Source organism: Salmo salar, chromosome 14 (genome assembly GCF_965601325.2).
Source record: "Salmo salar chromosome 14, fSalSal1, whole genome shotgun sequence".
Lineage (NCBI taxonomy): Eukaryota > Metazoa > Chordata > Actinopteri > Salmoniformes > Salmonidae > Salmo > Salmo salar.
The window spans coordinates 53,855,656-53,999,834 of NC_138304.1; the positions used below are offsets into that span (position 1 = coordinate 53,855,656).

The following is a 144,179-nucleotide window of genomic DNA, read 5'->3' on the forward strand; positions in this document are numbered from 1 at the left end:
ACCCAATCGAACATCTCTGGAGAGACCTGAAAATAGCTGTACAGCGACGCTCCCCAGCCAACCTGACAGAGCTTGAGCGGATCTGCACAGAAGAATGGGAGAAACTCCCCAAATACAGGTGTGCCAAGCTTGTAACGTCATACCCAAGAAGACTAGAGGCTGTAATCACTGCCAAAGGTGTTTCAACAAGGTACTGAGTAAACGGTCTGAATATTTATGAAAATGTGATATTTCACAGGGGTTTTTTTTCTATACATTTGCAAAAATGTCTAAAAACCTGTCATTATGGAGTATTGTGATGTCATTATGGGGTATTGTGACGTCATCATGGGGTATTGTGACGTCATCATGGGGTATTGTGACGTCATTATGGGGTATTGAATCAGTTTTAGAATAAGGCTGTAATGTAACAAAATGTGGAAAAAGTCAAAAAGGGTCTGAATACTTTCCGAAGGCGCTGTAAGCAATGTCCTCACGCTCCACGGCAGCTTTCATAGCCGAGAGACATTTTTCCCTCCTCTGGCGCATAGCTTCAGAGAAGTCCTCATTGAGGAAGATGTTGGTTCCTCTCAAGTTCTTGGCTCTCTCCAGAACAGTCATCTCTGGTCCTTGAACCTTCCGAACTTTACTACTACCTGTCTGTCACCTGAGCTGTTTACAGGTTCTCTACCTCAATCTTCCTTTGATCAAAAATGCAGCTTTTCTATGATAATTATTCTCACTTTCTTCCTCAGACACCATCCAGGTCTCAATGTGGAGACTCTGGTATGCCATCCACAACAATGTTATTAACTCCTGGATTGTCCCTGGAGACAATCTATAACCATTTGTAATAATGATTCAGAGACAGTGATGATGTCATCACACGTGGACTTACAGTTTGTAGTCATCTTGCTGCAAGGCTCTTTCGGGACATCCACCTCTCCCAGGTGTCTACGCCGATGGCCCTGCTGTGGCAATCTGCACCGTCAGAGCAGATAGACAGCTACAGACAGACAGACATGGTCACTGATGGGAAGGACGGACGGACGGACGGACGGACGGACGGACGGACGGACGGACGGACGGACAGACAGACAGACAGACAGACAGGACAGACAGACAGACAGACAGACAGACAGACAGACAGACAGACAGACAGACAGAGAGAGACATGGTCACTGATGGGAAGGACAGAGACGGACGGACGGACGGACGGACGGACGGACGGACGGACGGACGGACGGACGGACGGACAGACAGACAGACAGACAGACAGACAGACAGACAGACAGACAGACAGACAGACAGACAGAGACATGGTCACTGATGGGACGGACAGACAGACAGACAGACAGACAGACAGACAGACAGACAGACAGACAGACAGACAGACAGACAGACAGACAGACAGACAGACAGACAGACAGACAGACAGACAGACAGACAGACAGACAGACAGACAGACAGACAGACAGACAGACAGACAGACAGACAGAGACATGGTCACTGATGGGAAGGACAGACAAATTATACAAGCAAAGAGTAAGAGCAATTAAGACATGAATAAATGTGTTTGCCACCTTGTATTTTACCTGTGCCGTTCATGACTGTAGTGTACACTAAAGCAGGTCATGTTTGTTTTGGACTAGCTGGACAACAGGTGAGCTGGACAGAACTTCAGTACACCATCATTATCGTTCTCATGAATGTGCCTCTGGTCAGAGATCCTACAGAGATAGAAGGTAAGGAGAGGTAAGAGACAGTAGAAAGTGTATCGTCTTGCATTCTGTCTTTACAACACAACTGTAAGAGGGATTGGATTGTCCGCTGACTTAATGATCTGTCCCACCCACGAAGAACGATAAGCAGTACCTAAATGGAACCAAGGCTAATACGGTCAGCCTACAAGAATAAAGGCTGCTATTGGATAATTAGTCAGTAGTCAAGCAATTAGGCTAATCAAGCATCATGGTAATTGAGTCAACTTAGACTATATCAGGTATGGGAGGCTATATCATGGACTGATTTTAATTCATAAACAAATACATTGGTAGCTATGGCTAGACGTGTTTATACCGAGATATATACAAGTTTGTCCCCTGGATATCAAAGCAAACGATAGCTACAGTAGGTATCTTCTACACCTGTACGTACGTATAGCTTTCCACTACAGTTTTAGCTGGCTTGATCTTTAACTTGTCATGTCAAAATGAATGCAGATTTCGATTACATCTAACAGTGTCACCGAAATACTATTTTTAGCTTCAACTTGTGTCATGACAAATCGACTAGCTAGCTAGCTAACCAGAGTGCTACTGTCTAACTAGCGAACTCTTTAGCTAGATATAGTAACTTGATAGGTGTGAAGAAACTACCTTAGCTAGCTAGCTAACTAGAGTGCTACTGTCTAACTAGCGAACTCATTAGCTAGATATAGTAACTTGATAGGTGTGAAGAAACTACCTTAGCTAGCTGGCTTAATATGTTATCTTGTCATGAAATCGAAATGCAGATGTCAATTGGAATGGTACCTAACATTGGCTAACTAGCTAGCTAGCTACCACCACAACTCCTGGCTATCTATCCATCTTGCTGGTAAATTGTCGATGACAATGGCAATTATTAGCATGCAACAACATAATTCATTACAGGTGTGATTTGATCAGCTATTATTCTCGGATCTTACCTTGTAATTTGAAAAATGAAATTCGCCCCCGACTTTCTTGATCAGGATTGTTGTTGACCAGCTTTCTTTTTTTCTCTTTTCTTTTCACGTCATCCATAATTCAAAGACGGAGGGGTGAAAAGCTATTGTCTGTGTCCTCCTGCCAAAGAACGAAAAGCTATTACATGATTGGCTTATGAAACATGGACAACTGGATGTTGTCATGGACATGTTCCACAGCCTAAGGTGAGTTAAGTGGCACCATGCTTTACCAACTGAGCTACAGAGAAGAGACTCTTCTCTTCAAGTACAAAGTGATAACATGGAGCTGGAATAGAAAACTTCCTGAATGGAAAAACCATTCAAAAGCTGTGATTGTGCTTGGTCATAACATACACTAGGGCTGTTTCCTGTCCTCCAGTACCCCCACCAGCCCAACTCTGGTCCTCCAGTACCCCCACCAGCCCAACTCTGGTCCTCCAGTACCCCCACAAACCCAACTCTGGTCCTCCAGTACCGCCACAAACCCAACACTGGTCCTCCAGTACCGCCACAAACCCAACTCTGGTCCTCCAGTACCCCCACCAGCCCAACGCTGGTCCTCCAGTACCGCCACCAACCCAACTCTGGTCCTCCAGTACCCCCACCAGCCCAACTCCAGTACCCCCACCAGCCCAACTCCGGTCCTCCAGTACCCCCAACAGCATGCAGTGTTGTTGTAGCCCCATACAAAAACTCCTGATTTATCATGTCAAGGACTTGTGTGTGTGTGTGTGTGTGTGTGTGTGTGTGTGTGTGTGTGTGTCAAAATCACATTTTATTCTTCACGTACACAGTTTACAGCAGGTATAAAAGGTGCAGTGACAAAATCAAAAGTCAATCAAAAATAAGGAAGGTAATAAACGATATATGAGGATGACTGTGTAAACAGGTTAACATTCACAAGGCCGCGGGGTCAGAAGGATTACCAGGACGGCAAACTCAGAGCACGCACTGACCAGCTGGCAGGTGTCTCCACTGCCAGCAGGTGTCTCCACTGAGTCTGTAATACCAACATGTTTCAAGCAGACCACCGTAGTCCTGTGCCCAAGAACACGAAAGTAACCTGTCTAAATGACTATCGCCGAGAAGGACTCACATCTGTAGCCATGAAGTGCTTTGACCCACCATAGCTCATCACTAAGCACAGGACCCTGGGGCTGAACACCCGCCTCTGTAACTGGATCCTGGACTTCCTGACGGGCCGCCCCCAGGTGGTGAAGGTAGGCAATAACACATCTGCCACGCTGACCTTCAACACGGGGGCCCCTCAGGGGTGCCTGCTTAGTCCCCTCCTGTACTCCTTCTTCACCCACGACTACATGACCACGCAGAACTCCAACGCCATGGTTAAGTTTGCAGACGACACGACAGCGGTAGGTCTGATCACCGACCGGTTTATCGGTTGACCGATATTGTTGACCGATATTAGCCTTTTACGGATGTATTTGTATCGGCTTTCAGTCCACCGAAAATGACCGATGTAAGTTTTGGAGAAAACGCACCAAAAAAAAGCAGTTCATAAAATTACTTTTTTTTAAATTATTATTATTAGTCCTGAAGAGGGCGATCTTTACATGGCTATAAGCATATCTTGCCTTGGCACGCTACAGCAAGACGGGACACAATCAGCCAACGCAATTACACCAATGGATGCTATGCCCAAATGTAAAACAAGTGTCGCGCTAAGAACCTTCCGCCCTTTAGTGAAGCCGGCGAAATTTGGTGTGTTATATTTGCTTGGGACGTCTCTACGCTAAATCCTAACCTTAGCCCATACCTAGGGCAATTAGCAGTGACCATATTGCCGCCACACCGGCGGTCACGAGTCATGATGGCAGTCAAATTCCATGTGACTGTTTAGTCATGGTAATTAGTCTTCTCCAATCTCTGATGCTGCAGATGGTCATTAGTAGCCTACCAAACTTGCTAACTGTCTGGTACTCAGCACTCTATTGTCCCTCTAATCACTCTGACATCAATACAAATGTAATCGAAAATCTAATCAAACAAACACTTAATGAGAGTTCATGAGCTCACGTTGCACAACATTTCTATAGGCTATGCAATTGTGTGAGAAAACAAGAGTGATGGCCTCTATTAAAAAGAGGAGGATCCCATCAGCTTTCTATAGGCCTACTATATGCATTTCAAAACTTTCCGAATATTAAGCACATTGCTTCTCTTCACAACAGGAGTATAAGCCTACCTGGCTGGCATAAAAATAAACCCACGGGAAAAGTGTCCTCCATTCGCTATTTAAGTGAATATATGACATGTATTTTTTCCCCCTGCCCCTATTCCGACAGGCGCGATAATGGTCCATTCTAAATCAAAACTCATTTCACACATTCAGTACCAGTCACAAGTTTAGACACACCTACTCATTCCAGGGTTTGACTTTATTTTTACTATTTTCTACATTGTAGAATGATAGTGAAGACATCAAAACTATGAATTAACACATATGGAATCATGTAGTAATCCAAAGAATATATTTTAGATTCTTCAAAGTAGCCACCCTTTGCCTTGATGACAGCTTTGCACACACTTGGCATTCTCTCAACCAGTTTCATGAGGTAGTCACCTGGAAAGTTGTTGTGACAAGGTAGGGGTGGTATACAGAAGCTAGCCCTATTTGGTAAAATACCAAGTCCATACTATGGCAAGAACAGCTCAAATAAGCAAAGAGAAATGACAGTTCATCATTACTTTAAGACATGAAGGTCAGTCAACACGGAAAATTTCAAGAACTTTGAACGTTTCTTCAAGTGCAGTCGCAAAAACCATTAAGTGCTATGATGAAACTGGCTCTCACGAGGACCGTCACAGGAAAGGAAGATCCAGAGTTACCTCTGCTGCAGAGGATAAGTTCATTAGAGTTACCAGCCTCAGAAATTGTAGCCCTAATAAATGCTTCACAGAGTTCAAGGAACAGACACATCTCAACATTAGCTGTTCAGAGGAGACTGTGTGAAATCAGGCCTTCATGGTTGAATTGCTGCAAAGAAACCACTACTAAAGGACACCGATAAGAAGAAGAGACATGCTTGGGCCAAGAAACATGAGCAATGGACATTAGACCGGTGGTTCCAACCGCCATGTCTTTGTGAGACGCAGAGTAGGTGAACAGATGATGGGAGGAGGTGTGGGGGTGCTTTGATGGTGACACTGTCAGAGATTTACTTAGAATGCAAGGCTCCCGAGTGGTGCAGTGGTCTAAGACACTGCATCTCAGTGCAAGAGGCGTCACTGCAGTACCTGGTTCGAATCCAGGCTGCATCACATCCGGCTGTGATTGTGAGTCCCATAGGGCGGCGCACAATTGGCCCCAGCGTCGTCCGGGTTTGGCCGGGGAAGGCCGTCATTGTAAATAAGAATTTGTTCTTAACTGACTTGTCTAGTTCAATAAAGGTTAAATAAAAATAACAAATACAAAAATAACCAGCATGGCTACCACAGCATTCTGCAGCGGTACCCCCATCCCATCTGGTTTGGGCTTAGTGGGACTATCATTTGTTTTTCAACAGGACAATGACCCAAAACACACCTCCAGGCTGTGTAAGGGCTATATGACCAAGATGGAGAGTGACGGAGTGCTGCATCAGATGACCTGGCTTCCACAATCATCTGACCTCAACCCAATTGAGATAAATGAAGCACATTAATCCGCTTTACAAGGGATGTAGAGCCTAACTGGCATACATAAGCAATGCGTAAGTTTAAAGTTTTAACATAAATATGCAGCTTTATGATAAAAGCATTACATGCATAATCGCATTTGTTTTAACGCTAATGTCACTTTCGCGCTTATAGCCTACTGCCGTGTGCGCATTTCTGAGCTTATAATCTGAAGAAATAGCCGAATAGTTTATAAACATTTTAAACTCAACCTTCTCATCTGTTGTGTCAGCCTCATTGTGTAAAAAAAGTTTTTTTGATGCTTGTGGTTGTATTAATTAATTAATTAATTAATTTGGGATCTATCGCATCCCACAACTGTTCCAGACTATGTTTGGAATATTTATTTCTCGCACAGAATAGAATAGGTAAACTTTTGTACTATGGGGGATAGTAGATTGACATAGGCTAGTGCTTTTGCTGTTTGTTAGGCCTACTCATCTTGTTGGCTGATGAAAATTTAAATGTGGACAGTTCTTCCAATATCTTCAATATGCAACTGGGAATTGGATAAGTCTCTGATGTGTCTGTCTTCACTTGTAGCCTGTGAGAAAGACCCGATCACGTGACGGAAAGCCATGTGAGTGAGAGGTGCTCAACCACCACTGGCCGCAAAAGGCATAGATTTTTTTGGGGAGCATTACGGCCACACAAAGGGGATGCCGCAGGGAAATTCGAGGCATTATCAAGTGCTTGTCAAATTGTGAATGAGAGACTGATGAATGAGAGACTGATGAAGTGTGTACAGCCAGCGCAAAAAAACAAAGCAGAGCTCATGCCTTTAACGCAACTGTTTTCAAATCATCATTATAGTCTCATCATGCAGCCTTACAATGTATTAAACATCAACACATATAGCCCAACGGCTGTAGAACAACTAAAGTTACATTAATGTTATTTTCCTTTAAATTTAATAAATCAGCTATCCGAGTATCTTTACAAGGCTGTTATAAGCACAATCTATACAGAAAACGTCCAGCTATAATAATACAAATATTGGCAGATATATCGGGTTATCTGAGTATTTCAACAAAAATAGGAATTGTATGGGATCCAACAATCCCGTATCGGTATGGCAACTGCTTGGCATGGCAACTGCTTGGCATCCGACCGCAAGGCGCTACAGAGTGCGTACGGCCCAGTTCATCACCATATACCAATATATAGTGGGTAGTATCACAGTCGTGCAGTATGACTTACTAATATATAGTGGGTAGTGTCACGGTGGTGCAGTATGACTGTTGTAAATACTTCCAACTTCCTTCTGTAGTCCATCATTGTGGTGATATTTAGTCCATACTTGACAGATCTCCACTGAGCACCAGAGAAGTGACTTAGTGAGTCAGAGAGGAAACGAGGTGGAGCAGAGTTAGCAGTGACTCAGCCGGAATACATTTCTTTATAAGCCTCTACAACCCAACCCAGCACAACAGAGTAAACAGTGACTCAGCCTGAAAATGTACTACTAAAATGGCCTGCTTACCTTTAGGCTAGTAACCAGGTCGCTAAAGCTAACCTACAGCCATAGACAGTACAGTACAACTACCACTATACTACAGCCACTGGTCAACATTACAACACAACACAACTACCACTATACTACAGCCACTGGTCAACATTACTACACAACACAACTACCACTATACTACAGCCACTGGTCAACATTACTATACAACACAACTACCACTATACTACAGCCACTGGTCAACATTACAACACAACACAACTACCACTATACTACAGCCACTGGTCAACATTACTATACAACACAACTACCACTATACTACAGCCACTGGTCAACATTACAACACAACTACCACTATACTACAGCCACTGGTAAACATTACTATACAACACAACTACCACTATACTACAGCCACTGGTCAACATTACTGTACAACACAACTACCACTATACTACAGCCACTGATCAACATTACTACACAACACAACTACCAATATACTACAGCCACTGGTCAACATTACTACACAACACAACTACCACTATACTACAGCCACTGGTCAACATTACTACACAACACAACTACCACTATACTACAGCCACTGGTCAACATTACTACACAACTACCACTATACTACAGCCACTGGTCAACATTACTACACAACACAACTACCACTATACTACAGCCACTGGTCAACATTACTACACAACACAACTACCACTATACTACAGCCACTGGTCAACATTACTACACAACACAACTACCACTATACTACAGCCACTGGTCAACATTACAACACAACACAACTACCACTATACTACAGCCACTGGTCAACATTACAACACAACACAACTACCACTATACTACAGCCACTGGTCAACATTACAACACAACTACCACTATACTACAGCCACTGGTCAACATTACAACACAACACAACTACCACTATACTACAGCCACTGGTCAACATTACAACACAACTACCACTATACTACAGCCACTGGTCAACATTACAACACAACTACCACTATACTACAGCCACTGGTCAACATTACAACACAACTACCACTATACTACAGCCACTGGTCAACATTACTACACAACACAACTACCACTATACTACAGCCACTGGTCAACATTACAACACAACTACCACTATACTACAGCCACTGGTCAACATTACAACACAACTACCACTATACTACAGCCACTGGTCAACATTACAACACAACACAACTACCACTATACTACAGCCACTGGTCAACATTACTATACAACACAACTACCACTATACTACAGCCACTGGTCAACATTACTATACAACACAACTACCACTATACTACAGCCACTGGTCAACATTACAACACAACTACCACTATACTACAGCCACTGGTCAACATTACAACACAACACAACTACCACTATACTACAGCCACTGGTCAACATTACTATACAACACAACTACCACTATACTACAGCCACTGGTCAACATTACAACACAACACAACTACCACTATACTACAGCCACTGGTCAACATTACAACACAACACAACTACCACTATACTACAGCCACTGGTCAACATTACTATACAACACAACTACCACTATACTACAGCCACTGGTCAACATTACTATACAACACAACTACCACTATACTACAGCCACTGGTCAACATTACTATACAACACAACTACCACTATACTACAGCCACTGGTCAACATTACTACACAACACAACTACCACTATACTACAGCCACTGGTCAACATTACTACACAACACAACTACCACTATACTACAGCCACTGGTCAACATTACTACACAACTACCACTATACTACAGCCACTGGTCAACATTACTACACAACACAACTACCACTATACTACAGCCACTGGTCAACATTACTACACAACACAACTACCACTATACTACAGCCACTGGTCAACATTACTACACAACACAACTACCACTATACTACAGCCACTGGTCAACATTACTACACAACTACCACTATACTACAGCCACTGGTCAACATTACTACACAACACAACTACCACTATACTACAGCCACTGGTCAACATTACTACACAACACAACTACCACTATACTACAGCCACTGGTCAACATTACAACACAACACAACTACCACTATACTACAGCCACTGGTCAACATTACAACACAACACAACTACCACTATACTACAGCCACTGGTCAACATTACTATACAACACAACTACCACTATACTACAGCCACTGGTCAACATTACAACACAACTACCACTATACTACAGCCACTGGTCAACATTACAACACAACACAACTACCACTATACTACAGCCACTGGTCAACATTACAACACAACTACCACTATACTACAGCCACTGGTCAACATTACAACACAACTACCACTATACTACAGCCACTGGTCAACATTACAACACAACTTCCACTATACTACAGCCACTGGTCAACATTACAACACAACTACCACTATACTACAGCCACTGGTCAACATTACAACACAACTACCACTATACTACAGCCACTGGTCAACATTACTATACAACACAACTACCACTATACTACAGCCACTGGTCAACATTACAACACAACTACCACTATACTACAGCCACTGGTCAACATTACAACACAACTACCACTATACTACAGCCACTGGTCAACATTACAACACAACACAACTACCACTATACTACAGCCACTGGTCAACATTACTATACAACACAACTACCACTATACTACAGCCACTGGTCAACATTACAACACAACTACCACTATACTACAGCCACTGGTCAACATTACAACACAACACAACTACCACTATACTACAGCCACTGGTCAACATTACTATACAACACAACTACCACTATACTACAGCCACTGGTCAACATTACTATACAACACAACTACCACTATACTACAGCCACTGGTCAACATTACTACACAACACAACTACCACTATACTACAGCCACTGGTCAACATTACAACACAACACAACTACCACTATACTACAGCCACTGGTCAACATTACTATACAACACAACTACCACTATACTACAGCCACTGGTCAACATTACAACACAACTACCACTATACTACAGCCACTGGTCAACATTACAACACAACTACCACTATACTACAGCCACTGGTCAACATTACAACACAACTACCACTATACTACAGCCACTGGTCAACATTACAACACAACTACCACTATACTACAGCCACTGGTCAACATTACAACACAACTACCACTATACTACAGCCACTGGTCAACATTACAACACAACACAACTACCACTATACTACAGCCACTGGTCAACATTACTATACAACACAACTACCACTATACTACAGCCACTGGTCAACATTACAACACAACTACCACTATACTACAGCCACTGGTCAACATTACAACACAACTACCACTATACTACAGCCACTGGTCAACATTACAACACAACACAACTACCACTATACTACAGCCACTGGTCAACATTACTATACAACACAACTACCACTATACTACAGCCACTGGTCAACATTACAACACAACACAACTACCACTATACTACAGCCACTGGTCAACATTACAACACAACACAACTACCACTATACTACAGCCACTGGTCAACATTACTATACAACACAACTACCACTATACTACAGCCACTGGTCAACATTACTATACAACACAACTACCACTATACTACAGCCACTGGTCAACATTACAACACAACTACCACTATACTACAGCCACTGGTCAACATTACAACACAACTACCACTATACTACAGCCACTGGTCAACATTACAACACAACACAACTACCACTATACTACAGCCACTGGTCAACATTACTATACAACACAACTACCACTATACTACAGCCACTGGTCAACATTACAACACAACTACCACTATACTACAGCCACTGGTCAACATTACAACAACACAACTACCACTATACTACAGCCACTGGTCAACATTACAACACAACACAACTACCACTATACTACAGCCACTGGTCAACATTACTATACAACACAACTACCACTATACTACAGCCACTGGTCAACATTACAACACAACTACCACTATACTACAGCCACTGGTCAACATTACAACACAACACAACTACCACTATACTACAGCCACTGGTCAACATTACTATACAACACAACTACCACTATACTACAGCCACTGGTCAACATTACAACACAACTACCACTATACTACAGCCACTGGTCAACATTACAACACAACTACCACTATACTACAGCCACTGGTCAACATTACAACACAACACAACTACCACTATACTACAGCCACTGGTCAACATTACTATACAACACAACTACCACTATACTACAGCCACTGGTCAACATTACAACACAACACAACTACCACTATACTACAGCCACTGGTCAACATTACAACACAACACAACTACCACTATACTACAGCCACTGGTCAACATTACTATACAACACAACTACCACTATACTACAGCCACTGGTCAACATTACTATACAACACAACTACCACTATACTACAGCCACTGGTCAACATTACAACACAACTACCACTATACTACAGCCACTGGTCAACATTACAACACAACTACCACTATACTACAGCCACTGGTCAACATTACAACACAACACAACTACCACTATACTACAGCCACTGGTCAACATTACTATACAACACAACTACCACTATACTACAGCCACTGGTCAACATTACAACACAACACAACTACCACTATACTACAGCCACTGGTCAACATTACAACACAACTACCACTATACTACAGCCACTGGTCAACATTACAACACAACACAACTACCACTATACTACAGCCACTGGTCAACATTACAACACAACTACCACTATACTACAGCCACTGGTCAACATTACAACACAACTACCACTATACTACAGCCACTGGTCAACATTACAACACAACACAACTACCACTATACTACAGCCACTGGTCAACATTACTACACAACACAACTACCACTATACTACAGCCACTGGTCAACATTACTACACAACACAACTACCACTATACTACAGCCACTGGTCAACATTACTACACAACACAACTACCACTATACTACAGCCACTGGTCAACATTACTACACAACTACCACTATACTACAGCCACTGGTCAACATTACAACACAACTACCACTATACTACAGCCACTGGTCAACATTACTACACAACACAACTACCACTATACTACAGCCACTGGTCAACATTACTACACAACACAACTACCACTATACTACAGCCACTGGTCAACATTACTACACAACACAACTACCACTATACTACAGCCACTGGTCAACATTACTACACAACACAACTACCACTATACTACAGCCACTGGTCAACATTACTAACAACACAACTACCACTATACTACAGCCACTGGTCAACATTACTACACAACACAACTACCACTATACTACAGCCACTGGTCAACATTACCAACACAACTACCACTATACTACAGCCACTGGTCAACATTACAACACAACTACCACTATACTACAGCCACTGGTCAACATTACAACACAACACAACTACCACTATACTACAGCCACTGGTCAACATTACTATACAACACAACTACCACTATACTACAGCCACTGGTCAACATTACAACACAACACAACTACCACTATACTACAGCCACTGGTCAACATTACAACACAACACAACTACCACTATACTACAGCCACTGGTCAACATTACTATACAACACAACTACCACTATACTACAGCCACTGGTCAACATTACTATACAACACAACTACCACTATACTACAGCCACTGGTCAACATTACAACACAACTACCACTATACTACAGCCACTGGTCAACATTACAACACAACTACCACTATACTACAGCCACTGGTCAACATTACAACACAACACAACTACCACTATACTACAGCCACTGGTCAACATTACTATACAACACAACTACCACTATACTACAGCCACTGGTCAACATTACAACAACACAACTACCACTATACTACAGCCACTGGTCAACATTACAACACAACTACCACTATACTACAGCCACTGGTCAACATTACAACACAACTACCACTATACTACAGCCACTGGTCAACATTACAACACAACTACCACTATACTACAGCCACTGGTCAACATTACAACACAACTACCACTATACTACAGCCACTGGTCAAAATTACAACACAACACAACTACCACTATACTACAGCCACTGGTCAACATTACTATACAACACAACTACCACTATACTACAGCCACTGGTCAACATTACAACACAACTACCACTATACTACAGCCACTGGTCAACATTACAACACAACTACCACTATACTACAGCCACTGGTCAACATTACAACACAACACAACTACCACTATACTACAGCCACTGGTCAACATTACTATACAACACAACTACCACTATACTACAGCCACTGGTCAACATTACAACACAACACAACTACCACTATACTACAGCCACTGGTCAACATTACAACACAACACAACTACCACTATACTACAGCCACTGGTCAACATTACTATACAACACAACTACCACTATACTACAGCCACTGGTCAACATTACTATACAACACAACTACCACTATACTACAGCCACTGGTCAACATTACAACACAACTACCACTATACTACAGCCACTGGTCAACATTACAACACAACTACCACTATACTACAGCCACTGGTCAACATTACAACACAACACAACTACCACTATACTACAGCCACTGGTCAACATTACTATACAACACAACTACCACTATACTACAGCCACTGGTCAACATTACAACACAACACAACTACCACTATACTACAGCCACTGGTCAACATTACAACACAACTACCACTATACTACAGCCACTGGTCAACATTACAACACAACACAACTACCACTATACTACAGCCACTGGTCAACATTACAACACAACTACCACTATACTACAGCCACTGGTCAACATTACAACACAACTACCACTATACTACAGCCACTGGTCAACATTACAACACAACACAACTACCACTATACTACAGCCACTGGTCAACATTACTACACAACACAACTACCACTATACTACAGCCACTGGTCAACATTACTACACAACACAACTACCACTATACTACAGCCACTGGTCAACATTACTACACAACACAACTACCACTATACTACAGCCACTGGTCAACATTACTACACAACTACCACTATACTACAGCCACTGGTCAACATTACAACACAACTACCACTATACTACAGCCACTGGTCAACATTACTACACAACACAACTACCACTATACTACAGCCACTGGTCAACATTACTACACAACACAACTACCACTATACTACAGCCACTGGTCAACATTACAACACAACTACCACTATACTACAGCCACTGGTCAACATTACAACACAACACAACTACCACTATACTACAGCCACTGGTCAACATTACAACACAACTACCACTATACTACAGCCACTGGTCAACATTACAACACAACTACCACTATACTACAGCCACTGGTCAACATTACAACACAACTACCACTATACTACAGCCACTGGTCAACATTACAACACAACTACCACTATACTACAGCCACTGGTCAACATTACAACACAACTACCACTATACTACAGCCACTGGTCAACATTACAACACAACACAACTACCACTATACTACAGCCACTGGTCAACATTACTATACAACACAACTACCACTATACTACAGCCACTGGTCAACATTACAACACAACTACCACTATACTACAGCCACTGGTCAACATTACAACACAACACAACTACCACTATACTACAGCCACTGGTCAACATTACTATACAACACAACTACCACTATACTACAGCCACTGGTCAACATTACTATACAACACAACTACCACTATACTACAGCCACTGGTCAACATTACAACACAACTACCACTATACTACAGCCACTGGTCAACATTACAACACAACACAACTACCACTATACTACAGCCACTGGTCAACATTACTATACAACACAACTACCACTATACTACAGCCACTGGTCAACATTACAACACAACACAACTACCACTATACTACAGCCACTGGTCAACATTACAACACAACACAACTACCACTATACTACAGCCACTGGTCAACATTACTATACAACACAACTACCACTATACTACAGCCACTGGTCAACATTACTATACAACACAACTACCACTATACTACAGCCACTGGTCAACATTACTATACAACACAACTACCACTATACTACAGCCACTGGTCAACATTACTACACAACACAACTACCACTATACTACAGCCACTGGTCAACATTACTACACAACACAACTACCACTATACTACAGCCACTGGTCAACATTACTACACAACTACCACTATACTACAGCCACTGGTCAACATTACTACACAACACAACTACCACTATACTACAGCCACTGGTCAACATTACTACACAACACAACTACCACTATACTACAGCCACTGGTCAACATTACTACACAACACAACTACCACTATACTACAGCCACTGGTCAACATTACTACACAACTACCACTATACTACAGCCACTGGTCAACATTACTACACAACACAACTACCACTATACTACAGCCACTGGTCAACATTACTACACAACACAACTACCACTATACTACAGCCACTGGTCAACATTACAACACAACACAACTACCACTATACTACAGCCACTGGTCAACATTACAACACAACACAACTACCACTATACTACAGCCACTGGTCAACATTACTATACAACACAACTACCACTATACTACAGCCACTGGTCAACATTACAACACAACTACCACTATACTACAGCCACTGGTCAACATTACAACACAACACAACTACCACTATACTACAGCCACTGGTCAACATTACAACACAACTACCACTATACTACAGCCACTGGTCAACATTACAACACAACTACCACTATACTACAGCCACTGGTCAACATTACAACACAACTTCCACTATACTACAGCCACTGGTCAACATTACAACACAACTACCACTATACTACAGCCACTGGTCAACATTACAACACAACTACCACTATACTACAGCCACTGGTCAACATTACAACACAACTACCACTATACTACAGCCACTGGTCAACATTACAACACAACTACCACTATACTACAGCCACTGGTCAACATTACAACACAACTACCACTATACTACAGCCACTGGTCAACATTACAACACAACACAACTACCACTATACTACAGCCACTGGTCAACATTACTATACAACACAACTACCACTATACTACAGCCACTGGTCAACATTACAACACAACTACCACTATACTACAGCCACTGGTCAACATTACAACACAACACAACTACCACTATACTACAGCCACTGGTCAACATTACTATACAACACAACTACCACTATACTACAGCCACTGGTCAACATTACTATACAACACAACTACCACTATACTACAGCCACTGGTCAACATTACAACACAACACAACTACCACTATACTACAGCCACTGGTCAACATTACAACACAACACAACTACCACTATACTACAGCCACTGGTCAACATTACTATACAACACAACTACCACTATACTACAGCCACTGGTCAACATTACAACACAACTACCACTATACTACAGCCACTGGTCAACATTACAACACAACTACCACTATACTACAGCCACTGGTCAACATTACAACACAACTTCCACTATACTACAGCCACTGGTCAACATTACAACACAACTACCACTATACTACAGCCACTGGTCAACATTACAACACAACTACCACTATACTACAGCCACTGGTCAACATTACAACACAACACAACTACCACTATACTACAGCCACTGGTCAACATTACTATACAACACAACTACCACTATACTACAGCCACTGGTCAACATTACAACACAACTACCACTATACTACAGCCACTGGTCAACATTACAACACAACTACCACTATACTACAGCCACTGGTCAACATTACAACACAACACAACTACCACTATACTACAGCCACTGGTCAACATTACTATACAACACAACTACCACTATACTACAGCCACTGGTCAACATTACAACACAACACAACTACCACTATACTACAGCCACTGGTCAACATTACAACACAACACAACTACCACTATACTACAGCCACTGGTCAACATTACTATACAACACAACTACCACTATACTACAGCCACTGGTCAACATTACTATACAACACAACTACCACTATACTACAGCCACTGGTCAACATTACAACACAACTACCACTATACTACAGCCACTGGTCAACATTACAACACAACTACCACTATACTACAGCCACTGGTCAACATTACAACACAACACAACTACCACTATACTACAGCCACTGGTCAACATTACTATACAACACAACTACCACTATACTACAGCCACTGGTCAACATTACAACACAACACAACTACCACTATACTACAGCCACTGGTCAACATTACAACACAACTACCACTATACTACAGCCACTGGTCAACATTACTACACAACACAACTACCACTATACTACAGCCACTGGTCAACATTACAACACAACTACCACTATACTACAGCCACTGGTCAACATTACAACACAACTACCACTATACTACAGCCACTGGTCAACATTACAACACAACACAACTACCACTATACTACAGCCACTGGTCAACATTACTACACAACACAACTACCACTATACTACAGCCACTGGTCAACATTACTACACAACACAACTACCACTATACTACAGCCACTGGTCAACATTACTACACAACACAACTACCACTATACTACAGCCACTGGTCAACATTACAACACAACTACCACTATACTACAGCCACTGGTCAACATTACAACACAACTACCACTATACTACAGCCACTGGTCAACATTACTACACAACACAACTACCACTATACTACAGCCACTGGTCAACATTACTACACAACACAACTACCACTATACTACAGCCACTGGTCAACATTACAACACAACTACCACTATACTACAGCCACTGGTCAACATTACAACACAACACAACTACCACTATACTACAGCCACTGGTCAACATTACAACACAACTACCACTATACTACAGCCACTGGTCAACATTACAACACAACACAACTACCACTATACTACAGCCACTGGTCAACATTACTATACAACACAACTACCACTATACTACAGCCACTGGTCAACATTACAACACAACTACCACTATACTACAGCCACTGGTCAACATTACAACACAACACAACTACCACTATACTACAGCCACTGGTCAACATTACTATACAACACAACTACCACTATACTACAGCCACTGGTCAACATTACAACACAACACAACTACCACTATACTACAGCCACTGGTCAACATTACAACACAACACAACTACCACTATACTACAGCCACTGGTCAACATTACTATACAACACAACTACCACTATACTACAGCCACTGGTCAACATTACTATACAACACAACTACCACTATACTACAGCCACTGGTCAACATTACTATACAACACAACTACCACTATACTACAGCCACTGGTCAACATTACAACACAACACAACTACCACTATACTACAGCCACTGGTCAACATTACAACACAACTACCACTATACTACAGCCACTGGTCAACATTACAACACAACACAACTACCACTATACTACAGCCACTGGTCAACATTACTATACAACACAACTACCACTATACTACAGCCACTGGTCAACATTACTACACAACACAACTACCACTATACTACAGCCACTGGTCAACATTACAACACAACACAACTACCACTATACTACAGCCACTGGTCAACATTACTACACAACACAACTACCACTATACTACAGCCACTGGTCAACATTACTATACAACACAACTACCACTATACTACAGCCACTGGTCAACATTACAACACAACTACCACTATACTACAGCCACTGGTCAACATTACTACACAACACAACTACCACTATACTACAGCCACTGGTCAACATTACTACACAACACAACTACCACTATACTACAGCCACTGGTCAACATTACTACACAACACAACTACCACTATACTACAGCCACTGGTCAACATTACAACACAACACAACTACCACTATACTACAGCCACTGGTCAACATTACTATACAACACAACTACCACTATACTACAGCCACTGGTCAACATTACTGTGGGCTGACAAACATAACATTTTCCTAACGTAGAGGTAGGGCGGCACTGTGGGTTAGCAAGCCCATATCTCCATACCTACAGCTGTGTGTGTGTGTGTGTGTGTGTTGTGTGTGTGTTAGCCATATTGCTACATGATGTTAGTGGAATCAGACTTCCTTAGTCATGTTAAGGGAGTAGTTCGCTTTTTTCTTCTTTTTTTTAAAGAACCAAATCTTTATTTTTGACGTAAAATGCAAGTTCTGGAACAGCTCAAGTACAGAATAAAAAATGTATCAATCGCAGAAGAAGAAAAAGAAGCGTCTGGACCCTTCTATAGCATAACATTTACATAAAAAGTAGAGATTTGGTTGTAAAAAACCTGCATTCTCCTTTAAAGACTTAGCATAGAGACTTCCTTAGTAACGTTTAGGAGTTAGGACTTCCTTAGTAACATTTAGGAGTTAGGACTTCCTTAGTAACGTTTAGGAGTTAGGCCAAGGCCTTCCTTAGTAACATTAAGGACTTTAGTAATGGCCAAGGCCAAGAATTGTCACAAAAAAGCCCTATTTTTACACCTAGGTAGGCATCATTCCAGAGTTTCTTGACTGGCACGGTAACACAGAGACTAATAGGACTGACTGAATAGTCTATGGCTGTGTCTAAAATGGCAACCTATTCCCTATTTAGTGCACTACTTTTGACCATGGCCCATAGGGCCCAGGTAAAAAGAAGAGCACTAAATATGGAATAGGGTTCTATTTGGGACACTAACCTATGTGACTAGCTAAGTACACAGTATCTCTCCACCTAGGCTCTACGCTACCATTGGTTTTACAGGTTACCCTCTCTAGGACACAAACAAACATACACCTGTATCAGATATTCACATCGTGGTTAACATCTGTGAAGCTTTAAATATATTACCCAGAGAGGACACGGACTACAAAAGGCAAAGGTAAAGAAGTGAAAGTAGGCTAACTGTTTTAGCGATATCACTCACTGATTCAACACAAACAATGCAAAGTCAGCAACTCACATCACCAAGCACCACCCTGGTTGAAATGTTCTGACAACCTCAAAACTGCTTCCTTGTGCACCCTGTTAAAGGAAAAGGAGGCCTAAAGCTTCCTGATATAACGTTTCTGCAGACCGTTAACGTTAGGAACAGCTCCCACAACCAGCTGATAGCTAGGCTTAACGTTAGGAACAGCTCCCACAACCAGCTGATAGCTAGGCTTAACGCTAGGAACAGCTCCCACAACCAGCTGATAGCTAGGCTTAACGCTAGGAACAGCTCCCACAACCAGCTGATAGCTAGGCTTAACGTTAGGAACAGCTCCCACAACCAGCTGATAGCTAGGCTTAACGTTAGGAACAGCTCCCACAACCAGCTGATAGCTAGGCTTAACGCTAGGAACAGCTCCCACAACCAGCTGAGAGCTAGGCTTAACGTTAGGAACAGCTCCCACAACCAGCTGAGAGCTAGGCTTAACGCTAGGAACAGCTCCCACAACCAGCTGATAAGCTAGGCTTAACGTTAGGAACAGCTCCCACAACCAGCTGATAAGCTAGGCTTAACGTTAGGAACAGCTCCCACAACCAGCTGATAAGCTAGGCTTAACGTTAGGAACAGCTCCCACAACCAGCTGATAAGCTAGGCTTAACGTTAGGAACAGCTCCCACAACCAGCTGAGAGCTAGGCTTAACGTTAGGAACAGTTCCCACAACCAACAATGCTTTGTGTAGTAGGTAGAGGATGGGAGGTAGACTGCCATGGAGACAGAACTTACTATTGCGCACAGTCGATGAGCTGGTACTCGTTGGACCTTTCGAAGCACGCCTTCACTCCTTCGTCATCCCACAGCTTCTTCGTATGATCAAAAAACTCCTGGACAGAGGGTAGAGAGAGAGAGGACAGAAGGTTAGGAGCAGACCAGAAATCACAATCAAATCGAGAGGAAGTCTCGCGGTTAAGAGTGTTGGGCCAGTAACCGAAAAGGTCGCTGGTTGGAATCCCCAAGCCGTCAATGAATCATAATTTCTCTTATAAGGTCGCTCTGGATAAATTACTAAAATATAAAATCAATCACATTGTATTAATGTAATATACAGGTTGTAGCCTAGTCACTCTCCTAACCCTCAAAAGAAGACCTTTGGAAAGTCAGTCAGTCTCACACAAATACCAGCGGAGGCTCCTCAGAGGAGGAAGGGCAGGACCATCCTCCCCAGTGAATTTCATTAAAATAGAAACATTAAAAATTAAACTCATTTTTAGATAAAACTACACAAAAAATGTTCACGTCACTAAATAACGGATTAACACTGTTTTGCAATGAAGGTCTACAGTAGCCTCAACAGCACTCTGTAGGGTAGCACCATGGTTTAGCTGGAGGACAGCTAGCTTCCATCCTCCTCTGGCTACATTGACTTCAATACAAAACCTAGAAGGTTCATAGTTCTCACACCCTTCCATAAACTTACACAGTAATTATGACAACTTCCGGAGGACATCCTCCAACCTATCAGAGCTCTTGCAGCATGAACTGACATGTTGTCCACCCAATAAAAGGATCAGAGAATGATTATACTACTGAAAACATGAGCAACAGCTAGCTAGCACTGCAGTGCATAAAATGTGGAGAATAGTTGACTCAAAGAGAGAGAAAAAATTGCTGAACCATTTTGAAAAGGCTGGGGCTGGGAGATGGTCTTCCAGGGCGGGGCTGGGAGATGGTCCTCCAGGGCGGGGCTGGGAGATGGTCCTCCAGGGCGGGCCTGTGCATTAGTCCCCAGCCTCTACTACAGTACAGTACCATGCCTCCAACCCCAGCCTCTACTACAGTACCATGTCTCTAACCCCAGCCTCTACTACAGTACAGTACCATGCCTCCAACTCCCAGACTCTACTACAGTACCATGTCTCCAACCCCAGCCTCTACTACAGTACCATGTCTCCAACCCCAGCCTCTTCCACAGTACCATGTCTCCAACCCCAGCCTCTCCTACAGTACCATGTCTCCAACCCCAGCCTCTACTACAGTACCATGTCTCCAACCCCAGCCTCTACTACAGTACCATGTCTCCAACCCCAGCCTCTCCCACAGTACCATGTCTCCAACCCCAGCCTCTCCCACAGTACCATGTCTCCAACCCCAGTCTCTCCTACAGTACCATGTCTCCAACCCCATCCTCTACTACAGTACCATGTCTCCAACCCCAGCCTCTACTACAGTACCATGTCTCCAACCCCAGCCTCTACTACAGTACCATGTCTCCATCCCCAGCCTCTACTACCATACCATGTCTCCAACCCCAGCCTCTACTACCGTACCATGTCTCCAACCCCAGCCTCTACTACCGTACCATGTCTCCAACCCCAGCCTCTACTACAGTACCATGTCTCCAACCCCAGCCTCTCCCACAGTACCATGTCTCCAATCCCAGCCTCTACTACAGTACCATGTCTCCAACCCTAGCCTCTACTACAGTACCATGTCTCCAACCCCAGCCTCTACTACAGTACAGTACCATGTCTCCAACCCCAGCCTCTACTACAGTACCATGTCTCCAACCCCAGCCTCTCCTACAGTACCATGCCTCCAACCCCCAGGCTCTACTACAGTACCATGTCTCCAACCCCAGCCTCTACTACAGTACCATGTCTCCAACCCCAGCCTCTACTACAGTACAGTACCATGTCTCCAACCCCAGCCTCTCCTACAGTACCATGCCTCCAACCCCAGCCTCTACTACAGTACCATGTCTCCAACCCCAGCCTCTACTACAGTACCATGTCTCCAACCCCAGCCTCTACTACAGTACAGTACCATGCCTCCAACCCCAGCCTCTACTACAGTACCATGTCTCCAACCCCAGCCTCTACTACAGTACCATGCCTCCAACTCCAGCCTCTACTACAGTACCATGTCTCCAACCCCAGCCTCTACTACAGTACAGTACCATGCCTCCAACTCCAGTCTCTCCTACAGTACCATGTCTCCAACCCCAGCCTCTACTACAGTACCATGCCTCCAACCCCAGCCTCTACTACAGTATCATGTCTCCAACCCCAGCCTCTACTACAGTACCATGCCTCCAACTCCAGCCTCTACTACAGTACCATGCCTCCAACTCCAGTCTCTACTACAGTACCATGTCTCCAACCCCAGCCTCTACTACAGTACCATGTCTCCAACCCCAGCCTCTACTACAGTACCATGCCTCCAACTCCAGCCTCTACTACAGTACAGTACCATGTCTCCAACCCCAGCCTCTACTACAGTACCATGTCTCCAACCCCAGCCTCTACTACAGTACCACGCCTCCAACACCAGCCTCTACTACGGTACCACGTCTCCAACCCCATCCTCTACTACGGTACCACATCTCCAACCCCAGCCTCTACTACAGTACCATGTCTCCAACCCCAGCCTCTACTACCGTACCATGTCTCCAACCCCAGCCTCTACTACGGTACCCTGTCTCCTACCCTAGCCTCTAATACGGTACTACGTCTCCAAGCCCAGTCTCTACTACAGTACCACGCCTCCAACACCAGCCTCTACTACGGTACCACGACTCCAACCCCATCCTCTACTACGGTACCACGTCTCCAACCCCAGCCTCTACTACAGTACCATGTCTCCAACCCCAGCCTCTACTACCGTACCATGTCTCCAACCCCAGCCTCTACTACGGTACCATGTCTCCAACCCCAGCCTCTACTACGGTACTACGTCTCCAAGCCCAGTCTCTACTACGGTACCACGTCTCCATCCCCAGCCTCTACTACGGTACCACGTCTCCATTCCCAGCCTCTACTACGGTACCACGTCTCCAACCCCAGCCTCTACTACAGTACCATGTCTCCATCCCCAGCCTCTCCTACGGTACCATGTCTCCAACCCCAGCCTCTACTACGGTACCATGTCTCCAACCCCAACCTCTACTACGGTACCATGTCTCCATCCCCAGCCTCTACTACCGTACCATGTCTCCAACCCCAGCCTCTACTACAGTACCATGTCTAACCCCAGCCTCTACTACAGTACCATGTCTCCATCCCCAGCCTCTCCTACGGTACCATGTCTCCAACCCCAGCCTCTACTACGGTACCATGTCTTCAACCCCAGCCTCTACTACAGTACCATGTCTCCAACCCCAGCCTCACAATAAATCCATGTAATATAGTCTGTCTACACCATCACAATAAATCCATGTAATATAGTCTGTATACACCATCACAATAAATCCATGTAATATAGTCTACCTACACCATCACAATAAATCCATGTAATATAGTCTACCTACACCATCACAATAAATCCATTATTTATTTTAGACTGGTCTAAGGAAACATGATATGAAGACAATGTAGTCTATTTCAGAAGAACAGAATAGCATCGTCTGAGTCAGTCCGTATGTTAGGTCCTGATGTGGCTGTGCCATATGGCTGTGGGGCTACCCTAGTTCATTAAGCAGACAAGATTTACTTATAATTCCTGTGCCATTATATTTTATTTTTTACTAAAGAACAATACAATTGAACATAGCTGAATAAAAATGAAAGGATATTTTTCCACAAACGTTTTCCAAGGGAGTACGGAAATGCGGCTTTTCTGCGTTGAGCGGTAAAACAAAGAAAACAGGTGGCTCCAACATGTTTATTCAACTGTGATTCAAACATTAGAATGTATTAGAAATCAAAACATACAGCCTGATTGGCCACCAGACAGCCTGGGTGAATGATGACACTGATTATGATGATTTGAAAAAAAAAAAGAAAGTTGAATTCAAAATTTTTTTTTTAAAATGCATGAGCTTCTCTACAAATCACAATTTGACAAGCACTTGATAATATTCCCACCCATCAGACTATTCTCAATTTGATCTGGTCTTTACACACAGACTACTAATATATGTGTGGAATTATTTTTTATTTTTTTAATGTGTGTATATATATATACAGTGCCTTGCGAAAGTATTCGGCCCACTTGAACTTTTCGACCTTTTGCCACATTTCAGGCTTCAAACATAAAGATATAAAACTGTAATTTTTTGTGAAGAATCAACAACAAGTGGGACACAATTATGAAGTGGAACGAAATTTATTGGATATTTCAAACTTTTTTAACAAATAAAAAACTGAAAAATTGGCCGTGCAAAATTATTCAGCCCCTTTACTTTCAGTGCAGCAAACTCTCTCCAGAAGTTCAGTGAGGATCTCTGAATGATCCAATGTTGACCTAAATGACTAATGATGATAAATAGAATCCACCCGTGTGTAATCAAGTCTCTGTATAAATGCACCTGCTCTGTGATAGTCTCAGAGGTCCGTTTAAAGCGCAGAGAGCATCATGAAGAACAAGGAACACACCAGGCAGGTCCGAGATACTGTTGTGGAGAAGTTTAAAGCCGGATTTGGATACAAAAAGATTTCCCAAGCTTTAAACATCCCAAGGAACACTCTGCAAGCGATAATATTGAAATGGAAGGAGTATCAGACCACTGCAAATCTACGAAGACCCGGCCGTCCCTCTAAACTTTCAGCTCATACAAGGAGAAGACTGATCAGAGATGCAGCCAAGAGGCCCATGATCACTCTGGATGAACTGCAGCGATCTACAGCTGAGGTGGGAGACTCTGTCCATAGGACAACAATCAGTCGTATACTGCACAAATCTGGCCTTTATGGAAGAGTGGCAAGAAGAAAGCCATTTCTTAAAGATATCCATAAAAAGTGTCGTTTAAAGTTTGCCACTAGCCACCTGGGAGACACACCAAACATGTGGAAGAAGGTGCTCTGGTCAGATGAAACCAAAATCGAACTTTTTGGCAACAATGCAAAACGTTATGTTTGGCGTAAAAGCAACACAGCTCATCACCCTGAACACACCATCCCCACTGTCAAACATGGTGGTGGCAGCATCATGGTTTGGGCCTGCTTTTCTTCAGCAGGGGCAGGGAAGATGGTTAAAATTGATGGGAAGATGGATGGAGCCAAATACAGGACCATTCTGGAAGAAAACCTGATGGAGTCTGCAAAAGACCTGAGACTGGGACGGAGATTTGTCTTCCAACAAGACAATGATCCAAAACATAAAGCAAAATCTACAATGGAATGGTTCACAAATAAACATATCCAGGTGTTAGAATGGCCAAGTCAAAGTCCAGACCTGAATCCAATCGAGAATCTGTGGAAAGAACTGAAAACTGCTGTTCACAAACGCTCTCCATCCAACCTCACTGAGCTCGAGCTGTTTTGCAAGGAGGAAGGGCAAAAATTTCAGTCTCTCGATGTGCAAAACTGATAGAGACATACCCCAAGCGACTTACAGCTGTAATCGCAGCAAAAGGTGGCGCTACAAAGTATTAACTTAAGGGGGCTGAATAATTTTGCACGCCCAATTTTTCAGTTTTATATTTGTTAAAAAAGTTTGAAATATCCAATAAATTTCGTTCCACTTCATGATTGTGTCCCACTTGTTGTTGATTCTTCACAAAAAATTACAGTTTTATATCTTTATGTTTGAAGCCTGAAATGTGGCAAAAGGTCGAAAAGTTCAAGGGGGCCGAATACTTTCGCAAGGCACTGTATATATATCTCAAAAACATAAAGGGAACACTAAAATAACACATCCTAGATCTGAATGAATGAAATACTTTTTTCTTTACATAGTTGAATGTGCTGACAACAAAATCACACAAAAATATTCAATGGAAATCCAATTTATCAACCCATGGAGGTCTGGATTTGGAATCACACTCAAAATTAAAGTGGAAAACCACACTACAGGCTGATCTAACTTTGATGTAATGTCCTTAAAACAAGTCAAAATGAGGCTCAGTAGTGTGTGTGGCCTCCACGTGCCTGTATGACCTCCCTACAACGCCTGGGCATGCTCCTGATGAGGTGGCGGATGGTCTCCTGAGGGATCTCCTCCCAGACCTGGACTAAAGCATCCGCCAACTCCTGGACAGTCTGTGGTCCAACGTGGCGTTGGTGGATGGAGCGAGACATGATGTTCCAGATGTGCTCAATTGGATTCAGGTCTGGGGAACGGGCAGGCCAGTCCATAGCATCAATGCCTTCCTCTTGCAGTAACTGCTGACACACTCCAGCCACATGAGGTCTAGCATTGTCTTGCATTAGGAGGAACCCAGGGCCAACCGCACCAGCATATGGTCTCACAAGGGGTCTGAGGATCTCATCTCGGTACCTAATGGCAGTCAGGCTACCTCTGGCGAGCACATGGAGGGCTGTGCGGCCCCCCAAAGAAATGCCACCCCACACCATGACTGACCCACCGCCAAACCGGTCATGCTGGAGGATGTTGCAGGCAGCAGAACGTTCTCCACGGCGTCTCCAGACTCTGTCACGTCTGTCACATGTGCTCAGTGTGAACCTGCTTTCATCTGTGAAGAGCACAGGGCGCCAGTGGCGAATTTGCCAATCTTGGTGTTCTCTAGCAAATGCCAAACGTCCTGCACGGTGTTGGGCTGTAAGCACAACCCCCACCTGTGGACGTTGGGCCCTCATACCACCCTCATGGAGTCTGTTTCTGACCGTTTGAGCAGACACATGCACATTTGTGGCCTGCTGGAGGTCATTTTGCAGGGCTCTGGCAGTGCTCCTCCTGCTCCTCCTTGCACAAAGGCGGAGGTAGCGGTCCTGCTGCTGGGTTGTTGCCCTCCTACAGCCTCCTCCACGTCTCCTGATGTACTGGCCTGTCTCCTGGTAGCGCCTCCATGCTCTGGGCACTACGCTGACAGACACAGCAAACCTTCTTGCCACAGCTTGCATTGATGTGCCATCCTGGATGTGCCATCCTGAGCCACTTGTGTGGGTTGTAGACTTCGTCTCATGCTACCACTAGAGTGAAAGCACCGCCAGCATTCAAAAGTGACCAAAACATCAGCCAGGAAGCATAAGAACTGAGAAGTGGTCTGTGGTCCCCACCTGCAGAACCACTGCTTTATTGGGGGTGTCTTGCTTATTGCCTATAATTTCCACCTGTTGTCTATTCCATTTGCACAACAGCATGTGAAATGTATTGTCAATCAGTGTTGCTTCCTAAGTGGACAGTTTGATTTCACAGAAGTGTGATTGACTTGGAGTTACATTGTGTTGTTTAAGTGTTCCCTTTATTTTTTTGAGCAGTGTGTATATATATATATATATATATTTAATATATATATTTAATAATATATTAGGAAGTCATCAGTAGCCTGCACTCGAATAGCAAATGGAGATTACATACGATTATGTTTTTAATATTACAGGTACGCTACACCGGTTGTAAAGTGGATTAATGTGCTTCAATGTGGGGCGGCAGCGTAGCCTAGTGGTTAGAGCATTGGGCCAGTAACCGAAAGGTTGCAAGATCGAATCCCCGAGCTGACAAGGTACAAAATCTGGCATTCTACCCCTGAACAAGACTGTTCCTAGGCTGTCATTGAAAATAAGAATTTGTTCTTAACTGACTTGCTTAGTTAAATGAAGGTTAAAAATGTATGAATTGAGTAATAAATATAGCAGCATGAGAAAGCTGAGATCGCTTCTTTTTAAATAGTGTCCAGTCAGAACTCGACCTTTGACACGTGATCGCACAATGACTGGGGTTATAAGGTTCTCTAGGCTCTGTATTCTCGAAGTATCTTCCAGGGGTCCTAGGCCTATAGGCTACATGTTGAGTTATTTGGTCACTTTAGTTGTAATACAAACCTTATCTAAACATATAGGGCTACTAACCTTATTAAAACATATAGGACTATGGGATACTAACCTTATTAAAACATATAGGACTATGGGCTAGGCTACATGAGGTGTGATACTAACCTTATTAAAACATATAGGACTATGGGATACTAACCTTATTAAACATATAGGACTATGGGATACTAACCTTATTAAACATATAGGAGTATGGGCTACTAACCTTATTAAAACATATAGGAGTATGGGCTACTAACCTTATTAAAACATATAGGACTATGGGATACTAACCTTATTAAACATATAGGACTATGGGCTAGGCTACATGAGGTGTGATACTAACCTTATTAAACATATAGGACTATGGGATACTAACCTTATTAAACATATAGGACTATGGGATACTAACCTTATTAAACATATAGGAGTATGGGCTACTAACCTTATTAAAACATATAGGACTATGGGATACTAACCTTATTAAACATATAGGACTATGGGCTAGGCTACATGAGGTGTGATACTAACCTTATTAAACATATAGGATTATGGGCTACTAACCTTATTAAAACATATAGGACTATGGGCTACTAACCTTATTAAAACATATAGGACTATGGGCTACTAACCTTATTAAAACATATAGGACTATGGGCTACTAACCTTATTAAAATATATAGGACTATGGGCTACTAACCTTATTTAAACATATAGGACTATGGGATACTAACCTTATTTAAACATATAGGTTTATGGCTGGGCTACATGATGCTACTATGATTTGAAAAAGCGGCAGAGAAAATAAGGCACGGGATGTTTCTGGACTTAGACTGCACGCGGTGGGCGCCATTCACGCGGTGGGCGCCGTACACGCGGTGGGCGCCGTTCACAAGTGATAATATTGGCACCCATCAGACTATTCTTGATTTAATCTTGTCTTTACATATACAAAATAATATATGTGTGAAATTAGTTTTGATTTACGAAATGGGCCATTTTCATGCTGATGTCAGAACTAAAAAATGCAGGAGGCCTGGTTCTGGGCGTAGGCACAGGATTGACCAGGATGGGGAGACATGCAGGAGGCCTGGTTCTGGGCGCAGGCACAGGATAGACCGGGTCCTGAAGACGCACTGGAGGTCTAGAGTGCACAGCCTGCACAACCCGTCCTGGCTCGATGCCCAATCTCCCCCGGCAGATGTTAGGAGCTGGGATGTAGCGCACCGGGCTCTCCATGCGTACTGGGGACACCGTGCGCTTTAATGCATAACACGGTGCCTGACCAGTACTACGTTGCCTCCTGTAAGCACGGGGAGCTGGCTCAGGTCTCCAACCTGACTCTGCCACACTTCCCGTGTGCCCCCCTCCAAAACAAATGTTGGGGCTGCCTCTCGGGCTTCCTTCCCAGCCGTGTTCCCTCATACCGTTGCCGTTGGTCCTTCTCTCCTGCTGCCTCCACTCTTCTGAGTGCCTCTACCTGTTCCCATGGGAGGCGATCCCTTCCGACCAGGATCTCTTCCCAAGTGTAGGATCCCTTGCCGTCCAGGATGTCCTCCCATGTCCACAAAACAAGAAACTGACAGCCAAACAGTCCTGTCAGGTGAAACACAATGACAGAAACAATTACCCACAAAACCCCAACGGAAAAACATGCACTTGTGTGACTCCCAATCAACCACAACGAACTTCAGCTGTGCCTGATTGGGAGCCACACACGGCCCAAAACAAAGAAATACAAAAACATAGAAAAATAACATAGAACGCCCACCCAATGTAACACCCTGGCCTAACCAAAATAAAGAACAAAAAAAAACCTCTCTATGGCCAGGGCGTTACAGGGGTACACTTTTACCCCCAGTTCATTTTCATGCGAGTTAGGTAGGCTATATTCCTGTTGTGAAGTGAAACAATGTGCTTAATTTTAGGAAAGTCGAAAAAAATAATATAGTAGGCCTAGCCTATAGAAAGCTGACGGGATCTCGTGTGACATTGGGCTGCTGAATAAATGCATTGTTGCTGCTGTGCCCTAAAGAGCTACTGATCACACACACAGAGAGAGAGTTCACTGTTGTTGCTCATCTCCAAAATCATCCTTTTCAATACTAGGACCCAGTTTGGGGTGATCTCCCCTTGGAGAAAGCCATAGGCTACAGCAGGGGTGAGCGACATACGAGCCCATTCAATCCAGCACACAGGAGGTTTGGGTTAAAAAAAATGTATAGTCCGGGTATATGTGGGAACTCCTTCAAGACTGTTGGAAAAGTATTCCACGTGAAGGTGGTTGAGAGAATGCCAAGAGTGTGCAAAGCTGTCATCAAGGCAAAGGGTGGCTACTTTGAAGAACCTCAAATATAAAATATATTTTTATTTAACTATTTTGGTTACTATATGATTCCATATGTGTTATTTCATAGTTTTGATGTCTTCACCATTATTCGACACTATGGAAAATAAAGAAAAACCCTGGAATGAGTAGGTGTGTCCAAACTTTTGACTGGTACTGTAAGTAATCGTATGAATGTTTATTTCCAATTGAAAATGTTTTTTTTCTAGCAGTCGAGCATGTCACAGTCACACAGTAGAGTTCAGAAAATATTCACTACATAAACTAAAGTAAACATTAAAGTAACACAAAATAACAATGAGGCTATATACAGGGGGTACTGAGTCAATGTGCAGGGGTACAGGTTAGTTGAGGTAATTTGTACATGTAGGTAGGGGTAAATGTAAATTGTTCGGGTGGCCATTCAATTAATTGTTCAGCAGTCTTATGGCTTGGGGATAGAAGCTGTTTAGAAGCCTCTTGGACCTTGACTTGGCGCTCCGGTACCGCTTGCCATGCGGTAGCAGAGAGGACAGTCTATGACTTGGGTGACTGGAGTCTGACAATTTTTAGAGCCTTCCTCTGACACCGCCTGGTATAGAGGTCCTGGATGGCAGGCACCTTAGCCCCAGCTGATGTACTGGGCCGTACACACTACCCTCTGTAGCGCCTTACGGTCAGATGCCGAGCAGTTGACATACCAGGCGGTGATGCAAACAGTCAGGATCCTCTCGATGGTGCAGCTGTAGAACTTTTTGAGGATCTGAGGAATTCAAAGCACTTCATTCATCAGAAATGAGCGCTACGGGGCAGTAGTCATTTAGGCAGATACCTTCACTTTATTGGGAACAGCCAGCCGGGTCATTCTCATGAAACGTTTTTATTTATTTTACACATTTTTCTCCCCCATTTCGTGATATCCAAATTGGTAGTTACAGTATGGTCCCATCACTGCAACTCCTGTACGGACTCGGGAGAGGCAAAGGTCAAGAGCCGTGCGTCCTCCGAAACACAACCAACCAAGCCGCACTGCCTCTCGACACACCGCTCGCCCAACCCGGAAGCTAGCCGCACCCATGGGTCGGAGGAAACACCATACACCTGGCAACCGTGTCAGCGTGCATGCGCCACAGGAGTCGCCAGAGTGCGATGGGACAAGGACAACCTGGCCGGCCAAATCCTCCCCCAACCCGGACAACCAAACAATTCTCAAGTGTCATTTTTCATGAAATTTCCTCTTGGATCACTGAGATTTGGATCTTTACTTATATTTTTTGATCAGATAGTATGCATTTTACCACAATTTCCACAAAATTCCCATTACCTCAACAGTCCAAAAAAAGTTATAAACAAATCAATATTTTTTAAAACATTGCTCCCCTAACAAAAATGCCTGAGTTAATCATAACACTGAAAATACAAATATTAAAAATGTAATTATGAAAATGAATAAAAAAAATCTGACTTTATCCCCAATTTGTGCTTTTTAGTCATTTCGGTAATGAGAAGACCAGGTGTGGTAAAGGGGGTGTTGGAGAATAAGAACCTCATTCTGAAGACAACAGAGAATAAACGTTTTCTACTCTAGATGATGCATCATGGGAGAATAAAACTTTTTACAGGAACTAGAAAAAGTGTTTTACGGTAATGAGACACGCCTACAGACCAGTGTTTTGTACGTAATAAATAGTATAATTTAATGTAAACGTCAACTAGTTCCTGTAAAAATACATTTTTATTATTTATGGACAAACTACACCAACAGTGTTTAAAACTGGTTTCATGAAAATCGGTCAGCCCTACAGAAACTCATGATAGCCATGCTCCCTACTTTTATTAGATTGCAAAAAGATCTACATTAGATAACAGTCACACAGAGCACGTGCTTGAGCACACACAGACACGCTCATGTGTTACACCAGTTAAAGAAAACTACAGGGGAGGGAGGGAGGGAGGGGGGCAGGGGGAGAGAGAGGGTGAGAGAGAGGGTGAGAGAAAGAGAGAGAGAGAGAGAGAGGGGGGAGAGAGAGAATCTTTCATAACATCTTCCTTGATCCACCAAACTGCAAAAGTATCAAAGATGAATGGATACACTTTACATTAGTAAACTTTATAAAGGGTTTATAGGTATATTGAATGAACTAAATCATTAAATCACATCTAATTTCATTCATCACATGCTTCACAAACAGGTGTAGACTAATAGTGAAATGCTTACGGGCCCTTCCCAACAATGCAGAGAGAAAAATACATTTTGAAAAATAAAACACACAATAATGAATCCACAGTGAGTAACGATAACTTGGCTACATACAGAGAGAACAGTCTATGTCTCGGGTGGCTGGAGTCTTCCTCTGACACCGCCTGGTATAGAGGACTAGTTTATAGACAGAGAACAGTCTATGGCTTGGGTCTTCCTCGGACACCGCCTGGTATAGAGGACTAGTTTAGTTAGAAGACTGTTAATCATTAATTTATAGATTCTTTATGAATCAGTGTTAAACAGATATAACATACTTCCTTCAAAGTGGAGGGAACCTAGCCTACATACTTCCTTCAAAAGTGGAGGGAACCTAGCCTACATACTTCCTTCAAAGTGGAGGGAACCTAGCCTACATACTTCCTTCAAAGTGGAGGGAACCTAGCCTACATACTTCCTTCAAAGTGGAGGGAACCTAGCCTACATACTTCCTTCAAAAGTGGAGGGAACCTAGCCTACATACTTCCTTCAAAGTGGAGGGAATCTAGCCTACATACTTCCTTCAAAAGTGGAGGGAACCTAGCCTACATACTTCCTTCAAAGTGGAGGGAACCTAGCCTACATACTTCCTTTAAAAGTGGAGGGAACCTAGCCTACATACTTCCTTCAAAAGTGTAGGGAACCTAGCCTACATACTTCCTTCAAAAGTGTAGGGAACCTAGCCTACATACTTCCTTTAAAGTGGAGGGAACCTAGCCTACATTCAATAGTTCCTTAAACGTTTACAACAAATTTTTAAATCCATATTATTCAATTAGTGTACACACACTGCTCATGCGTGTCTGCATTGCCAAGGGCTAAAATAGAAATCAGTTCTATGTGACACAGATCGCGCTGCAAGTCCTGCCTCTCCCATCTCCTCATTGGTTTATAGAAGCAGGTACCCACGTGCCATCTCCTCATTGGTTATACCCACGTGGGTGATTGAAAGACGAACTGTGTTGTCGGTTGTCGTGGTAATACTATGAAAGTTTTGTAGCCAATCACCATATAAGTTCAAAGAAGAAAAAGCCCAGAAGGAGGAGAGATAACTAGAAATCGGTTTCGGTTGACCGTTTTATGCGTGGATTAAGTGTCAGAGTAGAGGACATTGTGCATTTCAGGTAAAATAACAACTCAATGTTTATTACCCAAGACAAATTAGCTAGCAACAGCAAGCTAGCTAGATAAATTGCCATAAATGTTTAATGCTTTTCGACCTGTCCCCAAATTAATGTAATTGGTTCAGAGTTTGTTTTGATATTTTAACCTGCGTGCCGTGATCTCGTTTGGTGTGGGGGACAAAATAAATGTATGCACGATGGCGCACGCGCACAGCCGGTTTGGGTTCCGTGTTAGGACATACTGAAAATTAGCTCCCTGGATGCACTTCCTATGGCTTCCACAGGGTGTCAGTAGTCTATGTTCAAGGTTTCAGGCTTGTAACTTCCAAAACAAATAAGACATATCAGTTTTAATAGAGGGACACAGTCTTGGAAATTCGTGTTTGCGTGCGCCATGAAGACAGAACCCACCTGCTAAAATCGGTTTTCTATTGAACATACTTTTTTCCGTAAGAAATATTACAGTATCTGAGGAGTAAAGAGAAATGTATTTTGATTTGTTGAAACAAAGTTTAGGGGTAGATTTTTGAATTCCTTTCCCTGCATGTTGAACGAGTGGATTACTCAAATCGATGGAACCAACTAAACAGACTTTTTGGGATATAAAGAAGGATTTTATCTAACAAAATTACACTACATGTTATAGCTGGGTGTCACGTCCTGACCAGCAGATGGAGCTGTTGTTGTAGTTTTGGGGTCAGGACGTGGCAGTCTTGTGTTCTGTGTTGGTCTTGTGGCTCCTAATCAGGAACAGCTGGGGATCGTTGTTCCTGATTGGGAGTCATATATGTAGGAGTATGTTTGTCACTTGGGTTTGTGGGTAGTTGTTTTTACACTGCGTGTATAGCCTGTAAAACTGCTACTGTTGTCACCGTCATAGTTTTTTTCAAGTGGATGCTTTACTCTTTTTTTGGTAATAAAATAACCATGAGTATTCACATACCTGCTGCGCCTTGGTCCATTCATGAAGACAACCGTTACAGAACTACCCACCACCAAAGGACCAAGCAGCAGAAGAGGAGGAAGCCACAGGAGAAGGAAATGGAAGAATGGACCTGGCAGGACGAGAGAAAATTCTGGGCGGACAAGTTAAGGGAGCTAAGGGAACCCGAGAGGCAGCCCCAAGATTTTTTTTTGGGGGGGCACACGGGTAGTTTGGCCAGGCCAGGGAAGAGCCGTAAGCCAGCTACCCGTGACTACAGGGAGGTGCGTACGAGGTGGAGGGCGTCATGTTACGCTGAGGTGCGCACCATCTCGCCTATACGGACGCACAGCCCAGTGCGCCCAGTACCAGCGCCCCGCAGGTGCCAGGGCAAGGGGAGCATCGAGCCGGAAGGGGTGATGCCAACCCTGCACTCAAGACCGCCAGTGCGCCCTTTCGGTCCGGTGTTTCCCGCTAGACACACTAGCATGGAGGTGCGTGTCTCCAGGCTGGTACGTCCAATACCTGCCCCACGCATCAGGAGTCAACAGTCGTCAACGGAGCTGCCCGCCAGTCAACAGTCGTCAACGGAGCTGCCCGCCAGTCAACAGTCGTCGGAGCTGCCCGCCAGTCAACAGTCGTCGGAGCTGCCCGCCAGTCAACAGTCGTCGGAGCTGCCCGCCAGGCAACAGTCGTCGGAGCTGCCCGCCAGTCAACAGTCGTCGGAGCTGCCCGCCAGTCAACAGTCGCCGGACTGCGCTGAACTGCCGGAGTGGTCGGACTGCGCTGAACTGCCGGAGTGGTCGGACTGCGCTGAACTGCCGGAGTGGCCGGACTGCGCTGAACTGCCGGAGTGGTCGGACTGCCCTGAACTGCCGGAGTGGCCGGACTGCCCTGTTCTGCCGGAGTGGCCGGACTGCCCTGTTCTGCCGGAGTGGCCGGACTGCCCTGTTCTGCCGGAGTGGCCGGACTGCCCTGTTCTGCCGGAGTGGCCGGACTGCCCTGTTCTGCCGGAGTGGCCGGACTGCCCTGTTCTGCCAGAGTGGCCGGACTGCCCTGTTCTGCCAGAGTGGCCGGACTGCCCTGTTCTGCCAGAGTGGCCGGACTGCCCTGTTCTGCCAGAGTGGCCGGACTGCCCGGTTCTGCCAGAGGTGCCCGCCTGCCCTGATCTGCCAGGGTGCCCGGCCTGTCAGGATCAGCCCGAGGGGTCCTCCTGCCCTTCGGTCCAGCCCGAGTGGTCCTCCTGCCCTCCGGTCCAGCCCGAGTGGCCCGCATGCCTTCCGGCCCAGCCCGAGTGGCCCGCATGCCTTCCGGCCCAGCCCGAGTGGCCCGCATGCCTTCCGGCCCAGCCCGAGTGGCCCGCATGCCTTCCGGCCCAGCCCGAGTGGCCCGCATGCCTTCCGGCCCAGCCCGAGTGGCCCGCATGCCTTCCGGCCCAGCCCGAGTGGCCCGCATGCCTTCCGGCCCAGCCCGAGGGGCCCGCATGCCTTCCGGCCCAGCCCGAGTGGCCCGCATGCCTTCCGGCCCAGCCCGAGTGGCCCGCATGCCTTCCGGCCCAGCCCGAGGGGCCCTCCTGCTCTCCGGCCCAGCCCGAGGGGCCCTCCTGCTCTCCGGCCCAGGCCGAGGGGCCCTCCTGCTCTCCGGCCCAGCCCGAGGGGCCCTCCTGCTCTCCGGCCCAGCCCGAGGGGCCCTCCTGCTCTCCGGCCCAGCCCGAGGGGCCCTCCTGCTCTCCGGCCCAGCCCGAGGGGCCCTCCTGCTCTCCGGCCCAGCCCGAGGGGCCCTCCTGCTCTCCGGCCCAGCCCGAGGGGCCCTCCTGTCCCCCGGCCCAGCCCGAGGGGCCCTCCTGTCCCCCGGCCCAGCCCGAGGGGCCCTCCTGTCCCCCGGCCCAGCCCGAGGGGCCCTCCTGTCCCCCGGCCCAGCCCGAGGGGCCCTCCTGTCCCCCGGCCCAGCCCGAGGGGCCCTCCTGTCCTCCGGCCCGGCTCGAGGGGTCCGTCTGCCTGGCGCAGCTATCGGCTCCACCGAAGTGGGCGACGCCGAGGGTGGAGCAGGGTCCACGTCCTGCACCGGAGCCACCTCCAGGATAGGTGGGTTGGGGAGGGAGGGTGTAGCACAGTGCCGTCGGTGACGGCAGCCACCCTCCCTTCCCTCCCTTATTGTTTAGGGGTTATTGTTTATGGGTTTTGTTGGGGATTTTTGTTTGTTGGTGTTTTTTCATTGTTAGGTGCATTCCGGGGTCTGCACCTTGAGGGGGGGGGGTACTGTCACGTCCTGACCAGCAGATGGAGCTGTTGTTGTAGTTTTGGGGTCAGGACGTGGCAGTCTTGTGTTCTGTGTTGGTCTTGTGGCTCCTAATCAGGAACAGCTGGGGATCGTTGTTCCTGATTGGGAGTCATATATGTAGGAGTATGTTTGTCACTTGGGTTTGTGGGTAGTTGTTTTTACACTGCGTGTATAGCCTGTAAAACTGCTACTGTTGTCACCGTCATTGTTTTTTTCAAGTGGATGCTTTACTCTTTTTTTGGTAATAAAATAACCATGAGTATTCACATACCTGCTGCGCCTTGGTCCATTCATGAAGACAACCGTTACACTGGGACCCTTTGGATGACAAATCAGAGGAAGATTTTTAAAAAGTGAATATTTAATCGCTATTTGTGAATCGCATGGCATGCTTTCGATGTAATGGCTACTGTAAATCAGACAGTGCAGTTAGATTAACAGGAATTTAAGCTTCCAACCAATATAAGACCCTTATATGTACCTAAATGTTTAATATCCATCATTTTTATGATTATGAAGTTGTCCCGCGAGCGGAACACCTAGCCTTCAGAATTAAATCACCAAGTAGCCTAGAGCTGAGGGCAGTACACTGGGAGGAAAACGATTAGGTCAGATTCAAGCACCGTCTGAAAGGAAAAGGATGACCAGCATCATGAGAGAGGCTGAGAAGTATCTCTTTCTGTGGATATGAACCCCAGTGGCATGAGGTGACAATGTAGTGGTGACACCGAGGCCTGAGCTAAGCGATGTGGTGATGAGGATGATGACAAGCCTGGGACACACTAAACACAGAGACATGTTGTTCAGCTAGGTCTGGGAACAGGCCTGTCTCCATCCCCCATGGCAGGGCCACTAGCTCACACACACAGAGAGAGACAGGACCAGTCACACACACACACACGACCAGTCATACACACACACACACACACACACACACACACACACACACACACACAGAGACAGGACCAGTCACACACACACACACAGGACCAGTCACACACACACACACACACAGGACCAGTCACACACACACACACACACAGGACCAGTCACACACACACACACACACACAGGACCAGTCACACACACACACACACACACACACACACACACACACACACACACACACACACACACACACACACACACACACACAGAGACAGGACCAGTCACACACACACACACACAGGAGCAGTCTCACACACACACACACAGAGAGACAGGACCAGTCACACACACAAACACAGACACACACAGAGAGACAGGACCAGTCACACAGAGAGAGAGAGGACCAGTCACACAGAGAGACAGGACCAGTCACACAGAGAGAGAGACAGGACCAGTCACAGAGAGACAGAGAGGACCAGTCACACAGAGAGAGAGAGAGGACCAGTCACACAGAGAGACAGAGAGGACCAGTCACACAGAGAGAGAGAGAGGACCAGTCACACAGAGAGACAGGACCAGTCACACAGAGAGACAGAGAGGACCAGTCACACAGAGAGAGAGAGAGGACCAGTCACACAGAGAGACAGGACCAGTTACACAGAGAGAGAGAGGACCAGTTACACAGAGAGAGAGAGGACCAGTCACACAGAGAGACAGGACCAGTCACACAGAGAGACAGGACCAGTCACAGAGAGACAGAGAGGACCAGTCACACAGAGAGAGAGAGAGGACCAGTCACACAGAGAGACAGAGAGGACCAGTCACACAGAGAGACAGAGAGGACCAGTCACACAGAGAGACAGGACCAGTCACACAGAGAGACAGGACCAGTCACACAGAGAGGAGACAGAGAGAGAGACACACACTGGCCCTCCCATAGCTGACTAAACTTAACCTCGCAGTATACATCTCAATGGAGGTGAGTGTACCTCTGACTACATGGAGTCGGTATCAGCATACCAGTCAGCCATTTGTCCTGTGTAACTGCTTCCTTTTTCTTTAGGTGCTGCAATCCATCGTTTTGGATCCACTTTATTCTATGTGACCTCTGTCAAACTTTCCTAAATATCAATTACTAAATGCTTACTGTGTACCTTATTAAATGCTTACTGTGTACCTTATTAAATGCTTGCTGTGTACCTTATTTAATGCTTACTGTGTACCTTATTAAATGCTTACTGTGTACCTTATTAAATGCTTGCTGTGTACCTTATTTAATGCTTACTGTGTACCTTATTAAATGCTTACTGTGTACCTTATTAAATGCTTACTGTGTACCTTATTTAATGCTTACTGTGTACCTGTGCTTGTCCTGGTTGTTATATAGTTGAATAGACAGTTTCTGCAACAACAACAAAATGCAATCTATGCATCCCCTGTAAACAGAGGGGTCAACGGGGTCGCGTAAAACTATACTTTTTTTATGTATAGATTTTTATTCAAGTTTTACAAAATGGACATCAATGTAAGTACAAAGATTTTACCATATCCCAACCACCCTTCCTCCCTCCACACATCCACCCACCCCCCTAGTCCCTTCCCTACCTCCCTCCACCCTACCTCCCTCCACCCACCCCCCTAGTCCCTTCCCTTCCTCTCCGCCCTACCTCCCTCCACCCACCCCCCTAGTCCCTTCCCTACCTCCCTACCTCCCTCCCTACACCCTACCTCCCTCCACCCACCCCCCTAGTCCCTTCCCTACCTCTCCGCCCTACCTCCCTCCACCCACCCCCCTAGTCCCTTCCCTACCTCCCTCCACCCTACCTCCCTCCACCCACCCCCCTAGTCCCTTCCCTACCTCTCCGCCCCACCTCCCTCCACCCACCCCCCTAGTCCCTTCCCTACCTCCCTCCACCCTACCTCCCTCCACCCACCCCCCTAGTCCCTTCCCTACCTCCCTCCACCCTACCTCCCTCCACCCACCCCCCTAGTCCCTTCCCTACCTCTCCGCCCTACCTCCCTCCACCCAACCCCCTAGTCCCTTCACTACCTCCCTCCACCCAACCCCTAGTCCCTTCACTACCTCTCCGCCCTACCTCCCTCCACCCTACCTCCCTCCACCCACCCCCTAGTCCCTTCACTACCTCCCTCCACCCAACCTGTAGTCCCTTCACTACCTCTCTGCCCTACCTCCCTCCACCCAACCCCCTAGTCCCTTCACTACCTCCCTCCACCCAACCCCTAGTCCCTTCACTACCTCTCCGCTCTACCTCCCTCCACCCACCCCCTAGTCCCTTCCCTACCTCTCTGCCCTACCTCCCTCCACCCACCCCCCTAGTCCCTTCCCTACCTCCACCCAACCCCCTAGTCCCTTCCCTTCCTCTCCGCCCTACCTCCCTCCACCCAACCCCCTAGTCCCTTCCCTACCTCCCTCCCTCCACCCATAAAACTACATTTTTAATCATAAATTAGATTGCAGACCCCAAAGAAAAGAAGAACATAGTAACACAAGACAAACATAGGTACAGGGTAGGCATTAAATAATGAGAATATTTACATGTACCGACTGATACCGACTCAAAGTAGTCGGTGGTACACTCTGCCAAACCAAATCAAATTGTATTTGTCACATGTGCAGAATACAACAGGTGTAAACCTTACAGTGAAATGCTGACTTAAGAGCCCTTAACCAACAATGCAGTTCAAGAAATGGAAGTTAAGAAAATATTCACTAAATATATTAAAGTAAAAAATAATAAGAAGTAACAAGAAAATGACATAATAACGAGGCTATATACAGGGGGTACTGGTACAGAGTCAATGTGGAGGCTATATACAGGGGGTACCGGTACAGAGTCAATGTGGAGGCTATATACAGGGGGTACCGGTACAGAGTCAATGTGGAGGCTATATACAGGGGGTACCGGTACAGAGTCAATGTGGAGGCTATATACAGGGGGTACTGGTACAGAGTCAATGTGGAGGCTATATACAGGGGGTACCGGTACAGAGTCAATGTGGAGGCTATATACAGGGGGTACCGGTACAGAGTCAATGTGGAGGCTATATACAGGGGGTACCGGTACAGAGTCAATGTGGAGGCTATATACAGGGGGTACTGGTACAGAGTCAATGTGGAGGCTATATACAGGGGGTACCGGTACAGAGTCAATGTGGAGGCTATATACAGGGGGTACTGGTACAGAGTCAATGTGGGGGCTATATACAGGGGGTACCGGTACAGAGTCAATGTGGAGGCTCTATACAGGGGGTACCGGTACAGAGTCAATGTGGAGGCTATATACAGGGGGTACCGGTAAAGAGTCAATATGGAGGCTATACACAGGGGGTACTGATACAGAGTCAATGTGGGGGCTATATACAGGGGGTACCGGTACAGAGTCAATGTGGAGGCTCTATACAGGGGGTACCGGTACAGAGTCAATGTGGGGGCTATATACAGGGGGTACCGGTACAGAGTCAATGTGGGGGCTATATACAGGGGGTACCGGTACAGAGTCAATGTGGGGGCTATATACAGGGGGTACCGGTACAGAGTCAATGTGGGGGCTATATACAGGGGGTACCGGTACAGAGTCAATGTGGGGGCTATATACAGGGGGTACCGGTACAGAGTCAATGTGGGGGCTATATACAGGGGGTACCGGTACAGAGTCAATGTGGGGGCTATATACAGGGGGTACCGGTACAGAGTCAATGTGGAGGTTATATACAGGGGGTACCGGTAATGAGTCAATGTGCGGGGGTACCGGTTAGTTGAGGTAACTTCTAAAGTGACTATGCATAGATAATAGAGAGCGAGTAGCAGCAGTGTAAAAGACTTGGCGCTCCGGTACCGCTTGCCGTGCGGTAGCGGTTAAAACAGTCTATGACTTGGGTGTGACTGGAGTCTTTGACCATTTTTTGTGCCGTTCCTCTGACACCGCCTGGTATATAGGATGTCAGGAAGCTCGGCCCCAGTGATGTACTGGGTCGTACGCACTACCCTCTGTACCACCTTACGGTCAGATGCTGAGCAGTTGCCATACCAGGCGGTGATGCAACCGGTCAGGATACTCTCGATGGTGCAGCTGTAGAACATGATATGACAGATGAAATGAACAACTTCATCTTGTAACGTATTACACAAGTTGACTGCAGGTATTCGTGCAGGTATTCGCACATTCTGCTTTTGGCTTTGTCATTGTGGGGTATTGTGATGTCATTGTGGGGTATTGTGATGTCATTGTGGGGTATTGTGATGTCATTGTGGGGTAGTGTGATGTCATTGTGGGGTAGTGTGATGTCATTGTGGGGTATTGTGATGTCATTGTGATGTCATTGTGGGGTATTGTGATGTCATTGTGGGGTAGTGTGAAAAGTCAAGGGGTATGAATACTTTCCGAATGCGCTATAAAAATATTAAAAAATCGCCACAATTACAAAACAAGGTGACCCCTGTAAACCAGATGGAGATGGGTAAATTAGATACGCATTCAGTCTTTATATTACCGTAGCATAGGCTACGCTGCAGCAAATGTAGGTGTACCTGTCACTACAAAACAAGTTACCATGAGGAGATGATTGGTCTGCAGGCATTGTGAAATGAGCTCCACCCTGGGACGGGCAGTCTGTCCCCCCCCCACTTTGGGACGGGCAGTCTGTCCCCCCCACCCTGGGACGGGCAGTCTGTCCCCCCCCACTTTGGGACGGGCAGTCTGTCCCCCCCACCCTGAGACGGGCAGTCTGTCCCCCCGCCCTGAGACGGGCAGTCTGTCCCCCCGCCCTGAGACGGGCAGTCTGTCCCCCCGCCCTGAGACGGGCAGTCTGTCCCCCCGCCCTGAGACGGGCAGTCTGTCCCCCGGCCCTGAGACGGGCAGTCTGTCCCCCGCCCTGAGACGGGCAGTCTGTCCCCCCACCCTGAGACGGGCAGTCTGTCCCCCCCACCCTGGCAGTCTGTCCCCCCGCCCTGAGACCGGCAGTCTGTCCCCCCCACCCTGGGCGTTGATTCAGAGACCGTAGAGAAGACAGATTTAGACATCACATAATTCACCTGTTCCATTTTCAGGCCATACTGTTGATATAAATAAATTAAAATCAGTATCTCGCAGTTATTTATCATGGGAAACGGGAGTGGTTTTTTGGCGGTAAATCCCGTTAAATCTCAGTAACCGGGTTCCCGCCATTCGAACCAGGCCTAACCCCCTGTTCCCCTGACAGGAACCAGGCCTAACCCCCTGTTCCCCTGACAGGAACCAGGCCTAACCCCCTGTTCCCCTGACAGGAACCAGGCCTAACCCCCTGTTCCCCTGACAGGAACGAGGCCTAACCCCCTGTTCCCCTGACAGGAACCAGGCCTAACCCCCTGTTCCCCTGACAGGAACCAGGCCTAACCCCCTGTTCCCCTGACAGGAACCAGGCCTAACCCCCTGTTCCCCTGACAGGAACCAGGCCTAACCCCCTGTTCCCCTGACATGAATCAACTGAGAACCTGTGCAAGTCTTAATACAGTATATCCGTGACCCCAGCTTTAAAAACAGACATCCTCTGCTCTAGTCCTGACACGTCTCAGGTTAGCAACCAGTACAGAAACACCTTGTCCTTCACAACACCTGCAGCGACTGAAAGAGTACATGGAAAAACATGACCTTTAGCCTATTCCATTATGGTCATGTGACAAGAGCCTATCAGAGCCCGGATCAAAACACACAGCAGATGTGTGTCCTAAAGGGTGATCTAATTCCGTATAGAGGGCACTACTTTTGACCTACAGCCCTATTGGCCCAGGTCAAAAGTAGTGCCCTATGTAGGAAATAGGGTCCCTTTAGTACACGGCCATGGGGAACTAAAAAGGAGAGGCAACTCCCATCGATAAACTGACAAAAGTTTCTTTTTTTTTTGTAGCAAAGACTATTTAAAAAAAAAAAATGACTAACAAAATGGCATTGATAATAACTGTATAAAATTCATTATTCTAAGTTACTGTGCATAGTTGACCATCACAACTGTTGACCACAGAGCCTCCCGAGGAAAAACGGGTCAACATATACATTTACATTACATTTTACATTTTAGTCATTTAGCAGACGCCCTTATCCAGAGCGACTTACAGTAGTGAATGCATACATTTCATACATTATTTTTCTGTGCTGGCCCCCCGTGGGAATCGAACCCACAACCCTGGTGTTGCAAACACCATGCTCTACCAACTGAGCTACATGCTCAAAAAAATAAAGGGAACACTGAAATAACACATCCTAGATCTGAATGAATGAAATAATCTTATTCAATACTTTTTTCTTTACATAGTTGAATGTGCTGACAACAAAATCACACAAAAATAATCAATGGAAATCCAATTTATCAACCCATGGAGGTCTGGATTTGGAATCACACTCAAAATTAAAGTGGAAAACCACACTACAGGCTGATCCAACCTTGATGTAATGTCCTTAAAACAAGTCAAAATGAGGCTCAGTAGTGTGTGTGGCCTCCACGTGCCTGTATGACCTGCCTACAACGCCTGGGCATGCTCCTGATGAGGTGGCGGATGGTCTCCTGAGGGATCTCCTCCCAGACCTGGACTAAAGCATCCGCCAACTCCTTGACAGTCTGTGGTGCAACGTGGCGTTGGTGGATGGAGCGAGACATGATGTCCCAGATGTGCTCAATTGGATTCAGGTCTGGGGAACGGGCGGGCCAGTCCATAGCATCAATGCCTTCCTCTTGCAGGAACTGCTGACACACTCCAGCCACATGAGGTCTAGCATTGTCTTGCATTAGGAGGAACCCAGGGCCAACCGCACCAGCATATGGTCTCACAAGGGGTCTGAGGATCTCATCTCGGTACCTAATGGCAGTCAGGCTACCTCTGGCGAGCACATGGAGGGCTGTGCGGCCCCCCAAAGAAATGCCACCCCACACCATGACTGACCCACCGCCAAACCGGTCATGCTGGAGGATGTTGCAGGCAGCAGAACATTCTCCACAGCCTCTCCAGACTCTGGCACGTCTGTCACATGTGCTCAGTGTGAACCTGCTTTCATCTGTGAAGAGCACAGGGCGCCAGTGGCGAAGTTGCCAATCTTGGTGTTCTCTGGCAAATGCCAAACGTCCTGCACGGTGTTGGGCTGTAAGCACAACCCCCACCTGTGGACGTCGGGCCCTCATACCACCCTCATGGAATCTGTTTCTGACCGTTTGAGCAGACACATGCACATTTGTGGCCTGCTGGAGGTCATTTTGCAGGGCTCCCGGCAGTGCTTCTCCTGCTCCTCCCTGCACAAAGGCGGAGGTAGCGGTCCTGCTGCTGGGTTGTTGCCCTCCTACGGCCACCTCCACGTCTCCTGATGTACTGGCCTGTCTCCTGGTAGCGCCTCCATGCTCTGGACACTACGCTGACAGACACAGCAAACCTTCTTGCCACAGCTCGCATTGATGTGCCATCCTGGATGAGCTGCACTACCTGAGCCACTTGTGTGGGTTGTAGACTCCGTCTCATGCTACCACTAGAGTGAAAGCACCGCCAGCATTCAAAAGTGACCAAAACATCAGCCAGGAAGCATAGGAACTGAGAAATGGTCTGTGGTTCCCACCTGCAGAACCACTCCTTTATTGGGGGTGTCTTGCTAATTGCCTATAATTTCCACCTGTTGTCTATTCCATTTGCACAACAGCATGTGAAATGTATTGTCAATCAGTGTTGCTTCCTAAGTGGACAGTTTGATTTCACAGAAGTGTGATTGACTTGGAGTTACATTTGGTTGTTTAAGTGTTCCCTTTATTTTTTTGAGCAGTATATATATATATATATATATATATATATATATATAAAAATAACAACTGTTGACCACACACACACACACACACACACACCTGAATGAAAACCTAAACAGCCATCTTACCTGTGTGTAGTCAAAATCCGAGAGAAGAGCTATGCTTTTGATGTACTCGATTCTGAACTGGTCTTTAGGGTTGGCTAGAGTGACTGGGGGTATCAAGGTGCTCATGGCTGACACTATGGTCTAGAGGAGAGGAGAGGAGAAACACACCGCCGTTAAGATGGAGACATACAGGCTAAATGAGCTCATAAGCCCCATCTATTAAGGGAAATAGGAATGAGGGTGTCCCATCTATTAAGGGAAATAGGATTGGGGGTGTCCCATCTATTAAGGGAAATAGGAATGGGGGTGTCCCATCTATTAAGGGAAATAGGAATGGGGGTGTCCCATCTATTAAGGGAAATAGGAATGGGGGTGTCCCATCTATTAAGGGAAATAGGAATGGGGTGTCCCATCTATTAAGGGAAATAAGAATGGGGGTGTCCCATCTATTAAGGGAAATAAGAATGGGGTGTCCCATCTATTAAGGGAAATAAGAATGGCGGTGTCCCATCTATTAAGGGAAATAGGAATGGGGGTGTCCCATCTATTAAGGGAAATAGGAATGGGGTGTCCCATCTATTAAGGGAAATAAGAATGGGGGTGTCCCATCTATTAAGGGAAATAGGAATGGGGGTGTCCCATCTATTAAGGGAAATAGGAATGGGGTGTCCCATCTATTAAGGGAAATAGGAATGGGGGTGTCCCATCTATTAAGGGAAATAAGAATGGGGTGTCCCATCTATTAAGGGAAATAAGAATGGCGGTGTCCCATCTATTAAGGGAAATAGGAATGGGGGTGTCCCATCTATTAAGGGAAATAAGAATGGGGGTGTCCCATCTATTAAGGGAAATAGGAATGGGGGTGTCCCATCTATTAAACGAAATAAGAATGGGGTGTCCCATCTATTAAGAGAAATAAGAAAGGGGGTGTCCCATCTAACACTGAGGATGCATCCCAAATGGTACCTTATTTCCTAGTGCCCTGGGTTATGGTCAACAGTAATGCACCCTATCTATCTATCTATATCTATATACACATTCACATTATATATATATACACACACACACACACACACACACACACACATATATATACACACACACACACACACACACACACACATACACATATATATATAATATATATATATATACACACACACACATACACACACACATATAGGGAATAGGGTGCTATTTGGGGCACACAGAATAATCTTGTAAACCACTAGTTTACTTAAAACAGGACACAGATTAACGCTAGTCTACTCACCACTATCGCATCCTTCACGTTTTTCTGAATATCTTGTATTTTCTGTTTCTTTTCTCTGGTGAAGCAGGACAGAACACAGGCGTTAGGAGATAATAACCAACAAATAACCAACAAAGATATCATCATCATCATCACAATATTCCTCATCTATGAACCTAAAGATCCCACTATGAATGCTGGGTAGTTCCTCTCCAGTTCTACGCCCTGTGGCTCAGTTGGTAGAGCATGGTGTTTGCAATGCCAGCATGGTGTGTGTGCAACGCCAGGGTTGTGGGTTCGATTCCCACGGGGGGCCAGTACAAAAAACAAACAAGAAAAAAAAATGCATGAAATGAAATGTATGAAATGTATGCATTCACTACTGTAAGTCGCTCTGGATAAGAGCGTCTGCTAAATGACTAAAATGTAACTGTAATGTTAACACACTAGAGTTGGTACGTGTTCAGACAGTAAGATATCTCTACCAGTACAACTGTAGTCCTATGTAACTCAGACAGACAGTAAGATATCTCTACCAGTACAACTGTAGTCCTATGTATCTCAGACAGACAGTAAGATATCTCTACCAGTACAACTGTAGTCCTATGTATCACAGACAGTAAGATATCTCTACCAGTACAACTGTAGTCCTATGTATCTCAGACAGACAGTAAGATATCTCTACCAGTACCACTGTAGGCCTATGTAACTCAGACAGACAGTAAGATATCTCTACCAGTACAACTGTAGTCCTATGTAACTCAGACAGACAGTAAGATATCTCTACCAGTACAACTGTAGTCCTATGTATCTCAGACAGACAGTAAGATATCTCTACCAGTACAACTGTAGGCCTATGTAACTCAGACAGACAGTAAGATATCTCTACCAGTACAACCGTAGGCCTATGTAACTCAGACAGACAGTAAGATATCTCTACCAGTACAACCGTAGGCCTATTAACTCAGACAGACAGTAAGATATCTCTACCAGTACAACTGTTGGGATATGTAACTCAGACAGGCATAGACCTCTATCACAGGCACAGAAGGCCTTGCAGCAAAAAACATTAGCCATAGACCCTAGGCCTATCTCCAATAATAGTCAATATAGCTATGACATACATAAGTACATAACAGTAAACAATGTGACTGCGGTAATAAGTCAGTCGGTCAGGGGAGATGTCATGCCTCACGTACGGAAGCCTATATGTGTCTGCTGTAAGCAGAGAGAGAATTTTAAGATGCTTTATGGGGAACCAGACCACTGGTAGAGCTAGTCGCCTGGCTGTACAGTACACTGTGTGTTGGTCTCTGATAGAGGGGGCCTAGGCTCTGCAGTAGTGCCGGAGGAAAACCTATTCTCGGTAGTGTCACTCACAGGCAGGGAGTCTCTGATGATAACAAAATATGGTTATGAAATAGGTATATATGGGCCTATATGTCAAATGGTGATTCAGTATGGGCTTTCTCATAACAGCCAGAAGAGGACTGGCCACCCCTCATAGCCTGGTTCCTCTCTAGGTATTGGCCTTTCTAGGGGAGTTTTTCCTACCCACCGTGCTTCTACACCTGCATTGCTTGCTGTTTGGGGTTTTAGGCTGGGTTTCTGTACAGCACTTTGAGATATCAGCTGATGTAAGAAGGGCTTTATAAATACATTTGATTTGATTTGATGTGGATGCATGTACTCACTCTGCGTTAAAACCATTGACGTGCAGAATCCTCATCTGCTTCACAATAGTACTTTTCCCGGACTCTCCAGCACCTTCGGGAATGAAGCGAACAGGACTAAATGTTACAATATGTATGCTGATAACTGAACAATTAAAAAAAAAAGTCTGTTCTCCCCCCTACGATTCCTTTATACCCGCAACCAACTGGACCTTCCTTCGGCATCAACACTAATTTTTGATTCAACCCCCCCCCCCCCCCAAAAAAATTTCAAAAAATAAAAACTTGAATCATTGAAATAACAAGAGGATACATACACAAGAGAAGGAAGGTTTTCTGGAAACAGGCGAAGTGTTTCTCTCTCAGTATTTGATCTAAATGTCTATTCGGTCTCTTTAACTCAGCACTGCCTCTTTCTGTTGTACCAGGAAGCAGCCATGAACCGAGCCACAAAAACCTTCCATCGCCACAATGTAACAACGCTGCTGCTCGCTCACACACCGACAATCCGCTTACATATTATTTGATCATTTCTGTGAGAAGGGTAGGGGGGCCATTATAATCACATATAATCACATATAGTCACATTATAATCACACAACCACCAGACCTCCCAGTGGCCAGCTATCAGTCCTGAAAACGACGAGAGGGAAGAGACTATCCGTCTGCACAGGTTGGGTCGTTCTGTCGACCGAGAGAAATGAACGAGAGTTGGCTAGTCCGTTTAATTGACCCTGACCTCGGGTTTAGGTTCTCAATCGTAGCCTACAAAAACTAAAATAATATCCCACTATAAAACAGGTTATCATGTCACCTACACAAAAACAACACAATCTAAAACAACAAAACCTGGGAGCAGCAACGTGATCATTTCTAGCCCTTCACAAAAAAGTTTTGCTACCAACTCATATCACTTCTTCCATTTGATTTTCAGTATAGTCCTGTCATCTGATAAATTATCCACGGGATTATGTTTTCTATCGTGCGCCTGTGCAACAGAGCCCCTCCGATGCCCTCCGCCGATAAACCCCACCGAAGGAGAGAGACCCTCCGCTCCTAAAGAGTTCCCCAGCACCCGTGGGAAAGCGGGTCCCGAGCACCGCGGTTATTCTCCACACTGGTGCGGTTATTCTCCACACTGGTGCGGTTATTCTCCACGCTGGTGCGGTTATTCTCCACACTGGTGCGGTTATTCTCCACGCTGGTGCGGTTATTCTCCACGTTGGTGCGGTTATTCTCCACGCTGGTGCGGTAATTCTCCAAGCTGGCAAGCAACTGACAGTTCACCCCCTATACCGGAGAACGGAGTAGAGCATTGCGCATATTCACAGATGTTTACTGGAAACGGCCGGTTCACATGGTTACTGCATAGCACGGCATGATAGAGTGTGTGTTTGTTTTAGCAGGTTTCTATTTTAATAGATGTTACATTCTATCTCATAATGAAGAATAATTATCATGAGATGTCATTTTAACTGTAGCAATAGAAACGGATAAAATCAAATATCAGACACATGACTGACCGTCACTACATCCTCCTCCACCGTTACTACATCCTCCACCACCGTTACTACATCCTCCACCACCGTCACTACATCCTCCTCCACCGTCACTACATCCTCCTCCACCGTTACTACATCCTCCACCACCGTCACTACATCCTCCTCCACCGTCACTACATCCTCCTCCACCGTTACTACATCCTCCACCACCGTCACTACATCCTCCTCCACCGTCACTACATCCTCCACCGTCACTACATCCTCCTCCACCGTTACTACATCCTCCACCACCGCCACTACATCCACCTCCACCGTCACTACATCCTCCACCGTCACTACATCCTCCTCCAACGTTACTACATACTCCACCGTGACTACATCCTCCTCCACCGTCACTACATCCTCCTCCACCGTCACTACATTCTCCTCCACCGTCACTACATCCTCCACCGTTACTACATTCTCCTCCACCGTCACTACATCCTCCACCGTTACTACATCCTCCACCGTCACTACATCCTCCACCACCGTCACTACATCCTCCTCCACCGTCACTACATCCTCCTCCACCGTCACTACATCCTTCACTACATCCACCGTCACTACATCCTCCACCGTTACTACATCCTCCACCGTCACTACATCCTCCTCCACCGTTACTATATCCTCCACCGTCACTACATCCTCCTCCACCGTTACTATATCCTCCACCGTTACTACATCCTCCACCACCGTCACTGCATCCTCCTCCACCGTCACTACATCCTCCTCCACCGTCACTACATCCACCGTCACTACATCCTCCTCCACCGTTACTACATCCTCAACCGTTACTACATCCTCCCCCACCGTCACTACATCCTCCTCCACCCTCACTACATCCTCCACCGTCACTACATCCTCCACCGTCACGACATCCTCCTCCACCGTCACTACATCCTCCTCCACCGTTACTACATCCTCCACCGTTACTACATCCTCCTCCACCGTCACTACATCCTCCACCGTTACTACATCCTCCACCGTTACTACATCCTCCACCGTCACTACATCCTCCTCCACCGTCACTACATCCTCCACCGTCACTACATCCTCCTCCACCGTTACTATATCCTCCACCGTCACTACATCCTCCAACACCGTCACTGCATCCTCCACCGTCACTACATCCTCCATCGTTACTACATCCTCCTCCACCAGTCACTACATCCTCCACCACCGTCACTGCATCCTCCACCATCACTACATCCTCCACCGTCACGACATCCTCCTCCACCGTCACTACATCCTCCACCATTACCGTCACTACATCCTCCACCGTCACTACATCCTCCACCGTTACTACATCCTCCACCGTCACTACATCCTCCACCGTCACTACATCCTCCACCGTTACTACATCCTCCACCGTCACTACATCCTCCACCGTCACTACATCCTCCACCGTCACTACATCCTCCACCGTCACTACATCCTCCACCATTACCGTCACTACATCCTCCACCGTCACTACATCCTCCACCGTTACTACATCCTCCACTGTCACTACATCCTCCACCGTTACTACATCCTCCACCGTCACTACATCCTCCACCGTCACTACATCCTCCACCGTCACTACATCCTCCACCGTTACCGTCACTACATCCTCCACCGTCACTACATCCTCCACCGTCACTCCATTATTTTGAACATAAATAAGCCGCACATGTCTATAAGCCGCAGGTGCCTACCGGTATATTGAAACAAATTAACTTTACACAGGCTTTAACGAAACACGGCTTGTAACAAAAATAAATAGGCTTTAACGAAACACGGCTTGTAACAAAAATAAATAGGCTTTAACGAAACACGGCTTGTAACAAAAAATTCAAAAAACTCGATTTAATCTAAACAGTAAACAAAAAAGTTGTTTGACCTTAACCCGTTCGGCAATTTCATTGGTCTAATGAAAGCTTCATGCCGCCAAAAAACTGAGCACGTCACAGAATGTGTTTTTTTGGAGAAAAAAAAATTGAAAGCGGGAAAAATCCATATATTAGCCGCGTCATTGTTTAAGCCGCGATGTTCAAAGCGTGGGAAAAAAGTTGCGGCTTATAGTCCGGAATTTACGGTACTCAAATATATTATTAAACTGAAAGTGAGAAACTTTTTGTTCTCTTCTTCTTAATCTGTTAATATCATCACATTTTGTTTAAATAACTATAATAAAGTGGCTAGAACTGATTATAAACATCCTGAACTGAACTCACTGTCCCAAATGGCACCCTATATCCTATATAGTGCACTACCATAGGGCGCTGGTCAAAAGTAGTGCACTATATAGGGGAATAGGGTGCAATTTGGGATGCAGGGCTATCCTTTATACCAGTGGTTCCCAAACTTTTTATAGTCCCGTACCCCTTCAAACATTCAACCTCCAGCTGTAACCCCTCTAGCACCAGGGTCAGCGCACTCTCAAATGTTGTTTTTTTGCCATTATTGTAAGCCTGCCTCACACACACACACACACACACACACACACACACACACACACACACACACACACACACACACACACACACACACACACACCACACACACACACACACACACACACACACACACACTATACGATACATTTATTAAACATAAGAATGAGTGTGAGTTGTCTCAACCCGGCTCGTGGGAAGTGACAAAGAGCTCTTATAGGACCAGGGCACAAATAATAATAATCAATAATTTAGCTCTTTATTTAACCATCTTACATATAAAACCTTATTTGTAAATCGAAAATTGTGAATAACTCACCACAGGTTAATGAGAAGGGTGTGCCTGAAAGGACGCACATAACTCTGCAATGTTGGGTTGTATTGGAGAGAGTCTCAGTCTTAAATCATTTTCCACACAGTCTGTGCCTGTATTTAGTTTTCATGCTAGTGAGGGTCGAGAATCCACTCTCACATAGGTGGAATTCCCGCGAGAGAGTAACGGTTAACGTGATTGGATGTCCATTATTTGACTAGGCTTCCTGTATTTGACATTGTGTTGTTATTTCGCTGAACACTAGATGGTTTAATGTTATTTTTGGCAGTGAAACGAGGCGACTCAGGCGAGAGAAAACAAACCTCACCCAAATGTACAGACCCATTGGACAATATAAACGTGACACATTTTTATTTGCCGTACCCCCGACAGCATTGAATACCTGCTTGATACCAATGGTAGGATCAATAGGGCTATCTCATGAAAGGTGCAAACTGTTAATGCCAGCTTCAATAACTTGATGTTAATTATCATCGGCTACTGTCGCTACCGGCAACATCATCGGCTACTGTCGCTACCGGCAACATCATCGGCTACTGTCGCTACCGGCAACATAACATGCAGCGGTAGCAAAAGGTCAGTGTTGATGGTCAATGATAAAAACCCTCTTAGTGAGAACAAGCAAAGTTCACCTGCTCTTAATTACACAAGTGCCATTCCAGGAGGGTTGAGGAAGGTGTTTTGGTTGGTGGCTGGAGATCGAAGATACCCCTATTCATATGGACCATAGGTATCAAGCACCTTCTAGATCACAATCATAGATGTTATCCAACGAAGACAGCTACTCTTCCTGGGGTCCGACAACATGACGAAAGACAGAAAATACAATTTATATTTATTTAAAAACATTATCGTAGACATTACAGGCATTACTACATAGACTGAGTGTTCAAAACATTAGGAACACCTGCTCTTTCCATGACATAGACTGACCAGGTGAATCCAGGTGAAAGATATGATCCCTTATTGAGGTCACTTGTTAAATCCACTTCAATCAGTGTAGATGAAGGGGAGGAGACGGGTAAACAAAGGATTTTTAAGCCTTGAGACAATTGAGACATGGATTGTGTATGTGTGTCATTCAGAGGGTGAGTGGGCAAGACTAAATATTGAAGTGTATTTGAACGAGGGTATGGTAGTAGGTGCCAGGCGCACCGGTTTGTGTCAAGAACTGCAACGCTGCTGGGTTTTTCACACTCAACAGTTTCCTGTGTGTATCCAGAATGTTCCACCACCCAAAGGACATCCAGCCAACTGGACACAACTGTGGGGAAGCATTGGAGTCAACATGGGCCAGCATCCCTGTGGAACGCTTTCAACACTTTGTAGAGTCCATGTCCTGATGAATGGAGGCTGTTCTGAGAGGGGGGGTGCAACTCAATATTAGGAAGGTGTTCTTAATGTTTTGTCCACTCAGTGTAAACATTATGCCTTAACTAGGACAGACAGAGGAGAGGCGTTGTGAAGTGTTTTATTCGTTTTTTTTAAAAAGCACATTTTTGCGTTTTGTTAGAGTTATTTGAGATGGGAGTTCCATGTGATCGTGGCTCTATATAATACTGTGCCAAGGGCTGGGCTCGGGCTCGGTTTTACGAGAGGCGACAAGGGGGCTTTGGTCCCGGAGTTGAAACTTGTGCCTGCTCAGTTTTAGATTTGTCCCTATATAAAAAAAAAAGTGCAAATAGTTTAAATGAGCAACTGTGTGAATAGGTATGACTCCTAAAAAGTCATAAAAAATGGGAGAAAACGCTGCTCATCTGTGAATAAAATGATACGCCTCCGCCTGAAATATTTGATTTTAATTTAAGGGTCAAGTTTACAGTTGAAGCTGGTTCATTCAACTCTACAGAGTTTAGTTAGCGTCTTAATTAGCTGTAAAAAAAAAAACGTTAGTTTTATTAGCCTCTTTAGCTAGCTCAAACCAGCTAATTTACCACAGCTACCATGGATATCAGAAATTGGCTTCACCAAAGTTCCCAAAACAAAGCTAAAAAGGAGGAGAGCCACCGAGGACCCCGCCAAACTCAGCAGCGAAGACGCCGCCAAACTCCACCCACCTTTGTCTAATAAATTCAAAGATAAAGGGAGCTTTTCCTAGCCACAGTGCTTCTACATCTGCATTGCTTGCTGTTTGGGGTTTTAGGCTGGGTTTCTGTACAGCACTTTGTGACATCGGCTGACTTAAAAAGGGCTTTATAAATACATTTGATTGATTGATAAACATCTCCACAACATGATGCTGTCACCACCATGCTTCACCGTAGGGATGGTGTCAGGTTTCCCCCAGATGTGACGCTTGGCAATTAGGGCAAAGAGTTCAATCTTGGTTTCGTCAGACCAGAGAATCTTTTTTCTCATGATCTGAGAGTATTTAGGTGCCTTTTGGCAAACTCTAAGTGGGCTGTCATGTGCTTTCTATTGAGGAGTGGCTTTTGTCTGGCCACTCTACCATAAAGGCCTGATTTGAGGAGTGCTGCAGAGATGGTTGTCCTTCTGGAAGGTTCTCCCTTCTCCACAGAGGAACTCTAGAGCTTTGTCAGAGTGACCATCGAGTTCAATTCCATGTGGCCTAACATGAACTAACAATGGATTCCCTGCTTCCTTTCCTGGAATCAGTGGTGAGCTTGGCCGGCCACCAAATCAGAACACAGTAGGCCTATCAAAGTATACCAGACAAAGTCAAGCGGTTTGAATGTAAAATGAAGCCAGACTGATAAGCAGGAAACCCTCATCAAGGTGGCGATCATGAACACTGGAATACTAGTCATATTCTAAGAGCTTAGACATTCTAGAATATTAACAGTGATCAATTCTAGATTCCAGTTCCAAAACAGCCCACATCAAAATGACGACTCATGGAATTGTAATATCAACCATTTACTTAAGTACTTCCTTCTGACTGTATTGTTACTCAAGGAAACAGCTGCCGGCCACTACTACAAACAGATAAAGTGACTCAGATTAGCAGGGCCGGCACACCTTGGCCTGGCTGAAATGTAACACAATTTGGAAGGTGTCCACTTTCAGAGAAACAGAGGCAACACACCTCACTATACCATACCTCACCATACCACACCTCACCATATCTCACTATACCACACCTCACCATACCCACACCTCGCCATATCTCACCATACCACACCTCGCCATATCTCACTATACCACACCTCACCATACCCACACCTCACCTCACCATACCACACCTCACTATACCACACCTCACCATACCTCACCTCACCACACAACACCTCACAACACCACCCCTCACCACACCTCACCATACCACACCTCACTATACCACACCTCACTATACCACACCTCACCACACCTCACCTCACCACAAAACACCTCACAACACCAACCCTCACCACACCTCGCCATACCACACCTCACCATACCTCAACATACCACATCTCACCATACCTCACCATACCACACCTCACAACACCTCGCCATACCACACCTCACTATACCACACCTCACCATACCACACCTCACCACACAACACCTCACAACACCACCCCTCACCACACCTCACCATACCACACCTCACAACACCTCGCCATACCACACCTCACCATACCACACCTCACCATACCATACCACACCTCACCACACAACACCTCACAACACCACCCCTCGCCATACCACACCATACCACACCTCACCATACCACACCTCACCATACCACACCTCACCATACCTCAACATACCACACCTCACCATACCACACCTCACCACACCTCACCATACCACACCTCACAACACCTCACCAAACCTCACCCACACCTCCACACCATACCACACCCACACCTCACAACACCTCACCATACCTCACCACACCCCACAACACCTCACCATACCTCACCATACCTCACCTCACCACATCTCACCATACCTCACCTCACCACAACTCACCATATCTCACCTCATCTCACCATACCTCACCACACCTCAACATACCACACCTCACCACACCTCACCATACTTCACCTCACCACACCTCACCATACCACACCACACCTCACCACATCTCACCATACCACACCTCACCTCACCACACCTCACCAAACCCTACCACACCTCACCATACCACACCTCACCATACCACACCTCACCACACCTCACCACACCTCACCATACCACACCTCACCATACCTCACCATACCACACCTCACTATACCATACCACACCATACCTCACCACACCCACACCTCACCATACCACATCTCACTATACCATACCTCACCACAACCTCACCGACCGTCCTCACCCAGCACCAACAAAAGCCCTTACTTTGTATGAACACTTGGGGTGAAATGGTACCCTATTCCCTATGTAGTGCATTACTTTTGACCAGGGCTATGGCTGTCTGTCTGAAATGGTACCCTATTCCCTATGTAGTGATGGACTCTGGTCAAAAGGAGTGAACTCCTTTAGGCCAGGCCTCCATATTGAACTCCTTTTGGCCAGGCCCCCCCATATTGAACTCCTTTTGGCCAGGCCCCCCCATATTGAACTCCTTTTGGCCAGGCCCCCCCATATTGAACTCCTTTTGGCCAGGCCCCCCCATAGTGAACTCCTTTTGGCCCCCCCATATTGAACTCCTTTTGGCCAGGCCCCCCCATAGTGAACTCCTTTTGGCCAGGCCCCCCCATATTGAACTCCTTTTGGCCAGGCTCCCCCATAGTGAACTCCTTTTGGCCAGGCCCCCCATAGTGAACTCCTTTAGGACAGGCCCCCCATAGTGAACTCCGTTTTGGCCAGGCCCCCCCATAGTGAACTCCTTTTGGCCAGGCCCCCCCATAGTGAACTCCTTTTGGCCAGGCCCTCCCATAGTGAACTCCTTTAGGCCAGGCCCCCCCATATTGAACTCCTTTAGGCCAGGCCCCCCCCCATAGTGAACTCCTTTAGGCCAGGCCCCCCCATAGTGAACTCCTTTTGGCCAGGCCCCCCCATAGTGAAGTCCTTTAGGCCAGGCCCCCCCATATTGAACTCCTTTAGGCCAGGCCTCCCATAGTGAACTCCTTTTGGCCAGGCCCCCCCATAGTGAACTCCTTTAGGCCGGCCCCCCCATAGTAAACTCCTTTAGGCCCCCCCCATAGTGAACTCCTTTTGGCCAGGCCCCCCCATAGTGAACTCCTTTAGGCCAGGCCCCCCCATATTGAACTTCTTTTGGCCAGGCCCACCCATATTGAACTCCTTTTGGCCAGGCCCCCCCCATAGTGAACTCCTTTTGGCCAGGCCCCCCCATATTGAACTCCTTTTGGCCAGGCTCCCCCATAGTGAACTCCTTTTGGCCAGGCCCCCCATAGTGAACTCCTTTAGGCCCCCCCATAGTGAACTCCTTTTGGCCAGACCCCCCTATATTGAACTCCTTTTGGCCAGGCCCCCCCCATAGTGAACTCCTTTAGGCCAGGCACCCCCATATTGAACTCCTTTTGGCCAGGCCCCCCCCATAGTGAACTCATTTAGGCCAGGCCCTCCCATAGTAAACTCCTTTAGGCCCCCCCATAGTGAACTCCTTTTGGCCAGGCCCCCCCATATTGAACTTCTTTTGGCCAGGCCCACCCATATTGAACTCCTTTTGGCCAGGCCCCCCCCATAGTGAACTCCTTTAGGCCAGGCCCCCCCATATTGAACTCCTTTAGGCCCCCCCATATTGAACTCCTTTTGGCCAGGCCCCCCATATTAAACTCCTTTTGGCCAGGCCCCCCATAGGGATTAAGGTGCTATTAGGGACTCTGGAGGGGACCAAGGAAGGGGACCAAGGAAGGGGCCTGTAGTTTCTCAAGGAAACCCAACTGGGCCCTCTGTTCGCTGTAGCTCAGGGTCCATATATCAAGCATCTGATTTAGGATCAGTTTTGCCTTTCTATATATATATATAAAATGAATGAAATGACATAGACAGGTAAGGGACCTGATCCTAGATCAGCACTCCTACTCTGCGATGCTTGATACATACGGCTCCATAAGGGGCCCTTGGGCAGACTTGGTCAGACTTGGACAGACTTGGACAGACTAGGAAAGACTTGGTCAGACTTGGACAGACTTGGACAGACTAGGTCAGACTAGGAAAGACTTGGTCAGACTCGGAAAGACTTGGTCAGACTTGGACAGACTAGGTCAGACTTGGACAGACCTGGTCAGACTAGGTCAGACTAGGACAAACTAGGTCAGACTTGGTCAGACTTGGACAGACTAGGTCAGACTTGGACTGACTAGGTCAGACTTGGACAGACTTGGACAGACTAGGACAGACTAGGAAAGACTTGGTCAGACTTGGTCAAACTGGGTCAGACGACAGCAATATAAATATGACCACTGAGGCCATGGACTGAATGACGAGCCTTAGCCCAGACTACTGTAATGGGTGAGATGGCACAATAACCCAGTGACAGGCAGGACAAACCCCTGTCAACTTAGTGTTGAAGTGGTTCTCAACAAACAGATGGGAGTAGAGGACTGTCAGTTAAAAGTTCATAGGTGTTAATGAATGAGTTATACATGATGTATTCACTAGTAATTAACTGGCCACTACTTATAAAATAACTTTAAAAACCCTACTTTAAAAAAGCGTAATGTAAAGTGCTAACCAACTTTTAAAATGCTAAAGTGGATGCGTTCCCTCCTACTATTTGCCACCATAGTTTGGCCCTAGCTGTACTGAAACTAGGCCAAATACTGGTACATATAACTGAATCAACACAGAGACTCCATCTACAGCTTTGAGTCTTGTATTAAACTACTAGGCTACTTTATACTGATTTCTTTGATAAAAGCCACTGGCTTCTCTGAGTGAAACCTTTGGCCCTCTAGGAATGAAAACCACAACCCCCCCCATCTGAACAGTTACAGTCCAACCCCCCCATCTGAACAGTTACAGTCCAACCCCCCCATCTGAATAGTTACAGTCCAACCCCCCCATCTGAACAGTTACAGTCCAACCCCCCCATCTGAACAGTTACAGTCCAACCCCCATCCAACCCCCCCATCTGAACAGTTACAGTCCAACCCCCCCCATCTGAACAGTTACAGTCCAACCCCCCCCATCTGAACAGTTACAGTCCAACCCCCCCCATCTGAACAGTTACAGTCCAACCCCCCCCATCTGAACAGTTACAGTCCAACCCCCCCATCTGAACAGTTACAGTCCAACCCCCCCATCTGAACAGTTACAGTCCAACCCCCCCCCATCTGAACAGTTACAGTCCAACCCCCCCCATCTGAACAGTTACAGTCCAACCCCCCCCCATCTGAACAGTTACAGTCCAACCCCCCCCATCTGAACAGTTACAGTCCAACCCCCCCCCATCTGAACAGTTACAGTCCAACCCCCCCCATCTGAACAGTTACAGTCCAACCCCCCCATCTGAACAGTTACAGTCCAACCCCCCCCCCATCTGAACAGTTACAGTCCAACCCCCCCCCCCCATCTGAACAGTTACAGTCCTACCCCCCCATCTGAACAGTTACAGTCCAACCACCCATCTGAACAGTTACAGTCCAACCCCCCCCCATCTGAACAGTTACAGTCCAACCCCCCCATCTGAACAGTTACAGTCCAACCCCCCCATCTGAACAGTTACAGTCCAACCCCCCCCCATCTGAACAGTTACAGTCCAACCCCCCCCATCTGAACAGTTACAGTCCAACCCCCCCCATCTGAACAGTTACAGTCCAACCCCCCCATCTGAACAGTTACAGTCCAACCCCCCCATCTGAACAGTTACAGTCCAACCCCCCCATCTGAACAGTTACAGTCCAACCCCCCCCCATCTGAACAGTTACAGTCCAACCCCCCCCCCCATCTGAACAGTTACAGTCCAACCCCCCCCCATCTGAACAGTTACAGTCCAACCCCCCCCATCTGAACAGTTACAGTCCAACCCCCCCATCTGAACAGTTACAGTCCAACCCCCCATCTGAACAGTTACAGTCCAACCCCCCCATCTGAACAGTTACAGTCCAACCCCCCCCATCTGAACAGTTACAGTCCAACCCCCCCCCATCTGAACAGTTACAGTCCAACCCCCCCATCTGAACAGTTACAGTCCAACCACCCCCATCTGAACAGTTACAGTCCAACCACCCCCATCTGAACAGTTACAGTCCAACCCCCCCATCTGAACAGTTACAGTCCAACCCCCCCCCCATCTGAACAGTCACAGTCCAACCCCCCCCCCCCCCCCCCCCATCTGAACAGTTACAGTCCAACCACCCATCTGAACAGTTACAGTCCAACCCCCCCCCCCCCCCATCTGAACAGTTACAGTCCAACCCCCCCATCTGAACAGTTACAGTCCAACCCCCCCCCATCTGAACAGTTACAGTCCAACCCCCCCATCTGAACAGTTACAGTCCAACCCCCCCCCATCTGAACAGTTACAGTCCAACCCCCCCCCATCTGAACAGTTACAGTCCAACCCCCCCCATCTGAACAGTTACAGTCCAACCCCCCCCCCATCTGAACAGTTACAGTCCAACCCCCCCCCCCCCATCTGAACAGTTACAGTCCAACCCCCCCCATCTGAACAGTTACAGTCCAACCCCCCCCATCTGAACAGTTACAGTCCAACCCCCCCCCCATCTGAACAGTTACAGTCCAACCCCCCCCCCCATCTGAACAGTTACAGTCCAACCCCCCCCCCCATCTGAACAGTTACAGTCCAACCCCCCCCATCTGAACAGTTACAGTCCAACCACCCATCTGAACAGTTACAGTCCAACCCCCCCATCTGAACAGTTACAGTCCAACCCCCCCCCCCATCTGAACAGTTACAGTCCAACCCCCCCCCCCCCCCCCATCTGAACAGTTACAGTCCAACCCCCCCCATCTGAACAGTTACAGTCCAACCCCCCCCATCTGAACAGTTACAGTCCAACCCCCCCCATCTGAACAGTTACAGTCCAACCCCCCCCATCTGAACAGTTACAGTCCAACCCCCCCCCATCTGAACAGTTACAGTCCAACCCCCCCATCTGAACAGTTACAGTCCAACCCCCCCCATCTGAACAGTTACAGTCCAACCCCCCCCATCTGAACAGTTACAGTCCAACCCCCCCCATCTGAACAGTTACAGTCCAACCCCCCCCATCTGAACAGTTACAGTCCAACCCCCCCATCTGAACAGTTACAGTCCAACCCCCCCCCCCCCATCTGAACAGTTACAGTCCAACCCCCCCCCCCCCCATCTGAACAGTTACAGTCCAACCCCCCCATCTGAACAGTTACAGTCCAACCCCCCCATCTGAACAGTTACAGTCCAACCCCCCCCCCATCTGAACAGTTACAGTCCAACCCCCCCCATCTGAACAGTTACAGTCCAACCCCCCCATCTGAACAGTTACAGTCCAACCCCCCCATCTGAACAGTTCAGCCGTTTCAGAGAGAGAGAAAGAGGAATAAGGTGGACAACCAGTGATTTATAAGGACCTGATGAAGTCATCTTTCCCACATCACTGACACACTGGGTAATATTTAGGTGATGAAGCCATCTTTCCCACATCACTGACACACTGGGTAATATTTAGGTGATGAAACCATCTTTCCCACATCACTGACACACTGGGTAATATTTAGGTGATGAAGCCATCTTTCCCACATCACTGACACACTGGGTAATATTTAGGTGATGAAACCATCTTTCCCACATCACTGACACACTGGGTAATATTTAGGTGATGAAGCCATCTTTCCCACATCACTGACACACTGGGTAATATTTAGGTGATGAAACCATCTTTCCCACATCACTGACACTCTGGGTAATATTTAGGTGATGAAGCCATCTTTCCCACATCACTGACACTCTGGGTAATATTTAGGTGATGAAGCCATCTTTCCCACATCACTGACACACTGGGTAATATTTAAGTGATGAAGCCATCTTTCCCACATCACTGACACACTGGGTAATATTTAGGTGATGAAACCATCTTTCCCACATCACTGACACACTGGGTAATATTTAGGTGATGAAGCCATCTTTCCCACATCACTGACACACTGGGTAATATTTAGGTGATGAAGCCATCTTTCCCACATCACTGACACACTGGGTAATATTTAAGTGATGAAGCCATCTTTCCCACATCACTGACACACTGGGTAATGTTTAGGTGATGAAGCCATCTTTCCCACATCACTGACACTGACTGGGTGATATATATGGACATAGTAACAGGCACTATGTATAAAGGCCAAGGGTGGTGTGGATAGTAGGGAGTAGAGGAATTATTATTATTATTTAACCAGGTAGGCCAGTTGAGAACAAGTCCTTTATTTAACCAGGTAGTCTAGTTGAGAACAAGTTCTCATTTACAACTGCGACCTGGCCAAGATAAAGCAAAGCAGTGAGCAATAGGGTCTTAAGCCACCTGTATATCCTTATATTTTATAATCATTTAACACTTTATATTTGTTAAATGCATCGGTTTAGGTGTGTGTGTGTGTGTGTGTGTGTGTGTGTGTGTGTGTGTGTGTGTGTGTGTGTGTGTGTGTGTGTGTGTGTGTGTGTGTGTGTGTGTGTGTGTGTGGGATACCATTTGACATGGATAATAGCGCGACATAAGCAATAGACAGCACTGGAATAGCCGACATGACCGCTGTGGGCATGTGAAAGGCTGCCGTTCATAACACAAGGGACAGATGGTTAATATAATAATGTTGCCATCCTACCCAGTAATAGCAGCCGATGAGTATGTTTGTATTCCCGTTTGAGCTCCTTTAACGCCCTGTCAATGTTCTTACTGATTTTCTTCGCCTCTCTCTCGGCCTCCTTCTCCTCCACCAGCAGTTTGTCCCAGTTTTTCTGGTTTTCAGTGCTGGTTGTTTTCTGTAGTAACTGTAAGCGTCGACTACGGTCCTTTCCCGTTCCCTTACCTCCTCCTCCTCCTCCTCCTCCCCCGTTCTGTATGAGCACTACATCGGTACCCGTGTTGTCGGTACCGCGGGGCTCCCCGGGTGGAAACTTGACTAGGTCCCCATGGCGTACTTGTCCGCTACCGTCTCGTAGCGACGAGGTCTCGACATATCCACCTGTGTCCTCTTGATGAGATCCCCCGGTTCGGTAAGGTACAGCTGGTTCCGGAGGCTGATCCGAGTCCGAGGTACCGTTCGATATAGACCCGCTCAGGTCCCCGAAGAGCCGGGGACGCAAACTGTAGCACAGCCCCATGTCGATGGTGTAGACAAGATTTTTTTTTTTCCCCTTTTTTTTGTAACTGTGGTATTTCATAAATTAAAATGTTTTAAAAATAAATTAAAGTTACACTGGAGTTCAACTATTGCGATTTGAATTCTAATTTGATCCAAAATCGTGAATGAATTATGCTCCGACATTTGCTATATGTCATTTAGTATTTTTTTTCACGTCAGCCTGCGCTCCGTACTTAGCGGATCACCTGATCCTTACCGGACACTGCGGGTCCACCTTACCGTAAGTAAACCAAAAGCAAATCCACGGAGAAAAATCATGCCATCCGTTGTGCAATTGCACAAAATCTTCAAGCCCCCTTTTTTAGAGGAAAGACACACTACGTCATATTTAGGCTAGGCCATTTCGAGAGTGCTGGACATTGATTTCTAATTCACACAAGAAGACAACACCAGTGTCTGTGATTGCCCGTAGTAGTCTTTTTTTGATCATGATTACGGCTAATCCTGAATGAATCGTGAATAATTATGATTGAGAAAGTTAGAGGGTCAAAGATCATATCCCCAAGACATGCCAACGTCTCACCATTACCATATAACGGGAGGTTATCATGTCTTGGGGGATATGATCTTTGACCCTCTTAACTTTTACACATCATTATTCACGATTCATTCATGATTATCCATAGTCATGGTAACATCCACATGAACGGAGAATATTTTATTCGTATTTACAATAGGCAGAACGTACCGCAGACTCAGCTGATTTGTGAAGTTGCTGAAGGCAAAACTGAAAATAGTCTCTGCACATTTCTTTAATTGTGGCTCAGCTTTCAGTCAGTCGACCTTAATCAGAGCCTACCGGTATAAAGTCACATTTTTTACATTTTAGTCATTTAACAGACACTCTTATCCAGAGCGACTTACAGTAGTGAATGCATATATTTCATTTCATTTTCTTCGTACTGGTCCCCGGTGGGAATCGAACCCACAACCCTGGTGTTGCAAACACCATGCTTTACCAACTGAGCCACACGCAATCAGGGGTAATGGCAGACACCCGTGATAATCTAAAGTTCCCACAAAGGGCCACTAGATTTCACATCATATAGAAATACCAATGCTAGATAGAACAGGACATATTATAGCTGCATTTCTACTAGAACAAAACGCGTGCACATAAAGAATGAAGTGTTAGTACGAAGGACCCATACTCTCTGAGAGGTGTTAGTACGAGCGACCCATACTCTCTGAGAGGTGTTAGTACGAAGGACCCATACTCTCAAAGAGGTGTTAGTACGAAGGACCCATACCCTCAGAGAAGTGTTAGTGCGAAGGACCCATACTCTCAGAGAGGTGTTAGTACAAAGGACCCATACTCTCAGAGAGGTGTTAGTGTGAAGGACCCATACTCTCAGAGAGGTGTTAGTACAAAGGACCCATACTCTCAGAGAGGTGTTAGTGTGAAGGACCCATACCCTCAGAGAAGTGTTAGTACGAAGGACCCATACTCTCAGAGAGGTGTTAGTACAAAGGACCCATACTCTCAGAGAGGTGTTAGTACAAAGGACCCATACTCTCAGAGAGGTGTTAGTACAAAGGACCCATACTCTCAGAGAGGTGTTAGTACAAAGGACCCATACTCTCAGAGAGGTGTTAGTACGAGCGACCCATACTCTCAGAGAGGTGTTAGTGCGAGCGACCCATACTCTCGAGAGGTGTTAGTGCGAGCGACCCATACTCTCAGAGAGGTGTTAGTGCGAGCGACCCATACTCTCAGAGAGGTGTTAGTGCGAGCGACCCATACTCTCAGAGAGGTGTTAGTGCGAGCGACCCATACTCTCAGAGAGGTGTTAGTGCGAGCGACCCATACTCTCAGAGAGGTGTTAGTGCGAGCGACCCATACTCTCGAGAGGTGTTAGTGCGAGCGACCCATACTCTCAGAGAGGTGTTAGTACGAGCGACCCATACTCTCAGAGTGGTGACAGTACGAGCGACCCATACTCTCAGAGAGGTGTTAGTGCGAGCGACCCATACTCTCAGAGAGGTGTTAGTGCGAGCGACCCATACTCTCAGAGAGGTGTTAGTGCGAGCGACCCATACTCTCAGAGAGGTGTTAGTGCGAGCGACCCATACTCTCAGAGAGGTGTTAGTACGAGCAACCCATACTCTATGAGAGGTGTTAGTACGAGCGACCCATACTCTCAGTGGTGTTAGTACGAGCGACCCATACTCTCAGAGTGGTGTTAGTACGAGCGACCCATACTCTCAGAGTGGTGACAGTACGAGCGACCCATACTCTCAGAGTGGTGACAGTACGAGCGACCCATACTCTCAGAGAGGTGTTAGTACGAGCGACCCATATTCTCAGAGTGGTGACAGTACGAGCGACCCATATTCTCAGAGAGGTGTTAGTTTGAGCGACCCATACTCTCAGAGAGAGATACAACAGCAAAGAAAGAAAAGGAAAACAAAATATAAATGCAACATGTAAAGTGTTGGTCAAAAGTAGTGCACTATGTAGGGAATAGGGTGCCATTTGAGACACATTCTACATACATACTCTTCTTAGTCGTATGGCTGAGCCCATTATAGTGTAGCTAGCATCGTTCCAGTCACAGCCTCTGTGTACTACACCATGTGATGGATCAACATGTAGCTAGCTAGCATCGTTCCAGTCAGTGTACTGTACAATAATTCAGCATGACCTTCATTACATGTTTGTTATTCTAGAGTGAGTTCTTTATTCAACAACAACTAGATTGAGTGAGTTGTTTACCAATATAAAATTATAATTTTATTTCTAACTCAGCCAATGAGTTCAACATATCCATACCTTATTTCTGGAAGATAACATTTGTCCGTATATCAAATATTTTTTGGGTGGGGTGGTACAGTCTGAACATTTGTTCAACATCTAAACATGATAAGAAGTCCTTATCAATGTTTTCCTAGCTGTCATGAGGACATCGCTCTGATTTAGATTTATTGTCATGTATGTGTTAAATGTTAAATCTTTTTTTTTGTGTGTCATCTTTATAAATTATTTACAACGCTATAACATTCACAGAAAGATAGTAAAGCCTTCTTCGGCCGTACATGTAAGCTTCAAATTAGACAAACGTAGCTAAATATCGATATTTTCATTCATTATATGCTTGTCTTGAAAGGTTTCAATTGTACATGTTTCTTTGCAATGATAATGATATAAATTCAGATATCAAATAACTGTGTATATAAACCACAAACATTGAATATAAAAAAAAACGGTGAAATTCCTATATTCTTCACATTTATGAATCATGTGGTCTCCTGAACATTTCCACTGCAGTCTTCCCCAGCATCAGTACACTAGAAAAAAAGAGGAACATTTATTACATCTACATTTTAGTCATTTAGCAGACGCTCTTATCCAGAGCAACTTACAGTAGTGAATACATACATTTCAATTCATTTCATTTTTCCCCCCCGTCTATGTTCTGGGATTAGTGGAAGAACAGTCAGCTCATTTACAAACATTGGAATGTCTGCCATGCTAGGGGTGTTACCATTCCCTCTACCTGTCTACCATGGTGGGGGTGTTACCATTCCCTCTACCTGTCTACCATGGTGGGGGTGTTACCATTCCCTCTACCTGTCTACCATGGTGGGGGTGTTACCATTCCCTCTACCTGTCTACCATGGTGGGGGTGTTACCATTCCCTCTACCTGTCTGCCATGGTGGGGGTGTTACCATTCCCTCTACCTGTCTGCCATGGTGGCGGGTGTTACCATTCCCTCTACCTGTCTGCCATGGTGGCGGGTGTTACCATTCCCTCTACCTGTCTGCCATGGTGGGGGTGTTACCATTCCCTCTACCTGTCTACCATGGTGGGGGTGTTACCATTCCCTCTACCTGTCTACCATGGTGGGGGTGTTACCATTCCCTCTACCTGTCTACCATGGTGGGGGTGTTACCATTCCCTCTACCTGTCTACCATGGTGGGGGTGTTACCATTCCCTCTACCTGTCTACCATGGTGGGGGTGTTACCATTCCCTCTACCTGTCTGCCATGGTGGCGGGTGTTACCATTCCCTCTACCTGTCTGCCATGGTGGCGGGTGTTACCATTCCCTCTACCTGTCTGCCATGGTGGGGGTGTTACCATTCCCTCTACCTGTCTACCATGGTGGGGGTGTTACCATTCCCTCTACCTGTCTGCCATGGTGGGGGTGTTACCATTCCCTCTACCTGTCTGCCATGGTGGGGGTGTTACCATTCCCTCTACCTGTCTGCCATGGTGGGGGTGTTACCATTCCCTCTACCTGTCTGCCATGGTGGGGGTGTTACCATTCCCTCTACCTGTCTACCATGGTGGGGGTGTTACCATTCCCTCTACCTGTCTACCATGGTGGGGGTGTTACCATTCCCTCTACCTGTCTACCATGGTGGGGGTGTTACCATTCCCTCTACCTGTCTACCATGGTGGGGGTGTTACCATTCCCTCTACCTGTCTACCATGGTGGGGGTGTTACCATTCCCTCTACCTGTCTGCCATGGTGGGGGTGTTACCATTCCCTCTACCTGTCTGCCATGGTGGGGGTGTTACCATTCCCTCTACCTGTCTGCCATGGTGGGGGTGTTACCATTCCCTCTACCTGTCTACCATGGTGGGGGTGTTACCATTCCCTCTACCTGTCTGCCATGGTGGGGGTGTTACCATTCCCTCTACCTGTCTGCCATGGTGGGGGTGTTACCATTCCCTCTACCTGTCTACCATGGTGGGGGTGTTACCATTCCCTCTACCTGTCTACCATGGTGGGGGTGTTACCATTCCCTCTACCTGTCTACCATGGTGGGGGTGTTACCATTCCCTCTACCTGTCTACCATGGTGGGGGTGTTACCATTCCCTCTACCTGTCTACCATGGTGGGGGTGTTACCATTCCCTCTACCTGTCTACCATGGTGGGGGTGTTACCATTCCCTCTACCTGTCTACCATGGTGGGGGTGTTACCATTCCCTCTACCTGTCTGCCATGGTGGGGGTGTTACCATTCCCTCTACCTGTCTGCCATGGTGGGGGTGTTACCATTCCCTCTACCTGTCTGCCATGGTGGCGGGTGTTACCATTCCCTCTACCTGTCTGCCATGGTGGCGGGTGTTACCATTCCCTCTACCTGTCTGCCATGGTGGGGGTGTTACCATTCCCTCTACCTGTCTACCATGGTGGGGGTGTTACCATTCCCTCTACCTGTCTACCATGGTGGGGGTGTTACCATTCCCTCTACCTGTCTACCATGGTGGGGGTGTTACCATTCCCTCTACCTGTCTACCATGGTGGGGGTGTTACCATTCCCTCTACCTGTCTACCATGGTGGGGGTGTTACCATTCCCTCTACCTGTCTGCCATGGTGGCGGGTGTTACCATTCCCTCTACCTGTCTGCCATGGTGGCGGGTGTTACCATTCCCTCTACCTGTCTGCCATGGTGGGGGTGTTACCATTCCCTCTACCTGTCTACCATGGTGGGGGTGTTACCATTCCCTCTACCTGTCTACCATGGTGGGGGTGTTACCATTCCCTCTACCTGTCTACCATGGTGGGGGTGTTACCATTCCCTCTACCTGTCTACCATGGTGGGGGTGTTACCATTCCCTCTACCTGTCTACCATGGTGGGGGTGTTACCATTCCCTCTACCTGTCTACCATGGTGGGGGTGTTACCATTCCCTCTACCTGTCTACCATGGTGGGGGTGTTACCATTCCCTCTACCTGTCTACCATGGTGGGGGTGTTACCATTCCCTCTACCTGTCTACCATGGTGGGGGTGTCATAGCGTTCCATTCCACCAGGGGTGGCCAATCTATTTTATCCACAGAGGGCCAGTGTGAGTGCAGGTTTGTGTTCCAACCAAGCATTAACAGGCATAATTCAAAGCAAAACCAAAGTTATTGGGCCTAAACATCAGATTGTTAAAATGGATTTTCAGTCTGACCCAGAAGTCGCCCGAAAAAACGACACCAATATTCTCTACAGAATGTTTCAATACAATGATATGTGCAGGTTGTACAAGCTGTAGGTCCTTCTGATGACAGGAGGTGGAGATAAGGTATCCACATTAAAGTGTTGTTTACCTGACTTTTTGCGCTCGCAGGTAGGTAGGTTATGTTGCTTGTATTTTCAATCTCTTGATGAATTGCGTGTGATGAACAATATGTAAACAATAGCCGAATGTAACCAAACCAGTCCACCTAAGCACGTTTCCTCGCAATCAGCAAGAATTGTTTGCCTTTCGGTCTGTGGTTAGATTAGTCTCAGCCATATTGTGCAAGTGTTTGTCAATGCGAATTGCATCAGTATTGGAAATAAAAAACGGAAATAAAAACCGATAACCAGACCAGCATAGTGAAGGTTGGTTTGATAACATTTCCCTGTGGATATTTTGTATCAGATTACCTCCGACAGAGGGATAAAATCGTCAGGACAACAGGTCAAGTAAGTTGAAATGAAGTTTGTTCAACATTCTGATTTGTAATGGGACTGTTTGGGAATGCTGAGCCTACATGTGAGAGATGAGTGTGTAAGTATTTCCCTCTCAGACTCTAAAAAACAAAATGGGGTTTAGATTTTCCATGGTTTAAATAACAGAAGCTTTAATGAGACATGATGTCCAATCCACAGTACCTTACTATTGTCATCAGACCAGCTGGCATGAACTTCCAGGAATTTACAAACCTCATTCCCATGACAATGGCCAGTGTTCCTGATGTACCTATTTACACAGTGAGAAGAAATGTTTATACTGCAGTGTAGCTGTTTTGAACACTCACTAAACATCAACTAACCTACACGTAAGGACATGTCATGTTATTGATAACAAGCCAAAAGTTTGTCCCACTCACCTAGAGAAAGCCTGGCATCTTTAGGATTCTGAGACATCAGGAAGGCACCAACTCCAGCTAAAAACCCAAAGAAAAGTCCTGCAACCAGTGAAGTTACGCTTCCTGGTATGGGAACAAATCACACAGCATATTGATGAATAACTACTTCCATGCACAATTCTATCAATATTTCTTAATAACAGCTGACTTTCAAATAAATACTTGGTAAAGTCAACAAACATTTGGAGGAAGTGTGTAATCATCCATACCTGCTTTTACATAGCCCATGATTCCTCCTGCCGAGACTAATGCAGCGTAGCTATAACCTATCCAATCTTGAGACATTGTCACGTCTTGTCTAAAACTAATAAGGTTAAAGTATTGTCAAAACTCACGGTAAACTTTTATCTGAGACAATTCAACTACAACGTAACATTTCAGTGCCACAAGTCGAATTTCGCTGTCCCGGAAGTGTTATGGATTTCAAAATAAAAGTGCCAACACTTTGAGATTCTTCTTCTTCTCTGAAACGTTATGGCATACCACAACTATTGTTGTATTGCCGCCACCAACTGCTCCATTACGGAGAAGAGAGAGAAAAAAAAACATGAATCCACAGGTATTATTAAAAAAAAAACGTCATAAAACATCCCACTTCTTCAGTCATTCAACAACTCTCCAACTCCCCATTCTGGCTCAGGGGCCTGCGAGTGTAGGACCGCACCAGACACAACTCGGATGTTAAAGTCTTTTAATTCATGTCAACGTTCCTATACTTCATTTAGCCCCAATTGAGCAGTGCTCGTTTACCACCATTGCTATAAAAGTAACAAAGTCCTCCTTGTTCACATGAAGAATGTCTGTGTCCGGCTGGTGACAGGAACTCTCTGCAGGTTGCAAGGAATGCAAAACCACCAGCAATGAGACCTCTAGAGCTACTCGTTCTTCCTACCCTTTTTGACAGCCTCGCATAGGAGTTATAATAATAACTGCCCATATTCTGGCAACCTCGGGGTTTCTTTCACCCTCCTGGTACATTTATCTGATTTCGTTTCATGATCTCCACCACAGTTATAACATTTTCCTCCTTGTTCATTCTCTTGTGCCAAACAATCTCCTTTATAATGATGTTTCCCCACATCTCGGCTTCTCCGGTCTGCATACACGTTGATACACGCTCCACAGGTTTTACAGCTTGGTAGCCTACATTACAAAGATCAGGGGAATAAACGCGTTAATAACAGTGTAGTTCATATATCCTCGGATAGTGAGGAAACTTCTCAAAACACAAAAAAACAACGAGAACTCTTCTACTTCTTATCATTTTACCATCCGATTTATTCTGAGTGCATCGACCACTAGATACATTTTCTTCAGTAGAGAGCAACGTTGAATTTTTCCGCTTCTGCAGAAATGACTCATTTTGACAGGTGCACTACATGGTAAATCAAAGCGCATAACATCCTAGCCATCAGTTTCCGTGAGACCCAACTCACAGTTCTTCTGATCAACAGATACATTTAAAACATTTGAATAATAATCTAAACAATTCTTCTTCTCGTGATTTTCACAGATTTAACTTTCCCATAGAGGAAGAGGTGAAGCGAAAAAGGGTTTTATAAGGATGGGCCCAAAAATCTGTCTTCTCCAACAGGTGCCGTATTTTAATCTCACCAAGCGAGGAGTTTTTGGACGGAGGTCAATGAGTGTCGAATTTGGTTAATAACAAAAAAAATGTATGGTTTATTTGCAACATGTGGTTTATTTGATCGAGTAGAAGTTTCGCTCTGCTTAAATTGTTACAAGTTTACTGATATAAGTCGCTCCAGACGAGAACGCATCTAAATATAGTCACTCTTGTTGATTATGTGCGTCAAGGCATTATTCCACCGGGACTAAATCAGAGCACAGGTGATTTCTGGGAGAGCTGGTGTGCCATCCTGAACAAATGCTCTATTGATTTAATGACATTAATTGTTGACCAGTTGAGAAAGGATTTTATTGAAATGGAAAAACACGATTGAAGATAAACGCTGATGATGTACTGATAATTGCATAATCAACGAACTGATGAAAACTAACCAAGCACTCCGGGATAAGTTGTCTACAGAAATAAAGCAGTTAAAAAATCAAGAAATTCAACCACAAAAAAAGACAAGGCCGAGGACAAAGTCTTCTTCTGGAGAAATCCTGACTGGATGTCATGCTCCTCCTCTCCATGACAGACGCAAGAGGGAGGCCTCTTCCTTCTATCCACTCCCGTCTGACCAACGCAAAACAACCAGCGTCTCATCGGTTTCCAGTGCCATTCTTTTTATCCAACGAGAGACAGGGCCGACCGGAGCGCGGAGGTGGTGGCCGACCGGTGCGCGGAGGCGGTGGCCGACCGGAGCGCGTACCGACGAGATGTCTTACCCGACGGGGTAAGTAGAAACAACGACCAGAGGCAGAGGACACCGTTCACACGGTCCCAGAACCCATGGAAACATCCGTTTATAGGAAAACTTTAGCTCCTCAAATCGTGATATTTCTACTGAACATGTAGGTTGCTCACCTGCACATAATCCGACTCCTTTTAGAATAGTTATTTTGAATCTCCAGCCAATCGCAATCACTTTATTGAGACATATTGCAGACTAGTTGAAAAATATGTTGTTGATCTACTTAAGAACAAACAGGAGTACAAATCTTTCCATAATTTACCTAAGAATGAAAAACAAGCTTTGCTTGATTTACAATCTGATACGTCAGTCCTTACCCGCAGTGGCGGTTCTAGACCATTTCAACTGGGGGGGCCAAGCTGGGGCCAGTTGTACTGTTAGAGGGGCCAGTTACATTAGACGTTATTGTTGTCATATCGTTTTCTTCACTGCATTGCAGGCAATAGACCATGTTCATAATCATTAGTGTTCCGCGTTGCCACTGTCTAATAACGGATGTAAAAAAAAGAACAATAGCAAAAATTACTTATGTAAAAATTATTTCATACCCCACAATTAGGGGGGCCACAAGGGGGTCCAAAATTGTTGTCACAGGGGCACTGCCCCCCCCCCCAGAACCACTAGTGCTTACCCTCCCTGCTGATAAGGGTGGGTCGGTTGGTCAATCCGATACGTCAGTCCTAACCCTCCCTGCTGATAAGGGTGGGTCGGTTGGTCAATCCGATACGTCAGTCCTAACCCTCCCTGCTGATAAGGGTGGGTCGGTGGTACTCTTGGATAGGACAGTTTATGTAAATGTGTGTCATAGACAACTGTTTGACAACACCTTTTACCAGAAACTCAGAAGTGACCCCACTTCCCAATTTCAGAACACTGTCTTTACGGTCCTAGATGGGTATTTCAGTTCTGGTCAAATCACCAAAAAATAACACTACTTTTTGGCTATTCAACACCATAAAATTGCCACTTTATATACTTTGCTGAAATTAAACAAGAATGTTACAAAACCTCCAGGGCGCCCTATTGTAGAGGGCATTGATGCAGTATCGGCCCCTCTATCGCTGATGCAGTATCGGCCCCTCTATCGCTGATGCAGTATCGGCCCCTCTATCGCTGATGCAGTATCGGCCCCTCTATCGCTGATGCAGTATCGGCCCCTCTATCGCTGATGCAGTATCGGCCCCTCTATCGCTGATGCAGTAACGGCCCCTCTATCGCTGATGCAGTAACGGCCCCTCTATCGCTGATGAAGTAACGGCCCCTCTATCACTGATGCAGTAACGGCCCCTCTATCATTGATGCAGTAACGGCCCCTCTATCACTGATGCAGTAACGGCCCCTCTATCATTGATGCAGTAACGGCCCCTCCATCGACTTTTGTTGACTTTTTTTATTAGACCACTCGCAGAACAGCTCCCCTCCTAAAGGACACCAGCAGTATGATCTCAGAACAGCTCCCCTCCTAAAGGACACCAGCAGTATGATCTCAGAACAGCTCCCCTCCTAAAGGACACCAGCAGTATGGTCTCAGAACAGCTCCCCTCCTAAAGGACACCAGCAGTATGATCTCAGAATAGCTCCCCTCCTAAAGGACACCAGCAGTATGGTCTCAGAACAGCTCCCCTCCTAAAGGACACCAGCAGTATGATCTCAGAACAGCTCCCCTCCTAAAGGACACCAGCAGTATGATCTCAGAATAGCTCCCCTCCTAAAGGACACCAGCAGTATGATCTCAGAACAGCTCCCCTCGTAAAGGACACCAGCAGTATGATCTCAGAACAGCTCCCCTCCTAAAGGACACCAGCAGTATGATCTCAGAACAGCTCCCCTCCTAAAGGACACCAGCAGTATGGTCTCAGAACAGCTCCCCTCCTAAAGGACACCAGCAGTATGATCTCAGAACAGCTCCCCTCCTAAAGGACACCAGCAGTATGGTCTCAGAACAGCTCCCCTCCTAAAGGACACCAGCAGTATGATCTCAGAATAGCTCCCCTCCTAAAGGACACCAGCAGTATGGTCTCAGAACAGCTCCCCTCCTAAAGGACACCAGCAGTATGATCTCAGAACAGCTCCCCTCCTAAAGGACACCAGCAGTATGATCTCAGAACAGCTCCCCTCCTAAAGGACACCAGCAGTATGATCTCAGAACAGCTCCCCTCCTAAAGGACACCAGCAGTATGGTCTCAGAACAGCTCCCCTCCTAAAGGACACCAGCAGTATGATCTCAGAACAGCTCCCCTCCTAAAGGACACCAGCAGTATGGTCTCAGAACAGCTCCCCTCCTAAAGGACACCAGCAGTATGATCTCAGAACAGCTCCCCTCCTAAAGGACACCAGCAGTATGATCTCAGAACAGCTCCCCTCCTAAAGGACACCAGCAGTATGATCTCAGAATAGCTCCCCTCCTAAAGGACACCAGCAGTATGATATATCTTATTGAATCCCTTGATCGTCTCCCTGATAATACTTTTGTTAGTTACTTTTGATGTTGAGTCGTTATACACAAATATTCCACACAAGGGCAGTATTGAAGCTATGGAACATTTTCTTCTGCAACGTGACCCAAATGAATTATCTTCCAGTGCCTGCATTATAACATTGGCTGAAATAGTACTCACAAACACAACTATTTCATGTTTCTAAATTATAATTTTTTATTCAGACGAAGGGTACTGCTATGGGATTCCCCCCATGGCTCCTAACTATGCTAATTTGTATGTGGGTTACATGGATAAACAGTCAGTTCTCAATCCTGGAGAAAATGTTTTCTTGCCTAACATTATTATTTGGAAACGGTATATTGATGATATTTTTGTTCTGTGGAGGAGTGATGCAAAACAGCTCCATGCTTTTCTTAACTCTTGTTCTGAGCACCTGAGATTTACTATGCAATCTGATACACGTCAAATCAGTTTCCTTGATCTTCTGATCTTGTGTGAAGATAATGTTCTATACACTGATCTTTACAGGAAACCTACTGATCTTTACAGGAAACCTACTGATCTTTACAGGAAGCCTACTGATCTTTACAGGAAACCTACTGATCTTTACAGGAAACCTACTGATCTTTACAGGAAGCCTACTGATCTTTACAGGAAACCTACTGATCTTTACAGGAAACCTACTGATCGTAACAGGAAACCTACTGATCTTTACAGGAAACCTACTGATCTTTACAGGAAACCTACTGATCGTAACAGGAAACCTACTGATCATAACAGGAAACCTACTGATCTTTACAGGAAACCTACAGATTTTTACAGTAAACCTACTGATCGTAACAGGAAACCTACTGATCTTTACAGGAAACCTACTGATCTTTACAGTAAGCCGACTGATCTTTACAGTAAGCCTACTGATCTTTACAGTAAGCCGACTGATCTTTACAGTAAGCCTACTGATCTTTACAGGAAACCTACTGATCGTAACAGGTTGTTGAGGGCTTATAGATGTCAAAAACAATTTGCCCTACATCCAATTCTGTCGAATCAAAATAATTTGCAGAAATATGGCTGAGACGCAACGAAAATTCAAGGAGGGGTACAAAAATGGTCAGATTAATACTGCCATTGAGAAAATCCTAAATAAATCGAGACATGATCACTTTCAAGGACACTTTCGCAAAAAGCAGCATTCTTGTGTTCTAACTACCCGCTATTCAAAGCGCTCTGAACAAATGAAGGGAATCGTTCACAAACATTGGCACATTCTAAGATCCGATGACAGTATCGGTAATGTGTTTTCAGACCCTCCCTTGGTCGTGTTCTCGCGGGGAAGAAATCTCAGAGATCAATTGGTAAACTCTGATTTACCACCCCAAGATATCCCTGCACAACATGTATTTGTGCTCCTACTGGATGGAAACTACCAAGTGTAATGGCTGTTCTCAATGCAATGGCACTTTATAAATGTAGATCCTTCAAACACCCCCAAACAGGGAAACAGATCCCAATCAAAGGTGTTATTACGGGCTCCACTAAGGCAGTTATTTATCTTATAACTTGTCCTTGTGGTAAAAATGATGTGGGTAAAAAAACGAATCTCCGATCATCATTAGGTGCAAAAAGTCGACGTACCCAGTTGCAGCCCACTTTCTGTAAGCGAAACACCCCATGTCGTCTCTACGTTATATTGGCATCGAACAGGAGAGGAAGTGACCTCGACAATTTATTACTAAATGAGAGGCTACCTGGATCTTTCATTTAAAGACCCTTGCTCTCTTCGGTCTCAACGTAGACTTTGATCTGAAGCCATTTCTGTGATTATTGTGATTTAGGCTATTCATTGTAAATGTTCGTAGGCTTATGTAGTCAAATTGTATCTTTGATCGTATGCTATCCATTCACGTTTTTTATATGTTCTAATTATATCTGTAAATTAACCAATGATATCAAGCCACACCCGGCCTTAATTACAGACACCTGTGTGCCTCCTTTGACACTATATAAACTAGTGACCTGCAGAGTTTGACAGCATGTCTGTCAAACCGTTGTTTATTATTGCATCTGAGCACCTAGACTGAGGCTCTCCTTTTCTTTTCCAGGTGTTCTACTCAGCTAGCCAGCACCTCTCCTAAACTGGTGTTCTACTCTGTTAGCCAGCACCTCTCCTAAACAGGTGTTCTACTCAGCTAGCCAGCACCGCTCCTAAACAGGTGTTCTACTCAGCTAGCCAGCACCTCTCCTAAACTGGTGTTCTACTCAGCTAGCCAGCACCTCTCCTAAACTGGTGTTCTACTCAGCTAGCCAGCACCTCTCCTAAACTGGTGTTCTACTCTGTTAGCCAGCACCTCTCCTAAACTGGTGTTCTACTCAGCTAGCCAGCACCTCTCCTAAACTGGTGTTCTACTCAGCTAGCCAGCACCTCTCCTAAACTGGTGTTCTACTCAGCTAGCCAGCACCTCTCCTAAACTGGTGTTCTACTCTGTTAGCCAGCACCTCTCCTAAACAGGTGTTCTACTCTGCTAGCCAGCACCTCTCCTAAACAGGTGTTCTACTCAGCTAGCCAGCACCTCTCCTAAACTGGTGTTCTACTCTGTTAGCCAGCACCTCTCCTAAACAGGTGTTCTACTCAGCTAGCCAGCACCTCTCCTAAACTGGTGTTCTACTCTGTTAGCCAGCACCGCTCCTAAACAGGTGTTCTACTCAGCTAGCCAGCACCTCTCCTAAACAGGTGTTCTACTCTGTTAGCCAGCACCTCTCCTAAACAGGTGTTCTACTCTGTTAGCCAGCACCTCTCCTAAACAGGTGTTCTACTCTGTTAGCCAGCACCTCTCCTAAACAGGTGTTCTACTCTGTTAGCCAGCACCTCTCCTAAACAGGTGTTCTACTCTGTTAGCCAGCACCTCTCCTAAACAGGTGTTCTACTCAGCTAGCCAGCACCTCTCCTAAACAGGTGTTCTACTCTGTTAGCCAGCACCTCTCCTAAACAGGTGTTCTACTCTGTTAGCCAGCACCTCTCCTAAACAGGTGTTCTACTCTGTTAGCCAGCACCTCTCCTAAACAGGTGTTCTACTCTGTTAGCCAGCACCTCTCCTAAACAGGTGTTCTACTCTGCTAGCCAGCACCTCTCCTAAACAGGTGTTCTACTCTGCTAGCCAGCACCTCTCCTAAACAGGTGTTCTACTCAGCTAGCCAGCACCTCTCCTAAACAGGTGTTCTACTCTGCTAGCCAGCACCTCTCCTAAACAGGTGTTCTACTCCGCTAGCCAGCACCTCTCCTAAACAGGTGTTCTACTCCGCTAGCCAGCACCTCTCCTAAACAGGTGTTCTACTCCGCTAGCCAGCACCTCTCCTAAACAGGTGTTCTACTCTGCTAGCCAGCACCTCTCCTAAACAGGTGTTCTACTCCGCTAGCCAGCACCTCTCCTAAACAGGTGTTCTACTCTGCTAGCCAGCACCTCTCCTAAACAGGTGTTCTACACCGCTAGCCAGCACCTCTCCTAAACAGGTGTTCTACTCCGCTAGCCAGCACCTCTCCTAAACAGGTGTTCTACTCCGCTAGCCAGCACCTCGACTAAACAGGTGTGCGTTTCTTTCACCTCCATAAGTAAGACACCTGGCAACTTGGAGAAAAAAACAACACTTTATACTTGAGTCCTGCCCGTCGTTGACACACCTATCTGCCCTCTCATTGGCTAGAATGTTCCCACCTGATCTTACCTCCCCTGGACTGCCTTCCATTTTTTTTAATACATTTATTTTCCATTGTTTAGAGCAACCACTTAAACATCTGGTCAATATAATGGATAATTTGTGACTTTACCCATTGCTTTCTCCACCAACTTTGATATTTCACATGGATCCACTAAATTGGACACATCTTGTTTCTCCTCCCCAAAAAACGCATTCCTACTAGATATATCTGCAGCAGTAGACACATTTTCCACAACAAATTTTGCTCCTTTTTCTATTCTTTTGGACAAAAGTCCATTCATACCATAAGAGATAGATTGAGGACTTACATTTGTAGCTGTCATTACAACGTCTGCTACAGCATGGGCAGGGCCATTTAGGCCATCTTCATTTTAGAGTAGTAAAAATGCCTTCTTTACGATTGGCTGATCCGGTCCAGGAGGGATCAGCCAATGAAGTTGGACGGACCACCCAGTTTACCACATTAAAAATGGTGGAAGCACTCAATGGCGGTGTCCGTGCTAAAACGGCCTTTTAGCCACTAGAGGCCTCTATCATTCTCTATGTTTCAGCTTTATTTCCTCAGCCATCAGATTCAAGCTCCATCTCTGCTTCCGCTATCGTCATCCTTCTCGCTCATCTCCGGAGAATGGTAGCCAAAGACACTCCTGAACTTTGATATTGTAATTTCCAGGGTCTCTATTCAATCTCTATGACTGTGGCGTTACAGATAATGCGCTAGAGAATTAAGGTCATTTCCTAGTGAGCCGACATCTGCAGCGTTTACGGTGAACCAAGTCTCCGCTAAATGTGGGAACGTTGACTTTAAATTTAAATGATGAATTTCCTCCATACAGATTGAATAGAGCCCTTAACCCTCCCACTCGGAGGGGAGCCTGCTCCTTATTGGTCACAACACACCTCAACTCAATACAAATCAAATCAAATTTATTTTTATATAGCCCTTCGTACATCAGCTGATATCTCAAAGTGCTGTACAGAAACCCAGCCTAAAACCCCAAACAGCAAGCAAAGCATGTGAAAGAAGCACGGTGGCTAGGAAAAACTCCCTAGGAAAAACTCCCTAGAAAGGCCAAAAACCTAGGAAGAAACCTAGAGAGGAACCAGGCTATGAGGGGTGGCCAGTCCTCTTCTGGCTGTGCAGGGTGGATATTATAACACAACATGGTCAAGATGTTAAAATGTTCATAAATGACCAGCATGGTCAAATAATAATAATCATAGTAGTTGTCGAGGGTGCAACAAGCACGTCCGGTGAACAGGTCAGGGTTCCATAGCCGCAGGCAGAACAGTTGAAACTGGAGCAGCAGCACGGCCAGGTGGACTGGGGACAGCAAGGAGTCATCATACCAGGTAGTCCTGAGGCATGGTCCTAGGGCTCAGGTCCTCCGAGAGAAAGACAGAAAGAGAGAAGGAGAGAATTAGAGAGAGCATATTTAAATTCACACAGGACACCGGATAAGACAAGAGAAATACTCCAGATGTAACAGACTGACCCTAGCCCCCCGACACATAAACTACTGCAGCATAAATACTGGAGGCTGAGACAGGAGGGATCAGAAGACACTGTGGCCCCATCCGATGATACCCCCGGACAGGGCGAAACAGGCAGGATATAACCCCACCCACTTTGCCAAAGCACAGCCCCCACACCACTAGAGGGATGTCTCCAACCACCAACTTACCGTCCTAAGACAAGGCCGAGTATAGCCCACAACGATGTCCGCCATGGCACAACCCAAGGGGGGGCGCCAACCCAGACAGGAAGACCACGTCAGTGACTCAACCCACTCAAGTGACGCACCCCTCCCATGGACGGCATGGAAGAACACCAGTAAGCCAGTGACTCAGCCCCTGTAAAAGGGTTAGAGGCAGAGAATCCCAGTGGAAAGAGGGGAACCGACAAGGCAGAGACAGCAAGGGCGGTTCGTTGCTCCAGCCTTTCCGTTCACCTTCACACTCCTGGGCCAGACTATACTTAATCATAGGACCTACTGAAGAGATAAGTCTTCAGTAAAGACTTAAAGGTTGAGACTGAGTCTGGGTCTCTCACATTGGTAGGCAGACCATTCCATAAAAATGGAGCTCTATAGGAGAAAGCCCTACCTCCAGCCGTTTGCTTAGAAATTCTAGGGACAATTAGGAGGCCTGCGTCTTGTGACCGTAGCGTACGTGTAGGTATGTACGGCAGGACCAAATCGGAAAGATAGGTAGGAGCAAGCCCATGTAATGCTTTGTAGGTTAGCAGTAAAACCTTGAAATCAGCCCTTGCCTTAACAGGAAGCCAGTGTAGGGAGGCTAGCACTGGAGTAATATGATCAAATTTTTTGGTTCTAGTCAGGATTCTAGCAGCCGTATTTAGCACTAACTGAAGTTTATTTAGTGCTTTATCCGGGTAGCCGGAAAGTAGAGCATTGCAGTAGTCCAGCCTAGAAGTAACAAAAGCATGGATTAATTTTTCTGCGTCATTTTTGGACAGAAAGGTTCTGATTTTTGCAATGTTACGTAGATGGAAAAAAGCTGTCCTTGAAACAGTCTTACAAATCCACCAGATGTTGTCCAGCTGTAAGAGGCGGGGCTATCCCCTTTAAAATGCCCCTACCTGCAGTCGGTAGTCGTCTTTCACCAGGCTGGAGACGAACTCAACACATCAGAGGGTTAACTAACACCAACCCCGTTGGATGCAGAATTCTCTACGGCTGAGCTGAAGGCCATTTAAACCTACTCCAGCCCCAAGGAGGACACTGAATATGAAATCTTCCTACACCCATCAGACAATTCCCTACAAATCATTCTCAACGTAAAAAAAACAGAGTATGGGGAAACAGGAATATTACCCAAGGCCTGGAAACACAGTGTAGCAGTCCCCATAGCGAAACCAGAGACAGATCCATCACTTACAATCGCTTACCGACCAAGTATCCTTTTCACCAGGAAGAGCATTCCACTGGACATGTACCTGTCATTAAATATGGGTGTGGTTTCACACTTATATGGAACAAATAATACTATGGTGTAAAAAGAAATCTCAAAACACAATGAGATGTCTAACCAGGTACTGATGAGGGGCAATGAGATGTCTAACCAGGTACTGATGAGGGGCAATGAGATGTCTAACCAGGTACTGATGAGGGGCAATGAGATGTCTAACCAGGTACTGATGAGGACAATGAGATGTCTAACCAGGTACTGATGAGGGGCAATGAGGTATCTATCAAGGCACTGATGAGGGGGCAATGAGATGTCTAACCAGGCGCTGATGAGGGGCAATGAGATGTCTAACCAGGCACTGATGAGGGGCAATGAGATGTCTAACCAGGTACTGATGAGGGGCAATGAGGTGTCTATCAAGGTACTGATGAGGGGGCAATGAGAGGTCTAACCAGGTGCTGATGAGGGGCAATGAGATGTCTAACCAGGTACTGATGAGGGGCAATGAGATGTCTAACCAGGTACTGATGAGGGGGTAATGAGATGTCTAACCAGGTACTGATGAGGGGCAATGAGATGTCTAACCAGGTGCTGATGAGGGGCAATGAGATGTCTAACCAGGTACTGATGGGGGGCAATGAGATGTCTAACCAGGTACTGATGGGGGGCAATGAGATGTCTAACCGGGTACTGATGAGGGGCAATGAGATGTCTAACCAGGTGCTGATGAGGGGCAATGAGATGTCTAACCAGGTACTAATGAGGGGCATTGATATGTCTAACCGGGTTCTGATGGGGGGAAATGAGATGTCTAACCGGGTACTGATGAGGGGCAATGAGATGTCTAACCAGGTGCTGATGAGGGGCAATGAGATGTCTAACCGGGTACTGATGAGGGGCAATGAGATGTCTAACCGGGTACTGATGAGGACAATGAGATGTCTAACCAGGTACTGATGAGGGGCAATGAGATGTCTAACCGGGTACTGATGAGGGGCAAGGAGATGTCTAACCAGGTACTGATGAGGACAATGAGATGTCTAACCAGGTACTGATGGGGGGGCAATAAGATGTCTAACCAGGTGCTGATGAGGGGCAATGAGATGTCTAACCAGGTGCTGATGAGGAGCAATGAGATGTCTAACCAGGTACTGATGAGGACAATGAGATGTCTAACCAGGTACTGATGAGGGGCAATGAGGTATCTATCAAGGCACTGATGAGGGGGCAATGAGATGTCTAACCAGGCGCTGATGAGGGGCAATGAGATGTCTAACCAGGCACTGATGAGGGGCAATGAGATGTCTAACCAGGTACTGATGAGGGGCAATGAGGTGTCTATCAAGGTACTGATGAGGGGGCAATGAGAGGTCTAACCAGGTGCTGATGAGGGGCAATGAGAGGTCTAACCAGGTGCTGATGAGGGGCAATGAGATGTCTAACCAGGTACTGATGAGGGGGTAATGAGATGTCTAACCAGGTACTGATGAGGGGCAATGAGATGTCTAACCAGGTGCTGATGAGGGGCAATGAGATGTCTAACCAGGTACTGATGGGGGGCAATGAGATGTCTAACCAGGTACTGATGGGGGGCAATGAGATGTCTAACCGGGTACTGATGAGGGGCAATGAGATGTCTAACCAGATACTGATGAGGGGGCAATGAGATGTCTAACCGGGTACTGATGGGGGGCAATGAGATGTCTAACCGGGTACTGATGAGGGGCAATGAGATGTCTAACCAGGTGCTGATGAGGGGCAATGAGATGTCTAACCAGGTACTAATGAGGGGCATTGATATGTCTAACCGGGTTCTGATGGGGGGAAATGAGATGTCTAACCAGGTACTGATGAGGGGCAATGAGATGTCTAACCGGGTACTGATGAGGGGCAATGAGATGTCTAACCAGGTACTGATGAGGACAATGAGATGTCTAACCGGGTACTGATGAGGACAATGAGATGTCTAACCAGGTACTGATGAGGGGCAATGAGATGTCTAACCGGGTACTGATGAGGGGCAATGAGATGTCTAACCAGGTACTGATGAGGACAATGAGATGTCTAACCAGGTACTGATGGGGGGGCAATAAGATGTCTAACCAGGTACTGATGAGGGGCAATGAGATGTCTAACCAGGTACTGATGAGGGGCAATGAGGTATCTATCAAGGCACTGATGAGGGGGCAATGAGATGTCTAACCAGGTGCTGATGAGGGGCAATGAGATGTCTAACCAGGTGCTGATGAGGAGCAATGAGATGTCTAACCAGGTACTGATGGGGGCAATGAGATGTCTAACCGGGTACTGATGAGGGGCAATGAGATGTCTAACCGGGTACTGATGAGGGGCAATGAGATGTCTAACCGGGTACTGATGAGGGGCAATGAGATGTCTAACCAGGTACTGATGGGGGGCAATGAGATGTCTAACCGGGTACTGATGAGGGGCAATGAGATGTCTAACCGGGTACTGATGAGGGGGCAATGAGATGTCTAACCGGGTACTGATGGGGGGCAATGAGATGTCTAACCGGGTACTGATGGGGGGCAATGAGATGTCTAACCGGGTACTGATGAGGACAATGAGATGCCTAACCAGGTACTGATGAGGGGCAATGAGATGTCTAACCAGGTCTGATGAGAGGCAATGAGATGTCTAACCGGGTACTGATGGGGGGCAATGAGATGTCTAACCGGGTACTGATGAGGGGCAATGAGATGTCTAACCAGGTGCTGATGAGGGGCAATGAGATGTCTAACCGGGTACTGATGAGGGGCAATGAGGTATCTATCAAGGTACTGATGAAGGGCAATGAGATGTCTAACCAGGTACTGATGGGGGGCAATGAGATGTCTAACCGGGTACTGATGAGGGGCAATGAGATCTCTAACCGGGTACTGATGAGGGGCAATGAGATGTCTAACCAGGTACTGATGAGGGGGCAGTGAGATGTCTAACCAGGTACTGATGAGGGGCAATGAGATATCTAACCAGGTACTGATGAGGGGCAATGAGATGTCTAACCGGGTACTGATGAGGGGCAATGAGATGTCTAACCGGGTACTGATGAGGGGCAATGAGATGTCTAACCGGGTACTGATGAGGGGCAATGAGATGTCTAACCGGGTACTGATGAGGGGCAATGAGATGTCTAACCGGGTACTGATGGGGGGCAATGAGATGTCTAACCGGGTACTGATGGGGGGCAATGAGATGTCTAACCGGGTACTGATGAGGACAATGAGATGCCTAACCAGGTACTGATGAGGGGCAATGAGATGTCTAACCAGGTCTGATGAGAGGCAATGAGATGTCTAACCGGGTACTGATGGGGGGCAATGAGATGTCTAACCGGGTACTGATGAGGGGCAATGAGATGTCTAACCAGGTGCTGATGAGGGGCAATGAGATGTCTAACCAGGTACTGATGAGGGGCAATGAGGTATCTATCAAGGTACTGATGAGGGGCAATGAGATGTCTAACCAGGTACTGATGGGGGGCAATGAGATGTCTAACCGGGTACTGATGAGGGGCAATGAGATCTCTAACCGGGTACTGATGAGGGGCAATGAGATGTCTAACCAGGTACTGATGAGGGGGCAGTGAGATGTCTAACCAGGTACTGATGAGGGGCAATGAGATGTCTAACCAGGTACTGATGAGGGGCAATGAGATGTCTAACCGGGTACTGATGAGGGGCAATGAGATGTCTAACCGGGTACTGATGAGGGGCAATGAGATGTCTAACCGGGTACTGATGGGGGGCAATGAGATGTCTAACCGGGTACTGATGGGGGGCAATGAGATGTCTAACCAGGTACTGATGAGGGGCAATGAGATGTCTAACCGGGTACTGATGAGGGGCAATGAGATGTCTAACCAGGTGCTGATGAGGGGCAATGAGATGTCTAACCAGGTACTGATGAGGGGCAATGAGGTATCTTTCAAGGTACTGATGAGGGGCAATCTAATACACCTCCATAGTCTCATCAGACTCTAGCCTGGTAGTACAGAATCTAATACACCTCCATAGTCTCATCAGACTCTAGCCTGGTAGTACAGAATCTAATACACCGCCATAGTCCCAGACTCTAGCCTGGTAGTACAGAATCTAATACACCGCCATAGTCCCAGACTCTAGCCTGGTAGTACAGAATCTAATACACCTCCATAGTCTCATCAGACTCTAGCCTGGTAGTACAGAATCTAATACACCTCCATAGTCCCAGACTCTAGCCTGGTAGTACAGAATCTAATACACCTCCATAGTCCCCAACTCTAGCCTGGTAGTACAGAATCTAATACACCTCCATAGTCTCATCAGACTCTAGCCTGGTAGTACAGAATCTAATACACCTCCATAGTCTCATCAGACTCTAGCCTGGTAGTACAGAATCTAATACACCGCCATAGTCCCAGACTCTAGCCTGGTAGTACAGAATCTAATACACCGCCATAGTCCCAGACTCTAGCCTGGTAGTACAGAATCTAATACACCTCCATAGTCTCATCAGACTCTAGCCTGGTAGTACAGAATCTAATACACCTCCATAGTCCCAGACTCTAGCCTGGTAGTACAGAATCTAATACACCTCCATAGTCCCCAACTCTAGCCTGGTAGTACAGAATCTAATACACCTCCATAGTCTCATCAGACTCTAGCCTGGTAGTACAGAATCTAATACACCGCCATAGTCCCAGACTCTAGCCTGGTAGTACAGAATCTAATACACCTCCATAGTCTCATCAGACTCTAGCCTGGTAGTACAGAATCTAATACACCTCCATAGTCTCATCAGACTCTAGCCTGGTAGTACAGAATCTAATACACCTCCATAGTCTCATCAGACTCTAGCCTGGTAGTACAGAATCTAATACACCTCCATAGTCTCATCAGACTCTAGCCTGGTAGTACAGAATCTAATACACCGCCATAGTCCCAGACTCTAGCCTGGTAGTACAGAATCTAATACACCGCCATAGTCCCAGACTCTAGCCTGGTAGTACAGAATCTAATACACCTCCATAGTCTCATCAGACTCTAGCCTGGTAGTACAGAATCTAATACACCTCCATAGTCCCAGACTCTAGCCTGGTAGTACAGAATCTAATACACCTCCATAGTCTCATCAGACTCTAGCCTGGTAGTACAGAATCTAATACACCTCCATAGTCCCAGACTCTAGCCTGGTAGGTAGGTGGCAGTAATTTACCTGATTCTAGTACGCACACCGCCATAAATCCCCAACGGAGAAATAATATATTTCAATCAAAACCAGCATGGACTACTAGAGAATTACATTATTGACTGTTTTGCATGAGTGTAGTGGCCAAGGTACTATGATCTACATTTAGATCGTTTGATTGGTTGTGCATACAAGTGCACTTACTTCCCTTATTTGCTAAATTGTGCAACACGGAGTATTTTAGTTTGTTTACCCTTTATTTATCATGTGCCTCTGTTTAATAGTAACATTGTGTTTCTGTTTGTACCCAGACATCTTCTATTAAATATTAACATTGTGTTTCTGTTTGTACCCAGACATCACCATCTTTCATGACCTGTCAGTTTTGATATTTAAAACCTACCAAAAGGTTAACAAATTTGTTCTATACTGAACCAAAGCATAAAAATGCAACATGTAAAGTGTTGGTCCCATGTTTCATACGCACAAAAAGCTTATTTCTCTCCAGTTTTGTTAACAAATTTGTTAGGTGTGGCATATCAAGAAGCTGATTAAACAGCATGATCATTACACAGGTGCACCTTGTGCCGGAGACAAAGGCCACTAAAATGTGCAGTTTCATCACAACACAATGCCACAGATGTCTCAGGTTGAGGGAGTGTGCAATTGGCATGCTGACTACAGAGCTGTTTGTCGAGAATTGAATGTTAATTTCTCTACCATAAGCCACTGTCATTTTAGAGAATTTGGCAGTATGTTCAACCAGCCTCACAACCGCAGACCACGTGTATGCATCGTGTGAGTGAGCGGTTTTGCTGATGTCAACATTGTCAGAGTCCCATGGTGGCATTGGGGTTATGGTATGGGCAAGCATAAGCAACGGACAATGAACACAATTGCATTTTAAATCGATGGCAATTTGAATGCAGAGATACCCTGAAGAGATTCTGAGGCCCATTGTCGTGCCATTCATCCGCCTCCATCACCTCATGTTTCAGCATGATAATGCACAGCCCCATGTCTCAAGGATCTGTACACAATTCCTGGAAGCTGAAAATGTCCCAGTTCTTCCATGGCCTGCATACTCACCAGACATACCACTCATTGAGCATGTTTGGGATGCTCTGGATCAACATGTAGGACAGCGTGTTCCTGTTCCCACCAACTTCGCGCAGCCATTGAAGTGGAGTGGGACAACATTCCACAGGCCACAATCAGCAGCCTGATCAACTCTATGTGAAGATATGTCTTGCTGCATGAGGCAAATGGTGGACACACCAGATACGGACTGGTTTTCTGATCCACACCCCTACTTATAAAATATGTGTGTGACCAACAGAAGTACATCTATATTCCCAGTCATGTGAAATCCATAGATTAGGACCTAATGAATTGATTTCAATTGACTGATTTCCTTTAATGAACTGTAACTCAGTAATATCTTAGAAATTGTTGCATGTTGCATTTATTTTTGTTCAGTAAAAATAAAGGCCCAAAAGACAATGCACTCTCTCCCTCGTGTTCTTAGACAATCTATCGGACAATCCAACTCCCATCCACTCACCTATTTTCACTTTGTATTATAACTAATTTTCATTGTTATGTTTTGATAGGAGTCCATTGTCATCATCAGTTTGATAATATGCATAGATAATGCGACGACAGTACGAGGACATACAAGCTGTTTATAAAGGTCTGTCACCACCTCCTAGTGGCCAAATGTCATTGTCACATAGATCTATAAGACCACATTATATACAAAATCTCTACACCAAAAATACCAGCCTGGTCTCAGACTAGACGTAACATAGTAAATGTAAATCCGGGACACTCAAGTTAGTATTATATGTTACGTTTTGGTATGGTTACATAAGACGGATCGTTACTTAAGGCAAAAAACAAAAGTAGGGTGGTTGATCAAGGTAAATGGCTGGGCATATAACGCAAACATCTAGTAACCCAAAGGTTGTGAGTCAATCTCATCCTAGACAACTTTAGCAACTACTTCCTAGCTATTTAGCATGTTAGCTAACCCTAACCCTTTCAGCTACATTTTGCCCTAACCCTTTAACCTAACTCCTAAACTTAACCCTAACCCCTAGACTAGCTAACGTTAGCCACCTAGCTAGAATGTAACATAGCGTATATTTAGCAAATTCATAACATATAATAAAAAGTGTAACTCGTAACATACACAAAATGGGTGATAGACATCCACAAATTAATACATACGAAACGTAACATATCATACTAAATGGTGCATCTCAGATTTACATATAGAATAATACAAAATGACCTGACACCAGGTTGAAAATACATTTTTTTTTATTAAGTTTTCAGCTTTTTTTCCCCACCATCTTTTTTCTTCTTGGGTGAAGCATCTTCCTCTTGGACCACTTCCACAGTCGAGATCCTGACCCTCTTCCTCTTCCTCTCAAGCTCCAGTACATCCTTGGCGTCTGTTGGGGATGAAGGAAAACAAACACATGATATTATCATGCTATATTGTAAAAAAAAATAATAATAAATACATTTTAAAAAATGCATTTAAAAGCACGAAAATATTTTTTTGTACATCAGTTTCTATAAAAAAGAGAGACCTTAATGTTAAGGGTTTCTATAGTATTTGAGTTTCCTAAAACTCTTGTACATCCAGCTATTCCACATATTAGATCTAGTCCAACACATTGTAATAGAATAGAAAACAGAATAACTTTAGTTGTGGCAAGTCATGCAGCAACATTCACACAAATGCCATACAAGACAAACATATATGTCACAAGAACCAATAAATCATTCAAAATTGGTAGTAGGACCAAGCCATATTAAGGCTAACAGGGCTCCTCCACCCAGTAGAATCAAGCCATATTAAGGCTAGCAGGGCTCCTCCACCCAGTAGAATCAAGCCATATTAAGGCTAGCAGGGCTCCTCAACCCAGTAGAATCAAGCCATATTAAGGCTAACAGGGCTCCTCCACCCAGTAGAATCAAGCCATATTAAGGCTAACAGGGCTCCTCCACCCAGTAGAATCAAGCCATATTAAGGCTAGCAGGGCTCCTCCACCCAGTAGGACCAAGCCATATTAAGGCTAGCAGGGCTCCTCCACCCAGTAGTCTGGGTTCTATGGGGTGTGCATCTTTCTCTTTCAAGACGATCCAATGCGTATCTAGACACATGGGCTCCGATACTTTTTAGTTTGAAATGAGTCGGTGGGATTAACACATTTATTTTCATTCTAAATTAAAATGTGCTGCTGATGGAGATCATGAGCTGGACCCCGCCCCTGAGCTGGACCCCGCCCCTGAGCTGGACCCCGCCCCTCTGTGTGTAAATTATGTATATGGTGTACAGTGCCCCCAGAAAGTATTCACACGAATGGACTAAAATTAATAAAATTAAGATTTTGTGCTACTGGCTTTCACACAATACCACACGTCAAAGTGGAATTATGTTCAGACATTTTTACAAATTAATAAAAAATGAAAAGCTTAAATGTCTTGAATCAATAATTATTCAACCCCTTTGTTATGGCACGCCTAAATAAGTTCAGGAGTAAAAATCTGCTTTAGTCACATACGTTGTTATTTTATTTAACTAGGCAAGTCAGTTAACCTCTTACATCTAGACGTTCCGCTAACGGAACACCTGCTCCAATATCCAATGATAGGCGTGGCGCGAATTACAAATTCCTCAAAAATACAAAAACTTCAATTTTTCAAACATATGACTATTTCACAGCATTTTAAAGACAAGACTCTCCTTTATCTAACCACACTGTCCGATTTCAAAAAGGCTTTACAGCGAAAGCAAAACATTAGATTATGTCAGCAGAGTACCAAGCCAGAAATAATCAGACACCCATTTTTCAAGCTAGCATATAATGTCACAAAAAACAAAACCACAGCTAAATGCAGCACTAACCTTTGATGATCTTCATCAGATGACAACCCTAGGACATTATGTTATACAATGCATGCATGTTTTGTTCAATCAAGTTCATATTTATCTCAAAAACCAGCTTTTTACATTAGCATGTGACGTTCAGAACTAGCATACCCCCCGCAAACATCCGGTGAATTTACTAAATTACTCACGATAAACATTCACAAAAAACATAACAATTATTTTAAGAATTATAGATACAGAACTCCTCTATGCACTCGATATGTCCGATTTTAAAATAGCTTTTCGGTGAAAGCACATTTTGCAATATTCTCAGTAGATAGCCCAGCCATCACGGCTAGCCATTTAGACACCGACCAAGTTTAGCCCTGATCAAACTCCGATTTACTATTACAAAAGTTTCATTACCTTTGTTGTCTTCGTCAGAATGCACTCCCAGGACTGCTACTTCAATAACAAATGTTGGTTTGGTCCAAAATAATCCATCGTTATATCCGAATAGCGGCGTTTTGTTCGTGCGTTCCAGACACTATCCGAAATGGTAAAGAAGGGTCGCGCGCATGGCGTAATTCGTGATAAAAAAATTCTAAATATTCCATTACCGTACTTCGAAGCATGTCAACCGCTGTTTAAAATCAATTTTTATGCCATTTTCCTCGTAGAAAAGCGATAATATTCCGACCGGGAATCAACTTTTCGGCAAACAGAGGGGAAAAAAAAATCACAAAGACGGGGGCAGCCAGGTCACGCGCCTAAGCCCAGAGTCCCTTGATCGGCCACTTGAGAAAGGCGATAATGTGTTTCAGCCTGGGGCTGAGATGACGACATTCAGGTTTTTCCCGGGCTCTGAGCGCCTATGGACGAAGTGGGAAGTGTCACGTTAGAGCAGAGATCCTTAGTAAATGATAGAGATGGAAAAGAAGTTCAACAAATGGTCAGACAGGCCACTTCCTGTAAAGGAATCTCTCAGGTTTTGACCTGCCATTTGAGTTCTGTTATACTCACAGACACCATTCAAACAGTTTTAGAAAATTTAGGGTGTTTTCTATCCATATATAATAAGTATATGCATATTCTAGTTACTGGGTAGGATTAGTAACCAGATTAAATCGGGTACGTTTTTTTATCCAGCTGTGAAAATACTGCCCCCTAGCCATAAGAGGTTAAGAACAAATTCTTATTTACAATGACTTCCTACCCCGGGCAAACCCAGACGACGCTGGGCCAATTGTGCGCCGCCCTAATGGGACTCCCAATCACAGCCTGATGTAAATTAATTAGCCTGACTAGCTGGAACTCCTGAAGGAAAAATGTTTTATTTCCACAATTTCCAAAAGCTAACCAAACAATAACATGACTTTTACGAGACGCGTTTGTACCGTCATGTGCATTAGTAGCACCATTTCTTACTTATTTACATTAGTTTTTACTTACACTTGTATGTTGACTTCTCCATTGATTATGTTTTTAAGTTTTGGCGTACTTTTCTTAGCGGATATACAATCGTTGCGAATTGAATTATGGGGAGTTTCAGGCCCGGGACTGAACATAATTGTACACTCGCAAACTCGACTAAAAACGAGGGCTGAGGTCCTTACGTTGCTAACTTCCCTTGCTTGGCTAATCATTTGGACCGCCTTCCAAGATGGCGACGGGGATTCCCTAAGGGCATAAGGCGAGGGTAAGTGAACGAGTCTTATGAGTTTGAGTCGCAGCCCACGTTATGGAAAGAGGTGTTCCTACGGTTTTGTACACGGTGTACATTGGAGTTGCTTACCAAGACGACACTGAATGTTCCTGAGTGACAGTTTTGACATAAATTGGCTTATAAATCTATGGCAAGACTTGAAAATAGCTGTGAAGCAATGATCAACCACCAACTTCAATTAGACATATTAGCATACCCCTAGAGCATCGAGCCAGCGGGGTGGTGGCACTGGAATCCTCATCTCTCCCAAGTGGACATTCTTTCTCCCCTGACCCATCTGTCTATCTCCTCATTAGAATTCCATGCTGTCACAGTTACCAGCCCTTTCAAGCTTAACATCCTTATCATTTATCGCCCTCCAGGTTCCCTTGGAGAGTTCATCAATGAGCTTGACGCCTTGATAAGTTCCTTTCCTGAGGATGGCTCACCTCTCACAGTTCTGGGTGACTTTAACCTCCCCACGACTACCTTTGACTCATTCCTCTCTGCCTCCTTCTTTCCACTCCTCTCCTCTTTTGACCTCACCCTCTCACCTTCCCCCCCTACTCACAAGGCAGGCAATACACTTGACCTCATCTTTACTAGATGCTGTTCTTCCACTAATCTCATTGCAACTCCCCTCCAAATCTCCGACCACCACCTTGTATCCTTTTCCCTCTTGCTCTCATCCAACACTTCTCACTCTGCCCCTACTCGGATGGTATTGCGCCGTCCCAACCTTCGCTCTCTCTCTCCCGCTACTCTCTCCTCTTCCATCCTATCATCTCTTCCCTCTGCTCAAACCTTCTCCAACCTATCTCCTGATTCTGCCTCCTCAACCCTCCTCTCCTCCTTTGATTTTCTCTGTCCCCTATCCTCCAGGCCGGCTCGGTCCTCCCCTCCTGCTCCGTGGCTCGACGACTCACTACGAGCTCACAGAACAGGGCTCCGGGCAGCCGAGCGGAAATGGAGGAAAACTCGCCTCCCTGCGGACCTGGCATCCTTTCACTCCCTCCTCTCTACATTTTCCTCTTCTGTCTCTGCTGCTAAAGCCACTTTCTACCACTCTAAACTCCAAGCATCTGCCTCTAACCCTAGGAAGCTCTTTGCTACCTTCTCCTCCCTCCTGAATCCTCCTCCCCCTCTCTGCGGATTACTTCGTCAACCATTTTGAAAAGAAGGTTGACGATATCCGATCCTCGTTTGCTAAGTCAAACGACACCGCTGGTCCTACTCACACTGCCCTACCCTGTGCTTTGACCACTTTCTCCCCTCTCTCTCCAGATGAAATCTCACGTCTTGTGACGGCCGGTCGCCCAACAACCTGCCCACTTGACCCTATCCCCTCCTCTCTTCTCCAGACCATTTCCGGAGACCTTCTCCCCTTCCTCACCTCGCTCATCAACTCATCCTTGACCGCTCTGGCAACGTCCCTTCCGTCTTCAAGAGAGCGAGAGTTGCACCCCTTCTGAAAAAACCTACACTCGATCCCTCCGATGTCAACAACTACAGACCAGTATCCCTTCTTTCTTTTCTCTCCAAGACTCTTGAACGTGCCGTCCTTGGCCAGCTCTCCTGCTATCTCTCTCTCAGAGTGACCTTCTTGATCCTAATCAGTCAGGTTTCAAGACTGGGCATTCAACTGAGACTGCTCTTCACTGTGTCACGGAGGCTCTCCGCACTGCTAAAGCTAACTCTCTCTCCTCTGCTCTCATCCTTCTAGACCTATCTGCTGCCTTTGATACTGTGAACCATCAGATCCTCCTCTCCACCCTCTCCGAGTTGGGCATCTCCGGCGCGGCCCACGCTTGGATTGCGTCCTACCTGACAGGTCGCTCCTACCAGGTGGCGTGGCGAGAATCTGTCTCCGCACCATGCGCTCTCACCACTGGTGTCCCCCAGGGCTCCCTCTCCTATTCTCGCTATACACCAAGTCACTGGGCTCCGTCATATCCTCACATGGTCTCTCCTATCATTGCTATGCAGACGACACACAATTAATCTTCTCCTTTCCCCCTTCTGATAACCAGGAGGCGAATCGCATCTCTGCATGTCTGTCAGACATATCAGTGTGGATGACGGATCACCAGGTCAAGCTGAACCTCGGCAAGACGGAGCTGCTCTTCCTCCCGGGGAAGGACTGCCCGTTCCATGATCTCGCCATCACGGTTGACAACTCCCTTGTGTCCTCCTCCCAGAGTGCTAAGAACCTTGGCGTGATCCTGGACAACACCCTGTCGTTCTCCACTAACATCAAGGCGGTGACCCTATCCTGTAGGTTAATGCTCCACAACATTCGCAGAGTTTGACCCTGCCTCACACAGGAAGCGGCGCAGGTCCTAATCCAGGCACTTGTCATCTCCCATCTGGATTACTGCAACTCGCTGTTGGCTGGGCTCCCTGCCTGTGCCATTAAACCCCTACAACTCATCCAGAACGCCGCAGCCCGTCTGGTGTTCAACCTTCCCAAGTTCTCTCACGTCACCCCGCTCCTCCACTGGCTTCCAGTTGAAGCTCGCATCCGCTACAAGACCATGGTGATTGCCTACGGAGCTGTGAAGGGAACGGCACCTCCATACCTTCAGGCTCTGATCAGGCCCTACACCCAAACAAGGGCACTGCGTTCATCCACCTCTGGCCTGCTCGCCTCCCTACCTCTGAGGAAGCACAGTTCCCGCTCAGCCCAGTCAAAACTGTTCGCTGCTCTGGCACCCCAATGGTGGAACAAGCTCCCTCACGACGCCAGGACAGCGGAGTCAATCACCACCTTCCGGAGACACCTGAAACCCCACCTCTTTAAGGAATACCTAGGATAGGATAAAGTAATCCTTCTACCCCCCCCCCCCCCTTAAAAGATTTAGATGCACTATTGTAAAGTGGTTGTTCCACTGGATATCATAAGGTGAATGCACCAATTTGTAAGTCGCTCTGGATAAGAGCGTCTGCTAAATGACGTAAATGTAAATGTAGACAGTCCAATACCGTGAGAGGTGGTAGGTTCCGTTTTGACCTCCGGGAGAGGCTCCTGTAGAGTGGTGGGCTTCCACACGGCCAGACAGGTTAACCTAGCTGTTGTATTCACCTTCCCCAGGAGGACCGGAGGCTCCAAGGACTGGAACACAACAGACAACCACTGGATCACATACACAGTATTAGTGCCATCGTGCTCAACTCTTGGAATCGTCACGGTTACTTAAGACTAGCGGCGACACAGACAACAATGAATATAGATGACGTCACTGATGAATAATACAATGACGTCGTCATTAGAGCAACGTTACTGTTCTTCAACCCTGGAAACCCCCTTTCTAGTCCTACCAGAGACGGTGTGTAAATGCTTGGTCTCGTCCAACAGAGACGGTGTGTAAATGCTTGGTCTAGTCCTACCAGAGACGGTGTATAAATGCTTGGTCTAGTCCTACCAGAGACGGTGTATAAATGCTTGGTCTCGTCCTACCAGAGACGGTGTATAAATGCTTGGTCTCGTCCTACCAGAGACGGTGTATAAATGCTTGGTCTCGTCCTACCAGAGACGGTGTGTAAATGCTTGGTCTCGTCCTACCAGAGACGGTGTGTAAATGCTTGGTCTAGTCCTACCAGAGACGGTGTGTAAATGCTTGGTCTAGTCCTACCAGAGACGGTGTGTAAATGCTTGGTCTAGTCCTACAGAGACGGTGTGTAAATGCTTGGTCTAGTCCTACCAGAGACGGTGTATAAATGCTTGGTCTAGTCCTACCAGAGACGGTGTATAAATGCTTGGTCTAGTCCTACCAGAGACGGTGTGTAAATGCTTGGTCTAGTCCTACCAGAGACGGTGTGTAAATGCTTGGTCTAGTCCTACCAGAGACGGTGTGTAAATGCTTGGTCTAGTCCTACCAGAGACGGTGTGTAAATGCTTGGTCTCGTTCTACCAGAGACGGTGTGTAAATGCTTGGTCTCGTCCTACCAGAGACGGTGTGTAAATGCTTGGTCTCGTCCAACAGAGACGGTGTGTAAAAGCTTGGTCTCGTCCTACCAGAGACGGTGTATAAATGCTTGGTCTAGTCCTACCAGAGACGGTGTATAAATGCTTGATCTCGTCCTACCAGAGACGGTGTATAAATGCTTGGTCTCGTCCTACCAGAGACGGTGTATAAATGCTTGGTCTCGTCCTACCAGAGACGGTGTATAAATGCTTGGTCTCGTCCTACCAGAGACGGTGTGTAAATGCTTGGTCTCGTCCTACCAGAGACGGTGTGTAAATGCTTGGTCTCGTCCTACCAGAGACGGTGTGTAAATGCTTGGTCTAGTCCTACAGAGACGGTGTATAAATGCTTGGTCTAGTCCTACCAGAGACGGTGTATAAATGCTTGGTCTAGTCCTACCAGAGACGGTGTATAAATGCTTGGTCTAGTCCTACCAGAGACGGTGTATAAATGCTTGGTCTAGTCCTACCAGAGACGGTGTATAAATGCTTGGTCTAGTCCTACAGAGATGGTGTGTAAATGCTTGGTCTTGTCATGCAGGGCTCTCGTGGAAGACCCCTTGGTCTCAATAGGACACCCCTGCCTAAATAAAATACAAATTCCACCTACAGGCCATTGAGGGCCACAGTGAACGAAAGCAGAGAACAGGTAGACAGGTGGTACATACCTCAAGGTTAAGTTTCCACATTTTGATGAAGCCATCGTTTGATGCCGTCACCAGAACACAGAAGTCATCCATGGTGAAACTGTCCACTGATTTCACCCTGCCAGGAGGTAAAGACAATATTCTTCACAACTTTTCACAAAAATGCCAAGAAAACATCCAAGAACTCTATTAAATCATACAATTAGTGTACATAAAATGATTACAGGAGGGAAGGAGCGAAACTATAGATATTAATTCTACATACCTGGTTTCATGAGCCTCAAACTCACAGAGCACCTTCTGAGTGTTGACGTCACACAGCCTGACTGTCTCGTCGTCCCCGGCTACGGCCAGGATGTAATTCTGATGAGACAAACAAACCAGTCACTCCATACAGAGGGATAATAAATTTAAAACAGCTACTTGCAAGTGGCTTCCCTTCTCAAATCTCATTCATCCATCCGTTTTCTTTACTGTTCTGCGTGTATGTGTGTTCTACTGTGCATTTACCTAGAGTGTAGTGTAGTGTGTATCAAATCAAGTGACCACCATTAACCTGCATCTTGACTGTCACAAATATAGCATGTGTATTAAGCATTACTCTTAATATTGCTCACCATTGTGTTGATAATCCTGAACTAAATGTAAAACTTTAGTGATGTTACATTATCCTTAACAAAAGCCCCAGAACCCCAGCCTTCTCGGTTAGAGCCCCAGAACCCCAGCCTTCTCGGTTAGAGCCCCAGAACCCCAGCCTTCTCTGTAAGAGCCCCAGAACCCCAGCCTTCTCTGTAAGAGCCCCAGAACCCCAGCCTTCTCTGTAAGAGCCCCAGAACCCCAGCCTTCTCTGTAAGAGCCCCAGAACCCCAGCCTTCTCGGTAAGACCCCCAGAACCCCAGCCTTCTCGGTTAGACCCCCAGAACCCCAGCCTTCTCGGTTAGACCCCCAGAACCCCAGCCTTCTCGGTTAGACCCCCAGAACCCCAGCCTTCTCGGTTAGACCCCCAGAACCCCAGCCTTCTCGGTTAGACCCCCAGAACCCCAGCCTTCTCGATAAGAGCCCAGAACCCCAGCCTTCTCGATAAGAGCCCAGAACCCCAGCCTTCTCGATAAGAGCCCAGAACCCCAGCCTTCTCGATAAGAGCCCAGAACCCCAGCCTTCTCGATAAGAGCCCAGAACCCCAGCCTTCTCGATAAGAGCCCAGAACCCCAGCCTTCTCGATAAGAGCCCAGAACCCCAGCCTTCTCGATAAGAGCCCAGAACCCCAGCCTTCTCGATAAGAGCCCAGAACCCCAGCCTTCTCGATAAGAGCCCAGAACCCCAGCCTTCTCGATAAGAGCCCAGAACCCCAGCCTTCTCGATAAGAGCCCAGAACCCCAGCCTTCTCGATAAGAGCCCAGAACCCCAGCCTTCTCGATAAGAGCCCAGAACCCCAGCCTTCTCGATAAGAGCCCAGAACCCCAGCCTTCTCGATAAGAGCCCAGAACCCCAGCCTTCTCGATAAGAGCCCAGAACCCCAGCCTTCTCGATAAGAGCCCAGAACCCCAGCCTTCTCGATAAGAGCCCAGAACCCCAGCCTTCTCGATAAGAGCCCAGAACCCCAGCCTTCTCGATAAGAGCCCAGAACCCCAGCCTTCTCGATAAGAGCCCAGAACCCCAGCCTTCTCGATAAGAGCCCAGAACCCCAGCCTTCTCGATAAGAGCCCAGAACCCCAGCCTTCTCGATAAGAGCCCAGAACCCCAGCCTTCTCGATAAGAGCCCAGAACCCCAGCCTTCTCGATAAGAGCCCAGAACCCCAGCCTTCTCGATAAGAGCCCAGAAGCCTAGCCTTCTCGATAAGAGCCCAGAACTCACAGTGAGGAACTTGATGGATGAAATCCTCTTGGGGTTGATGATGGTTGATGTCAGAGTCGCTGTTTCCAGGTTATAAACGTCCACCTTGTCGCTGACCACTACCACATACTTATCCCCCTCAGGAGACCACTTCACTATCACCGCATCTAGGAGAGAGAGAGTTAGAGATTTAAAAAAATAGCCATGATTATTTTACAAATACAAAAATGTGTCAAATACTGAAGCATGTGTAAAGGTCAGATGGAGCGATGTCTTACTCTGTTTTATGTTTTTGATGAAAGCCGATCTTCCATCGATTAGATTCCACGTCCTGCAACAACAAAACAAAAAACTGTCAACTTTAGTTCCTAGAGAATGTTCCAAAACACCTACAACAAGAACCAAAATGTCCTCAAAACAGAAAGCAAACCTGAGTGTCTTGTCTGTGCCGACAGTCAGGGCCAGTTTCCCTGAGGGATGGACGGACAGTGACGTAACTTGACCTCTTGAGGAGAAGAAATACAACATGTACGTTAGTGCTGGGGTGGAACAAAGATCTGCACCATTCCCTAAGCTTACCATGACCCTGGAGTTGGAGACCATAATGGATCAACGTGTAAATCCTGTTAGTCATTAGGTTTCCATCCAATTTTCATGCAATAGTGTCTGCATTATAAATACACTGAACTAGAATATAAACGCAACATGTAAAGTGTTGGTTCCATGTTTCATGATGAAATTAAATATCCCAGAAATGTTCCATAAGCACAAAAAGCTTATTTCTCTCAAATTTTATACACTTTTTTTTTTTTACATCCCTGTTAGTGAGCGTTTCCATCAGACTGACTTGGTGCACATAAAAAAAAAGCTCAGAAATAATTTTCATGTACCAACTAAAAAAACATGAGTTTAATATATTTCCATTGCATTTTCCACAAACAGTTTTGATAAATGGCAAACTTGGCCAATGTGGTTTTCACGCATGCTCTCTAGACAACAATTTGCTGATTAATTTGACACGGCACTGGTTAGGTTATATGATGAGATGGATAAGATTACCTGGCGGCTAAACACCGATCATCATGTCACTCGTGTACAAACAAAGACCCTCTATATTTACTGGAAAGGAGCATCAAGCCCATCGTCGTCGTTCACCGCCCTGTAGCCTCACACTGAGCCTCACGCTCTTCCAAGTCGCAGTGGGAGGACCACACACGACATACCACGGGCTGACTGCACATTTACCTCCACATGATGGTTATTCGATCAACAATTGCGCAAAAAAATATTTTTTCCACCGCAATTCTTCACATAATTAAATTGTACTGATACACAAAAAAAAAAGATCCCACCAACTCGAACAAACAAAATTGTCTGTCAACGTTTATCAAATTGGATTGACACTCCATGTTTCCAGCCTACCAGATGGGGTAAAAGCCTTTTATGCTCGCTTCGAGGCAAGCAACACTGAAGCATATATGAGAGCACCAGCTGTTCCGGACGACTGTGTGATCACGCTCTCCGTAGCTTTTAAACAGATCAGCTTTCACAAGGCCGCGGGACAGGACGGATTACCAGAACGTTACTCAGAGCATACGCGGACCAACTGGCAAGTGTCTTCACTGACATTTTCAACCTCTCCCTGACTGAGTCTGTAATACCTATGTTTCAAGCAGACCACCACAGTCCCTTTGCCCAAGAAAGCTAAAGTAACCTGCCTAAATGACTACCGCCCCGTAGCACTCACATCAGTAGCCATGAAGTGCTTTGAAAGGCTGGTCATGGCTCACATCAACACCACCATCATCCCGGAAACCCTAGACACATTCCAATTCACATACCGCCCCAACGCATCCAAAGATGACGCAATCGCAAACCACACTGCCCTTTCGCACCTGGAAAAAAGGAACACCTACGTGAGAATGCTGTTCATTGACTACAGCTCCGCGTTCAACACCATAGTGCACATAAAGCTCATCGCTAAGCTAAGGACACTGGGACTAAACACCTCCTGCAACTCTACTTCCCGACGGGCCATCCTGGGTGGTAAGGGTAGGCAACAACATCTGCCACGCTGATCCTCAACACAGGGGCTCCTCAGGGGTGCGTGCATAGTCCCCTCCTGTACTCTGTTCACCCACGACTGCACGGCCAGGCACAGCTCCAACACCATCATTAAGTTTGTCGACGACACAACGGTGGGTAGGCCTGATCACCGACAACGATGAGACGTCCTATAGGGAGGAGGTCAGAGACCAGGCAGTGTGGTGCCAGGACAACAACCTCCCCCTCAACCTGATCAAAACAAAGGAGATGATTGTGGACTACAGGAAAAGGAGGGCCGAGCACGCCCCCATTCTCATCGATGGAGCTGTAGTGGAGCGGGTCGAGAGTTTCGAGTTCCTTGATGTCCACATCACCAACAAACTATCATGGTCATAACACACCAAGAAAGTCGTGAAGAGGCCATGACAACACCTTTTCCCCCTAAGGAGGCTGAAAAGATTTGGCATGGGTCCCCAGATGTTCAAAAAGTTCTAGAGCTGCACCATCGAGAGCATCCTGACCGGTTGCATCACCGCCTGGTATGGCAACTGCTCGGCATCTGACCATAAGGCGTTACAGAGGGTAGTGCGTAAGGCCCAGTACGTCGCTGGGGCTAAGCTGCCTAACATCCAGGACCTATATACCAGGCGGTGTCAGACTCCAGTCACCCAAGTCAGAGACTGTTCCCTCTGCTACCGCTAAGGCAAACTGTACCGGAGCGTCAAGTCTAGGTCCAAAAGGCTCCTTAACAGCTTCTACCCCCAAGCCATAAGACTGCTAAATAATTAATCAAATGGCCAGCGGACTATTTGCATTGACAATTCCCCCCTTTGTTTTTACACTTCTGCTATTTATTATCTATGCAGTCATTTTAGCCCTACCTACATGTACAAATTACCTCAACTAACCTGTACACCTGCACATAGCCTCGTTATTTTATTGTGTTACTTTTGTTTATTTAATAACCAAGTGCACTGTTGGTTAAGGGCTTGTCTACACAGACCTGTTGTATTCGGCCCATATGACAAATAAAATATCATTTGACTTCTGATTATTATTTATTTTATATGTCATGACTTTACGCACATTAAAAAATAAGTGGATGGAAACGTGCTTAGTTTGACAATATATTGTGAATCATGTGTCTGTCAGTGGGGCTGCAAAATTCCTGTAACTTTCCCAAAATTCAGAGGTTTTCCAGAAATCCCGGTTGGAAGATTCCAGGATTCAGAAGGGAATGAGCAGACATCCGGAATCTTCCAGCCAGGATTTCTGGAAAACCCTAAGCACTTTTGGAAGTTACCAGAATGTTGCAACCCTAATCTTTATTGACAGAGTGACAACTTACTTGTGTGCTCTGATGGACTTAAGACACTCCCAGTTCCTGGTGCTCCAAACACACAGCAGCCCGTCCTGTCCTCCACTCAGCAGGTGGGAGGTGCCATAGAACTCCAGACATGAAATGGTACCTGAACAACGATCAAAACAATGAAACGTGGCGGTCAGGGGTACTAAATTCCTCTTACAGCAGCCACAACAACTTAGGGTGACAATATTTCAACCGATATTAGTAGCTTACCATGCCTAAAGACCATGGGCCACACAATAATGTTGTTGACCATGTCAGTGACTTAATCATGTCGAAGGAATAGACAGTTAAAACGTAGCCATTGCAGTCATAAATGAATTGTGGATGAAATTAGTGAGTTATCTTCAAGATTGTCAGATTGGGACCCGATTGTTGCTGTAGCATGTGAGATTCTGCAGCTCTCAAAACCTAAACATCAGTAGACTGATTTCCAAAAAGTGGTTTTCCAGAACTTACCGTCACGATGCAGCAACATTTTTCTATGCTCTTTCCCTTACAAAAATGTTTTTCCCCTATTGGAGTAAATGGTTTCCATTGCTAAACGTTTTGATACAGTGTTCGACTAATGAATACACCCGACGCAGCAGAGCTCCATGTTCTATCCCTCTTCTTCGTGTCATATCTCTTACCGTTGTGATGCAGCAGAGCTCCATGTTCAACCCTCTTCTTCATGTCATGTCTCTTACCGTCGTGATGCAGCAGAGCTCCATGTTCAACCCTCTTCTTCATGTCGTAGATCTGGATGGTCTCGTCTCTGCTTCCTGTAGCGATATACCTCTCGCTGGTGGCCACCGCGGACACTGAGGCAGTGTGGGCATGGTGGGTGAAGTCTGCTGTGGCTGTCCACTCCTGCAGATAGACAACACAGCATGAGACCTGCTTCCAAACATCTGTCAATGAGGTTTGATCAATAGAGGCAATGAAGGTAATTATATTAGCAGTTTAGCGATGGTAGCTAACGACTTTATCAAAGGGGCAATAGAGTGATGAAGAACATTACCATCAGATGACAGTGAGTTTGGGTTAAGCTGAAGAACTGTTTGAAGATCAACACTCCCCCAATGTTACTGGAAGAGTCATGAGACTTGTAACGTTACAACTCAACACCATCCTAGCTAGCTAACAGGGTGAGGTAGGTTACAGCCACACCAACACCATCCTAGCTAGCTAGCAGAGTGGGGTAGGTTACAGCTACACCATCCTAGCTAGCTAGCAGGGTGAGGTAGGTTACAGCCAACACCATCCTAGCTAGCTAGCAGGGTAGGGTAGGTTACAGCCAACACCATCCTAGCTAGCAGAGTGAGGTAGGTTACAGTCACACCAACACCATCCTAGCTAGCTAGCAGGGTAGGGTAGGTTACAGCCAACACCATCCTAGCTATCTAGCAGGGTGAGGTAGGTTACATCCACACCAACACCATCCTAGCTAGCTAGCAGGGTAGGGTAGGTTACAGCCAACACCATCCTAGTTAGCTAGCAGGGTGAGGTAGGTTACAGCCACACCAACACCATCCGCACGAATTAGACTATAAAATAAATGAAATAATAAATAAAAAGCCCCAGTCTTATTTAATTCGACTGTTTTGTGACCGTATGGAGCACAACACCGCCAGGGATGTTAAAAGGGAGGACCTCCCTCCAACTTTCACTCCACTGGTCGCAAAAACAATGATTGACTGGCAGCTTAAACTTCTTAAAATTCAACCATTATTGGGTTAAAAAATACACATGTACATTAGTTAAAAACAGACATCCACAATCCGTAAGGTGCAAATAATTAAGAGTAAGCAGCAGTTTGAGTCACATGAATTATCTCTGTAGATATCAATAATAAGTGATATCCGTTTCGCCTGTAGGCAACACCACTGCGGGTCGACATTACCAACCAAACTGTACTCAAACTGGATAATCCTTGTTAACCAGACAGCATTACATTTGACATTTTAGTCATTTAGCAGACGCTCTTATCCAGAACGACTTACATTTCATGCATTTTTTGTACTGGCCCCCCGTGGGAATCGAACCCACAACCCTGGCGTTGCACACACCATGCTCTCACACCATGCTCTACCAACTGAGCCATTGGCAGTCGCACCATTGGAAGACATGGACTTTAGCCTCCTGCTCTTTCCCCCCTGAGATCCATTAAACACATTTGGAGTCATCATAGTGACTTATGGTCAGACTCGCTCAGGTGGAACAAACTATAAAACGTGTGCCCCTTTTTCCAATACTTATGAATGTCCTTGAGAAAACCTTTTTTTTAAGTTGTCAAAATAATTGTTTTCGCGAACATTCTTCATTTCAAATAAATCCTAGAAGTATTCGTTTACTTGTTCAAAAGTATTTGTAATCGTATTACAATTATGTTTTGCTGATAATGTAACGGATTAGCTCGTTTCGTTGTCATCCGTTACATTACTCCCCGACTCTACTAACAAACTTTAATCGGTAACGCAAAAGTAAACAGTTTAGTTTGTCATATATACACACAGGAGAATCAGGTATAAAAATAAAAAATCTGAGAAACTAAAACAACATACCTGTTCACCCGTAGACAACCGGTAACCAAAGGCGATCTGCTCGTAACTACCAGCAATGAGTTTTATTACGGGCCCCATGCTGTCCTGACGAGAAGGCTACAGTAGTTAGCTAGCTAACAAACAACCTTTCTCACGTGTTTCTGTTGAGATTATTCCAACTCTTGTCACCGGAGACAATAAAACCAGTATAGGGTAACTGTTAAAACTTACGAGTAAAACATGAGCTAACAGTAATAGTATTTTTAAACGAGCTAGAAAATATGATTTCGTGCATGAAAACACATGTCCCCCCTCCAGAGTGACAGTACGCGCATGCGTGAGGGGTAATATTCACTTCCGAGTTCGACATTCTGGGATTTCAAAATATAAGTCCAAATCATGTTGGGTGCGTCTCTTCTCGGTGATGTTTTATGCTGTCATGCAGTCAGTCATAATTTCGTTTACCTAAAAGTCAATCAGGCCTAAAGTTTGCCTAAAGTAAATCAGTCCTATAATATATCAGGCCAACAGGAAATCATGCCTATAGTATATTGTGTCTATAATGAAATAATACAATAAATAGAATGAAAGATAATGAAGTGAATTTAATAAGAATTTTATTTTACCTTTATTTAACCAGGTAGGCTAGTTGAGAAAAAGTTCTCATTTACAACTGCGACCTGGCCAAGAATAAAGCAAAGCAGTTCGACACACAACAACACAGAGTTACACATGGGATAAACAAACATACAGTCAATAATATAGTAGAAAAAAATAAGAAAGTCTAAATACATAATGTGCAAATGGCGTGAGGAGGTAAGGCAATAAATAGGCCATAGTAGCGGAGTAATTACAATTTATACACACTTCTGACTCAGAAATCATGTGCAATCTCATGACTGCAATTGACCGCAAAACAGCAGGATTTTGTTAATGAAGAAAATAATACAATTGCTTAATTCAGCTGTGGTGAAACGGGCTTAAAGTCGAAAGAAGCTACTTTTCCTGTGAGTCATCTCACGGTCCTTGCTATTGTGGATCCTTGGGACATCCCTACCCCGCAGTGAAGAAGGGCTGGTATTATGGACGGGCCTTAGGGGGCCTTGTCCTCCCTACCATACCTCGTTGCCTGTCCAAATAAAATATTGAAAATAACCAGGTTTCTATCCAACCTTTTTATGCGAGTAAAGTACGTGGGATAATACATGTCATGACAGACCTGATGGTAAACAGAAAATTTGCGGGTAAACTTTATAAATGTCGATAAAACCAAATACGATAGACAAGCTGGGTTATTTTTGTGTCGGTAAAATGAATTATATGATATCCAACTCTTAACGAATTGGAAAGGAAAGTTTGCACTGTTCAGGTGCTGGCTTCCACTAAACTAAATTGATGTTTTGCCAAAATTATATGATTAAATAATAATTCTAAATATTTAACCAGAGATTAGCTTCTTTTTAAGAACATAGGTGTGTTTGCTTCATATCACAACGGCCTATGCCTATATTGGATAGCCACCAATTTGGGCGACGTGTAGCAATAGGCCAAGCTGATTATTTAACTAGGCAAGTCCGTTAAGAAACAAATTCTTATTTTCAATGATGGCCTACCAGGGAACAGTGGGTTAACTGCCTTGTTCAGGGGCAGAATGACAGATTTGTATCTTGTCAGCTCGAGGATTCAAACTTGCAACCTTTCAGTTACTAGTCCAACGCTCTAACCACTAGGCTACGCTGCCATCCTATTGAGCTGTGGCTGTCATTGAAAGCATCTAAAATATGTGTTCATTAAGTTTGGTGCCCTAATGACATCATATAAAAGATAATACGACAAGATACAAGACACAATAACAAGGACATTACATAGAACATCATATAAACAAGTTATTCAAGTCAATCAATCAAAACAATTGCACAACTAGGTGAACTCACTTATCATAAGGGTTTTAAACTGCCCCAATGGGACCAGGGAATCCAAAAATGTGGAGTATTAAAACTAAAAACACATTTTCCTACAGTACCAGTCAAACGTTTGGACACACCTGCTCATTCAAGGGTTTTTCTTAATTTTTTCTACTATTTTCAGTGAAAACTTCAAAACTATGAAATAGCACATATGGAATCATGTAGTGTTAAAAAAAAAAAGTGTTAAACAAATCAAAATATGTTTTAGATTTGAGATTCTTCAAAGTAGCCACCCTTTGCCTTGATGACAGCGTTGTACACTCTTGGCATTCTCTCAACCAGCTTCATGAGGTAGTCACCTGGAATGCATTTCAATTAACAGGTGTGACTTGTTAATTTGTGGAATTTCTTTCCTTCTTAATGCGTTTGAGCCAATCAGTTGTGTTGTGACAAGGTAGGGGTGGTATACAGAAGATAGCCCTATTTGGTAAAAGACCAAGTCCATATTATGGCAAGAACCGCTCAAATGATCAAAGAGAAACGACAGTCCATCATTACTTTAACACATGATAGCCAGTCAATGCAGAAAATGTCAAGAACTTTTAAAGTTTCTTCAAGTGCAGTTGTGAAAACCATCAAGCACTATGATGAAACTGGCTCTCATGAGGACCGCCACAGGAAAGGAAGACCCAGAGTTACCTCTGCTGCAGAGGATACGTTCATTAGAGTTACCAGCCTCAGAAATTGCAGCCCAAATAAATGCTTCAGAGTTCAAGTAACAGACTCATCTCAACATCAACATGTTCAGAGGAGACTGTGAAATAAGGCCTTCATGGTCGAATTGCTGGAAAGAAACCACTACTAAAGAATACCAATAATAAGAAGAGACTTGCTTGGGCCAAGAAACACAAGCAATGGACATTAGACCGGTGGAAATCTGTCCTTTGATCTGATGAGTCCAAATTAGCAATTTTTGGTTCCAACCGCCGTGTCTTTGTGAGACGCAGAGTAGGTGAATGGATGATCTCTACATGTGTGGTTCCCACAATGAAACATGGAGGAGGAGGTGTGATAGTGTGGGGGTGCTTTGCTGGTGACACTGTCTGTGATTTATTTAGAATTCAAGGCACACTTAACCAGCATGGCTACCACAGAATTCTGCAGCGATACGCCATCCCATCTGGTTTGCGCTTAGCAGTAATCTTAGTAGTAATAGTAGGGGTAGTGGTGGAAGTAGTGGTAGTAGAAGTAGTGGTAGTAGAAGTGGTAGTGGTAGTAGAAGTGGTAGTAGAAGTGGTAGTGGTAGTAGAAGTGGTAGTAGAAGTGGTAGTGGTAGTAGAAGTGGTAGTGGAAGTAGTGGTAGTAGAAGTGGTAGTGGAAGTAGTGGTAGTAGAAGTAGAAGTAGTAGTAGTAGTGGTAGTAGTAGAAGTAGTGGTAGTAGAAGTGGAAGTAGTGGTAGTAGAAGTGGAAGTAGTGGTAGTAGAAGTGGAAGTAGTGGTAGTAGAAGTGGAAGTAGTGGTAGTAGAAGTGGAAGTAGTGGTAGTAGAAGTGGAAGTAGTGGTAGTAGAAGTGGAAGTAGTGGTAGTAGAAGTGGAAGTAGTGGTAGTGTTAGTAGTGGAAGTAGTGGTAGTGTTAGTAGTGTTAGTAGTGGTAGTGTTAGTAGTGGTAGTGTTAGTAGTAGTAGTGTTAGTAGTAGTGGTGTTAGTAGTAGTGGTGTTAGTAGTAGTGGTGTTAGTAGTAGTGGTGTTAGTAGTAGTGGTGTTAGTAGTAGTGGTGTTAGTAGTAGTGGTGTTAGTAGTAGTGGTGTTAGTAGTAGTGGTGTTAGTAGTAGTGGTGTTAGTAGTAGTGGTGTTAGTAGTAGTGGTGGTAGTAGTAGTGGTGGTAGTGGTGTTAGTAGTAGTGGTGTTAGTAGTAGTGGTGTTAGTAGTAGTGGTGGTAGTGGTGTTAGTAGTAGTGGTGGTGGTGGTGGTGTTAGTAGTGGTGGTGGTAGTGGTGGTAGTGGTGGTAGTGGTGGTAGTGGTGGTAGTGGTGGTAGTGGTGGTAGTGGTGGTAGTGGTGGTAGTGGTGGTAGTGGTGGTAGTGGTGTTAGTAGTGGTAGTGGTGTTAGTAGTGGTAGTGGTGTTAGTAGTGGTAGTGGTGTTAGTAGTGGTAGTGGTGTTAGTAGTGGTAGTGGTGTTAGTAGTGGTAGTGGTGTTAGTAGTGGTAGTGGTGTTAGTAGTGGTAGTGGTGTTAGTAGTGGTAGTGGTGTTAGTAGTGGTAGTGGTGTTAGTAGTGGTAGTGGTGTTAGTAGTGGTAGTGGTGTTAGTAGTGGTAGTGGTGTTAGTAGTGGTAGTGGTGTTAGTAGTGGTAGTGGTGTTAGTAGTGGTAGTGGTGTTAGTAGTGGTAGTGGTGTTAGTAGTGGTAGTGGTGTTAGTAGTGGTAGTGGTGTTAGTAGTGGTAGTGGTGTTAGTAGTGGTAGTGGTAGTGGTAGTGGTAGTGGTAGTAGTAGTGGTAGTGGTGGTAGTAGTGGTAGTAGTGACAGTGGTGGTAGTGGTAGTGGTAGTAGTAGTGGTAGTAGTAGTAGTAGTGGTAGTGGTGGTAGTAGTGGTAGTAGTGACAGTGGTGGTAGTGGTAGTGGTGGTAGTAGTAGTGGTAGTAGCAGTAGTGGTAGTGGTGGTAGTAGTAGTGGTGGTAGTAGTGGTGGTAGTAGTAGTGGTGGTAGTGGTGGTGGTGGTAGTGGTGGTGGTAGTGGTGGTAGTGGTGGTGGTGGTAGTGGTGGTGGTAGTGGTGGTAGTAGTAGTAGTGGTAGTGGTAGTAGTGGAGGTACTGGTGATAGTAGTAGCAGTGGTGATAGTAGTAGCAGTGGTGATAGTAGTAGCAGTGGTGATAGTAGTAGCAGTGGTGATAGTAGTAGCAGTGGTGATAGTAGTAGCAGTGGTGATAGTAGTAGCAGTGGTGATAGTAGTAGCAGTGGTGGTAGTAGTAGCAGTGGTGGTAGTAGTAGCGGTGGTTGTAGTAGTGGTGGCGGTAGTAGTGGTGGCGGTAGTAGTGGTGGCGGTAGTAGTGGTGGCGGTAGTAGTGGTGGTGGTGGTAGCAGTAGTAGTAGTAGTAGTGGTGGTGGTAGTAGTGGTAGTAGAGGTGGTAGTAGTGGTAGTAGAGGTGGTAGTAGTAGTAGTGGTAGTGGTAGTAGTGGTGGTAGTAGTAGTAGTGGTGGTAATAGTGGTAGTAGTAGTAGTGGTGGTAATAGTGGTAGTAGTAGTAGTAGTAGTAGTAGTAGTAGTAGAAGTAGTGGTGGTAGTAGAAGTAGTGGTGGTAGTAGAAGTAGTGGTGGTAGTAGTAGTGGTGGTGGTAGTAGAAGTGGTGGTAGTAGAAGTGGTGGTAGTAGAAGTGGTAGAAGTAGTGGTGGTGGTGGTGGTAGTAGTAGTGGTGGTGGTAGTAGAAGTAGTGGTGGTGGTGGTAGTAGTGGTGGTGGTGGAAGTAGTATTGTGTGGTAGTAGTAGTAGTAGTGGGTGTGGTAGTAGTAGTGGTGGTGGTAGTAGTAGTGGGTGTGGTAGTAGTAGTAGTAGTAGTAGTAGTAGTGGTGGTGGTAGTAGTGGTAGTAGTAGTAGTGGTAGTAGTAGTAGTAGTGGTGGTAGTAGTAGTAGTAGTAGTAGTGGTAGTAGTAGTAGTAGTGGTAGTAGTAGTGGTGGTAGTTGTAGTGGTGGTGGTAGTTGTAGTGGTGGTGGTAGTTGTAGTGGTAGTTAGCATCGGGCTTAAACTGTCAAACTATCAATCAAATATTGTGATTGATGAGGGGGTGGTACTTCGAACCTAGTATTTGAATTTCACACCCACTGTTCTGAGTGGCCGGGGCATTAACACATGTTGTATATAAATATCCCACCCACTGTTCTGAGTGGCCGGGGCATTACCACATGTTGTATGTAAATTTCACACCCACTGTTCTGAGTACAGTATTGTGGATGGGAGGAGGGGGTCCTAGTGTCTGTTTGCAGTCAGACATGTTGTGAAAGGTGTTGGTTGGAGTGAAAGAGAATATTGTGTTGCTCAAGGGGCTATTATTGTATTGGGGCCTATGGTGACACGGTGGGGGTTGACGTGATGAGTTAGTTAGGATGGGAGTTCCATGTCTGGGCAGAACGCCTATACTCCATGGTCCAATTTCATTAACCAGTGAGAATGTTTAAAGTTGTGATGGGCTAGTCAGTAGGGGTAGAGGGTGGGGTTGTGTGTATTGGTGGGGAGGGGCTGGTGATGTGGGTCTGGACACTTAAAAAAACAAAAAAATGCAAATCTGGTGATTTATGAGTGGGCGGGACTTCACACCAGGATGTACATATCACGCCAACTGTTCTGAGTGGCTTAGAATTCAAAACAACACATACCGGTTTTTCACATTCCACCGTGGTGATACTCAGGGTCTGACTGAAACTAGGTATACCCAGTCGGTCAAGCATCCGCTATGGAGGTTAAAGGTCGATGCACCTGAGAAATCTATCAACAGGTCTGGTCTACCCAGTACCACCAAGCGGGTCAACAGGTCTGGTCTACCCAGTACCACCAAGCGGGTCAACAGGTCTGGTCTACCCAGTACCACCAAGCTGGATCAGACCAAATGAAGAAGACATGAAGTTTGCCACGAGTTCTTCTGCCATATCCAGACATGTTGGGGCACGAGTGGATAGTTTCAGACAGCTTAGTCTGTGGTTATTTAAACTGACCCTGGAGACATGTGTGAGGGCTTGTTGTATAATCCTGTCTATTGGGCTATATGGAAAAACAAAACACCTTTTTTGATCAAGTAGAGTCCTTGGTCCATTATGGGACAACGATGTGTTACGTCCTTGGACAGTGGATCAGGACATTTGAGGAGGCTAAGGACTATTGTGACTTTTGATCAAGTTTGTAGGTGGAGAGGATGGGGGGGTTTGGTTTGGCATGTTGAAACATGTTTGGTGTTTAGGGTAGGGTTTTGGTTGGTGGCCTGTTGCAACTGTTTTTGAAAGGAGTGTATTTTGGGGGGGGGGGGGGGGGGGGGGTTGAAATCCAACATTGTAATTAAACTGTTTGAGGGTAGACTTATGCCTCCTTGAGCATTCACACCTGGCCCAGTGGGGAATCAACAAGCAGTTCCCTGAGCAGTCACACCTGACCCAGTGGGGAATCAACAAGCAGTTCCCTGAGCATTCACACCTGGTCCAGTGGGGAATCAACAAGCAGTTCCCTGAGCATTCACACCTGGTCCAGTGGGGAATCAACAAGCAGTTCCCTGAGCATTCACACCTGGCCCAGTGGGGAATCAACAAGCAGTTCCCAGAGCAATGACAACTGGCCCAGTGGGGAATCAACAAGCAGTTCCCAGAGCATTAACACCTGGCCCAGTGGGGAATCAACAAGCAGTTCCCAGAGCATTCTTACCTGGCCCAGTGGAGAATCAACAAGCAGTTCCCTGAGCATTTCTACCTGGCCCATTGGGGAATCAACAAGCAGTTCCCAGAGCATTCACACCTGGCCCAGTGGGGAATCAACAAGCAGTTCCCTGAGCATTCACTTCTGGCCCAGTGGGGAATCAACAAGCAGTTCCCTGAGCATTCACACCTGGCCCAGTGGGGAATCAACAAGCAGTTCCCAGAGCATTCTCATCTGGCCCAGTGGGGAATCGACAAGCAGTTGTGTGGACTTCAGAGCGTTGACGTTACCGTTTTTTTTTTAAATCACTTACATTTTCACAACTGTAAGCACATCAATCAAATAATGTTTTAAAACTCTAAGCACATTTTCAATTGACTGAGTACATCAAACCGAGTGATCAAAAACACTGACACTGTATATGACATGAATTCTATATGGAATTGCATATTTGGACAGTAGTTCACCCCCAGAAGCCTTTGGAAGGGTTAAACATGTATCAGTATTGTTTCGCTGTCACTCTAAGACAGCCCCTCTCTAGTCCCTTTGTAAATGGAGGAACGGTGTGTCTGGACTGGTAGCTGTAACCTGGTTACACTTACATTTTAGTCATTTAGCAGACACTCTTATCCAGAGCAACTCACAGTAGTGAATGCATACATTTTTTTTTTTTTTTTTCATACTGGTCCTCTGTGGGAATTGAACCCACAACCCTGGCATTGCACACACCATGCTCTACCAACTGAGCCACACGGGTTAGAGTACTATGAACACAGATATAATTATACAATTACATTTCTAAGCTCAAGAAGGCTCTCACACACACACAACCCCCCCCCCCAGAATGTATTACCCCTTCATCTTTGATGTTACAGACCAACAATAGTAGCCTGCCTCTGACTTTATCAGAAACTTGCCCATACTGGTATATAAATTCCATATAATACCAACCAACCTCTTGCCACGTCCGGACCAGTAATAGGGGTTATTTGTTATTGTGGTTTGGTCAGGACGTGGCAGGGGGTGTTTGTTTCATGTGGTTTAGGGTGTGTTTTGTGTATGTGTTTAGGTAGAGGGGGTATTTGATTTATTAGTCCGGGGTTTGTTAGTCATTGTTCTATGTTAGAACATAGTATATTTCTATGTTTCTATCTAGTCTTTTGTATTTCTATGTTTAGTTAATTGGGGTTGGACCTGCAATTGGAGGCAGCTGGTTATTGTTGCCTCTGATTGAGGGTCCTATAATTAGGAGTTTGTTTTTCATGGGTTTTTGTGGGAGATTGTGCTTGTTTAGCTGTGTGCCTGACAAGACTGTCCAGTTTGTTTTTGTTTGTGTTTTCCTTCTTCACCTAATAAAAAAGAAGATGAGTATATATTTTCCCACTGCGTCTTGGTCTTTACCCTGTGACACCTCTTGACCTTGGGGTGGTTTATATATTTAATGTATTATTACTGCCGTTGTAGCATGTTAACATATTTAAGATGACACCATGTAATTATTGCTACCATTTATCATGATTGTATGTTACCAGGGTAGAACACGGGTTAAAATAATGGTATTGCCGTAATCCATATCTACCATGGTATTATTTAGGTGTGTGGCAGTACCATCATACTTCAAGGCTAAAACTATGGTACATTTCCATGAGTCGGACAATACCACGGTATAAGGTAAAGTACAATGGTACGTTTTTTGTAAGAGTCAAAAGTTGGATTCCTATCGGCCTAATGGAAGACTAAACTACAGTACCCAGTCAAACGTTGACAAACCTACTCATTCAAGGGTTCCTTTATTTTTTTCTAGTTTCCACATTATAGAAGAATAGTGAAGACATCAAAACTATGAAATAACACCTGAAATCATGTAGTAACCCCAAAAAAAGTGTTAAATCTAATTATATTTTCTTCAAAGCTACCCTTTGCCTTGATGGCAGCTTTGCACATTCTTGGCATTCTCTCAACCAGCTTCACCTGGAATGCTTTTCCAACAGTCTTGGAGTTCCCACATATGCTTACTTGTTGGCTGCTTTCCTTCACTTAAGGTTGGGTGATTGTGGAGGCCAGGTCATCTGATGCAGCACTCCATCACTCTCCTTCTTGGTCAAATAGCCCTTACACAGCCTGGAGGTGTTTGGTCATTGTCCTGTTGAAAAACAAAAGATAGTCAAATGATAGTGGGTGTGATATTTACATACAACATGTGGTAATGCCCCAGCCACTCAGAACAGTGGGTGTGACATTTACATCCTGGTGTGAAATTCAAATCCTAGGCAGAAGTCTCACCCCTTCATCAATCACAATATTTGATTGATAGTAGTAGTCGGGCTTAAACCACCACTGCTACTACTGCTTCTATCATCACTAGTAGTCTTCATATCCTCACGTGGTCTCTCCTATCATTGCTATGCGGATGACAAGTATTTTTCACTCTCTAATCTCCCATTTCTGCGTGCCTGGCAAATATCTCAGGTTGGATGTCGGCCCACCACCTCAACGAAACGGAGGTTCTCTTCCTCCCGGAGAAGGCCTGTCCGCGCAAAGACCTCTGCATCACGGTTGACAACTCCACAGTGTCGCCCTCCCAGAGTGCAAAGAACCTTGGCGTGACCCTGGACAACACCCTGTCATTCTCTGAAAACATCCAAATAGTGACCCGCTCCTGCAGGTTCACGCTCTACAACATCCGTAGAGTACGACCCTACCTCACACAGGAAACAGCGCAGGTCCTAATCCAGGAACTTATCCTCTCTGTCTGGACTACTGCAACTCTCTGTTGGCCTGCAACTTATCCAGAACGCAGCAGCCCGCCTGGTGTTCAACCTTCCCAAGTACTCTGTCACCCCGCTCGTCCGTACACTCCACTGACCTCCAGTCGAAACACGCATCCACTACAAGACCATTATTACGTTCTCCCCTCGGGTGTAGCTCGTCTGAGGAGGAGACGTAAATGCCTGGGCCTAAACACACCAGGTAATACAGATGAAAAGGGAAGAAATGTGGGGTGCAATGAGCGATAAATAAATCAGACCACAACCAGAACTCAATTTTAACCCTCAGGGGATGTTTAGTGAATTAGTTAAATAAACAATAACACACCCATAAATAATTAATAAGAAACAAAACAACCACAACAAGGGAAGGTAAGAGAAGGGAAATGTTTGGGTTCGGGGTCCAAGTAATGAAAATAAACAAAAGGTCCCTCCTCTTCTACACACCTAATCCTTCCTAACACACTCTAAACCCTAACCCACTGTCCTACCTGGTTCCAAGAAAAATACAAGGGTGACACCCGCCCGGCTAACCTAGTGTATAAAACAATGGGTTATCTACGTGAGAATGTACACCCATGGGCAGATCTACCTTTTCCCCTTCTCCAGGACCTAGGTAGGGTGGAGCGCCTCAGGAGGACAGGCTGAAACACAAGGAAATTAACACAAATAATCAAACAAAAAACAAGTGTCCTCTCTCTCTCCCCCTCCTCTCTTCTCTTCTCACACGGCAAACAGATATCCTCTCTGTAATCAGCTACAGCCACGCCCACCATCGTTAGCCGCAACTCGGTACACCTGTAATGCCCAAGACAAACACACTAGCAGGGGAAAAATGGGGAACAAGAAAAACGTAACACGTAACAACCATGGTGCTTACCTATGGAGCAGCCCGTCCCTACCTTCAGGCTATGCTCAAACCCTACACCCCCCCCCCAACCCGAGCACTCTGTTCTACCACCTCAGGTTTCTTGGCCCTCCAACGCCTCATGGGAAAAGACATCGGAGTGGTATATATAGGGGGAATAATCAGGGAAGTGATAAGGTCCAGGTGTGCATAATGACGAGGTACAGGTGTGTGTAGTGATGGGTTGCCAGGTGTCCGTAGTGAAGGGTTGCCAGGTGTGTGTAATGAAGGGTTGCCAGGTGTGCGTAATGAAGGGTTGCCAGGTGTGTGTAATGAAGGGTTGCCAGGTATGTGTAATGATGGGTTGCCAGGTGTGTGTAATGAAGGGTTGCCAGGTGGGTGTAATGAAGGATTGCCAGGTGTGTGTAATGAAGGTTTGCCAGGTGTGTGTAATGAAGGGTTGCCAGGTGTATGTAATGAAGGGTTGCCAGGTGTGCGTAATGAAGGGTTGCCAGGTGTGCGTAATGAAGGGTTGCCAGGTGTGCGTAGTGATGGAATGCCAGGTGTGTGTAATGAAGGGTTGCCAGGTAAGTGTAATGAAGGGTTGCCAGGTGTGCGTAATGAAGGGTTGCCAGGTGTGCATAGTGATGGGTTGCCAGGGGTGTGTAATGAAGGGTTGCCAGGAGTGCGTAATGAAGGGTTGCCAGGTGTGCGTAGTGATGGGTTGCCAGGTGTGTGATGAAGGGTTGCCAGGTGGGTGTAATGAAGGATTGCCAGGTGTGTGTAATGAAGGGTTGCCAGGTGTGTGTAATGAAGGGTTGCCAGGTGTATGTAATGAAGGGTTGCCAGGGGTGCGTAATGAAGGGTTGCCAGGGGTGCGTAATGAAGGGTTGCCAGGTGTGCGTAATGAAGGGTTGCCAGGTGGAGGTAATGAAGGGTTGCCAGGTGGGCGTAATGAAGGGTTGCCAGGTGTGTGTAATGAGGGGTTGCCAGGTGTACGTAATGAAGGGTTGCCAGGTGTGCATAATGAAGGGTTGCCAGGTGGGCGTAATGAAGGGTTGCCAGGTGGGCGTAATGAAGGGTTGCCAGGTGTCCGTAATGAAGGGTTGCCAGGTGTGTGTAATGAAGGGTTGCCAGGTGTGTGTAATGAAGGGTTGCCAGGTGTCTGTAGTGATGGGTTGCCAGGACCGGTGGTTAGTACAAAGGCGTTGTTGAGCACCGGAGAGAGGGAGTAGGAGTAGACGTGACACTAACATGTACAGTACCAGTCAAACGTTTGAACACACCTACTCATTCCAGAGTTTTTCTTTATATTTTTACTATTTTCTAAATGTTTAACTAATAGTGAAGACATCAAAACTATGAAATAACACATATGGAATCATGTAGTAACCAAAAAAAGTGTTAAACGAATCAAAATATATTTAAAGTTTTATATTCTTTACAGCAATTCGACCATGAAGGCCTAATTCACACAGTCTCCTCTGAACAGTTGATGTTGAGATGAGTCCTCTGCAGCAGAGGTAACTCTGCCTCTCCTTTCCTGTGGCGTTCCTCATGAGAGCCTGTTTCATCATAGCGCTTGTTGTGACTGCACTTGAATATATTTTCTACATTTTTTACATTTTCTGCATTGACTGACCTTCATGTCTTAAAGTAATGATGGACTGTTGTTTCTCTTTGCTTATTTGAGCTGTTCTTGACATAATATGGACTTGGTCTTTTACCAAATAGGGCTATCTTCTATATACCAGCCCTACCTTGTCACAACACAACTGATTGGCTCAAACGCATTAAGAAGTAAAGAAATTCCACAAATTAACTTTTAACAAGTCGCACTTGTTAATTGAAATGCATTCCAGGTGACTACCTCATGAAGCTGGTTGAGAGAATGACAAGAGCATGCAAAGATGTCATCGGGGCTACCGGATGAGATAGACACCTTTTTCTCACGCTTTGAGCTCAACCGAAGACTGTGAACTGCAGAGGAGAGCCACTGAGGACAAAGTGGCTCCACGGAAGATGTATGTAAGTCATTCCAACGTGTTAACCCTCGCAAAGCTGCCGAACCAGACGACATCCCTAACCGCACCCCTTCAGAGCATGTGCAGACCAGCTGGCTGTTGTGTTTTCAGACATTTTTCTCCTCAGAATCCTACTACACCAGACACAGTTAAAACACAGTTTCAGTCAAAGGAGACAGGAAAAGATGGTAGTTCTCAAACTCTAAAGAAATCCTAAACATCCTGTGTTCCCAATATGCAGGTTTGGTAGATCACATGAAAGAGAGAGAGAATTTGAAGAAGCCTTCAGACGTGCACCAATTCTTAAGAGTAGAGTTTGGAAAGAAAACACAGAGCTTCCAAGAGGTGAAGAAAGTGAAGAGACTGATAGAGCTGAGTGCTTCTGTTTGTCAGGTGAGAATTGAAGGGAATGCAAAAGGAACTGGCTTCCTTCTGTTTGACAAGTTCATCCTTACAAATGCCCATGTTGTCGAGCAAATCTATGAGCCGATAACTAACACACTGCAACAATTGGTAACAGTCACGTTTGACTTCGAAGACCTGGATGAGAGAACGCAGCAGATACCAGTGCAAAGTGAGGTTCTAGCCTATGGAAAAGTTAATTCTGGGAATCTTGACTTTGCTTTGCTGGAGCTTAGCTCAGGTCCTGACATCACCTTGCCTTCAAGCTTGCTTGACACCTTCAGCTCTCCGTTTCCAGAGGGTGGAATCTGCATCATCAGCCACCCAGAGGGCGGGGTGAAAAAGACAGACCCCTGCTTTATCATTCAATATGGAGATCGGAAACAAGCTGTAGAAAAACATGTAACAGAAAATGAGGAATTATTACATAAACAACAGATATTTCAAGGAGAACTGGGACATCAAAACATCTCCTGAGGGACACAGAAAATATTATATACACTGAGTGGACAAAACATTAGGAACACCCTCCTAACATTGAGTTGAACCCCCCTTTTGCCCTCAGAACAGCCTCCATTCATCAGGACATGGACTCTACAAGGTGTTGAAAGCGTTCCAAAGGGATGCTGGCCCATGTTGACTCCAATGCTTCCCACAGTTGTGTCAAGTTTGCTGGATGTCCTTTGGGTGGTGGACCATTCTGGATACACACAGGAAACTGTTGAGTGTGAAAAACCCAGCAGCGTTGCAAGTTCTTGACAAACTGGTGCGCCTGGCTCCTACTACCATACCCCGTTCAAAGGCACTTAAATATTTTGTCTTGCCCACTCACCCTCTGAATGGCACACATACACAATCAATGTCTCAATTGTCTCAAGGCTTAAAAATCCTTCGTTTACCCGTCTCCTCCCCTTCATCTACACTGATTGAAGTGGCTTTAACAAGTGACATCAATAAGGGATCATATCTTTCACCTGGATTAATTTGGTCAGTCTATGTCATGGAAAGAGCAGGTGTTCTTAATGTTTTGTATACTCAGTGAAGTAAAGTAAAAGTTGTAAAAAATATAAATAGCAAAGTTTAATGGGTATTATTGAATACCCATTAAACTCCTTAAGTTGTACTTTAAAGTATTTTCACTAAAGTACTTTACACCACTGATGATAACGAGTAATGAAAGTAGTGATGTGTATACTATTCTTAAAATCCAAGTTTTTAATCTAAACTGTATTATTTGTATGTTTTCATATATTAATTAGTATATATTTCGTTATTACATTCCTCAATACAGACCTGCTCTTAGGTAGATCATGATTACATTTGATGCATCGTCCATGTAACCTACTATTATTGAATCAAATTGTCACGACTTCCGCCGAAGTCAGTTCCTCTCCTTGTTCGGGCGGCGTTCGACGTCACCGGTCTTCTAGCAATCGCTGATCCACCTTTCATTTTGTCTTGTTTTCCTGCACACCTGGTTTACATCTCCTCATAATTACTGTGTGTATTTAGCCCTCTGTTCCCTCCATGTCTGTGTGGGGTATTGTTTGTCAGGTTGGCTTCCGGCTGGTTTTGTTTTGTTTTGTTTTGCTTTTATACCCATGCTTTGTGGTAGCCGGTACTTTGTACTTGGTTGTGGTACTTTGTGCTGCCTCACTTGCTCGTTGGGCATTTGTTTTGTGACGCGGTTGCGTTCTGTGGAAATTATTGTAAAGTGCTTTGTCCACTCATCTCTGCTCTGCTGCGCCTGACTTCCATGCACCAGCTACACCCACCGCCTTGACACAAATAAACCTGAGATCTTTCATCTTTCCATCCAACCACTTTCCATACGCTAGTCTGATTGTATTGTTTTCTGCCAGGAAGACATGTACTGTAACCATTTATTGTTTTAATCTTCAAAATAAAAGCACAGCTTTTCTATTGTGTTATTGTCGCACTGCTTTGCTTTATCTTGGCCAGGTCACAGTTGTAAATGAGAACTTGTTCTCAACTGGCCTACCTGGTTAAATAAAGGTGAAATAAATAAATAAGATGGTATACTTGTAAACATGTTTTATTTTCTTCAAACAGAAATTAAAATTGGGAAATGCCCCCCAAACTTGACGTATGTCCCCTGTAACCATAAAGTAATATGTTAAAAACAAGAGTACAACACTGTCAATATAATGTTTAACAATCAGGTTCCTATCATAGTCATTCTTGTTTTTAATGGATTGTCAAAATGCTTTACTTGTTTTCTTAACAGAAAATAAAATAAAAACAGCTCTCTGCTTTGTGAAAGACCAAGGACCAGTATTGAATATTCAGGACAGGAAGGAGAGCTGGTAGCAGAGAGAGACAAAATCCTGGTCCTGAATCAAATGCACTGTAATCTCTAATATAATAGTTTAGTGCAAATGATGAATGATCCAGGATTTGTAATTAGTAACTGAACCTGGGAACGAGGTTAAGGATTTGATGGAGGAGAACACAACCTAATAACAATATGGAGTCAAAAACAAAGTACACGACAATGATCAACCTTTAACATGACAGATGGTTCTGACTAGGCCCCAAATGGCCCCCTATTCCCTATATAGTGCCCTCCTAGCCCTATGGGCTCTGGTTGAAAGCAGTGCACTACATAGGGAATAGGGTTCCATTTGGGCCTCTGCTTTCAGAATCAGGGTGCGTAGATCTCCACACTACAGGTCCCTGTTGTTGCTGCTGAGTAGTTTGGGGTAGGAGGTTCCGATGGATCGCCCCTGACGATAAACCACCACCTCTAGCAGGTACTCATCCACCTTCACCACGGCCGTGGTCACCTGTACATAAACCACAAGGCTAACGAACAGTAGTTTAGTCAGCCTGGAGGGGTAATGTTACGGCTGGTCAGAACAGTAGTTTAGTCAGCCTGGAGGGGTAATGTTACGGCTGGTCAGAACAGTAGTTTAGTCAGCCTGGAGGGGTAATGTTACGGCTGGTCAGAACAGTAGTTTAGTCAGCCTGGAGGGGTAATGTTACGGCTGGTCAGAACAGTAGTTTATTCAGCCTGGAGGGGTAATGTTACGGCTGGTCAGAACAGTAGTTTATTCAGCCTGGAGGGGTAATGTTACGGCTGGTCAGAACAGTAGTTTAGTCAGCCTGGAGGGGTAATGTTACGGCTGGTCAGAACAGTAGTTTATTCAGCCTGGAGGGGTAATGTTATGCTGGTCAGAACAGTAGTTTATTCAGCCTGGAGGGATAATGTTACGGCTGGTCAGAACAGTAGTTTAGTCAGCCTGGAGGGGTAATGTTACGGCTGGTCAGAACAGTAGTTTATTCAGCCTGGAGGGGTAACGTTACGGCTGGTCAGAACAGTAGTTTATTCAGCCTGGAGGGGTAATGTTACGGCTGGTCAGAACAGTAGTTTATTCAGCCTGGAGGGGTAATGTTATGGCTGGTCAGAACAGTAGTTTAGTCAGCCTGGAGGGGTAATGTTACGGCTGGTCAGAACAGTAGTTTATTCAGCCTGGAGGGGTAATGTTACGGCTGGTCAGAACAGTAGTTTATTCAGCCTGGAGGGATAATGTTACGGCTGGTCAGAACAGTAGTTTATTCAGCCTGGAGGGGTAATGTTACGGCTGGTCAGAACAGTAGTTTATTCAGCCTGGAGGGATAATGTTACGGCTGGTCAGAACAGTAGTTTATTCAGCCTGGAGGGATAATGTTACGGCTGGTCAGAACAGTAGTTTATTCAGCCTGGAGGGGTAATGTTACGGCTGGTCAGAACAGTAGTTTATTCAGCCTGGAGGGGTAATGTTACGGCTGGTCAGAACAGTAGTTTATTCAGCCTGGAGGGGTAATGTTATGGCTGGTCAGAACAGTAGTTTAGTCAGCCTGGAGGGGTAATGTTACGGCTGGTCAGAACAGTAGTTTATTCAGCCTGGAGGGGTAATGTTATGGCTGGTCAGAACAGTAGTTTAGTCAGCCTGGAGGGGTAATGTTACGGCTGGTCAGAACAGTAGTTTAGTCAGCCTGGAGGGGTAATGTTACGGCTGGTCAGAACAGTAGTTTATTCAGCCTGGAGGGGTAATGTTACGGCTGGTCAGAACAGTAGTTTAGTCAGCCTGGAGGGGTAATGTTACGGCTGGTCAGAACAGTAGTTTAGTCAGCCTGGAGGGGTAATGTTATGGCTGGTCAGAACAGTAGTTTAGTCAGCCTGGAGGGGTAATGTTACGGCTGGTCAGAACAGTAGTTTAGTCAGCCTGGAGGGGTAATGTTAACTATGATGACTTCAGGTTGGTTCAGGGAACCAGGAGTTACCCGGCCTGAGATCTGAAACTAGCATTAGCTTCCCAAGCTAATGTCTTCTAGGGCCTAGGCTTCAGTACTACAGGCCAACAAAGTCTCAGTGGTTATCTAATAGACACAGGTTTGAACCCCGTGTGGTCACTCGCGCAACCACTCACCTTGTCAGTCGATGTGAGGAAGAGGATGGTGAAGAGGGCGACCTCGAACTCTGGGCTGACCCCGATGAAGGAGCTTCCCACAGGCTTGACCAGGCCCTTCCAGCTGAACTGCAGGTTCAGAACGTGGTCGTCCTCATCTGGCTGCACAGAGAGGTCAAACGACAGATTTTTACCTTGTCGGCTCGGGGATTAGATCCAGCAACCTTCCGGGTTTCAGGACCAACTCTCTAACCACTAGGCTACCCTGCCGCCCCTATAATAAAGGTGTTATTCATGTGTAAGATGGTATTTCAGGACGTGGACTTCCTCATCTGACTGACACACAGGGTTATTAAAGGTCACAGATGTGTTATAATGACTATAATAAACATGTGATAAACGTGTGGTGTACATAACATACGGTTATATATATATATATATATATATAATGTATGATCTGGAAGTTTACAGTGGTGCCCACAGTTTGGGTGTCTTGAAATTAGTCAGTAAAATGTAAAATACTAAAAAACACAAATGTTTAACTAATTATCAGAGCAAGACAACAACTATATAATAATAACAACAATCATAAACAACAACAACTATATAATAATAACAATCATAAACAACTATATAATAATAACAACAATCATAAACAACTATATAATAACAACAATCAAACAACAACTATATAATAATAACAACTATATAATAATAACAACAATCATAAACAACTATATAATAATAACAACTATATAATAATAACAACAATCATAAACAACTATATAATAACAACAATCAAACAACAACTATATAATAATAACAACTATATAATAACAACAATCAAACAACAACTATATAATAATAACAACTATATAATAACAACAATCAAACAACAACTATATAATAATAACAACTATATAATAACAACAATCAAACAACAACTATATAATAATAACAACTATATAATAACAACAATCATAAACAACAACTGTAGGCTACATTTCTGAAAACAAGTATGTTGTGTATAGACCTGTGAAATGTAACTCTGCTGATAACATAGGGAGATTGTTCTAGAATGTCTTACAGTGTTTCTGTTGCCCTGGGCCTTGTAACCCTTGTAGTCCACATTGCCATGCTTCTCCTGCAGATAGAACTGAACCCAGTTGTGGAACCCCGCGTCTCTCTCTCTCTCCCTCTGCGTCTCTCTCTCCCTCCCTCTGCGTCTCTCTCTCCCTCTGCGTCTCTCTCTCCCTCTGCGTCTCTCTCTCCCTCTGCGTCTCTCTCTCCCTCTGCGTCTCTCTCTCTCTCTCTCCCTCTGCGTGTCTCTCTCTCTCTCCCTCCCTCTGCGTTTGTCTCTCTCTCTCTCTCTCTCTCTCTGCGTGTCTCTCTCTCGTGTCTCTCTCTGCGTGTCTCTCTCTGCGTGTCTCTCTCTCTCTCTGCGTGTCTCTCTCTCTCTGCGTGTCTCTCTCTCTGCTGTCTCTCTCTCTCTCTCTCTCTCTGCGTCTCTCTCTCTCTCTCGTCTCTCTCTCTCTCTCTCTCTCTCGCGTCTCTCTCTCTCTGCGTCTCTCTCTCTCTCTGCGTCTCTCTCTCTCTCTCTGCGTCTCTCTCTCCGTCTCTCTCTCTGCGTCTCTCTCTCTGCGTCTCTCTCGCGTCTCTCTCTCTCTCTCTGCGTGTCTCTCTCTCTGCGTGTCTCTCTCTCTGCGTGTCTCTCTCTCTGCGTCTCTCTCTCTGCGTCTCTCTCGTCTCTCTCTCTGCGTCTCTCTCTCGTCTCTCTCTCTCGTCTCTCTCTCTCGTCTCTCTCTCTCTCTCTCTGCGTGTCTCTCTCTCTCTGCGTGTCTCTCTCTCTCTCTCTCTGCGTGTCTCTCTCTCTCTCTGCGTCTCTCTGCGTGTCTCTCTCTCTCTCTCGTCGTCTCTCTCGTCTCTCTCTCTCTGCGTCTCTCTCTGCGTCTCTCTCTCGTCTCTCTGCGTCTCTCTCTCTGCGTCTCTCTCTCTCTCTCTCTGTCTCTCTCTCGTCTCTCTCTCTCTCTCTCTGCGTCTCTCTCTCTGCGTGTCTCTCTCTCTCTCTCTCCGTGTCTCTCTCTCTGCGTGTCTCTCTCGCGTCTCTCTCTCTCTCTCTGTCGTCTCTCTCTCTGCGCGTCTCTCTCTCTCTCTCTGCGCGTCTCTCTCTCTCCCTCTGCGCGTCTCTCTCTCTCTCTCTCTCTCCCTCTCGCGTCTCTCTCTCTCTCTCTCCTCTGCGCGTCTCTCTCTCTCTCTCCCTCTGCGTCTCTCTCTCTCTCTCTCCTCTGCGTCTCTCTCTCTCTCTCCCTCTGCGTCTCTCTCTCTCTGCGTCTCTCTCTCTCTGCGTCTCTCTCTCTCTGCGTCTCTCTCTCTCTCCGTCTCTCTCTCTCTCTCTCTGCGTCTCTCTCTCTCTCTCTCTGCGTCTCTCTCTCTCTCGCGTCTCTCTCTCTCTGCGTCTCTCTCTCTCTGCGTCTCTCTCTCTCTCTCTCTCTCTCTCTGCGTCTCTCTCTCTCTCCCTCTGCGTGCGTCTCTCTCTCTCTCTCTCCCTCTGCGTGCGTCTCTCTCTCTCTCTCCCTCTGCGTGCGTCTCTCTCTCTCTCTCCCTCTGCGTGCGTCTCTCTCTCTCTCTCTCCCTCTGCGTGCGTCTCTCTCTCTCTCTCTCCCTCTGCGTGCGTCTCTCTCTCTCTCCCTCTGCGCGCGTCTCTCTGCGCGCGTCTCTCTCTCTCTCTGCGCGCGTCTCTCTCTCTCTGCGCGTCGTCTCTCTCTCTGCGCGCGTCTCTCTCTCTCTGCGCGCGTCTCTCTCTCTCTGCGCGCGTCTCTCTCTCTCTCTGCGCGCGTCTCTCTCTCTCTGCGCGCGTCTCTCTCTCTCTGCGCGCGTCTCTCTCTCTCTGCGCGCGTCTCTCTCTCTCTGCGCGCGTCTCTCTCTCTCTGCGCGCGTCTCTCTCTCTCTGCGCGCGTCTCTCTCTCTCTGCGCGCGTCTCTCTCTCTCTGCGCGCGTCTCTCTCACTCTGCGCGCGTCTCTCTCTCTCTGCGCGCGTCTCTCTCTCTCTGCGCGCGTCTCTCTCACATACATACAGGTACAACTAAAACAAGCTCAAACTCCTCACGTGTATGCTGGCATAATACATGTGAAATCCCCTCCACCACTCACCCTCCACTCCGGTCTCGGTGATAGAGCCTGAACCACATGTCATAGAGCTGTCTCTTGAACTGCTGCTGGTCTGACGGGGACCGACCCTTACTCACCAGGTACTTGTGGGCACACTGCACACACACACACACACACACACACACACACACACACACACACACACACACACACACACACACACACACACACACACACACACACACACACACACACACACACACACACACCAGGATTAGACCGACACATCAGTACACGTTGCTTTGTGTGTTGTGGAGTCCACACCTGAGACAAAGTAACAAGACAAAACATATGTCCACAATGACAGAACACCATCTGACTAAGTCATGTATGTTAAGGGCCTGTCTCCAGGAGTCCTGGCCAGAACAGACAGGTTAAGGTCCTGTCTCCAGAACAGACAGGTTAAGGTCCTGTCTCCAGAACAGACAGGTTAAGGTCCTGTCTCCAGAACAGACAGGTTAAGGTCCTGTCTCCAGAACAGACAGGTTAAGGTCCTGTCTCCAGAACAGACAGGTTAAGGTCCTGTCTCCAGAACAGACAGGTTAAGGTCCTGTCTCCAGAACAGACAGGTTAAGGTCCTGTCTCCAGAACAGACAGGTTAAGGTCCTGTCTCCAGGAGTCTCCAGAACATAGCCATGTGCTCAACCAAGCAATAAGGAGTAGACTATAACCCCCACTTTTACCTGTGGGCACAGTGAGAGACAGATCTCACACACACACTACCTTCATGACCTCGGTCTCCAGAATGGCATTGAGGAAGAGATCGTTCTCCATCAGTTCCTCAGAGGTGACGGTCTCCGACACGCCTGTAGACATCTCATAGTTGTCCAGGAGACGCATGAACACTGCACACAAGGAACATATATCCCTCTGAAGAATGCTTTGTGAAATACTGGCTATGCCTTCAATAACAGGAAGAGAGGAAAGGAGGTAGAGAGGATATGCCTTCAATAACAGGAAGAGAGGAGAGGAGGAAGAGGATATGCCTTCAACAACAGGAAGAGAAGAGAGGAGGTAGAGAGGATATGCCTTCAACAACAGGAAGAGAAGAGAGCAGGTAGAGAGGACATGCCTTCAATAACAGGAAGAGAGGAGAGGAGGTAGAGAGGATATGCCTTCAATAACAGGAAGAGAGGAGAGGAGGTAGAGAGGATATGCCTTCAATAACAGGAAGAGAGGAGAGGAGGAAGAGAGGACATGCCTTCAATAACAGGAAGAGAGGTAGAGAGGATATGCCTTCAACAACAGGAAGAGAGGAGGTAGAGAGAATATGCCTTCAACAACAGGAAGAGAGGAGAGGATATGCCTTCAACAACAGGAAGAGAGGAGAGGAGGTAGAGAGGATATGCCTTCAATAACAGGAAGAGAGGAGAGGAGGTAGAGAGGATATGCCTTCAATAACAGGAAGAGAGGAGAGGAGGAAGGGAGGATATGCCTTCAACAACAGGAAGAGAGGAGGTAGAGAGGATATGCCTTCAATAACAGGAAGAGAGGAGGTAGAGAGGATATGCCTTCAATAACAGGAAGAGAGGAGAGGAGGTAGAGAGGATATGCCTTCAATAACAGGAAGAGAGGAGAGGAGGTAGAGAGGGGGAAGGGAGGAGTGGAGGAAGGGAGAATGGAGGTAGAAAGGACTTACAGGCGTAGGTCTTGATGTTTTTCAGTTTTCCCTCGTTGACATAGGCGAACAGAGGAGCCCTAGCCATGTCTCTGGCAGTGTTACTACCCTGGGCCACGTAACCTGCCTTTCCCTGGATAGACAAACATACTGTATGGATAAGACAGTCACATCTCTAACAACACAATGAAAACTACTATGTGGGCCTGAGCTCAACCCTGAATAAGCTAAGTTTCTTCCTGTCTTTATTTGGATCGCTAGCTCCCAGTCACTTGACCTGGCTCTCTAGGGGGGGATTCAGACCAGAGTTATACCTAGATGCAACTTCATTAACCTCTCTACGGGGGATTCAGACCAGAGTTATACCTAGATGCAACTTCATTAACCTCTCTACGGGGATTCAGACCAGAGTTATACCTAGATGCAACTTCATTAACCTCTCTACGGGGGATTCAGACCAGAGTTATACCTAGATGCAACTTCATTAACCTCTCTACGGGGATTCAGACCAGAGTTATACCTAGATGCAACTTCATTAACCTCTCTACAGGGGATTCAGACCAGAGTTATACCTAGATGCAACTTCATTAACCTCTCTATGGGGGGATTCGGACCAGAGTTACACCTAGGTGCAACTTCATTAACCTCTCTACGGGGATTCAGACCAGAGTTATACCTAGATGCAACTTCATTAACCTCTCTACAGGGGATTCAGACCAGAGTTATACCTAGATGCAACTTCATTAAACTCTCTACGGGGGGATTCAGACCAGAGTTACACCTAGATGCAACTTCATTAACCTCTCTACGGGGATTCAGACCAGAATTATACCTAGATGCAACTTCATTAACCTCTCTACAGGGGATTCAGACCAGAGCTGTACCTAGATGCAACTTCATTAACCTCTCTACGGGGATTCAGACCAGAGTTACACCTAGATGCAACTTCATTAACCTCTCTATGCAATATTCTCTCTATGGGTATTCTGACCTTGAACTGAAGCATGGGGAAACGCATGTGCCAGCCAGGTATTCGTTTGGAATTAATGAATTACAGATCTCTTGCATGTAGTCATCACAAACCTGATGTTTTTAAAGAGAGTGTGTACCATTTTCAAACGTAACGCATCTCAAAAAGGAAAAAAAATTCACAAATGAATTTTAGCTTTTATAATAAAACATGTGTATTTACAGTATTACAAAAGATTGTCTGGACCTCTTTAAAGTCAGGCAGATGACATCATTACCCTCTTTCTGTTTACAAAGCCCCGCTCCACAAACGTCCAACTTCCCTAATGTCACCGGTAAGATTTAAAATGACAAGTTATCAAACCCCTTCACAGGGTTGGTTAACTCTGGAGACTCTTCTGGTTTCTAGAGATTCAGGTAGATCAGCCTTTCATTTCCTTCCACCTTTAAAAATGGAGGAATTAGTGCCTCTAGGGCGTTTCAGACGGTTGTCAGGGGACCCTCTAGGGCGTTGCAGACGGTTGTCAGGGGACCCTCTAGGGCGTTGCAGACGGTTGTCAGGGGACCCTCTAGGGCGTTGCAGACGGTTGTCAGGGGACCCTCTAGGGCGTTGCAGACGGTTGTCAGGGGACCTTTTTACTGAAGTATGCATCTTATTTTTATGATTGTGTTTCGTTTTTTGTTGTGTAGTTTAATATGTTTAGTGTATTTTGATGTGTATTGTGGTGCTATACAGGGTTCATCTGGAAAAGAGACCTCGGTCTCAGCATTGACTCCCTGTCTAAATAAATACACCTCGGTCTCGGCATTGACTCCCTGTCTATATAAAGGATCAATCCAAAGAGTTTCTAGGGCACAACATGTCCTTCAAAAGTAACTAGAATTCATATAGGCCCAATATAGGCTGCATCTCAACCAACGAAAAAAATATTTTCTGGTGCTCTTAAATTTCATGTTGTGCTCCTCAATTTCATCTCGTGCTCCTCAATTTCATCTCGTGCGCCTCAATTCAAATTAAAAAAGGTACACCGTATTTAAATGGATGGTTTTAGACCGAAGTACTGAAAAACCCCCCAGTTAACAAAAACCAAGTGGGAGGGTTTTCAGTGGTTTCATTAAATGTGTGCATAAGGTAACCACTCCTATAGAGATGGTTGATCACCTGCACAAGTTAAGTCTGAATACCAAATACTGAGAAGAGCTTAAATCAAAACACGTAGGGGAAAAAAATGCCTAAGTCTGAATCGGGCCCCGAGGTGTTTCTCCTGCTGCTGGGTGGTGCCATTCTATCTCTACCAGAGTGCTTTGCAGATAGAGTCCATTAACAAGCCAAGTAGTAGTACGGTAACCCTGACATCCGTACCTGTAAGGAGATGGTGTAGTCAGTCCCAGGTTTGAGACGGTTTGTATCCCGACTCCACAGCTGGTTCAGAACCTCAGAGAGCTCGTGGTTCACACCTTGACTAATACACAGACAGGCAATAGACACATCGATATGAACTCAAATGTATATTTTCCCCATTGCAATGCAAGAAAAAGACCCTTGCTACAGATAAAATGCTACAAAATAAAATTGTTGGGGGGGGAACAAAAGCAGAGAGATACTGCTAGGGAGATCTATGTTCCATCTCCTTCCAGTAACCTACAGAGATCTATGTTCCATCTCCTTCCAGTAACCTACAGAGATCTATGTTCCATCTCCTTCCAGTAACCTACAGAGATCTATGTTCCATCTCTTTCCAGTAACCTACAGAGATCTATGTTCCATCTCTTTCCAGTAACCTACAGAGATCTATGTTCCATCTCTTTCCAGTAACCTACAGAGATCTATGTTCCATCTCTTTCCAGTAACCTACAGAGATCTATGTTCCATCTCTTTCCAGTAACCTACAGAGATCTATGTTCCATCTCTTTCCAGTAACCTTACAGAGATCTATGTTCCATCTCTTTCCAGTAACCTTACAGAGATTTATGTTCCATCTCTTTCCAGTAACCTTACAGAGATCTATGTTCCATCTCTTTCCAGTAACCTTACAGAGATCTATGTTCCATCTCTTTCCAGTAACCTTACAGAGATCTATGTTCCATCTCTTTCCAGTAACCTACAGAGATCTATGTTCCATCTCTTTCCAGTAACCTACAGAGATCTATGTTCCATCTCTTTCCAGTAACCTACAGAGATCTATGTTCCATCTCTTTCCAGTAACCTACAGATCTCTATGTTCCATCTCTTTCCAGTAACCTACAGATCTCTATGTTCCATCTCTTTCCAGTAACCTACAGATCTCTATGTTCCATCTCTTTCCAGTAACCTACAGATCTCTATGTTCCATCTCTTTCCAGTAACCTACAGATCTCTATGTTCCATCTCTTTCCAGTAACCTACAGAGATCTATGTTCCATCTCTTTCCAGTAACCTACAGAGATCTATGTTGATACTTAGCTGAAGTCTCTGCATTGCTATAATGGTAACCTAACATAGCAGGCGTCAAAGGAAAAGGGCTGAAACTCGAGGAGGAGTTGAGAGATGGAGTGTTGTCTTGTTAAATGTCCAAAACTGGAAAATCCGGTTGTTGGGGACTAGACAGAAGCTACTATAACAGAGATAATACCGCGGAGGTTTGATAAACCAATAACAGGAAATAAACATATCCACGGGCTAACAGCCACAGCCCCATCCAGTTACCTCTGTGGCCTTGACTTCCCTTAAAATAACAACATATGGGACATTTAAAAGTCACCATTCAGTCACCATTCATTCTCATAGAAAAGACCAGTGCCCAATAGTTTTTGATTCTGGTGTTATTTTGGCCACCCCTAACCCCTCACCAGAGGACAGTCCCATAACCTCAGTGTCTAAAACAACCCAGATAGTGACAGGAAACTCCCCATCTACCAAATTATAACTACAGAATATCATTAAAATGTTGTACTATTGAAACATAGAGTTCCATTGATGCATCATGAGTTCCTCAGTAGAACAGTACAACAGCCAACGGGGCCAGACAGCGAACAGCCAACGGGGCCAGACAGCAAACAGCCAACGGGGCCAGACAGCAAACAGCCAACGGGGCCAGACAGCAAACAGCCAACGGGGCCAGAGCAAACAGCCAACGGGGCCAGACAGCAAACAGCCAACGGGGCCAGACAGCAAACAGCCAACGGGGCCAGACAGCAAACAGCCAACGGGGCCAGACAGCAAACGGCCAACGGGGCCAGACAGCAAACAGCCAACGGGGCCAGACAGCAAACAGCCAACGGGGCTAGACAGCAGGCCTGGGCTGATCTACTTCCTGTTTTGGTTTCAGAGTGTAGTTTGGTGAGCTAGTGAACATCATCCCCACATCCTGCTGCTGTTTCATTTTGGAACATCAAAAAGGACTTTTCAGCCACCGACAGCATTTAGCTGACCCAGTAATTAGCTGACCCAGCATTTAGCTGACCCAGTAATTAGCACGGAACAGTTGTTAGGCAGAAAAACTATCGTTTAAATGCATGTTGATTGCTCAACTTTATCACTTTTTTTTTGTGATGTTATATTTTTTCGTTTTGATCTTTAAATCAAAACATAGCTCGCTATGACTAATATGAATGATATAGTTGTAGATTAATTCAAATCAAACGTGCTTATTAATAGTCAGAATGTTGACCTTGCGTCTCCATATGTGAACTTCATGTAAATACAACTGGTTTTATATCTGGAACTGTCTTTGTTTGTATCTAATCAAAACTCTGTTGACATAATCAAGACCTTTTGTTGATTATTCAGGAGGATGCGTCGACAGAAACCAAGACGGATCCGGATTAAAAACCACGTCAGTAGCGGCGGTTGACATGACGTTTCCATATGGAGACGTAAGGTCAATATTCAGCATATTGTTCCTGCACTGAATGTCCGTCAACAGTTTAAATTCAACAGGAGGAAATGAAATGTTACGGCGTTAGTTTCACTAACGGGTCCCTTCAAAACAAAAAAAGTGTCATTTCAAAAGAAACATTTCCAAAGATTCAGGCTTCTATTTAAAGAGTCAATAACAGTACCAACACAGTCATATCTGAAACTGTTGTTATTTTATTTAACTAGGCAAGTCAGTTAAGAACTAATTATTATTTATAATGACGGCCTAGGAACAGTGACTGCCTTGTTCAGGGGCAGAACGACAGTTTTGTACCATGTTAGTTTGGGGAATCGATCTGGCAACTTTTCGGTTACTAGTCCACCGCTCTAACCACTAGGCTACCTGCCGTTATTAATCAGGAATCCATTTTACAACTAAAATAACAACCTTTGCACTTAAATGTGCTGTAAGGTCTACACCTGCTGTATTCGGCGCATATGACAAATACAATTTGATTTACATTAGTCTACAACTATATAACTAATATTAGTCATAGCAGGCTATGTTTGATTTAAAGATCAAACGCAAAAATATAACATCACAAAAAAAGATACAATTGAGCAATCAACATGCACTAAAACTATATATTTTTTTGTTGCCAAAAGTTAATCTATCATGATTTGCGATGGATCACTGTAATTCTACAACATGTATGCGAGAATTTAGCCTAGAATGTAACTCACCTCCGTGCCATAGTTAGTTCTTCAGTGAGTAAAGTAACTTCCGACCTCGCATCCCTTCTTCAGCAATAAACAGTTTGCATGAAAACGGTTATCTGAGCTGTCTGCCAAAAAGCCCCGGTGGGGTTTGTCCAATAACATGACAGGAAGATCAACCGCGTCTGGGCTGGCGTGGGGGCGGGGCGTGGGGGGGGGGTTGTCTGGGCGGGGCGTCTGGGCGGGGCTTGCACATTTTACACCATTCCATTGGTCCTGAAGTCTCCATCTTCCCTGTGCGCCAGGCATTGGGTGAATTTGATTATGCTGATCCGCGGGGAAAGAAACGGTGAGGGAGGAGCACTTGCTCGGTCATGCTATCAACAAGGCATGGTGCATTTTTCAGCAACAAATATAACTTCTCTTTTACATAAAATACATATATTTTTTATTTCAAACTAGTTTTTCTTTGGAAAGCAGATAAATCATTTTTTATCAAAAGTAATGACTTTAGCGTGACAACAGAATCCTACTCATTAGTCCACGTGCTTAATTACGACACTTTTGTGTTGAACCGACTTTTGTTTCGAGCCGACTTCACCGTGGGCTTTGAATGGGACACCTGGCTCAACCTGGTTCCAAAACGAATGAAATCAATGTTCACCTGGTGATAAACCCGCCTCCACGGGCGCCCGAGCCAGGTGAATCTAATCCGCTCCCTGCAGAACGGATAGGCCTGATCACGTGACACCGTTCGGCTAGAGGAGAAACGGCTGTTTTATTTATTTATTTTATTTCACCTTTATTTGTGAGAGGAGATGCTCTCCGCTTTAACAGTAGGTACAAATCAATTCAATTCAAGAGCTTTATTAGCATTGGAAACATATGTTAACATTGCCAAAGCAAGTGAAATAGATAAACAAAAGTGAAAATAAACAATAAAAAAGGAACAGTAAAACATTACACTCACAAAAGACCCAAAGGAATAGAGACATTTCAAATGTCATATTATGTCTATATACAGTGTTGTAACGATGTACAAATAGTTGAAGTACAAAAGGGAAAATAAATCAACATAAATATGGGTTGTATTTACAATGGTGTTTGTTATTCACTGGTTGCACTTTTCTTGAGGCAACAGGTCACACATCTTGCTGCTGTGATGGCACACTGTGGTATTTCACCCAATAGATAAGGAAGTTTATCAAAATTGGGTTTGTTTTCAAATTCTTTGTGTGTCTGTGTAATCTGAGGGAAATATGTGCCTCTAATATGGTGATACATTCGGCAGGAGGTTAGGAAGTGCAGCTCAGTAAGATTTCCTTAATTTTGAGTTAGTCGCGGTGGTCAGTTATTCTGCCACTGTGTACTCTCTGTTTAAGGCCAAATAGCATTCTAGTTTGCTCTGTTTTTTTGGTTAATTCTTTCCAATGTGTCAAGTAATTATCTTTTTGTTTTCTCATGATTTGGTTGGGTCTAATTGTGTTGCTGTCCTGGGGCTCTGTGGGATCTGTTTGTGTTTGTGAACAGAGCCCCAGGACCAGCTTGCTTAGGGGACTCTTCTCCAGGTTCATCTCTCTGTTGGTGATGGCTTTGTTATGGAAGGTTTGGGAATCGTTTCCTTTTAGGTGGTTGTAGAATTTAACGTCTCTTTTCTGGATTTTGACAATTAGCGGGTATCGGCCTAATTCTGCTCTGCATGCATTATTTGGTGTTTTACATTATACATAGAGTCTCAATTTGGTGTTTGCCCCATTTTGTGAATTCTTGCTTGGTGAGCGGACCCCAGACCTCACAACCATGAAGGGCAATGGGTTCTATAACTGATTCAAGTATTTTTAGCCAGATGCTAATTGGTATGCTGAATTTTATGTTCCTTTTGATGGCATAGAAGGCCCTTCTTGCCTCGTCTCTCAGATCGTTCACAGCTTTGTGGACGTTACCTGTGGCGCTGATGTTTAGGCCGAGGTATGTATAGTTTGTGTGCTCTGGGGCAGGTATTCCCCCACAGGTGTACGCACAATGCCGTCGGTGGTACGCACAATAAAAATATGATTCACATTTATTTTTTAAAACAACATATTTTTTTGTATTTTTTTTATTAAAACAGTTTTTCTTCTTCATATTTATAGCCCTCTGATTAACCAGTGTCTGCAGCCTGTTAGCACAGTGGTGATGCATTCTGGGCGTTTTAAGGAGATGAGGAGCAGCTATTCTTGGTGCTGTGTGTGTGCCCGTAAAGCATGCTGCTATCCTGGGTGTGTGTGTGTGTGTCCGTAAAGCATGCTGCTATCCGGGTGTGTGTGTGTGTGTGTGTGTGTGTGTGTGTGTGTGTGTGTGTGGTGTGTGTGTGTGTGTGTGTGTGTGTGTGTGTGTGTGTGTGTGTGTGTGTGTGTGTGTGTCCGTAAAGCATGCTGCTATTGTAGGAGAAAATTCATGACTATGGGTGATTTTCCAGTATCTAGACTGTTCTCCCAGAAGTACTAAGCAGAATCAACATAAGGTGAATTCATAGACATGTGTAAGCAGAATAAAGGCTGAGCTCAGGTGAATGAACAGAGCTGGGTCAACATGGAGTTAATCACTAGACATGTAAAAACAAGAACATAAGCAGAAAATGTATGTCTGTGCTGTTATTGGCCTACATGCCCTAGCTTTAGGGCATGTAGTTGTATTGTATACAGTTGAAGTCTTAAGTTTACATCCATTTAGTTTGGAGTCATTAAAACTCGTTTTTCAACCACTCCACAAATGTCTTGTTAACAAACTATAGTTTTGGCAAGTCGGTTAGGACATCTACTTTGTGCATGACACAAGTAATTTTCCAACAATTGTTTACAGACAGATTATTTCACTTATAATTCACTGTATCACAATTCCAGTGGGTCAGAAGTTTGCATACACTAAGTTGACTGTGCCTTTAAACAACTTGGAAAATTCCAGAAAATGATGTCATGGCATTAGAAGCTTCTGATAGGCTAATTGACATCATTTGAGTCAATTGGAAGTGTACCTGTGGATGTATTTCAAGGCCTACTTTCAAACTCAATGCCTCTTTGCTTGACATCATGGGAAAATCAAAAAGAAATCAGCCAAGACCTCAGAAAAAAAATTGTAGACCTCCACATGTCTGGTTCATCCTTGTGAACAATTTCCAAACGCCTGAAGATACCATGTTCATCTGTACAAACAATAGTACGCAAGTATAAACACCATGGGACGACGCAGCCGTCATACCGCTCAGGAAGGAGACGCGTTCGTACTTTGGTGCGAAAAGTGAAAATCAATCCCAGAACAACAGCAAAGGACCTTTTGAAGATGCTGGAGGAAACGGGTACAAAAGTATCTATATCCACAGTAAAACGAGTCCTATATCGACATAACCTGAAAGGCTGCTCAGCAAGGAAGAAGCCACTGCTCCAAAACCGCCATATAAAAAGCCAGACTACGGTTTGCAACTGCACATGGGGACAAAGAGTGTACTTTTTGGAGAAATGTCCTCTGGTCTGATGAAACAAAAATAGAACTGTTTGGCCATAATGACCATCGTTATGTTTGGAGGAAAAATGGGGAGGCTTGCAAGCTGAAGAACACCATCCCAACCATGAAGCAGAGGGGGGAGAGAGAGGGAGGGAGGGACGGAGAGGGAGAGAGAGAGAGAGACCAATGCTCCAGGCAGGGGAGGCAGTATGGCCAGACACAAACTGTATCAAGCTTCATTGGGAATATATACAGACCGCTAGTCAATTCCTGTTTCCCAAAACCCTTATTGCAACATGAGTTGAATAAGACGTTATCATATGTTTTCTTTAACGGGACACGTGACACGTCCACCGTTATGTTTGCTGATGAAGCAAAGTGTGAAATAAACATATTGACACTGTTTGACATTGTTGAGCTACTGACAACAGTAAGGAATTTACATTATCCAGATCCTAAGACCTGATATCTGACCTAAATACACCTCCATACTGTATATACCAGGTGAAGGGAGTAGGTTTGGGTGGTATACTGTATATACCAGGTGAAGGGAGCAGGTTTGGGTGGTATACTGTATATACCAGGTGAAGGGAGCAGGTTTGGGTGGTATACTGTATATACCAGGTGAAGGGAGCAGGTTTGGGTGGTATACTGTATATACCAGGTGAAGGGAGCAGGTTTGGGTGGTATACTGTATATACCAGGTGAAGGGAGCAGGTTTGGGTGGTATACTGTATATACCAGGTGAAGGGAGCAGGTTTGGGTGGTATACTGTATATACCAGGTGAAGGGAGCAGGTTTGGGTGGTATACTGTATATACCAGGTGAAGGGAGTAGGTTTGGGTGGCATACTGTATATACCAGGTGAAGGGAGCAGGTTTGGGTGGCATACTGTATATACCAGGTGAAGGGAGTAGGTTTGGGTGGTATACTGTATATACCAGGTGAAGGGAGTAGGTTTGGGTGGTATACTGTATATACCAGGTGAAGGGAGTAGGTTTGGGTGGTATACTGTATATACCAGGTGAAGGGAGTAGGTTTGGGTGGTATACTGTATATACCAGGTGAAGGGAGTAGGTTTGGGTGGTATACTGTATATACCAGGTGAAGGGAGTAGGTTTGGGTGGTATACTGTATATACCAGGTGAAGGGAGTAGGTTTGGGTGGTATACTGTATATACCAGGTGAAGGGAGTAGGTTTGGGTGGTATACTGTATATACCAGGTGAAGGGAGTAGGTTTGGGTGTTATACTGTATATACCAGATGAAGGGAGTATTTCCTTGCGTTTTTTTCTCCTCCCCCCTCTTCTCTGAGCAGAGCAGGCCCGTTGCCCTAGCGACTCGACACACAGTGTGTACACATGCTGTTACAGAGCCAGTTACAGTTTTTCCTTCAGACAAGCATGCATCAAAAACTTTGTTCATTTGCACAATGTCTCTCCTTCACATTCGCTTGTAAATGTCTAAACTCACCAAAAATGACATTCGGTTGCTCCTACCTAACTTTATGATCTGGACTGCCTGTCTTTGCAATTCATTTGTTTTCCTTTGCGCTCGTTTCCATATTTAGCCTGCAGCCTCCATGGAAATTTGCATTACTTGTGCAAATTTTGTTAGCATGGAGAGAGAGGTGGAGAGAAAGACAGGATACAGAGAGGTAGACACAGTGTGGGAGGTGTAGAGAGACAGTGTGGGAGGTGTAGAGAGACACAGTGAGGGAGGTGTAGAGAGACACAGTGAGGGAGGTGTAGAGAGACACAGTGAGGGAGGTGTAGAGAGACACAGTGAGGGAGGAGTAGAGAGACACAGTGAGGGAGGTGTAGAGACACAGTGAGGGAGGTGTAGAGACACAGTGAGGGAGGTGTAGAGACACAGTGAGGGAGGTGTGAAGACACAGTGTGGGAGGTAAAGAGACACAGTGAGGGAGGTGTGGAGAGACAGTGAGGGAGGTGTGGAGAGACAGTGAGGGAGGTGTCGAGACACAGTGAGGGAGGTGTGAGAGAGACAGTGAGGGAGGTGTGAGAGACACAGTGTGGGAGGTGTAGAGACAGTGAGGGAGGTGTAAGAGACACAGTGAGGGAGGTGTGAGAGACACAGTGAGGGAGGTGTGAGAGACACAGTGAGGGAGGTGTAGAGACACAGTGTGGGAGGTGTAGAGACACAGTGAGGGAGGTGTAGAGACACAGTGAGGGAGGTGTAGAGACACAGTAATGGAGGTGTAGAGACACAGTGAGGGAGGTGTAGAGACACAGTGAGGGAGATGTAGAGAGACACAGTGAGGGAGGTGTAGAGAGAAACAGTGAGGGAGGTGTAGATAACTGGGTTGTTTGTTTAGTTTTCCAATTTTCCCAGAAGTGGTTAGATTCTGTGGATTCTTCAATTACATTGAGCTGATTTCTGACGTTCTGTTCCATCTTTTTCCGTAGTGTATTTCTGTATTGTTTTAGTGATTCACCATAGTGAAGACGTAGGTTTTCTGGGTCTCTATGTTTTTGGTTGGACAGGTTTCTCAATTTCTTTCTTAGGTTTTTTTGCATTCTTCATCAAACCATTTGTCATTGTTGTTAATTTTCTTAGGTTGTCCGCTTGACATTTTTTTATTTGATAAGGAAGCTGAGAGGTAAAATATACCGTTTAGGTTTTCTACAGCCAAGTTTACACCTTCACTATTACAGTGAAATGTTTTGTCCAGGAAGTTATCTAGAAGGGATTGAATTTGTTGTTGCCTAATTGTTTTTTGGTTTCCACACTACTTTCCTTCCAGCTATAGCATTTCTTAATATTATTCAGCTCCTTTGGCTTTGGTGCCTCATGATTGAGTATTGCTCTCTTCAAGTAGACTGTGATTTTGCTGTGATCTGATAGGGTTGTCTTTGGACTGACTGTGAACGCTCTGAGAGACTCTGGGTTGAGGTCAGTGATAAGGTAGTCTACAGTACTACTGCCAAGAGATGAGATATAGGTGTACCTACCATAGGACTCCCCTCGAAGCCTACCATTGACTGTGTACATACCCAGCATGCGACAGAGCTTCAGGAGTGATTGTTGGTTATGTTGTCGTAGTACCAATGTAACAGTTTTGTTTCCGTCCCTCTGGGCTCGAACCAGGGACCCTCTGCACACATCAACAACTGACACCCCACGAAGCATCGTTATCCATCACGCCACAAAAGCTGCAGCCCTTGCAGAGCAAGGGGAACAACTACTTCAAGGTCTCAGAGCGAGTTACGTCACCGATTGAAACGCTATTAGCGCGCACCCCGCTAACTAGCTAGCTGTTTCACACCGGTTACACCTAGGGGGGCTTATGGGGGAGAGAATGCGGTCACCTCCAGGTAGTTGTTTGTCCCCCTGTGTGCTGAGGGTGTCAGGTTCTTGTCCAGTTCTGGTGTTTAGGTCGCCACAGACTAGTACATGTCCCTGGGCCTGGAAATTATCGACCTCCCCCTCTAGAATGGAGAAGCTGTCTTCATTAAAGTATGGGGATTCTAGTGGGAGGATATAGGTAGGATGGAGAAGCTGTCTTCATTATAGTATGGGGATTCTAGTGGTGGGATATAGGTAGGATGGAGAAGCTGTCTTCATTATAGTATGGGGATTCTAGTGGGGGGATATAGGTAGGATGGAGAAGCTGTCTTCATTATAGTATGGGGATTCTAGTGGTGGGATATAGGTAGCACACAGGAGGACATTATTCTCTGTTGAGAACATTTCCTTTTGAATTTGTAGCCAGCTGTAAAATGTTCCTGTTTTGACTAATTTAATAGAGTGAGTTAGGTCTGGTCTATATTAGCATACCCCCTGAGTCCCTTCCCTGTTTCACACCTGGTAGTTTGGTGGATGGGACTACCAGCTCTCTAACCTAGAGGGCAACCAGTGGGTCCGTCTCCTCTATACCAGGTTTCTTGTAGGATGACAATGTCTGTATTTCTGATTTCTTTGATGAAGTCCAGGTTCCTGCTCTTTAGGCCAAAGGCAGATGACCTCAGACCATGTATATTCCAGGATGAGATAGTAAAGCTTTGTGTTCCATAATGTCTAGTGTTGTTTTGGTGTGGTTTAGGCCCTGGACCATCACAGTGAGCAGAGCATGTTGAGTATCTGACACATACCTCGTAGATACATACCTCGTAGATACATACCTGAGAGATGCATACCTCGTAGATGCATACCTGAGAGATACATACCTCATAGATACATACCTCATAGATACATACCTCGTAGATACATACCTGAGAGATACATACCTGAGAGATACATACCTCGTAGATACATACCTGAGAGATACATACCTCGTAGATACATACCTGAGAGATACATACCTCGTAGATACATACCTCGTAGATACATACCTGAGAGATACATACCTCGTAGATACATACCTGAGAGATACATACCTGAGAGATACATACCTGAGAGATACATACCTCGTAGATACATACCTGAGAGATACATACCTCGTAGATACATACCTGAGAGATACATACCTCGTAGATACCCGAGAGATACATACCTCGTAGATACCCGAGAGATACATACCTCGGAGATACCCGAGAGATACATACCTCGGAGATACCCGAGAGATACATACCTCGGAGATACCCGAGAGATACATACCTCGGAGATACCCGAGAGATACATACCTGGTAGATACATACCTGAGAGATACATACCTGAGAGATACATACCTGAGAGACACATACCTTGTAGATACCTGAGAAGGGCACTCAATTTAGCATACTTAATGGTCTGCTGATGGTTGATGAGCTCCTCATTGTATTCAAGGTGGTTAGGGGTAGGCTTAGGCCCCCAGAGCCTTCATACCTGGCCCAGTGGGGAATCAACAAGCAGTCTGTACTTCACAAAGCCTTGGAAGTTACCGTTTTCTTTTTCAATCACTTTGGTACAATTTTCACAAGTATGTGGTTCAGCACAAAATCAAAACAGAACATCAGAATGGCTCATGTTTCAAAACTCTAAAAGCACATTTTCAATTGACTGAGTCACAGCAAACAAATTCACAAAGTCACTTGTTCACTGCACCAAATCACTTTCAATTAGGATACATATTCTATCTAATTATCTGCTTTTCAAAATGCAATATTCACTTTGCTTTTGATATGATATTCTAGTCATTTTAAC

General features: G+C 45.5%; 4 protein-coding genes across 9 annotated transcripts; all 4 read right to left on the reverse strand.

The window, feature by feature from the left end:
• Positions 1-1,119: 1,119 nt before the first annotated feature.
• Positions 1,120-66,198, reverse strand: LOC106569655 (guanine nucleotide-binding protein G(olf) subunit alpha). 2 transcript variants are annotated; one of them, XM_045694524.2, is made up of 7 exons: positions 65,473-66,198; positions 50,504-50,576; positions 48,831-48,885; positions 47,579-47,698; positions 21,974-22,071; positions 2,669-2,807; positions 1,120-1,709 (listed from the first exon to the last, which is right to left on the reverse strand). In XM_045694524.2, coding segments are annotated over exons 1-6 (906 nt in total). In that variant the 5' UTR covers positions 66,032-66,198; the 3' UTR covers positions 1,120-1,709; positions 2,669-2,806. The 2 variants fall into 2 exon arrangements, with proteins under 2 accessions (XP_045550480.1, XP_082817161.1); XM_082961035.1 differs by lacking the exons at positions 1,120-1,709; positions 2,669-2,807; positions 21,974-22,071 and adding an exon at positions 38,764-39,104.
• A 548-nt stretch (positions 66,199-66,746) lies between these two features.
• On the reverse strand, positions 66,747-73,322 carry LOC106569654 (transmembrane protein 14C). The gene is made up of 4 exons (XM_014141216.3): positions 73,079-73,322; positions 72,831-72,932; positions 72,613-72,700; positions 66,747-69,300 (listed from the first exon to the last, which is right to left on the reverse strand). Exons 1-4 carry the CDS (start codon positions 73,152-73,154, stop codon positions 69,243-69,245), a joined length of 324 nt encoding a protein of 107 aa, XP_013996691.1. The 5' UTR covers positions 73,155-73,322; the 3' UTR covers positions 66,747-69,242.
• An 8,993-nt stretch (positions 73,323-82,315) lies between these two features.
• pak1ip1 (PAK1 interacting protein 1) lies at positions 82,316-118,359 on the reverse strand. Of its 4 annotated transcripts, none has more exons than XM_082960653.1 (11): positions 107,521-107,842; positions 105,664-105,826; positions 104,957-105,077; positions 101,993-102,067; positions 101,841-101,893; positions 101,584-101,729; positions 99,994-100,091; positions 99,750-99,846; positions 98,100-98,250; positions 91,881-91,985; positions 82,316-82,791 (listed from the first exon to the last, which is right to left on the reverse strand). In XM_082960653.1, the coding sequence occupies exons 1-11, from the start codon at positions 107,596-107,598 to the stop codon at positions 82,778-82,780; spliced, it is 1,101 nt and encodes a 366-aa protein (XP_082816779.1). In that variant the 5' UTR covers positions 107,599-107,842; the 3' UTR covers positions 82,316-82,777. The 4 variants fall into 4 exon arrangements, with proteins under 4 accessions (XP_082816779.1, XP_082816780.1, XP_082816777.1 ...); XM_082960654.1 differs by lacking the exons at positions 82,316-82,791; positions 107,521-107,842 and adding exons at positions 116,811-116,937; positions 118,155-118,359 and having other exon boundaries at positions 91,834-91,985; XM_082960651.1 differs by lacking the exon at positions 82,316-82,791 and having other exon boundaries at positions 91,834-91,985.
• A 4,516-nt stretch (positions 118,360-122,875) lies between these two features.
• Positions 122,876-135,718, reverse strand: LOC106569697 (uridylate-specific endoribonuclease C). 2 transcript variants are annotated; one of them, XM_082961037.1, is made up of 6 exons: positions 135,585-135,718; positions 132,366-132,465; positions 130,055-130,166; positions 129,139-129,260; positions 125,269-125,409; positions 122,876-123,642 (listed from the first exon to the last, which is right to left on the reverse strand). In XM_082961037.1, the coding sequence occupies exons 1-6, from the start codon at positions 135,593-135,595 to the stop codon at positions 123,523-123,525; spliced, it is 606 nt and encodes a 201-aa protein (XP_082817163.1). In that variant the 5' UTR covers positions 135,596-135,718; the 3' UTR covers positions 122,876-123,522. The 2 variants fall into 2 exon arrangements, with proteins under 2 accessions (XP_082817163.1, XP_082817164.1); XM_082961038.1 differs by having other exon boundaries at positions 123,332-123,661.
• Positions 135,719-144,179: the final 8,461 nt, after the last annotated feature.

Excerpts from the sequence above, each read along its gene's own strand:
- LOC106569655 (XM_082961035.1), bottom strand. The coding sequence starts at position 66,031 with ATGAAATACCACAGTTACAAAAAAAAGGGGAAAAAAAAAAATCTTGTC. Across the intron at positions 48,886-50,503 it reads GTCAATGGTTTTAACGCAGA|AGAAAAGAAACAGAAAATAC; the intron begins GTGAGTACATGC and ends CTGCTTCACCAG. Across the intron at positions 39,105-47,578 it reads CGGATTTTGACTACACACAG|GGTCCCAGTGTAACGGTTGT; the intron begins GTAAGATGGCTG and ends TGTCATCCAAAG.
- LOC106569654 (XM_014141216.3), bottom strand. The coding sequence starts at position 73,154 with ATGTCTCAAGATTGGATAGGTTATAGCTACGCTGCATTAGTCTCGGCA. Across the intron at positions 72,933-73,078 it reads CATGGGCTATGTAAAAGCAG|GAAGCGTAACTTCACTGGTT; the intron begins GTATGGATGATT and ends TTCCCATACCAG. Across the intron at positions 72,701-72,830 it reads AGATGCCAGGCTTTCTCTAG|GTACATCAGGAACACTGGCC; the intron begins GTGAGTGGGACA and ends CTGTGTAAATAG.
- pak1ip1 (XM_082960651.1), bottom strand. The coding sequence starts at position 107,598 with ATGGGGCCCGTAATAAAACTCATTGCTGGTAGTTACGAGCAGATCGCC. Across the intron at positions 100,092-101,583 it reads CATCCATCAAGTTCCTCACT|AATTACATCCTGGCCGTAGC; the intron begins GTGAGTTCTGGG and ends TTGTCTCATCAG. Across the intron at positions 91,986-98,099 it reads GGAACCTACCACCTCTCACG|ACGCCAAGGATGTACTGGAG; the intron begins GTATTGGACTGT and ends CATCCCCAACAG.
- LOC106569697 (XM_082961037.1), bottom strand. Across the intron at positions 130,167-132,365 it reads ACTACACCATCTCCTTACAG|GGAAAGGCAGGTTACGTGGC; the intron begins GTACGGATGTCA and ends TTGTCTATCCAG. Across the intron at positions 123,643-125,268 it reads TCCTCACATCGACTGACAAG|GTGACCACGGCCGTGGTGAA; the intron begins GTGAGTGGTTGC and ends GTTTATGTACAG.